Below are 144,179 nucleotides of genomic sequence, written 5' to 3' on the forward strand. Positions count from 1 at the left end.
ATATGCCGTGGTCACATTATACAATGATCCATCACATTATACAATGATCGTTTACATGGTTACGACCACCCTGCAATCCAGCAGCGGTGGCCGTGCTTGCACACTATAGGAAATATTGCAGGCCTATGCGCGCTCCCATGGTCTTGGCCATCAGAGAGGCCGGCGCTTTTTCCTATCGTATGTTAGCACGACCATCGCTGCTGGATTGCAGGGTGGTCGTAACCATGGAAACGAGCAGTTTATATTGTGATGGAAAAATGAATCAAACCAGCAAAGGAGACAATGTGGACAATACAAGGCATTATTGTCTTGTACTAACTTTCTCTACATGATAAATGCCACTTGCTGAAGTGACACAGCCCCTGTAAGTACCAAAAGAAATTTCAGATTTCACCCCTTTCATTCTTGCAGTCATAATTTTTTTAATTTTATGCAAAAATAGCTGCGTGAGGCCTTGTTTATTAAAAGAGTAAGGCGTCTTTAACACGAGCGATACGGATTGTGTCAGGATCAGTTCTGGAAAAAACTGATGGTCTTACACACAAGTTCAATCAATTTTTTTGTCCGATTGCGTTCAGTGTGTGAAAAATAACTGAAGAATCTACATCTCCTAGCAACCATCAGTATCACTATCCCTTCCGTTTTCACGCAAGCCCCATTCATTTATATGGAGCCAGAGCTGCGTGAAAAATGCTCAATATAGAACATGCTGCGATTTTTCCTAAACGCAGAGATGACACATGAAAAAAATTCAATCCGGATGCTTTCCGTTCACTACATGTATCACATTTGGACGGAAAACGCACACCTGTGAAAGAGGCCTTTGGCCTGACTCAGATGTCTTTTCCATCCATGTGCTATCCCGACTGCTCCCCTATAACGCTCTGACCTATCAATGTAAATGTTCAGTCCGTGCCATGTAAGGCCTCATGCGCACAACCGTTTTTTGTATCTGTGTCCGATCTGCATTTTTCATTGCTATGGGTCTGCCAAAGAAAAAAAAACAAATGGACCGCAAATGGATGTCATCTGTGGTCTGTTCTGCAAAATGATAGAACATGTCCTATTCTCGGCAACAAAATGCAGACCATGGACCCAATAAAGTCAAAGGGTACGCAAAAAAAGGGGATGCAACAAGGACGTTACAGGGGCATCATCCGTGTTTTGCAGACCGTAAAATAGTTATGGTCATGTGCGTGAGGCCTAACTCACAGGATGCGCCATTCTTGTCCGTTTTCAGTCCAAGACTCATTTCTTCAAATAATTGCTTGCACAAAAACACTACACAGAGATCAGAACAGCCGTCTGGATCCAGCCTTATAGGGGGTATTAATACTGTCTTAAATTTAGACAGACGTGCCGAATTTATCACAGTGGCTCACACTGTATAATAAATATGGCTCATCTTACTTTGTCTAAGGCTAGCTTCACACTAGCGTTAAATCTCCCCTGATAAGCTCCAGCATGCTGTTCCTCTGCCGGAAGATTTTATCAAAACTGGTGTAAAGAAAAACTGGCTTAGATGCCCATAGCAACCAATCAGATTCCACCTTTCCTTTTTCAGAGTCCCTTTGGAAAATGAAAGGTGAAATCTGATTTGTTGCTATGGGCAACTGAGCCAGTTTCCCCTTGCACCACTTTTGATAAATCTCCACCATTGTATCCTGCATAGATTATAATAGGACCCAGCTAAGGATGAGCGAACTTGTGTTTTCAAGTTCGGCGTACAAGGTTCGGGTTATCTAAGAATTCCGTTATGGATTCAGCTACCGCGGACCATAAGTTATGCTCCATGGTAGCGGAATCCATAACGGAATCTTGTACGCCGAACTTTAAAACACAAATTCGCTCATCCCTAGACCCAGCCTGTTTCTAGTATTAAAGGGGTTTTACCATTCACATACATTGGGGGCATATCGCTAGGATATGCCCCCATTGTCTGATAGGTGCGGGTCCTACCTCTGGGACCCGCACCTACGACGAGAACAGAGAGGGGAAATGAACGGAAGGCGCACTGTGCATGCGCAGCCTCCCTTCATTCATTTCTATGGGGCCACCAAAAATAGCCAAGAGCTAGCATGGATATTTCCGTCTGCCCCATAGAAATGAATGGGAGCAGGGGCCCCGGGGTCCTCCAGGCACAGCTCTCCCTGCTCCGTTCTTGTATGTGCGGGTCTCTGCTCTAGCTCGGCTATTTTCGTCTGCCCCATAGAAATGAATGGGAACAGGGGCAACGCGTGTGCTCCTATTCACTTCTATGGGAGCACCGCTTGGTGGTGGACGGACCCCGGGGTCCTCCAGCCACAGCTCTCCACGCTCCGTTCTCGTTGTTTTCACTTCTATGGGAGCAGCGCTTGGTGGTGGGCGGACCCTGGGGTCCTCCAGCCACAGCTCTCCCCGCTCCGTTCTTGTTGTATGTGTGGGTCTCTGCACTAGCTCGGCTATTTCAGTCTGCCCCATATAAATGAATGGGAGCAGGGGCCACACATGTGCTCCCATTCACTTCTATGGGAGCAGCGCTTGGTGGTGGACGGACCCCGGGGTCCTCCAGCCACAGCTCTCCCTGATCCGTTCTCGTTGTAGGTGCAGGTCTCTGGTACCCGCACCTGCAATGAGCAGGACACTGGGTCAGTGGGGATGCTATGCAGTGGGTCAATTTATATGTGTATAAGTTCGTGACGCCAGTTGCAGCTTGTGCAGGTACTGTAGCAGGGCCCTTTAAAGGGATTCTGTCACCAGGTTTCACCCCCTCCAGATAAAAATATGGTTATGTTCAGGGAGCTTTAACCATTCCTAATGTGGTCTTATAAATGTAATCTGTAGGCTCATTTTGCTAAAAATACGCTATTACTAACCTGTCATTCATAAAAATAAGGTGCCCAAGGGGATGTAAAAAGCTCCAAGCTGCCGCCCGCACCTGCTGCCGTTCGTGCCCAACGCCACCTCATAATCTTCTGTGACGCCTCCTGCTCTCCCCCCCCCCTCCTCCTGCTGTATGATTGCTGTGACGTCTCCTACTCTCCCTCCCTCCCCCCTCCTCCTGCTGCAACATCGCAATGTCACAGCAGGAGGAGGGGGAGGGAGAGAGAGCAGGAGACGTCACAGCAGGAGAAGGGGGGAGGGAGAGAGAGAAGGAGACGTCACAGCAATCTTACAGCAGGAGGAGGGGGGGAGGGAGAGCAGGAGGCTTCACAGAAGATTATGAGGCGGCGCTGGGCACGAACGGCAGCAGGTGCGGGCATTGCACTGGGACGCATCCGGACACGCTCGTCTGCAAGGGGCCTTAGTGTCTTACACTGTAAGACGCTAACAGTTGCCTAGGAGACCCAGCCTGGGGGCTGGGCCTCTTAGGCCTCCGTACATGCCAGGCCCCAAGCCTTCGAATGGCTTGGGGCTGCCATGGCAACCATCGAGTCCCCGCCACAGCAGCGCGGGGGGCCGATGGATCAGGTGAGGGAGCGCAAACCTCCCATATGCCGTGGTCAGCGCTGACCGCGGCATATGAGGGGTTAATCCACCAAAAGCTTGGAGCTTTTTACATCCCCTTGGGCACCTTATTTTTATGAATGACAGGTTAGTAGTAGCGTATTTTTAGCAAAATGAGCCTACAGATTACATTTATAAGACCACATTAGGAATGGTTAATGCTCCCTGAACATAACCATATTTTTATCTAGAGGGGGTGAAACCTGGTGACAGAATCCCTTTAAGATGTAATAAGCTCACGTACCAGGTGAGGAATGCCAGAGGGGGATATTGTCTCTGCATAGTAGGGTCCCAGCAGGTTTTGGCAATATGTGGCAGGAATTTATATGTATTCTGCATCTGATCATATGCCTAGAGAATCTGGCAGGTATCTGTCTTCTGCTCTGTCTTTAGTCTGCTTAGTTTGGGTCTGACTAGCTGGTGAGGTAATTATCTTCTCTTTGTCTTAGGATCTTTACTTACAGGACTGCTCGCAGGGTAGGATGGTTTCTTCCTGGAGATCTGATAGTTCTGTGAAAGGCTGCTTTCTTGGTCTACCAGCTGAGGTAAGGGACTCAGGCTGGGAAAGTTGATCTGGGGCCTCAGCCGAGGCTTGGATCCTTGGTTGGGGTCCCTGTTTCTGGGAGCTCCTACTAACACAGCCTACCCCAGCAGGGGGGTGGCTCACACACTGACTTACTTCCTTCTCCTCCTCATAAAGCATGGCATGGGACATCCTACTTCTGCTCATGTAGGGGAGACTAGACTGGAATGGACTGTTCCAGGCTAGATACTAACTATGACCTGCTGCATACTGCTGCTACCTGCTGGTGTACATTGGAAATTACAGCATATATATATATATATATATATATATATATATATATATATTAAATAGTCATAGAAATACATAGGTTGGAAATGCATAGTTATATTACACTAGCTGACAATACATTCACACTTAACATTATTGTAGCAGGGTGACAGAGTTTTAGTGACATACTCTGGGATGTTACATACCCCTTTACTTTAAATTAAGCCGTCCTCGGCGTATGATAGGCGGTGAGGAATAAGCTCTGGGTACCCAATATAATACAGAGTGCTGCGTGAATATACATAAAATGACATTACATAGACAAAACACTTAACGGTTTCCTCGAGGTTCCTGCCCGCTAGAGTAAGGTGTCCAACACACAGTTTCCTTCTCTTGGTATAACCAGTGAACCTATAACTGCACAAAGCAAACATTACTGACTGACTTCGTATATCATCCACCAATATCACAGAAAGCATGGGGGTGTCTTTACTCCGTAATCCCACCATTGTGTAATGCAAAGCCCGCAAATAGAAGGGTGGCTTTATCCTGTATTCCCTTCCCTGCATCATAGCCTGAAGAAATTTAGCTTATAGCACGATCACTATGATATCTATGAGGAAGCTAAATATATGGCTCTAAGGCTTGAGGCGCCTTACCTTAGGCAAACGCTCAGAAGGGGAGGTATGTATCGTCTCCGTATCTTCTGGCAATGTCACAGGAGGAGGGCAGTACGTTCCCATGGATCTCCTGGAAATGAGACACCTCCGGATGGGAACAATCCGGAACATAAAACAAGCAGGAAGGAGCAGCCTAGGGCTTCTAACTATTCCCGAAGCAGCAGGGGTACCTGTGAAGTTACTACTGGACCTGTCTGGACTTACCACTTGGTCCTACCCGGGTGTAGGCCATTGGTGTAAAACGTTCCTATGATGACAGTCCGTATAAAGGGGGAAGAGAACAAGAGCTGTGAAAAGGCACACTTTAAGTAAGTTGCTACATTTTGGTTAAGTGCAATCATTTGGAATAGTGCATAAATTCACATTGTGGCACCTGGAAAGATACTACACACAATGGGCTTGTTACTTAAACGTTACATAACAGTAAATTTGTTACTAGTGCAAAATTTATCACAGTATAAGATCACAAAGAGCTCAGGTATCACCTTTGAGTCTTTTCTTTGGGTGCAAGCTTTTATGTTGCAAACATTTGATATAAAATAGTGCAAATTTTATAAGTGCAAGGATAGGCTCAACAATAACTTGAGTCCTTATTCCTGGAAGTGCTTGAAGTTGCAGAATCCTCTTGAAACTGATAAAAGTTCTTTGCAATCCACATGGCAAAAGTTAATTGTAATCCAAAGGGTTAAAATGTCATATAATAATAGCAGCAACAGGCTATCAAGTAACCTGAGAAAGGGGATAAAACTTTCAACTTGGACGTAAGGGGTTAAGTGCTGATGGGGGAGTCCTAACTAGCATGACCATCTGGATGAGGACAAACACTGGCAACCTGTAACAAAACGTTTAAAACAGCACACAAAAATGCCAAACAGGTCCTCACCCGTCAGGTAGCAATCCACGGAGTGGCTCCCAAACAATGTCATTTGTTATATATATTTTTTTTTTATGATGGAACACCTTACAGGTAGGTGTCCAACTCTTCATCACTACTTGAGCTGCTGAAGTGCATTAGAGGTTGCTCTAGCCTCTGCTGGTAACTCAGGGTAGTGTTGGTAGTGGTGCGCCACTGCCCTCTACCGGTGGCTGCAGGGATTGGCTGTGCCGACAGCCTGGAGAACGCTGCAGTAGCTTGCTGCAACCCGGAATCCACAGCCGGTGCAGGAACTGGCAGAACTTCTGGCTGCATGGGTGCAGGGAGAGCTGGAGCAGCTTGTTGGGGCTGCTTCCAAGGCAGCATGTAGGGGGGCATGAAGCATGGCTGGACCTTGGGATTGATGGTCAGGACGCTGTTGTTGATCTGTCCCACTCAAGGTTGGTGGTGGCGACAGGTCTGGAATCAAAGGTGCCGTTGCAGGTTGTGATCTCTCTTTAAATTGTAGACTGCCATCCGGGGCCTCTTGTAGGTAACGGGTCCTGCCCGCAGAGCCTGGATCCTCCTGCCAAGTTTCTGGGGTAATGGCAGGGGAAAGTGGCTTCTGCAGTAAGGTGACTCCAGCGGCAAAGAGTCCCTGCATGGACCGCATGGGGGTGTATTCCACCTGGTCTCCTACATAAAGATTGTGCCTTTCCTGGGGCAGATAATGCAGTTTTACTGAGCGGCGACCCACAAATACTTCGGTGCCCGAATGATTGTCCTGTAGGAATCCTACACCCCGTTCCACAGAGAACCACAGTACAATTCCAGTACGCCGGGTCAGTTTGGGGTCTCCTGACTGGGGGCTATCGATGACCTGCTTGACCCATTCTTCAACCGCTGACTTATATTCCCAGGCGGTCTGGGCAAAGGCAGTGATCTCATGGGGTACTTCAGGGTTGAGGCTGCGGAGCTTCTCATAGCTGGGCGGCGGAGTGGAATCACCAGCCGCCTCCGCCGCACCAGTAGGTGGTAGTGGCGTGGTAGGCCTAAGGCTGGCCGGTGCTGGGGTTTCGGGACGTGGCGGATGGATGGACCGGGCCAGGGGGCCCTTAGGGAGCGCGGCAGCTCCTACCTGAAGTTGCGGCCGGTTCCGGTGCCTTCTGGATGCCATCATGGGACTCTGGCGCCATCTTCTTCTCAGCCAGCGACTTGTCAGTGGCGATGGGTGCTGCGTCAGCGGCGTCCTCCGCGGGAACAGGCTTGACGTCGACTTCCGCTGGGGCACTTGACGATGCGGAGGGATCCACGGCCTCCGGGAACTCAATCAGGTCTGAGCTCTTTGCAGCAGGAACCGGGACTTCAATAGCGGTCTCCTCCGGAATGCTGGGCGAGGTGAGTGGTGCTTCTGTCTTGGCCAGGGAGGAATCCACAGCCTCCAACATGGTAGCGAATACCGAGGGCCCACCTTTCTTTATTATCTGTGAGACATGGATCTCAGGTGGACGCTCTTCATACACCGCTTCTCCACCAATCGCCATCTGGTTCCACCGAGGCTGGGGAAACGCCATCTTGGCCTCTTCTTCCTTCTAACAAATAGCAGGTTCTGAGGGTGCAGCCCAGGGGGTGGAGGGTGCAGCCCAGGGGGTGGAGTCTTTATCACCTCGATCCACAATAGAAAGTTCATGGTGGGCAGTCTCTATTTTTCCCGCTCCTGAAGGGGCGTATTCGACATCTTCACGCCTTTCTTGAGGGGGTGTTGCTAGATTTTCCTGCTTCTGGGGGGCGTAGACAGCATTTTCGTGCTCCTGAGAGGGCGTTCCTTTGTCTCTGGGCATGAAGATGAGGCGCCATTTTAACGAATATGGCGAATTCCACAATGCCGAATTAACTCTGTGAATGCTGTAGCGCACGTTTAGCGCATTCTTGGCACAGCAATACAAGTAAGAAAGTCACTTTTTTACGATTTCTTCACAATTTTCAGCCCTTATTATTATACTGTGAAACATGCGGTTTTAAGTCCGTTTTTTGCGCACAATTGGATGCAGTTCTGTTAGGGACACACAGTTCAATCCGATCCTGTTCGTGACGCCACTTGATGCAATGAGCAGGACACTGGGTCAATGGGGATGCTATGCAGTGGGTCAATTTATATGTGTATAAGTTTGTGACGCCAGTTGCAGCTTGCGCAGGTACTGTAGCAGGGCCCTTTAAGATGTAATAAGCTCATTTACCAGGTGAGGAATGCCAGAGGGGGATATTGTCTCTGCATAGTAGGTATGGTAGTGTCAACTGTGTATCCTACCTGTGGTATGGCTGGACTCCTGTATCCCGGCTCACATGCAACAAAATGAGTGCTGTTAATAGGAGTAATTGAGGAATGATGGGATTCCACACAGATAATAGGGTCCAACTTGTCTTTACTTGGTGATATGATATGCAGCTTTGATCCATACAAGTTACAGCTTTAGTCTAGGGTCCCAGCAGGTTTTGGCAATATGTGGCAGGAATTTATATGTATTCTGCATCTGATCATATGCCTAGAGAATCTGGCAGGTATCTGTCTTCTGCTCTGTCTTTAGTCTGCTTAGTTTGGGTCTGACTAGCTGGTGAGGTAATTATCTTCTCTTTGTCTTAGGATCTTTACTTACAGGACTGCTCGCAGGGTATGATGGTTTCTTCCTGGAGATCTGATAGTTCTGTGAAAGGCTGCTTTCTTGGTCTACTAGCTGAGGTAAGGGACTCAGGCTGGGAAGGTTGATCTGGGGCATCAGCCGAGGCTTGGATCCTTGGTTGGGGTCCCTGTTTCTGGGAGCTCCTACTAACACAGCCTACCCCAGCAGGGGGGTGGCTCACACACTGACTAACTTCCTTCTCCTCCTCCTCATAAAGCATGGCATGGGACATCCCACTTCTGCTCATGTAGGGGAGACTAGACTGGAATGGACTGTTCCAGGCTAGATAGTAACTATGACCTGCTGCATACTGCAATATATATATATATATATATATATATATATATATATTAAATAGTCATAGAAATACATAGGTTGGAAATGCACAGTTATATTACACTAGCTGACAATACATTCACACTTAACATTATTGTAGCAGGGTGACAGAGTTTTAGTGACATACTCTGGGATGTTGCACACCTATTAGACAATGGCCCCATTGTGTGTGATGGGAATACCCCTTTAAGCGAAAAACAGTGCTTGCAGTCTTTTTTTTTTGTCCGGCCAAATCTCAGCACTAATGTCAGAACAGGCCAGATCCCATTATAGTCAATAGGCTCCGTCCGGGAAAGGCATATCCAGCTATGGCGGAGATGATGAACTCTAGCAGGCCGTTCTTCTGCCAGACCTTGTTAACACTAGTTTGACCACATAATAAGTCTGGTGTAAGGCATGTATGTGGGTGGTTTTGTTTTTTTGCAGCAAACGGAATTCTGGCGCATTTAGCTTAGTAAATCTCCATTTTCTTTTAGGAGCCATTTTGGTGCACACACACAGGCTTCTAACTTTTGTTGTACTTTACTTTAGTGGTTTTCTCTATAGAGCTATGGCCATTATAATGTAATACTAGGATTTGTGTTGTGTAGTACTCACAATACACAATGTAAATTTACACGTTTTTCCTATATTTTGTATAGCCTTCGTTCAGACTGAAGCGGAATCACCACAGCCTCCCTGACAGAAATGAGTAGAAGCCCCCGCGCCGCCCGCAGTGATGAAGCCCGGCCATGACGTCACTCTGAGCGCATTCTCCTGCATCCTCGGCTCAGGGCTGGGTGCTGAGGCCGCCTCACTGACTCACCATCTGTGCTTCCCAATCCTAAAAGAATGCAACTTTCCTCAGATAGTCTCAACACGCTGCAGGGCGCAACCAAACCACCCAAAGGGGGTGACCTCAGACCTTGCTTCTAGTTTTCTTTACTATAAACCACTAACACGCCAGACTTTTACAACACTGACACGACTGGTAGAGGTTAGAAGCTCGGCAGGAGCTGTTTTACCCCATGAAAGCAACTTGTATTAGAGAGAGGAAGTGAGCCCCTCCTCCCGCCGCACATGGTACAGTCCTACGTGAGAGGCTGCTCAGTGTCTGTTACAATAGCATTTCCATCAGCTGCTCCTCTAGACTTGGGCTCAGTGATTTTCTCTTCTCGAGTTTCTGTAGGATCCACCGGCGGCAGATTCCCGCAGAGACGGCTGGAGATCTCTCGTCAGGTCCCCGTTCACATCTCCACACAGCAGAGCCCGGCTGTGTCTGAGCAGGGAGGGGGCTGGACAGTATTCTTCTTTCCTCCCTGGTGATGAACGGCTTTCTGTCCCAACTGTTAAACGGATCCTGTTGCCCTAAGGAATGAGACTGCAGCAGAAAAGTAATCCTTGATATTTCACCTAAGAAGCCCTGACTGGCACAGCCATAGGAACAGCCGTTACTGGACCTGCTGACTGTCTCCACTGAGGACATGGACAAGAAAAGCGAGGGATGCACACAAGGTGGGTATGCTGCAGGCATGTACACGCTGCGTGGGGCATCACTTGGCATATGACACTGCAGATTCCAGGACTGGGCACCAGATCCCTGTCCTCTTCACAGCACAATGCTGCAGATAGTCATCATGGAGGAGCACAGCACAATAGACTGGAGGAGGGGGCCCAGGCCCTCAGCTGCCTGCTCTAGAAGTCCCAGGTTTCTATGTATATGGGCGTCTGCACTGTTCTCCAGAACTTCTGCAAGTGATTCATGGCCAAACGTCAGCTTTGGGCCTCATGCACACCACCGTTGTGTTGTGTGGTCCGCAAAACACGGATGGTGTCCTTGTTTGTTCCGCAATTTCCCGAACGGCACAGACCGCCATTGATATAACTGCCTATAGAATAAAACAGGTTATATATATATATTTTTTGGTGCGGACAGCCTCTTTTGCGGCCCCATTGAAGTGAATGGGTCCGCATCCAAGCCGCAAAAACTGCGGCTCGGATGCGGACAAAAACAGTGGTCACACACCTGTTGTTTTAGTCCGCATTTTTTTGCGGGTCAGACGCGGACCCATTCACTTCAGTGGGGCCGCAAAAGATGTGGACATCACACCGTGTGATGTCTGCATCCGTATGTCCGTTCCGTGGCATCCCCCCAAAAAATAGAAAATGTCCTATTCTTGTCCATATTACGGACAAGGATAGGACTGATCTATTATGGTCCGGACGTTTCGTTCTGCAAAATGCGGACCGCAAAAACGTCTACAGCCATGTGCATGAGCCCTTAGGCCTCATGCACACAAACGTATTTCCTTTCCGTGTCCATTCCGTTTTTCTTTTTTGTGGACTGTATACGGGACCATTCATTTCAATGGGTCCGCCAAAAAAACAGAAGTTACTCCGTGTGCATTCCGTTTCCGTATGTCCGAAATTTCTGTTCTGCAAAAAAATAGGACATGTCCTATTATTGTCCGCGTTACGGACAAGGATAGTACTGTTCTATTAGGGGCCAGCTGTTCCGTTCCGCAAAATACGAAATGCACATAGATATAATCCGTATTTTTTTGCGGACCGCAAAATACATACGGTCGTGTGCATGAGTCCTTATTCAAATAAAGACTTCCTGCGCCAATTCCTATTATATCTAATAGGAAGTATATATTTCTATACAGCTGATGGGGCAGGTCACGATCACCATCCGTGAAAGCCAATAGCCATGTACCAAAGGATGAAACGGCCATAAAAAAGTTGTCCCATCAGTCAGGGGAGTCACTGAGGACGGTGATAGAGTTGAATTCAGGAGGGGACCTGCATATACTGACCAGGTTCATAAGTATTGCTAGGAGTACCTTCCGTTTTTTTTTTTTTTGCGGACTCATTGAAATGAATGGTTCCGTATACAATCCGCTAAAAACGGAACGGACACGGAAAGAAAATCAGTTCGTGTGCATGAGCCCTAAAGCTGAGTTCACATCACCATTTATTGATGTGTCAGAAGAACAGAAAAATAAAGATAAAAACGGATCCTGAACATCTGTTATGCTCATTTGTCCTCCATTTTAGCCACGATCCGTTTTAGCCATTTCCATCTGAGATCCGTTATTCTAAACAGAAAAAAATGTCCTGGATGCAAGTGCTGGATCTGACAGGCGACGGCAGCAATAGCGCCTAGTGGACCCTTTGACTATAATGGGGTCCATGGTTTTTCTGGGCATAATAGTGCAGCACGTTTTTAGTGGAGACTGAGGCCGCTGATGTAGCCTGCAGCGCAGATGTGAGTACAGCAGCCGAGTATCAAATACGGATTGGCTTTCAGAGTACTGGCCACTACAGTCTGCAGTAGTTTGTCCATCTCATTGGTTTCCAGAACTATTTAAGGGTACGGCTACATGCCAATTTTAGGCACGACACGTGTCGTAGTGTAGCGGGCTGCTATAGGAATGAATGTTGTCGCAGCGTGAATTGCATGTTTGCCGCAACATGTGAATCTCCAAAAATCCAGCAGTGTTGCCCCTTTTTGCGACTTGCGTGTTGCCGTCACAACTAACATGCACGTCGCACTGCATGGCACTTCAGAACGCCGTACCCTTAACCAGCTGCTATGCTGTCATGTGTGGGCACGTTTTAAAGCAGATAAGAGAGGATTACACTGAACTGGTCTCGGATCTCGTCACTGGGGTCTGCATTTGTGTGGCAGATAGGCCTCCGCTGTCACCCTGTAAATGGTGAACAGAGAGCAACCATCGCACCAAAAAATACATTGAACAATTATTCGTTTGTGTAATTGTCGCTTACTGCTCATTAATGGAGACCTATCTGCCAGTCTAAATGGAGTCGACGATTCTGGGCTGTAGATTACATCATTGGCCCTAAATCAAGCTCTCCCTTGATGTCGTCATGGCTGGTGGATTGGCATGAATAGAAACGTAGCCTCTGGCTTCCTTGTGGTTTCTCTGCCCTTGTATGTCTTCCTGGAAACTTGTGTATGTCTGTTGCCCTTGGATACTATGTATGGCATGCAAAGGCACATAACGCTGAGAGAGCACTGCACATCTATGTCTTATCTACTACAGCTAGGAAATGCCACATCACTGTCTGTGACTAATAATATACAGTCAGGTCCATAAATATTGGGACATTGACACAATTCTAACATTTTTGGCTCTATACACCACCACAATGGATTTCAAATGAAACTAACTAGATGTGCTTTAACTGCAGACTGTCGGCTTTAATTTGAGGGTATTTACATCCAAATCAGGTGAACGGTGTAGGAATTACAACAGTTTGCATATGTGCCTCCCACTTGTTAAGGGACCAAAAGTAATGGGACAGAATAATAATCATAAATCAAACTTTCACTTTTTAATACTTGGTTGCAAATCCTTTGCAGTCAATTACAGCCTGAAGTCTGGAACGCATAGACATCACCAGACGCTGGGTTTCATCCCTGGTGATGACCTGCCAGGCCTCTACTGCAACTGTCTTCAGTTCCTGCTTGTTCTTGGGGCATTTTCCCTTCAGTTTTGTCTTCAGCAAGTGAAATTCATGCTCAATCGGATTCAGGTCAGGTGATTGACTTGGCCATTGCATAACATTCCACTTCTTTCCCTTTGGTTGCTTTTGCAGTATGCTTTGGGTCATTGTCCTTCTGCACTGTGAAGCGCCGTCCAATGAGTTCTGAAACATTTGGTTGAATATGAGCAGATAATATTGCCCGAAACACTTCAGAATTCATCCTGCTGCCTTTGTCAGCAGTCACATCATCAATAAATACAAGAGAACCAGTTCCATTGGCAGCCATACATGCCCATACCATGACACTACCACCACCATGCTTCACTGATGAGGTGGTATGCTTAGGATCATGAGCAGTTCCTTTCCTTCTCCATACTCTTCTCATCACTCTGGTACAAGTTGATCTTGGTCTCATCTGTCCATAGGATGTTGTTCCAGAACTGTGAAGGCTTTTTTAGATGTCGTTTGGCAAACTCTAATCTGGCCTTCCTGTTTTTGAGGCTCACCAATGGTTTACATCTTGTGGTAAACCCTCTGTATTCTTCTCAGGAATCGCGGTGGCCGCGCGGGCGCATACGACTTCTTATCTTCTCCCGGCCGGCCGCGCGCTGTACTGAACGCGCACGCCGAGACCGCGCATGCGCCCTGGGGACTTCTTCCTGGCAAGTATACTATACTGGCCAGGAAGAAATCACCATAGCGCGGTCTTGGCGTGCGCGTTCAGTACAGCGCGCGGCCGGCCGGGAGAAGATAAGAAGTCGTCTGCGCACGCGCGGCCACCGCGATTCCTGAGAAGAGCGGTGGCCGTAATCAGGGGAGACGGAAGACAACAGTCAGGTAAGTATAGGTTTATTTTCTTCGGGGTGGGAATTTGTTAATTAAATATATTTAGAAAAATGATAACTGTTAAATCATTAACAGATTTAACAGTGATCATTAAGATGATAATACCCCTTTAATAGTGATCATTATGATGGGATAACCCCTTTAAAATATCTTGGAAAACCCTTTAAGGAAGCAGGGGGGTCTGACACTGCTGGAGCGCCTTAACTGCGGACTATGAGAAGCAGACACTTTTATGCAGGATTCTTATACTAGAAAAGTACTGTACTTATAAATATAGTATATATTTGGATATAATCTAATAAATAATAGCATTTGAAGTCCTGTAACATCTGCCTGGATGATCACACTAAAAACTGGCTGTATAATTTTTCGGTTTCTTCCGGGTAATGGTTATGGAAGAAATATGCTTAGCAATGCACATAGACTGCTGGCACATTCACGTTGCATGGCACTGAGTAGTGGGAACTTTTCTTAGCATTACATAATCATTGAAATTCTGCCATATGCTTAAAATGGATGGTTTTCCGCTTGCTGCTAGTTGCTTTTAATGTAAAAAGTGCCATTTCTGCTGCCGTTTTAATAAGACGCGTTCAGGTGGCAAATTGGCAGACCTGGCACAAATGCATGGCAGGCTGTTTGTGCCTATTATAGCAACAATCAAGCATTGTGAAGCGGCAGGTTTAGTTTATATCACCATCGCGTTGGCAAGAAAGCTGAATAGCGCCTGTGACCTGCTAAGCAATGATGTCACACCCGATGATCTGCAGGATCGCAGGTCCATTAAGTAATGTAATAGGACTATGCTCTCTGAGCTTTTCTTTATTTTGCCAGATGTGACTGTACACTGGATAAGGGCCCATTCACATGACCGTATGAACGGATCCGCATCCGTTCCGCATTTTTGCGGATGGTATGCGGATCCATTCATTTCTATGGGCTCTGAAAAGATGCGGACAGCACACTGTGTGCTGTCCGCATCCGTAGTTCCGTTCCGCAAAAATAAACTCACATGTCCTATAGTTGTCCGCATTAAACGTTCCGTAGCCCCATTCAAGTCTATGGTTCCGCAAAAATGCGGATCATACGGAAGTGCTTCCGTATGTTATCCGCAAAAATACGGATGAATGTCAGCAATTTACATATCCCTGCCCCCAATAAAAATAGATACTTTTACGGATCCGCAAAAACAGAACACCATCCGTTCCGGTTTTTCACAGAAGAACAGATCCGCATATTTGCGGATCCGCAAAACACATACAGTCGTCTGAATAAGGCCTAACCCTGAGGAAAGTTAAGGCTACTTTCACACTCGCGTTTGGTGCGGATCCGTCTTGTATCTGCACAGACGGATCCGCACCGATAATGCAAACGCTTGTATCCGTTCAGAACGGATCCGTTTGCATTATTCATTCAAAAAAGTCTAAGTCAAAACGGTTCCGTCCCCCATTGAATTTCAATGTAAGTCAAGACGGATCCGTTTTCAATTGCACCATATTGTGTCAGTGAAAAACAGATCAGTCCCCATTGACTTACATTGTAATTCAGGACGGATCCGTTTGGCTCCGCATAGTCAGACGGTCACCAAAATGCTGCAAGCTGCGTTTTACTGACCGTCTAAAAAACGCAACAGAGACTAAACGCAGTCAAACTGATGCATTCTGAACGGATCCTTATCCATTCCAAATGCATTGGGGCTGAACTGATCTGTTTGGGCCGCTTGTGAGAGCCCTGAAACGGATCTCACAGGCGGACTCAGAAACCCCAGTGTGAAAGTAGCCTAATACAACCCTCTGCATCCGTTCAGAAGCAGCGTTTTGGTATCCTCCTCCAAAGCGGAATGGAGACAGATTGGAGGCAAACTGATGCATTCTGAGCGGATCCTTTTCCATTCAGAATGCATTAGGGCAAAACTGATCCGTTTTGGACCGCTTGTGAGAGCCCAGAACAGATCTCACAAACGGAAAGCCAAAACGCCAGTGTGAAAGTAGCCTAAACTGTAAGGCCTAATTCACACAGATGTACACATAGGCAGCGCATGTAAATTAAAAAATAAATGGCGTTATTCACACCTCTACGTGGATAAACTCATGGAACACTGACCTGGAGACCCTGGTCTTTAGCAGCTGCAGTCTATGCCCTATAGCAGTGATGGTGAACCTTTTACAGACCAAGTGGCCAAACTGTAACCGAAAACCCACTTATTTATTGCAAAGTGCCAACACGGCAAATTAACCTGAATACTACAGTCCAGTATAGTATATCCTCCATGTACTTTATCATTTAGGTATAATAGCCTGCCTGCATTCAGTGCGCTGCTTGTGCCATTCATAGCGCACCCTGCGCCTAAGGGTTCATAAGGCATGTTGGTACGCCTTAGACTTTTTTCAGGGCGCCTGAAGAGAGGGCTCTGAGTGCCGCCTCTGGCACCTGTGCCATAGGTTCGCCACCACTGCCCTATAGACATATGGACCTACTGCCATGTTAGAAATCATCTGTTTGTTGCAGATGCAACATGGACAATTTTTAATGTGGCCTAAAGGTGCTTTCACACACAGAATTTTTATCTTTTTTGATGTGTTTTTGTATATGTTTAGACAAAAAATGCTGTTACCAGAGGATTGAACTGGACTGGACTGAACATCGCCTCCGATCTGAACTCACAGCATTATAATGATTTGTGATGCAGTCAGTTCCTGTGTGAATGTGGCCACTGCAGCCAATGACTGCCTGGGAGGCATGTCACTGCTGTGGAAAGGTGACCCATGTTAACCTGGGTATTGATCTCATGGAGACCCAAGATCTGCAGCGGGCTACTAAAAGAGATGGAACCCAGCGGCTGGGATCAGGTTAGTATGATTCCCACCGAAGGTCTGGCCACGCTGGCGGTGGTCTCAGTGCTCCAGACAAAAAAAAATGACTAGGAGCCATTGGCTCCTAAACTAAAAAAATTTAGGAGCCAAATTACATTTTTTAGTCGCCAAATTTTAAAATGCATATAATTTTAAAAAAAAGGACTTTGAGAAGATGAGACGCAGGTGCACTACATATAGGAGAAAACAGCACCACATGCCTCTCACATCCAGGGACATTTTCTGGGGAACAAGGTGACTAAAAATGGCGAATTGCGTGGTTTAGAGTTTTTTTTTTTTCTGTTACGGCCTTCACCGAGCGGAAATATTTTTGAATATTTTAATAGCTCACACTTTTTGGGACGTGGCGATATGTAATGTTCTTTATTGTTTGTAAATTTTATATGTAAAACTGGGAAGGGGGCCATTTAAACTTTTAGTATTTTTTTTTTTTATTTTTTTATTTTTTAAACTTTTTATTTAACAACCATTTCTTCCCTTAGGGACTAGAACCTGGATCTTTTCATCCCTTGTGCTATTCACCCTGATAGAGCTCTATCAGGGTGAATAGGATCTCACATCTCCCTGCTGCCCTGGGCTCTGTGCACACAGCAGCAGGGAGCTGAACATGGCAGCCAGGGCTTCAGTAGCGTCCTGGCTGCCATGGTAACTATCTGAGCCCCAGCAGTGTAATCTGCGACTGCCACCAATGAAGGGGATGGGACCCTGTGGCCACCATATAACAATGGGGGGGGGGGGGGAGGACGACTTGTGGCCAGTGATAATGGGGGGGGGGGGGAAGAGGCTTTGGGAGAGCGCACTGCACCACCAATGAATGTTTAAAGAGGACCTTTCGTGGGTCCAAAGAATATGTACTTAGTAGCAGGCTGCATAGAGCGGCGCCCAGGGATCTAAGTGCACTTACTATTATTCCTGGGCGCCGCTCCGTTCGTCCGCTGTGGCCCCCGGTATTTTCAGCATTCAGAGGAAGGAGGAGGAGACGCCAGTGTCTCTCCGTCTCCATAACAGCAGCGCTGTCCAATCACAGCACAGAACTCTGAGCCTGGGAGAAAAAAAAACTCCCTGGCTCTGAGTTCTGTGCTGTGATTGGACAGCGCTGCTGTCAGGGAGACGGACAGACACTGGCGTCTCCTCCTCCTTCCTCTGAATGCTGAAAATACCGGGGGCCACAGCGGACGAACGGAGCGGCACCCAGGAATAATAGTAAGTGCACTTAGATCCCTGGGCGCCGCTCTATGCAGCCTGCTAAGTTCAGATTCTTTGGACCCATGAAAGGTCCTCTTTGACTCCTTCATACAAGTGTCTGCAGCGGTATCACAGACCCGGCAGCCGGCCTCAATAACAGGGCGTGCGATCTGGGGCACCTGAGGGGTTAATTGCCGCGGATCGCCTGCCCTGTTATTGAGGCCGGGTGCCGGGTCTGTGATACCGCTGCCTATACTTATGTTTTACATTCATGGTGGCGCAGTGGCGACAGCTCCTCCCCTCCTCCTCCCTGCTATCTCACCATTGGTGGTAGTGGCGGCCGCGTCACAGTGGAGAGGGAGGGACTCCTTCCTTCTCCACTGTGCGGTGTGCTAGTGAAGGGAACTTAGGCTGCGCAGGATCGCGGCGGTACAGTCGCAAATGGCGACAAGACTAAAAAGTCTTGTCGCCATCTGCAAATTTTAAGGCGCAAAACGGTCGCCATCTGGAGCCCTGGGTCTATTTGAAAAGCCCCTGGGAGTGAATGACCCCTTTTAATCTGTAATCTACCAGCGAAGAGCTTTGGAAGATAATTTTTACTTCCATCTTTCAGTTTCATGTAGATGAGTCTTGCCTTTAGCTCCCACACCACTATGTGCGGTATATGCTGTGTTTGCATAAAGGAAGTCGTGGGGCAGGGAGACTTAGGAAACCGTCCTGGAGAGAATGGAATGACCTGATCAGATTTTGTGCTGGAGCTAGCAAAGTTTCATGAAAAAAAAAATATATAATTAGTTGCAGACTGGCCTAGAGAAAAACATGTCATGCCGCTATTAAAATATTCTCTTGTGTATGAAGTTTAGTTTGAAGGAATCTCCATAAACATTGATTAGCAATTCTTCTTGGCAGGAAGTTTTCATACGTGGTGTTAAGTATTCATAACAAATATTTGAGTGAAGAAGATGAGCCCAATCAGATCAGGTAGTTGAAGGCTTTAGGAACTGCTTTGACACAAGTGTTTGAAGAGCATATTCTTGAAAAGGAATGGAATAGACGGCAGTATTATATGGGCAACCCCATGGATGCCTTAGGCTTTGCTTGGCATCAAGAATTTTGTTTATAACGGAAGCCATGACATTGGGCCAGATCTGTTGTACGACTAATTCAGACAGTGTGTGCTGGACCACAATGACTTGCAACAGCTGGACATCAAGATCTGTGTAGCAACCAGTGTCAGGCAGCTGCTGCCAAGGCAAATAAGATCATGGAGTGCATCAAAATGAGTGTAGATGCCTGTGATGGGAACATAGTCCTACCACTTTACAAATCACTAGTCAGGATTGGAGTACTATGTACAGTTCTGGGCTCCTGTGAACAAGGCAGACAGCAGAGCTGGAGACGGTCCAGAGGAGGGCAACTAAAGTAATAACTGGAATGGGTGGACTACAGTACCCTGAAAGATTATCAACATTTGGGTTATTCACTTTAGAAAAAAGACGACTGAGGGGAGATCTAATTACTATGTATAAATATATCAGGGGTCAGTACAAAGATTTCTGCAATGTTCTGTAAATATGGAGCATCATCTACGTTTAGAGGAAGGTTTGTACACAAACATAGAAAAGGATTCTTTACGGTAAGAGCAGTGAGACTATGGAACTCTCTGCCTGAGGAGGTGGTGATGGTGAGTACAATAAAGGAATTCAAGAGGGGCCTGGATGTATTTCTGGAGTGTTCCTAGATCTAGTTACTAGATTTCTGGAGAAGGGTTGTTGATTAAGGCCTCATGCACACGACCGTATGTATTTTGCGATCTGCAAAAAATACGGATTACATCCATGTGCGTTCCGTATTTTGCGGAACAGCTGGCCCTTCATAGAACAGTACTATCCTTGTCCGTAATGCGGACAATAATAGGACATGTTCTATTTTTTTTGCGGAACGGAAATAGACATACGGAAACGGAATGCACACAGAATAACTGCAGTTTTTTTTTTGCGGACCCATTGAAGTGAATGGTTCTGCATACGGTCCGCAAAAAAAACGGAACGGATACGGAAAGAAAATACAATTGTGTGCATGCCATGAGCCCTAAGGGAGCTATCCTGACTACCAGATTGGAGTCGGTAAGGAATTTTTTTGCCATTTGATGAAAAATGGTTTCTACCTCATGAGGCTTATTTGTGATCCCCTGGATAAACTTTGTAGGATAATAGGTTGAACTAGAGGGCTGTGTGTGTTTTTCCAGCCTTACATACTGTTACTATACAGTGTTACATGCTGCCCTATTGCTGTAATTAGCGATGGAACCCACAATTTTAGTTTATTTGTGAAGTAAGATAATTCTTTGTGTTATTTTCTTTTGCTATTGCTGTCTCAATGAATGTAGTATAATGTACTTAAATGGTAGTCGCCCAATTGCAGTGAGCTACAGGGGCGGTATGGAGGATGGGATTTGTAGTACTCAGTTTGGGCACTCCCTGGGCTGTGCAGTGATGGCGCACCTCTCTAGTTTTGGGTTTCTCCTGCCTGGTGTTGAGGGTTGCTGTGAGGTGCAAGCAGCTGAAGATGTCGGTTATGTTTAGTGGTGCAGGAAATAATGAGGCCAAGTTAACAGCAGAATGGTTCCTTGCTGAAAAATCAAGGTCAGGTGCATTTGTCACAGTTATTAGCTTGCACGGACTGTCAGTTTTTTTTATACAACTGCCATTTCCACCGATCTCACACGTTAAACGGCTGCAGTAACGGTTAAGGGTCTATTCACACGTCCGTTTTTTCTTTCCTGATTTGTTCCGTTTTTTGCTGAACAGATCTGGACCAGATCTGGACCCATTCATTTTCAATGGGTCCTGAAAAAAATCAGACATTGAGCTGTCCGTTTTTTTCCAGGACCCATTGAAAATGAATGGGTCCAGATCTGGTCCAGATCTGTTCAGCAAAAAACGGAACAGATCAGGAAAGAAAAAACGGACGTGTGAATAGACCCTTATGGGTCAAGATGTCTCTTTAAAGCAATTTTCCTCACACTGCACTTCTCCAGATGTCTTTCACATAAGCATCCAAAAATTGGGATGCAACACTTCTTTCACAGGGCAGTCCCCAATGTCAGACTTTACCTTTTTTTTTAACAGGTTGCCGTACTCACAGTTAAAGGGGTTATCCCATCATAATGATCACTGTTAAATCTGTTAATGATTTGACAGTGATCATTTTTGTAAATATACTTTATTAACAAATTCCCACCGATTAGGAGAAAATTCATCCCCACTTACCTTATTGTTGTGACTCGGTCTCCCCTGGTTACGACCACCGCTCTTCCGCAAGATCCCGATGGTCGCGCTTGCCCAGAAGACTTCTTCTTTTCTCCCGGCCGGGCCACTCGCTGTCCTGAACGCGCACGCTGCCGCGCATGCGCGACGGTGACTTCTTCCCGGCCAGAATAGTACAGAGCTGCGAACGCGCACGCCGGCTCTGTACTATACTGGCCAGAAATAAGTCACATTGCGCATGCGCGGCAGCGTGCGCGTTCAGTCCAGCGCGCGGCCCGGCCGGGAGAAGACTTCAATCAAGATGAAGCCTGCCCCCAGCCAGAATCCAGGAAGTGAACGCGCGGTGGCAGCAGGTAAGTATGAAACTGCTAAGTGGGATAACCCCTTTAATGCTACAACAGGTTTCCACTGCAGAATGTAGCATGGTGGGCTTATTAAATTTCTGCCTTTTTTTTTTAAGCCTTTCACTTTCTGGACGATGTCTGGTATGGAGTCTATAAGCTTCTGTTTAAAGCACTTTGGAGGAGATTTATCAGACTGGTGTAAAGTAGAACTGGCTTAGTTGCCCATAGCAACCAATCAGATTTCACCTTTCATTTTCCAGCTGTGAAAAAAGAAAAGTGGAATCTGGTTGGTTGCTATGGGCAACTAAACCAGTTCTACCTTATACCTGTTTAATAAATCTCCCCCTTTATCTCCACAGGGCTTCTACATGCACCTCCTCTCAACATTGTTTTCTTTCTCCACTTTGGCAGGTGTTAAGCTTTCTTCAGGGCTGTGTTCTGCAGCCTCAGTGCACTACATTGTATAGACGTACACTGTCTCTACACTGAATGCCTCTGATCTAACCAATCCCTTTGGGGAGGGTATAAACAGCCCTACTTTGCAACTGGCTGCTAAGGCCTATTGACTCTTAGAGCAAGTTACATCCATATGCAGTAAATGACATTTTTGACCTTTTAGCAGCGTAAATACAGGAAATGCATAGAACCCATTTGTAGTGACAGTGGGACGCTGCCCAGTCAGGAAGTCAAGTGGTTACATATAAGATCTGAAGACTGGACATGAGCATACATTTATCAGAAATGTATAATACTTTCTAATTTTGCTTTGACATCTCTCTCTGTGGAGAAGTGAAGACAGGCTGCCATAATAAGGCTTCTACCCTTTGTGTTACATTGACAGTCCAGCCGTATGATATTACAGTCTACAGTTCCTCATCTCTCTCCTCTCCAGAGCTGTCCTAAGGATGAATGCTCTGCTGCTCCCGTCTGCAGCTAGGCCCAGTGAGCCAGGACCGGCAATGTGCTGTAGACTGGATCTGCTTGAGGTAGATAACTTAGCAGCCTGCGCTGGGCATGGAGATCAGCCCTTGTAGGGAAAAACACAAGTTTATATCTGCTGGGCCCTTAGAAGTGTAGTAGTATTTCTTGTAACTGGTTTAAATTATTACATATTTTTCATGTGCTCAGTAATTGGAGATTTTCCGAAATACCCAACAAAAGCCACCAGTAAAAGGTTGGATTGGGCATTTTTTATTTGAACATGTTTCAGGATCGGCCGGTATGTTCCTCAGGTGAAACACAGCATAGGCCAGGTTCACATCATCGTTTCGTTTTCCGTTTTTCTGATCTGTCAGAAGAACAGAAAACAAGAAAAGGATCCTTTAGGGTACATTCACACGACCGCAAATGGTCCGCATCCGTTCCGCAATTTTGCAGAACGGGTGCGGACCCATTCATTTTCTGAGGGGATGGAATGGATGCGGACAGCACACAGTGTGCTGTCCGCATTTGCGGGGCGCGGCTCCGATCTTCAGGTCCGCAGCTCCGCAAAAGATAGAACATGTCCTATTCTTGTCCGCAGCTTGTGGACAAGAATAGGCATTTCTATAGGGGCGCCGGGCGGGTGTGTTGCGGATCCGCAATTTGCGGGTCTGCAACACACCACGGACGTGTGAATGGAGCCTTATTTTAAGCATTAGTTGTGGTCATTTTGCATCCATTTTAGTGCATTATTTTTGATGGGGTGGAAAAAATCCTTCCGTGGCCCCGCAAAAATAGAATATGTCCTACGCTTGTCTGTTTTGTAGACAAGAATAGACATTTGTAACATAGTGTAGGACCTGCGGAAGGGGAAAATGCAGGATACACTTGACCGGTATACATATTTTGCAGATCTGCAATTTGGGACCGCAAAAATGGATGCGGTCGTGTGCATGGGGCCTTGCTTTGCTGTTTGTGTTTGCCCCGGACACTGGATGTGTTTGTATCTTTCTAGATTACTTCTGTACTGTAACTTTTATTGGTGCTACACATTGTTCTTTCCTGTTGTGAAAAATATTTCCTGCTATTAAAGGGGTTGTCTAGGTTCAGAGGTGAACCCAGACATAACCCCTTCTTCACCCAGGCAGCCCCTCATGCTCCAATGCTGCAGGACAAGGGCTGTTTTGTTTATATTTTTACACTGCTAGGAAGAGGCTTCTGCCTAGCAGTGAGCCTGGTGACATCACCAGCCCTAATGGGCAGGCTTTAACACCACCCTAGCCGGTTTTACTATAGTGAGACCCGATACCGGATCTGCTGAAAAAGCCCTTGCCCTGCGGGATTCAACGCAGGGCAAGGGAGAACATTGCTCCGATGCTCAACTCAGAGGGGCTGAAGGAGTTCTAAACCTGGACAATCCATTTGATGGGAAGAGATGTATGAATATTACACAATATATTGGTGATCTGTAAATTATATAGAAATACACTCCCCAGCTTCCCCCTGACACCAGCCGGTGTAGGGCCATGTGGATCCGCTCTGACTCGGTAGCCTGACAGGCGTATTCCATATATATACATATATACAGTTGCAAGAAAAAGTATGTGAACCCTTTGGAATAATACGGATTTCTGCACAAATTGGTCATAAAAGTCACAACAATAGACAATCACAGTCTGCTTAAACTAATAACACACAAAGAATTAAATGTTACCATGTTTTTATTGAACACACCATGTAAACATTCACAGTGCAGGTGGAAAAAGTATGTGAACCCTTGGATTTAATAACTGGTTGAACCTCCTTTGGCAGCAATAACTTCAACCAAATGTTTCCTGTAGTTGCAGATCAGACGTGCACACTGCACAACAGTCAGGAGTAATTCTTGACCATTCCTCTTTACAGAATTGTTGTAGTTCAGCAATATTCTTGGGATGTCTGGTGTGAATCGCTTTCTTGAGGTCATGCCACAGCATCTCAATCGGGTTAAGGTCAGGACTCTGACTGGGCCACTCCAGAAGGCGTATCTTCTTCTGTTTAAGCCATTCTGTTGTTGATTTACTTCTCTGCTTTGGGTCGTTGTCCTGTTGCAACACCCATCTTCTGTTGAGCTTCAGCTGGTGGACATGTGGCCTTAAGTTCTCCTGCAAAATGTCTTGATAAACTTGGGAATTCATTTTTCCTTCGATGATAGCAATCCGTCCAGGCCCTGACGCAGCAAAGCAGCCCCAAACCATGATGCCCCCACCACCATACTTCACAGTTGGGACGAGGTTTTGATGTTGGTGTGCTGTTCCTCTATTTCTCCACACATAGTGTTGTGTGTTTCTTCCAAACAACTCAACTTTGGTTTTATGTGCCCACAGAATATTTTGCCAGTACTGCTGTGGAACATCCAGGTGCTCTTGTGCAAACTGTAAACGTGCAGCAATGTTTTTTTTTTTTGGACAGCAGTGGCTTTCTCTGTGGTATCCTCCCATGAAATCCATTAGTGTTTTACATATCGTAGATTCGCTAACAGGGATGTTAGCATATGCCAGAGACTTTTGTAAGTCTTTAGCTGAAGCTCTAGGATTCTTCTTCACCTCATTGAGCAGTCTGTGCTGTGCTCTTGCAGTCATCTTTACAGGACAGCCACTCCTAGGGAGAGTAGCAGCAGTGCTGAACTTTCTCCATTTATAGACCATTTGTATTACCGTGGACTGATGAACACCAAGGCTTTTGGAGATACTTTTATAACCCTTTCCAGCTTTATGCAAGTCAACAATTCTTAATCGTAGGTCTTCTGAGAGCTCTTTTGTGCGAGGCATCATTCACATCAGGCAATGCTTCTTGAGAAAAGCAAACCCAGAACTGGTGTGTGTTTTTTATAGGGCAGGGCAGCTGTAACCAACACCTCCAATCTCATCTCATTGATTGGACTCCAGTTGGCTGACACCTCACTCCAATTAGCTCTTGGAGAGGTCATTAGTCTAGGGGTTCACATACTTTTTCCACCTGCACTGTGAATGTTTACATGGTGTGTTCAATAAAAACATGGTAACATTTAATTCTTTGTGTGTTATTAGTTTAAGCAGACTGTGATTGTCTATTGTTGTGACTTAGATGAAGATCAGATTACATTTTATGACCAGTTTGTGCAGAAATCCATATCATTCCAAAGGGTTCACATACTTTTTCTTGCGCAAATATATATATATATATATATATATATATATATATATATATAAAAAAAATTACATACTGGTATATAGATGTGTGTGTATATATACACTCACCTAAAGAATTATTAGGAACACCATACTAATATGGTGTTGGACCCCCTTTTGCCTTCAGAACTGCCTTAATTCTAAGTGGCATTGATTCAACAAGGTGCTGATAGCATTCTTTAGAACTGTTGACCCACATTGATAGGATAGCATCTTGCAGTTGATGGAGATTTGAGGGATGCACATCCAGGGCACGAAGCTCCCGTTCCACCACATCCCAAAGATGCTTTATTGGGTTGAGATCTGGTGACTGTGGGGGCCATTTTAGTACAGTGAACTCATTGTCATGTTCAAGAAACCAATTTGAAATGATTCGAGCTTTGTGACATGGTGCATTATCCTGCTGGAAGTAGCCATCAGAGGATGGATACATGTTCTCATTCTGTTTACGCCAAATTCGCAGAAGAAAGGATATCTTGTGCTGTCCGCATCCGTACTTCTGTTCCGCTGCCCCGCAAATAAGATAGAACATATCCTATTCTTATCGGCAATTGTGGACAAGAATAGGCATTTCCATCATAGGGCTGACCGTTCCGCGAAATGCGGAATGCACACGGCCACTATCCATGTTTTGCGGATTCACAATTTGCGGACCGAAAAACGGATACGGTTATCTAAATGAGCCCTAAAGAGATGAGAATTGACCTAGTTCTAGTATAGCACTTAATAGCTTCTTGTGACTTCAATTTCAGGCTTCTTACTACATTATTGCCTCAAGAATATTATATATAAATACACTCACCTAAAGAATTATTAGGAACACCTGTTCTATTTCTCATTAATGCAATTATCTAGTCAACCAATCACATGGCAGTTGCTTCAATGCATTTAGGGGGGTGCTCCTGGTCAAGACAATCTCCTGAACTCCAAACTGAATGTCAGAATGGGAAAGAAAGGTGATTTAAGCAATTTTGCGCGTGGCATGGTTGTTGGTGCTAGACGGGCCGGTCTGAGTATTTCACAATCTGCTCAGTTACTGGGATTTTCACGCACAACCATTTCTAGGGTTTACAAAGAATGGTGTGAAAAGGGAAAAACATCCAGTATGCGGCAGTCATGTGGGCAAAAATGCCTTGTGGATGCTAGAGGTCAGAGGAGAATGGGCCGACTGATTCAAGCTGATAGAAGAGCAACGTTGACTGAAATAACCACTCGTTACAACCGAGGTATGCAGCAAAGCATTTGTGAAGCCACTACACGCACAACCTTGAGGCGGATGGGCTACAACAGCAGAAGACCCCACCGGGTACCACTCATCTCCACTACAAATAGGAAAAAGAGGCTACAATTTGCACGAGCTCACCAAAATTGGACTGTTGAAGACTGGAAAAATGTTGCCTGATCTGATGAGTCTCGATTTCTGTTGAGACATTCAAATGGTAGAGTCCGACTTTGGCGTAAACAGAATGAGAACATGTATCCATCATGCCTTGTTACCACTGTGCAGGCTGGTGGTGGTGGTGTAATGGTGTGGAGGATGTTTTCTGGGCACACTTTAGGCCCCTTAGTGCCAATTGGGCATTGTTTAAATGCCACGGGCTACCTGAGCATGGTTTCTGACCATACCTTCATGACCACCATGTACCCATCCTCTGATGGCTACTTCCAGCAGGATAATGCACCATGTCACAAAGCTCGAATCATTTCAAATTGGTTTCTTGAACATGACAATGAGTTCACTGTACTAAAATGGCCCCCACAGTCACCAGATCTCAACCCAATAGAGCATCTTTGGGATGTGGTGGAACGGGAGCTTCGTGCCCTGGATGTGCATCCCTCAAATCTCCATCAACTGCAAGATGCTATCCTATCAATATGGGCCAACATTTCTAAAGAATGCTATCAGCACCTTGTTGAATCAATGCCACGTAGAATTAAGGCAGTTCTGAAGGCAAAAGGGGTCCAACACCGTATTAGTATGGTGTTCCTAATAATTCTTTAGGTGAGTGTATACCTTCCAGTTCTGAGTGAGCTGCTGCCAGAACAAAGGATAGGGCATGGTGAACTCCAATATGCCTGATCCTTCTTTCCCTTGGCATTTCTTTGTTTAGGGTCGGCACACCTCCATGCACATTAGATCACATTAGAGAAGCTGTTATCACTGAATGGAGTGCAATCTGCAGATGGCATGTTGTTATGGAGCAGAGGGAGCTGAGCAGACTGATACAGTCATGTGAAAAAATTAGGACACCCTTTGAAAGCATGTGGTTTTTTGTAACATTTTTAATAAATGGTTATTTCATCTCCGTTTCAACAATACAGAGAGATTAAAGTAATCCGACTAAACAAAGAAAACTAAAGAAAAGTCTTTTCAAGATCTTCTGTAAATGTCATTCTACAAAAATGCCTATTCTAACTGAGGAAAAAGATAGGACACCCTTGCCCCTAATAGCGAGTGTTACCTCCTTTGGCTGAAATAACTGCAGTGAGACGGTTCTTGTAGCCATCTACCAGTCTTCGACATCGGTCTGAGGAAATTTTACCCCACTCCTCAATGCAGAACTTTTTCAGCTGTGAGATGTTTGAGGGGTTTCTTGCACGTACAGCCCTTTTCAAGTCACCCCACAGCATCTCAATGGGATTCAAATCTGGACTTTGACTTGGCCATTCCAGGACTCTCCATTTCTTCTTTTTCAGCCAATCTTTGGTTGATTTACTAGTATGTTTTGGGTCATTGTCATGTTGCATGGTCCAGTTCCGCTTCAGCTTTAATTTTCTAACTGATGGTCTCACATGTTCTTCAAGCACCTTCTGATACACAGTATAATTCATCGTGGATTCTATGATGGTGAGCTGACCAGGTCCTGCTGCAGCAAAGCAGCCCCAAACCATGACACTTCCACCTCCATGCTTCACAGTTGGTATGAGGTTCTTTTCTTGGAATGCTGTGTTTGGTTTACGCCAAACATGTCCTCTGCTGTTGTGTCCAAATAATTCAATTTTGGACTCATCTGTCCAAAGAACATTATTCCAGAAGTCCTGGTCTTTGTCAACTTTATCGCTGGCAAATGTCAGTCTGGCCTCGATGTTTCTCTTGGAAAGCAAAGGTTTCCTCCTTGCACACCTCCCATGCAAGTTAAACTTGTACAGTCTCTTTCTGATTGTAGAGGCATGTACTTCTACATCAACAGTAGCCAGAGCCTGCTGTAGTTCTCGAGATGACACTTTAGGGTTTTTGGATACCTCTTTTAGCATCTTGCGGTCTGCTCTTGGGGTGAACTTGCTGGGGCGACCAGTCCTGGGCATGTTGGCAGTTGTTTTGAACGCCCTCCACTTGTAGACTATCTTCCGGACAGTGGAATGGCTGATTTCAAAATCTTTTGAGATCTTTTTAAATCCCTTCCCAGACTCATAGGCTGCTACAATCTTTTTTCTGAAGTCCTCTGACAGCTCTTTTGCTCTCACCATGGTGCTCACTCTCACTTCAACAGTCAGGAGCACACCAAACTAAATGTCTGAGGTTTAAATAGGGCAAGCCTCATTCAACATGCAGAGTAACGATCTACTAATTATGTGCACCTGGTGTGATATACCTGTGTGAGATCTGAGCCAATTTAAGAGGGAATACATGTGAGGGTGTCCTATCTTTTTCCTCAGTTAGAATAGGCATTTTTGTAGAATGACATTTACAGAAGATCTTGAAAAGACTTTTCTTCAGTTTTCTTTGTTTAGTTGGATTACTTTAATCTCTCTGTATTGTTGAAACGGAGATGAAATAACCATTTATTAAAAATGTTACAAAAAACCACATGCTTTCAAAGGGTGTCCTAATTTTTTCACATGACTGTATATGGTTTTGGCAGAAAAGATTCATTAAAGCTTAAATTACACTGTTAAAGGGAATTTGTCACCAGCCACCTCCCTATAGACACATAGCTGTGGTTCACCTGATTAAAACACAGTTTTTTTTGTTTGTTTTTTTTGTTGATCATAGGCTCCATTCCCAAGTTATACTTTTTTCTTAAAGGGAACCTGTCATCACCTTTATACTGTCCATACTAACGGCAGCATAAAGTAGAGACAGGTGAGTTAATTTCAGCGGTCTGTCATTTAAAAGTTAAAAGTGGTTGCCGAGAACCAACCTCACAATCATTGCAGATTGGGCCTAGAAAAGAGTCGCGGCCACCTGAGAAGAGTCCTGGTTATTCATGAAATCCTGCCCACCTGCTGATGACTGACAGTCTTCTACCTAGTTTTCTCCCTTTCTCTCTAGGAGAGACCTGCCAATCATCAGCAGGTGGGTGAGAGAGCAGGAGATTATAATAACCAGGACTCTTCTCGGGTAGATTTGACCCTTTTCCAGGCCTGGACTGCAATGATTATGATGCTGGTTCTCATCAACCACTTACTTTTAGCTCATGAGTGACACACCGCTGACATCAGCATTTCTGTCACTATTTTATGCTGCCCTCAGTGAGATCAGCATAAAGTTGATGACAGGTTCCCTTTTTAATATGCAAATTTGGCTTTGGGTGCAAGGAGGGTGCTACCGTTGCTCTTGTTGCATCCAAGCTGTACTCATTTTCATAGCCAGCTGATCACAAAAAAGAGAGGAGCTTGGGTGCAACAAGAGCAATGATGACACCTTTATTGCACCAAAGGCCTAATTTGCATGTTAAGAAAAAGTATCATAACTCGGGTACTTGGATCAACAAAATAAAACCAGTTTTTTAATCAGGTGAAGCACAGCTATGTGCCTATAAGGAGGTCGCTGGTGACAGGTTCCCTTTAATTCCCTGCTTTTTCTGACTCCCGTTGTACATGTGGGAGGTGTTATCAGTGATTCATAGAATTCTCTGTATAAGGCCTCATGCACACTACCGTGTGGCGGCATTGCCTGTGATGCGACCGTGTGCCCGCCGTCTGCGTACGTGGACCCAATGGGGTCTGTGATCCTCACCCGATGGTCCGCACCGCAAAATAGTAATTCATGCACTACTTTTTTGCGGTGCAGAGGCACAGACCGAAAACCCATGGAAGCACTCCGTGGGTTTCCGATCCGTGCCTCTGTTCCGCACCGTATCTCCCGGATTGTGGACCCATTCAAGTGAATGGGTCCGTTTCCATGATACGGTGCGCACACGGCCGGTATATTGCTGACCTGCTGTTTGCGGACCACAATATGGGCATGAAGCCTTAGTGTGTGTATATAGAAATAGCTGTCAGTCACTGAGGACACCTCCTTCAGATATGTGATGGATCTTCAGAACGTTTCTACACTTTTTTTTAACTGCATTGATTAAGAATGTAAAAAAAATGACATTACTTTTCAACATAGTGACTTTTTAATGCCATCAGCAGAAAATGTTTTTGGTTGAGGGCATAGCCACTGATGCATCACTGCTTTCACATCTTCATCACGTGAAAATCTTCTTCCCCTTTTAAAGCTTCTTTGATCGGTCCAAAAAGTTTGAAATCAGATGGTGCTAAATCCAGACTGTGGGGGGCCCTTTGACAGATTTCCTCTGCATGATAGAGCGTTGTTCCTCTTTGGTGCCATTTATACATTTCGCAGTCATCTTCACCACACTGTGACCGCCCCTATACTAAACTGCAAGGTCAGCCTGCTTTCTAGGCAGACTAGTCACATGACACTCAGACACAGCCAATGAAAACATAAAAATGTGGAAACTTTGTGAAGACCACACTTACATGTAGAAATGACGGTAAGTTTTGCTGAATCTTTTCCCCCACAACTAGATATCAATCTGCTCAGCTCCTTCATGCTGCCTTTCATGGTGACAGGTTCTGGCAAGGGTAGAGGATCTGATCATTACTCCATCCATATGTGCAGTTTGGTAGCAGAACAAAAACCGCCTGTATGTCCCATAGGCTTTCAGCTAACATCTGGAGCTGCCGTTTTTCCTGCAAAAAAGGCACCAAAAACTGCAAAAACCTATGTGTGGGACCTTCCATGTACAGCTCTGTGGGTTCCTGCACACAAAACCGCAGCATAATACAGTGTGATATTAGACAAATCTCATGTAGACTTTGATTTTCTTCGTAGGTGCAGAAATTTACCTGCTGTTGTGTATTTTTTTTGGGCTGTGGATTTCACTTTTTTCAATGGAAGGATGAGATCTGCGGCAAAACTGCATCAAATCCGCACAAAAAAAAAGTATAAAAATGCACCAAAACTGCAATAAATAGTGCAGATTAATGTGCCTTTTTGTGCAGTTTTCTTGTGGATTTTCTGCACCTCTGCATCTGTACGTTTAGAATTAAATAAGTTTAAAAAGTGGGAAGTTGAATGATTCTGACGTACACACAATTCTTCTACCATCCTCCATTTATATATTTGTAAAGATTTGGAGAACAAGAAAAGACGTGGCTGTTCTCCGTGTGCTGTTTTTAGCAGGATGCCGGAAGAACGTTCCCATCGCCCTGCTCAGGAATCTGACAATGTAGCATATACATAAAACTGTGTAATTAGCTCCCTAGATCAATGTAATCATGTTAACGGCAAAGAAATGACTTGGGATTCTGATGCAAATTGCGTTTCTTAGGGGCCTGTGACTGATGGAGCTTTTGTCCTTACCACAGAAGCAATAACTGAGAGGTAGGGATAGGAGGAAAATGAGACTTTGGCTCCGAGGACTATCCCTGAATACACAGTGACATCAGATAGCCGCAAACAGGAACCCAGCCCCCTCCCAAATCTTAGCTCATTGTATTTACAATGTAACAACTATGGATTCTAAGGTAGGAGCCCTGAAAGGAAGAAATGCCTGGAAGGGGGTGGCAAAACCAATAATGAGCCGTGAGAGCTATCATCTCTAAGTGGAGAAGACTTGGACAATGCTCAGTCTTCCCAGTTGCTAAAATTACTGCAAAGCTACAGCATCCAAGTAGTCCTGAAGAACATCTAAAGAACTTTAGACGTATGTAACATCAGCTAAGGTCAAGACACTGCAGAAACTAGATTTATGGGGCAGTAGTATGGCAGAGATGGCTGCAGTGCAAGAGCGACATAGTCATTTGGGAAATGTTGTGTGGAGAGACGAATAAAAGGAGGAACACAATGGACTGGGCAAAGCATACCTGGAATATGACGGCCGCTGTATTCAATTTCCTCCTCACTACCGTCATCTGGTGTAGAAATGGGGGGCTTGGGATGCCCTGTCTAATGTTTGTGGTGGTCCCAACAGTCCGATGACCATCAACTCATGACAGCATTACTTGGTTCTTTTGTTAAAGGGGTTTTCCAGGTTTTAAAAGCAACATGGATGATTGGTTGTGACTGGTTCTGCAGCTGCATTGAAGTGAACAAGGATGAGGTGCAGTACTGCACATAACCAGTGGACAAGTGGAAGTTATATCCTTGTTTTTCTAATCCTATACACACTGCCAACTACTGTGATTGAAGTATTTCCTATGGTGACTAAGAAGCTCTTGACTGTGCTGCCGATCTGCCATGTGTCATGATCAGGAACCGTTCAATGTGATGATAGAAGAAGTGTTGGACTGAAGTAGTTTGGTCCACTAACACTCTGGTCTACTGGTGGGCCAATCTGTTCCAGGATAGGGACATCGAAGTGGGCAAGCACTTCACCTAGTGCTAAAATTGGGTCCCCAAGAGCTGCTGCGAATGGGGATTTATTGTTGATTGACTCCTCTGCAGTCGCGGTCCCAGCGAGAATATTAGCAAGGCCTCATGCACACGAATGTATTTTCTTTCTGTGTCCGTTCCGTTTTTTTTTGCGGACCATATATGTACCCATTAATTTCAATGGGTCAGCAAAAAAAAAAACGAAGTTACTCTGTGTGCATTCCATTTATTGGCTGCATTACGGACAAGGATAGGACTGTTCTATTAGGGGCAAGCTGTTCCGCTCCGCAAAATATGGAATGCACACGGATGTCATCCGTATTTTTTACAGATCTGTTTTTTGCGGACTGCAAAATACATACGGTCGTGTGCATGAGGCCTAAATGTGAGGGCCATGCCTGCTTAGTTATTTCAGTATTTAGCATATTTACTTAGGTCATGTTTAGTATATGTGTTATAATACAGAGAGCAATGCATGATTCACTGGTTTTAATTGAAGGAACTTAATTTAAATCTCAGTCTTGGGGCTCATGCACACGAACGTATTTTCTTTCCGCTTCCGTTCTGAATTTTTTTGCGATCTGTATGCAGAACCATTCACTTCAAAGGGGCTGTAGAAAATACAGAAGTTACTCTGTGTGCATTCTGTTTCCGTTTGTCCACATGGCCGTTCCGCAAAAAAGTAGTGCATGTCCTATTATTGTCCGCAAATCACGGTCCGAGGCCCCATTCAAGTCAATGGGTCTGCAAAAAATGCGGACCGCACACAAAACACATCCATATGTCATCCGTATTTTGCGGATCCATACTGTAGAAATGCTATGCCCAGCCCATATCGCTTATGTGTTTGTGATGGTTAATGTTACTGTTTCTGTATACGATCCGCAAAAAAAACGGATCAAATATGGAAACCATACGTATGTGTTTTGTGCAATAACGGAACAGAAGAGGACTTAAATCGGAGAGAAAAAAAAACCCAGATACGGAACAACGTATCTGTGAAAAACTGACCGCAAAATAACAATGGTCGTGTGCATGAGCCCTTAACATCAACTAATTGAAGGGGTACTTTTCGGCTTTCGTGACTTTTTAGCTTTCAGTAGGAGCCTGTTGTACCTGTTGAAAAAAAAAATTATACTCCCTGCTGGTCTGTTCTGGCTCCCTTTTAGCTGTCCCCGTCCTGTAAGCTCCCAGACGGTTGGGGTCATGTGCACTTTCTGCAGCCAATGACTGGACTTAGTGGTTGAAGTGTCCCAAGTGGCACATCACTGCTGGGTGGCATGCCGCTTGGGGACACATTACCTCTGAGGGTAGTCTTTGGCTGCATCAGCACCTTCGACCCCATCTGTCCAGCTTACAGGATAGGGATTGCAAAATTGCTGAAAGAGGCATGGAGCCTGTACGTAGTATTGAGGAGCAGGTCAGTATGATTTTTGGTTTTCTTCAACAGGCTCAGGTTCGGGTTATCTAAGAATTCTGTTATGGATTCAGCTACCACGGACCATAAGTTATGCCGGACTTGAAAACAGAAGTTCGCTCATCCCTACTGACAACCCCTTTAACTTTGGCCCATGATCAGGTGAATGAATGATTGTTAGACTATTGGTTCCTGATCATTGCTGCTGTCAACACTTGTCATTAATTGCACCTCGCATGTGGACATTAAAGGGATAATACATAAAAGGGGTGATCCAAGATCTATAATGCCCCCCATATGCCCGTGCCCCTTACAGAAGTTGTACTTGCCTCGCTCCCCAGCACATCCGGCATCGGGGGGTGGGGTGGGTCAGCCAATAGCAGGCCGCAACGGGAACGAGCCTCCCTTGTGACGCCCCCGGCATCAGAAGCGACCCAGGCATGTGGGGGGATTATAGATTTTGGATAACCCCTTTTAAAATCGTTGTCGACAGCACATTTCCTACTGTAAATGGGATTTGTTTTCAATAATATGCAACCTATATGGGGATGAATGATCCTTCATTCCCATACAGTATAATGATCAGCTTTCTATATTGCCTGTCTACACTTGTTTAGGGGCAGATTTTCTATTGTGTATATGAACTCGTACTTAGAAGAAAGCATCCCCTTATTCAGACTAGATTTCCTGTGGCAGATTTTCATTTCCACTATATATAGTCCACACTGGCCATCTTCTTTAAGAAGTCTAAGGCTACTTTCACACTTGCGGCAGGACGGATCCGACATGCTGTTCACCATGTCGGATCCGTCCTGCGGCTATTTCGCCGGACCGCCGCTCCGTCCCCATTGACTATAATGGGGACGGGGGCGGAGCTCCGGCACAGCACGGCGAAAGCCGCCGGACTAAAAAGCCTGACATGCAGTAATTTTAGTCTGGCGGCCTTTCGCCGTGCTGCGCCGTAGCTCCGCCCCCGTCCCCATTATAGTCAATGGGGACGGAGCGGCGGTCCGGCGGCACGGCGAAATAGCTGCAGGACGGATCCGACATGGTGAACAGCATGTCGGATCCGTCCTGCCGCAAGTGTGAAAGTACCCTAACCTCCTTGAGGACCACTTTTTCATGCAATTTTGGGTGGCCCTCTTTTTGTAAATTACTAGTGACCAGCAGATTTTTTAAATGACAACCACTATGACATACCAGTTGCTGAATCTTCTGCTTGATTGTCAAATATTTCTGAACTAAGGAAGAAACCTAACCAGACTGAAATTTGATCATATGAGTGCGGGACAATAGCCCCGCGGGCGGCCCGACGTCCACAGCATCAGTGTAATCTATGATGCTGTGTGCTCCCGTTCGCACGATCAATGCTGCTCTGGGACATATGGCCCGCTCATGGACTGTATATCTCTGAGGTCATACGGTCGTGTGCAAGGGCCCTTAGGGCTCATTCAGACGGCCTTATGTTTTGTTCCGCACCCGTTCCACTTTTTGCGGAACGGGTGCGGACCTATTCATTTCAATGGGACCCCGTGCTGTTCGCATCCATTGTTCCGTTCCGCAAAAAATATAGAGCATGTCCTATTCTAGAGGCATTTTCTATGAGAGTGAGGGCCGTGTGCGGTCTACAAATTGCGCAACGCACACGGACCAGTATCTGTGTTTTGCGGATCCGCAATTTGCGGGCCGCAAAACACATATGGCCGTCTGAATGAGCCCTTATAATTGCATGACCTGGATTAGGAGCTCTCTGTCACGCTTAATAGCATATAAAGCAAAGGTTATCTTATTCCAGTTAAAGGGGTTTTCCAACTGTTTTATACTGATGACCTATCCTCTGGATAGGTCATCAGTATTTGATCGGTGGGGGTCCGACACCTGTTTAATGAGGCCACCTCACAGCTCACCAAGCACAGTGCTGGACTTTGTATAGCAGCTGTTCTTGGTGTCACAGCTTAGCCCCATTCACTTGAATGTGACATCACTGGCCTAGGATAAGCTGCGATAAGGCCGTGGCGCTCCTCAAACAGCTGGTCTGCAGGCTCCTGGGTGTCAGACCCCCACCGATCAGATACTGATGACCTGTCCTGAGGATAGATCATCAGTACAAAACAATCGGAAAACTTGTTAAAATTGTGCATATGTATGTATGTCTGTCTGTGTGTGTACAGTGGATATAAAAAGTCTACACACCACTGTTAAAATGTCAGGTTTCTGTGATGTAAAAAAAAAATAAGACAAAGATAAATCATTTCAGAACTTTTTCCACCTTTAATGTGACCTATAAACTCTACCACTCAGTTGAAAAACAAACTGAAATCTTTTAGGTAGAGTGAATAAAAAATAAAATAATATGGTTGCATAAGTGTGCACACCCTTAAACTAATACTTTGTTGAAGCACCTTTTGATTTTATTACAGCACTCAGTCTTTTTGGGTATGAGTCTATCAGCATGGCACATTTTGACTTGGCAAGATTTGCCCACTCTTCTTTGCAAAAACACTCCAAATCTGTCAGACTGCGAGGGCATCTCCTGTGCACAGCCCTCTTCAGAACACCCCACAGATTTTCAATCGGATTAAGGTCTGGGCTCTGGCTGGGACATTCCAAAACTTTCATCTTCTTCTAGTGAAGCCATTCCTTTGTGATTTGGATGTATGCTTTGGGTCGTTGTCATGCTGAAAGATGAAGTTCCTCTTCATGTTCATCTTTCTCGCAGAAGCCTGAAGGTTTTGTACCAATATTGACTGGTATTTGGAACTTTTAATAATTCCCTCTAGCTTAACTAAGGCCCCAGTTCCAGCTGAAGAAAAACAGCCCCAAACCACATTATTTTAGTTTTTTTTTTTTTTTTTCTTCCCCCACCTAAAAGATTTCAGTTTGTTTTTCAATTGAGTTGTACAGTTTATAGGTCACATTAAAGGTCTAATTTTTTTTACATCACAAAAACCTGACATTTTAACAGGGGTGTGTAGACTTTTTATATCCACTGTATGTTTGTGTGTGTGTGTGTGTGTGTATGTATGTGTGTATATATATATATATATATATATATATATATATTTATTAGTCTCTTATCCTTCTGCGGTGCGTGCCGGTCCCTCTGCCCAGTGAAGACTCGTGGAGATGTGAGTGGATATTTTGGGAAAGCTGTGATCAGCTCCTGTTTTGCTCTTTCCGGAAACCCTTCTTTGTCCTGTAAGGTCCCAGCCTTCGTTCAGTTTACTCTGTTGCCTGGTTCATTTCCCACAATGTATCACTTTTCCGCCTCAGTGCCTGGGATCCTGCCTCTCCTGTAATCCCCCTGACACTGGCGCTGGTACAGACAATGATGTTGTTGTTGGAAGGTCAATAAGCAATTTTCAGACACTATTAAATGATTTTGATTGCCAGGAGCATCTACACAACTTTGTTAAAAATTGCAGCTCGACGGTTTTGATGGCGGGGTGGTTCTGTGACGTCCAGCCCATCATATATTCACTTGATGGGATGTGCTCGTTAGCGAATACACCATGAAGTCTTGATGTAATGCTGGGAGATAGTCCAATCATTGTGCCTATCGATTCTCGTTGTCCTGGTTAAATTATCTAGCTCTAAAATGACCTGTATGGACGTGTGTGCCCAAAGATCTATGAGATGTCCCCTGAAAGGAGGCTATGCCAATTGTTTTTAAAGGGGGTTTCTGCTGCTTTTCTAGAGTTACCAGAGTTACCGCAGAACAGCTGATTGGTGGGGTGTGAGGATCAAATCTTGATAAAGCCCTAGACCAGGCATCCCCAAGTTGCTGCCCTCTAGCTGTTGCAAAACTACAACTCCCAGCATGCCAGAACAGCCTACAGGTATCGGCCTACAGCAGGGCATTGTGGGAGTTGTAGTTTTACAACAGCTGGAGGGCCGCAGTTTGAGGATGCCTGCCCTAGACTCTTCTAGCCTAAGTTGGCCATACATTTTACACTAAGGTCTGCTGAACCCACAGATCTCTGCGAGACCAGCTCATCGCCTAAGGCTATTTTCACACTTGCGGCAGTGTGATCCGGCAAGCAGTTCCGTCGTCGGAACTGCCCGCCGGATCCGCCGATCTGCATGTGACTGAAAGCATTTGATAGACGGATACGGATCCGTCTCACAAATGCATTGCAAGAACGGATCCGTCTCTCCGCTTGTCATGCGGACAGACGGATCCGTCTTGTATCTTTTTTCACATTTTTACCGGTCTGCGCATGCGCAGACCAGAAGGACGGTTCCGCCACTAATACATTCCTCTGGGGAAAAATGCCGGATCTGGTGTTCAGGCAAGTCTTTAGTTTTTTTCGCCGGAGATAAAACCGTAGCATGCTACGGTTTTATCTTTTGCCTGATCAGTCAAAAAGACTGAACTGAAGACATCCTGATGCATCCTGAACGGATTACTCTCCATTCAGAATGCATGGGGATATACCTGATCAGTTCTTTTCCGGTATAGAGCCCCTGTGATGGAACTCTATGCCGGAAATGAAAATTGCTAGTGTGAAAGTACCGTAATGTGTTTAAGCTTTTTGGCGGATATTGGTAAAGAATCATTGGGAATGTTGAAGTGTTCTCTATGGAGATACTCTTCCAACAGATGTCTGGCAGAGGCTTATTCCCTTCTCCCAAATGAGGACATAGACACACTTGGAGGAACTGAGAGTACATGTCTATGTCTAGCTGTCAGATGAAGCAGCTTGGAGCCACCAGCTGTGTTTAAGGCCTCATGCACACGACCGTTGTTCTGTTCCGTTCCGTAAAATAGGGTTACGTTGTTCCAGGATCCGTTTCCGTTTTTGTTTCCGTGTGTCTTCTTTATTTTTGTAGGATCACTAGACATGAAGGAAAAAAAAAAAAAAATCTGACAGGTTTGCAATGCAAATGATAGGAAAAAAACAGACGCGGATGACAATCTTGTGTGCCTCCGTGTTTTTTTGCAGTCCCATTGACTTGAATGGGTTCGCAAACCGTTTTCCGCGAAAAAAATAGGACAAGTTATATTTTTTTGACGGACTGGAACCACGGATCACGGACGCGGATGACAAACGGTGCATTAGCCGAGTTTTCAACGGACACATTGAAAGTCAATGGGTTCGCAGAAAATCACGACAAACGGAACAACGGACACTGAATAAAACAACGGTTGTGTGCATGAGGCCTTAGGTGTATATGGCCACCTTTAGGGCTCATGCACACGATCCTTGGATGTTTTGCGGTTTGCAAGTTTCAGATCCGCAGAACACGGATACTGGCCATGTGCATTCCGCATTTTGCGTAACGGAATAGCCGGCCCCTAATTGAACAGTCATATCCTTGTCCGTAATGCAGAAAGGAATAGGGCATGTTCTATTTTCTTCTGAAACTGACATACGGACACTGAGTCATTTCCGTTTTTTAGCTGCCCCATTGAAGTGAAGGGCACCATGGGCTCTGTATCACGGATGCCGACCCATTCACTTGAATGGGTCCGCAAGATGCGTTGCGGAGCAGAGGTATGGAGCACTTCCGTGGGATTTCAATTCGTGCCTCCGCACCACAAAAGAAAATAGAAAATGTTCTGACGGAATCTTGCAGATTGTGAACCCATTTAAATTGGTCTGCAGAAGGTGGCCGCATGGCTGGTGCCCGTGCATTGCGCACTGCTGTTTGTGGTCCGCAGCATGAGGCACGCGTTCGTGTCCGTGTGTCCTTAGTATTAGGATCCCTTGTAAAGTGGAATATAAGATGATATAGGTAAGTTCTCTCAAGTGTATGCTAGTTCTTCCTTTTACTTTTATTTCATCAGTGACTGGTGATCAGGAGAACCTCTGAAACCCTTCTTCATCCACCAAACACGCACATTGGAATATTCATTAGAAAATTGGATTGTAGTTATGCATTTCATAAATGCTTATCTTACACCATGGTTTTGAGGCTTCACTGTGCAGATTAAGGTGCATTCACATGATCATAAGTGTTTTGCGGTCCGCGAATTGCGGATCCGCAAAACACGGATACTGGCTGTGTGCGTTCCGCAATTTGCAGACGGCACATGGCCAGCGCTATATAGAGAATGCCTAAGCTTGTCTGTGGACAAGAATAGGACAAGCTCTATCTTTTTTGCGGGGCCACGGGATGGAACAACAACGGAGTCTGCATCTTTTGCGGCCCCATTGAAATTAATGGGTCTGCACCCGTTCTGCAAATTTGCGGATGCAGATCCATTTATACGGTTGTGTGAATGCACCCTTAGGATACACTTGTGATGAACTTTTCCGGTATTGAGATCTGGCAGAGGATCTCAATACCCGAATAAAACGTTTCTATTTTGGGGAAAAACTGAACTGAACAGAACGGAATGCTCCTAAATGCATTCAGTTCCGTTTGGTTGTGTTCCCAGACTGGAGAGAAAACCGCAACATGCTGCGGTTTTCTTTCCGTCCTGGGATGCGGAGTAAGTCAATGGGGATGGATCTGTTTTCTCGGAAACAATAGAAAACACCATTGACGTTCAATGGAGTTTGTGACGGATCCGTCTTGGCTATGTTAACGTTAATAACGGATGCAGACAGCTGTATTATCTAGACAGAAGTGTTTTTGCTGAACCCTGCCGGATCAGGCAAAACGCAAGCGTGAAAGAAGCCTTAGTTGTGAGTGCTATGGTAATATGCTGGATATAATATGTTTCTATCATGAAGGCGTTCATAAATAAGGTGTTGGATTTTGACGTTTCTCTTGGGTGGCACAAATAACAGAAAAAGAACAATATTGGAACGAAGGGTTGCTTCTGGAGATTTTTTGTGTGTTTCCGTGGAAAACCTGACAGCTTAGCATTGATATGCAGAACATGTTTCACTTAACCTCTTCCTAAACCCTGAGAACATCTACACATTAGTATTACTGCTGGAGTAGAAGAGTATAGAAAGAGCTGTGGGAATAATGGGTTCTTTAAACTGGTTGTCATGACACGAGGAAAAGACAGGGTATGATCTCAGCCATGAGAAATTCTGAGTTGGAGGAGACTGTCTGTTGGTGGGGAAGGCTGTGTTTTTCATGTAAACCCTTTCTAAAATGGTACAATTAATAAAATGTTTCACCTGCAGGACTGGGTCTGCACCCCTCTGTTCACGATGCTTCATAGCAGGGTTTAATAATCAGCCTTGGGTGCCTGGGTTACAGAACCAGAGCTCTGTTTGCAGATCCGGCAGGCTGTTTCGGCGTTGCTGGATCCCCATTGACTGCGATGAGGTCCAGCGGTGATCTGGCCGATTTCCGGCATAAATGCTGGGTTTCAGCCGGACAGAAAACTTTGCATGCAATGTTTTTTTTTTTTTGTCCAGCGACAGCTGGCATTTACGCTGGATCTCTGAAACGGAGGTGTGAACGCAACCTATCTCGGCAGGCTAATTTTTCCACAAGCATGTTCAGTCTGCAAAATCTACTGTTTGATGGCTATATTTCCCTGAAGACCGCTTCTCTGACCTGAACTCTGAACACGATAATGACTGATGCTATGACTGCAGGTCTAGTGTACTGTACTCGCTGAATTATAGGAGTACAGTGCAGGAACTCACAGCGTCATAATCATTATCATGCAGCCATCATATCACGAGCTCAGCCCAGTAAACCCGCTTCATATTAGCCTAATGTGGCACTGTATTGTATGGCAGTTTTTATTTGTTGTGGGCACTATTTGACATCATTATTTAGGCATTATATAGTTCTGTTATTTAGGTTTTGGGTGGCTTTATTTGGGCACTCTATGGCAAGATTAATTACTGGACACTGCACAGTGCTGTTGTTTGTGTTTGGAATTATTAAAATATTATTGTGATTTTGCCACTTTTTGTATTCACTTATTTTTTGTTTCCTATGGAGCCTGTGTAGGCTTCCCTTTTCTTTGTTCCAAAATTCAGAAGTGGCCACCACACAATATTTTGCTCCTGCCCAGGGTTCGTTATAGATTATATTCTATCCCTAGCAACCTGCCCCACACAGTATATGTATTTGATAGGGATACAGATGTCTGGGAGAGGGAGAATAGACTCATACGGTATGCGTTTAGTGGCGTTCAGATAAGAATACTTCTTGTTCTACTGTTTGTAATACATAAATAATAAATGTGCAGACTTGTTTCATGCAGCAGTCTGCACAATCGTTTCGTATGGAGCTGTACGCAGTCTGCGGGCCTCTCGTATGGCTCCTTACTAGCTTCCAAATCCTGACACCAGGACAGTCTGTGATCCTTTGGGTCCTGTCCGTGTGCCATCAGTAATTCACTGATGTTGCTCAGCTGAAAATTAATTTGCAAAGAATCTCCTATTAGTCTTCACTGAAAAACAGACGCAACACAGATGCGTGTCAGTGATTTTCACAAACCCATAGACTTCAATGGGCCTGCTTGGTCCGCATCACGGATCAAAGTAGTGCATGTTTCCATGATTTTTTTTTTTACTGACCCATAGTCAGTAAAAAATACTGAAATGTGAACAGACACATTTAAGGCTACTTTCACACTAGCGTTCGGGTGTCCGCTCGTGCGCTCCGTTTGAAGGGGCTCACGAGCGGCCCCGAACGCATCCGTCTGGCCCCAATGCATTCTCAGTGGAGGCGGATCCACTGAGAATGCATCCGCCTGCCAGCGTTCAGCCTCCGCTCCGCTCAGTGAGCGGACACCTGAACGATGCTTGCAGCGTTCGGGTGTCCGCCTGGCCGTGCGGAGGCGAGCGGATCCGTCCAGACTTACAATGTAAGTCAATGGGGACGGATCCGCTTGAAGATGACACCATATGGCTCAATCTTCAAGCGGATCCGTTCCCCATTGAGTTACAATGTAAAGTCTGAACGGATCCGCTCAGGCTACTTTCATAATTTTCTAAGTTTTAATGCAGACGGATCCGTTCTGAACGGATGCGAACGTCCTCATTATCGGAGCGGATCCGTCTGATGAAACATCAGACGGATCCGCTCCGAACGCTAGTGTGAAAGTAGCCTAAATTGGGTATTTAAAATGGGTATGTTGCAGACAGCGCGCGTCGGTAAAAAATGGAAATGTGAACGAGGCCTTATGACGTCTGCATGCCCCAATAGCTCATGTGTAGGCACTTCCCTACCAGACCATATGTGTCATCTCCATCCCAGGCTAGTCACAGATAGAGGAGTGTGTTGTGTTTCATTCATGTAATTGCTGTTTCCTCCACATTACTGAACAATCTGTGCATTCCTCTGGAATTTTGGGGAGGGGCAGGAAATGACTGATTACTCTTTGAGTCATGCTCAGGTAAGGAAGAGGGGGTGTACAAGATAAACTACAATCGCCCTAAAGGCAGTGTGTCACTTCCAGTTCATTAAAGCTTTCAAAATGAAATGCTACATGGAAGGTCAGCCGCTACGGATATTCGGAAGGCATAAGAGGGCTTGGGGCAATACATTTTATGAAATTTCAGTTAGTATATATTGCAGTGAGGCCGAAAATGCTGCTTGGCATGGGTTGCAAATAGGTTTTTAATTGATGTGCAGTTTCGTAAAATTACCCTTTACCTGCAAAATTGTGCAGCCATTAAGGCCTCCTGCACACAACCTTATCCGTTTTGCAAACCGCAAATTATGGATCTACAAAATATGGATGCAGTCCGTGTGCACCCCATAGACCCCTTCCACACGGGAGAGTTTTCCGCGTGTGTGGTGAACGCATTGCACCCGCACTGAATCCATTCATTTCTAAGGGGCTGTGCACATGAGCAGTGATTTTCATGCAACACAGGCCCCATAGAAGTTAATGGGGCTGCGTGAAAATCGCAAGCAAGTGCAGATGCGGTGCGATTTTCACGCATCGTTGCTAGGAGACTATCGGTATGGGGACCCGATATTTATTATTTTCCCTTATAGCATGGTTATAAGGGGAAATAATAGCATTCTTAATACAGAATGCTAAGTAAATTAAAGATGGAGGGGTTAAAAAAATAAAAATTTAACTCTCCTCATCCACTTGTTCGCGCTGCCTGGCTCACTGCCTTTCTTCTTCTTTGATGACCTGGGAGGAAAAGGACCTTTGGTGACATCACTGCGCTCATCACATGGTTGATCACCATGTGATGAGCTCAGTGATGTCACCAAAGGTCCTTTTCCTCCCAGGTCATCAAAGAAGAAGAAAGAAGACAAGCCGGGCTGCGTGAAAAAGTGGATGAGGTGAGTTAAATATATATTTTTTAACCCCTCCATCCCTATTTTACTTAGCATTCTGTATTAAGAATGCTATTTTCCCTTATAACCATGTTATAAGGGAAAATAATAAAGATCGTCTCCTAGCAACCATGCGTGAACCAAGGGAAAATAGGCATTTTTGCAACAGGAACCACAAACAGTATGGCCTCTATCACACGGGCGTCGCGTGTGAGGGCCAGATAGGATGCGGGTGTGTCGCAGGAAAAAGCAAGATTTTTCCGCGTGAGTGCAAAGAAGTTTTAGTGCTTGGTTAATGAAAAACTGATATTAGGGGTACAGCGACACTGATCACGGGCAAGATCGCAGGAGTGTCACAGTGTAGCAGTGATTCCATAGAAATGAGTGGGGTCGCAGCATGAGTCGCCTGTGTTATGCGACCCCTGAATTGCAGTAATTTCTATGGGATCACCACTATACTACGATCCTGATCATGATTGATGTGCAACCAGTGTCGCAGCATGACTGTACCCTAAAGCGTGGGGTATACTTGAGGGTTACCTTTAAATGGGGTGCTCGTTTTCAGGCTGGATTGACGTTTTCATTCACTTATTACATTTCCTCTGTCACTTTGCTGCATTTTGTGACATAGTGGTACTGTTCTGTCACCCATGTGTGAACCATGACCTTTACCTGAACTAGCTCCCTGAATAGCTGCAGCTGGAGCCCAGATGAATGGCCGCTCATATGATGTTTTACTTTCTCTATGCCATCGGGTGAGCCTTTAAGACGGGTTCTGTTACGCTGAATTTCAGCATAATGGGGCAGATTTACTCATGTGACTGCACTTAGACCTTGTCGTAAAATGTGACGCCTTTTTGGCGCATAATGACATAAAGTTTTTGATCTGCTAATGAAGCCAATGCACATATAAGAGTAACCCACAGCTAAGCACAGTCTTGCAGCTTGGCATAGCTTTGTGAAAATGGCATGCAACTTATGTTGCGACAGCATGTACAGTGCCTTGCAAAAGTATTCACCCCCCTTGACTTTTTTTGTATTTCGGTGCCTCACAACCTGGAATTAACATGGATTGTTTAAGGATTTGCATCATTTAAGGCCTCATGCACACGACAGTTGTTTGGGTCCGCATCCGATGGGGCCGCAAAAGATGCGGACAGCACTCCGTGTGCTGTCTGCATTCGTGGCTCCGTTTCGCGGCCCTGCTAAAAAAATATAACATGTCCTATTCTTGTCCGCGCTTTGCGTGTGCATGAGGCCTAATTTACAGAACATGCCCACAACTTTGAAGATGATTTTTATTTATTTATTTATTTTATTGTGAAGCAAACAACAAATAGGACAAAATAACAGAAAAGTCAATGTGCATAACTATTCACCCCCTAAAGTCAATACTTTGTAAATCCACCTTTTGCGGAAATCACAGCTCCAAGACGCTATGGATAAGGCCTCATGCTCACACGGGAAGCTGCCCGTGTGCCTTCTGCAATTTGCGGAACGGGCGCCCGTCAATATAATTGCCTATTCTTGTCTGAAAAGCGCAAACAAGAATAGGACATGTTATATTTTTTTTAGCGGGGCCGCGGAACAGAGCAACGGATGCGGACAGCACACTGAGTGCTGTCCGCATCTTTTGCAGCCCAATTGAAGTGAATGGGTCCGCATCTGAGCCGCCAAAACGGCGGCTCGGATGCGGACCCAAACAACGGTTGTGTGCATGAGGCCTAAGTCTCTATGAGCTTGCCACATCTTACCACTGGGATTTTTGCCCATTCCTCCTTGCAAAACTGCTCCAGTTCCTTCAAGTTGGATGGTTTGCGCTTGTGAACAGCAATCTTTACGTCTGACCACAGATTTTTTTTTATTGGATTGAGATCTGGGCTTTGAAGGCCATTCCAACACATTTACATGTTTCCCCTTAAACCACTTAAGTGTTGCTTTAGCAGTGTGTTTGGGGTCATTGTCCTGCTGGAAGGTGAACTTCCGTCCTAGCCTCAAATCACACACAGAGTGGTACAGGTTTTGCTCAAGAATATCCCTGTATTTAGCACCATCCATCTCTCCCTGAACTCTGACCAGTTTTTCTGTCCCTGCTGCCACCGCCATGTTTCACTGTGGGGATGGTGTTCTTTGGGTGATGTGATGTGTTCGGTTTGCGCCAGACATAGCGTTTTCTTTGATGGCCGAAAAGTTCAATTTTAGTCTCATCAGACCAGAGCACCTTCCTCCATACATTTTGGGAGTCTCCCACATGCCTTTTCACAAACTCACAACGTGCCTTTTTGTTTTTAGCTGAAAGTAATGGCTTTCTTCTGGCCACTGCCATAAAGCCCAACTCTATGGAGCGTACGGTTTATTGTCGTCCTTTGTACAGATACTCCAGTCTCTGCTGTGGAACTCTGCAGCTCCTCCAGGGTTACCTTAGGTCTCTGTGCTGCCTCTCGGATTAATGCCCTCCTTGCCCTGTCCGTGAGTTTTGGTGGGCGGCCGTCTCTTGGCAGGTTTGCAGTTGTGCCATGTTCTTTCCATTTGGTTATGATAGATTTGATGATGCTCCTGGGAATCATCAACGATTTGGATATTTTTTTATAACCTAACCCTAACTTGTACTTCTCAACAACATTGTCCCTTACTTGTATGGAGAGTTCCTTGGTCTTCATGGCAGTGTCAGGTTAGTGATGCCTTTTGCTTAGGTGTTGCAGCCTCCGGGGCCTTTCAAAAAAGGTGTGTATATGTAATGACAGATCATGTGACACTTAGATTGCACACAGTTGACATCATTTCACTAATTATGTGACTTCTGAAGGTAATTGGTTGCACCAGAGCTTTTTATGGGCTTCCTAACAAAGGGGGTGAATTCATAAGCACATGCCAATTTTCTGTTTTCTATTTCTAAACAATAGTTTTATTTAGATATTTTTCTCATTTCACTTCACCAACTTAGACTGTTGTGTTCTGATCAATCACATAAAATTCAGATTAACAAAACATTGAACTTAAGACTGTAATGTAACAAAATACGAAAAAAGTCACTGTATGAGGATTTTGGCACAGAGTAAGGCTGGTTTCACACGGGCGTTGCGGAAAAATGTGCGGGTGCGTTGCGGGAACACCCGCGATTTTTCCGCACGAGTGCAAAATATTGTAATGCGTTTTGCACTCGCGTGAGAAAAATCGTGCGTGTTTGGTACCCAAACCCGAACTTCTTCACAGAAGTTCGGGCTTGGGATCGGTGTTCTGTGGATTGCATTATTTTCCCTTATAACATGGTTATAAGGGAAAATAATAGCATTCTGAATAAAGAATGCAAAGTAAAATAGCACTGGAGGGGTTAAAAAAAAATAAAAAATCATTTAACTCACCTTAATCCACTTGCTCGCGTAGCCCGGCATCTCCTTGTGTCTCCTTTGATGAAGGACCTGTGATGACGTCACTCCGGTCATCACAAGGTACGTCACATGATCTTTTACCATGGTGAATCACCATGGTAAAAGATCATGTGACGTACCATGTGATGACCGGAGTGACGTCATCACAGGTCCTTCATCAAAGGAGACACAAGGAGATGCCGGGCTACGCGAGCAAGTGGATTAAGGTGAGTTAAATGATTTTTTATTTTTTTTTAACCCCTCCAGTGCTATTTTACTTTGCATTCTGTATTCAGAATGCTATTATTTTCCCTTATAACCATGTTATAAGGGAAAATAATAATGATCGGGTCTCCATCCCGATCGTCTCCTAGCAACCGTGCGTGAAAATCGCACCGCATCCGCACTTGCTTGCGGATGCTTGCGACTTTCACGCAACCCTATTCACTTATATGGGGCCTGCGTTGCGTGAAAAACGCAGAATATAGAACATGCTGCGATTTTCACGCAACGCATAAGTGATGCGTGAAAATCACCGCTCATCTGAACAGCCCCATAGAAATGAATGGGTCCGGATTCAGTGCGGGTGCAATGCGTTCACCTCCCGCATTGCACCCGCGCGGAAAACTCGCCCGTGTGAAAGGGGCCTTAGACAACCAAGAATTAGTGTAAAGTTTGACGACTGTGTCTAGCCAGGCATCAGATTTATCATAGCAGGTGATGGTCATAAAACGTTCCTTCCCGACCATCTGCTGCTTGCTGGTGGAGGAGAAGACCGGTACATTTAGGCTACGTCTACACGACGACATTTGTCGCGCGACAGATAGGGCACAACTACACTGCAACATTTGTAGTGCAACATTTTGTTGCACTAATGTCGCGCGACAATTTTTATAATGACAGTCTATGGTGTCGCACTGCAACGTACTGCGATGCAACAGTTGCAGAAAAATCCATCTTGAATGGATTTTCTGCGACTGTTGCGTTGCAGTCGCAGCATATTGCAGTGTGACACCATGGACTGCCATTCTAAAAATTGTCGCACGACATTAGTGCAACAAAATGTTGCGCGACAAATGTCGTCAAGTAGACGTAGCCTTACATGCAGCGATCTCCTCCTCAGTATTGGGGAGGAGTGATCGCTAATGCCATCGCTCGTCTCAATACAGACTCGTTGTTTTCCGGCAGCAGATGGTGATTACACAGCATGATATGCTGCCAGTAAACATTTTTTTGGGGGTCCGCACAAACTATCACATTACCTGATGAACGAGCGTTTCGCTCATTCATCACATAATCGGCGGTACATTTACACCGCCATATAATCGCTAACGAGCGTTCCTATGAAAGTTCATTAGCCCTTTAGATATGTTTAATATAGTCTGTGTAAATGGGTGAAGTATTCTGCAGAGCAGTGGATCATAATGTACAGAAAAGATCATTGTATTATTAATGAATAGCGCTGCCACAAGGCACTGAGTGAATGAATTGACGCTATAGACATTTTCTTTATTTTTTAACCCTTTTTATGAGCTGACTGATTTACTAAATGCATGTAAATGAAACCCCTATTGATAGTGGGCGACAGAATATAGGGCACACTGCTTTATTTGCAGGTGTATTCTTTGCTTCAGACTTGTTCTAATGATTTCAGAAACTCAAATCTGCCTTATTTTCTGGTGTTTACTCAGGGTCTAAATGGTATCTTGTCCAAGTGCTTTCCTGAAGGAGTGATTTGTGACTGCATTCTTACAGCATTAGCTAAGGTCCATATATAAAGCTGCAAGCGTGGGCACAGATGTGACATGGCTGTGCTCATGGTGGTCACATCATGGACCTTGTGTGAATGAGCATCCCAAGTGTGTTAATCTTCCTGCAGCTCTTCATCATTCCCCTAGCTCTGCTTCTGTCCATGTACGAAGGGCAGACTTCCCAAGTGTCCCTCTTTTTTTTTTTACCCAGGGCCCTCTGTCCCTCTTTGCTCCTTAAATGTCCCTCTGTTTGATCTGAGGTATAGATTTGCATTATTACCTTCACAATATTGACCCAGAGAGTGTTTGTCTGGTTCCTCTCTGTATATTTGAGCCCATCTTGTATATTATTTCATTATTTGATGCAGTTGGGATTTTAGAAATTTCTAAATTCAGATTTATTTTTGCTCTGTTTAGTAAGAGAAAACTATGGGAGTGTATAGATATGCAGGAAAATCTTGATCATTCGCTCAATGAACCAAAAGTGTCCCTCTTTGACTTCTGAAAAGTTGGGAGGTATGACAAGGGGGATAGGCTTTTAGGTCTGGATAGGTCATCAGTATATGATTGGTGATGGGGCTGACACCTGGGACCCCCGACGATCAACTGTCTGAAAAATCGGCAGTTCTCGCAGTAGTGCCGCAGCCTTCTCTCTGCTTATCCTAGGCCAGTAACGTCACTCACGTTCATCGGTCTCATGGCCTAGGAGCAGCTCAGACCTATAGACGTGAATGGGGCTGAGCTGCAATACCAAACACAGCCGCAATATAATGCACTGCGCTGTGCTTGATGAGCAGGGAGAGGCCGTGGCGCTACTGCGAGTGCCGGTGCCTTCTCAAACAGCTGAATGATGGGGTCCCGATCAGATACTGATGACCTATCCAGGGAAACCCATCCTCACACTTGAATTTGGCCCTGGCATCTTTTTACCAATAAATACCAATAAAAAAAAAAAGTGAATAACTTCAGGCATTTTTATTTTTTTTGGCCACCTGAATTTTTTGTGACTTTTCCAGTGATTTATTTATTTTTATTATTTTTGCGCACAGTGTATTTCACTACTGTTTCATGGCATTTTTTGCCCTATAGAGAAGGTGTTGGCAAAACACCTGAAACAACGACAAAAAAAACACCACTTAAAGGGGTATTCCGGTAGGTACCAGTAATCCCCTATCCTGTGGGGAATTATCACTTCGGTTGGGGTCCTACCCCTGGGACCCCCACCAATCATGAGAACAGGGGGTCTCGTACCCCCTGCAGGCCCCTTGCTGCTCCCCTGAAATGACCGGAGCAGCCAGTCACTCATGTGCATGGCCGCTCCATTCACTTCTATGTGAGTTCCGGAGATAGCCTAGTACAGCACCCGCATGTGCGACTGGCTGCTACGGTCATTTCAGGGGAGCAGCAAGGGACCTGCAGAGGATACGGGGCCTGGTTCTTGTGGGTCAGGTTCCCAGTGGTAGGACTCCCACTGATCTGATAGTTATTCCCTATCCTGTTGATAGAGGATAACTTGTACCTACCAGGATACCCCTTTAATAACGCTAAAGGCCAGCAGCAAAAAAAAAAAAAACTTCTGTGCCCTGTGTTTCATATTTTTCATAGACCTTCAGATAACATCTGGAGCTGGTGTTTTTACAGAAAAAAAAAATCTACAAAAAGCACCCCAGAAAACGCAAAGATGTAGAAAAATGCCAGTAAACACCTACATGTGAACCTACCCTAAAAGGGTTGTCCAGGATTAGAGAAACATGGCTGCTTTCTAAAAAAAAAAAAAAATATTCCATTCACTGACGAGGAGCAGAGCTGCCATAGAGAGCCAGAAATGTCTCATTCCCATCCCATTTATGTAACCTAAAAATCCCTGATCCCTTCCGTCTATCACTGCTCCACACGTTCCTATGACAGTACAGTGAAGTGCTCCGAACACTAGGACTGAAGAGCTAATATTTACTGCACTCCCATAGATGTTAGTTTATAGGGGTGTTCCAAGTAAAATAGTTGGCAGCGGGGCGTGAAAAGATTAAACAAGCCATACCTCTGCTGCCTGGGTCTCTTTTGCCTCCCATCTTGACACGCAGGGAATGCCTCGAAATGCCCACTTAGTCACCATAGGAACCCACCTCTGCCAGTGATTGAGTGCATTTTGAGGAATTTTCTGCGCGTTGAGACAAGAGCCGGAAGCAATGCAGCAGATCCAAGCAGAAAATATATCTGTGTCGTATGTATTATGACACACTGCCAACTATTCTTGTATAGCTGGAACACCCCTTTAACATGTGTGTACATTATTGCCCATTACCTCCCATAGCCAGGCTGTCGATAACAGGAAATGGCACAACACTCGAGAGAGCATCTGGGACCCTTCATTCTAATCCGGCTATGTAGCCTAGAACCCCTATGCTATCAACCTGTGCCCCTGAAAATAAAAAAGAAGACTCGTCTGTCAGTAGTCGGACTGCTGCTCCCGGTCCTCGTGGGACAAAAGGGGGCTGGGCCCCTTGACCACTACAGCCAATCACAGGCCTCAGCAGTGATATGTATTGCTTATCAGATCGGCAGGGATCCGACACCCCTCCTCAGTCAGCTGTATGATGAGATGGTGCGTGCAGTGGGCATGTGCCGTCTCCCTTCTTTTAGCTTCGAACATGTCTCCTGGGGCATAACTAGTATTCAAAGGGCCCCAAAGCACAGTTGTCATGGGGCCCCTTGGGGTGATCTAGAGCACCATAAATCTTCTACACAATGTTGATCCCTGGTAAAAGTACTACATAGCAGAAAGCCACCACCTTGTTACCCACGAAAAGGATGACATTTGCTCACCTCAGTGGCCCTCACACCAGTTACCATGGCTGAGGCACTCCTGTAAGTCTCTGACATGTCTGACGCTTTCTAAAAGGAGATGTTCACTTGTGTAACCCAAAATGCCACCAGCCAACCCTTATAAAATATGGCCCATGCTAGGAAATTGTCTTGTATGTGAAGTCTTCGTGTGTGCCCTTCTTGGCGTAACACAGGACATTACATGCAGCTGTCCCACCACACCCTTTATAACTAGATGGCACATAACTTCATTTCATGTGGTGCCAAACGTTAGAAGCTGTGCGTCATTGTGTCTACACTGGTGTACTCTGGTCATGAGGATCAGGGCACTGTGATCCAGTAGATCTTGATGGACGTCCACTTCTGAACCTGTTCCAGCTTTTCATTTCTGAAAACCTTTACGTGACACTGGCATGAGATCTTTCCTATCTTCCAGCTTCTGATGATTCTGTCTGTGGAGGATTTTCATACTGATCATTTGTGCAGCAACTGTCAGCCTTCCTGGGGTTGGTGATCATAGCTATGTGGTAAATGGAAAGGGCTCGCTCTGTGGAGCCTTCCCGGTCTTGATGGCTTCTAGCAGCTGGAAGCTTTGCAAGGTCAGACTGCCTGGGTTCTTATGTCATCTGACTCCAAGTACCATGGGGGCACGGAGTGTGAGATACCGAAGTATATGCCCCCTGTATAAAACCAGTAGTGAAGGCTGAATCATGCTTGCAGTATGTGCCATACCCTGTAGTGTATTTTCACGACTGCTAATGACCTGTACATTTGCACTGACAAAAGAGATAAAAAAAAATCACAGTTTGAAATTGCTGAAACCTTGCAAACCACATAAGGGGTCATTATGCACATATTTGCCGGGTTGTGGCCAGATCTAAGGGGGCAGACATGTATCAGGTAGGTTCTGGCAATGCCGGAGATGTCTAGCGCTAGTGTGAAACCAGCCTCTCAGTATATCAGTCTGTGTCTGCAGATTGCCTTCTTCACAACGCTGCTATTTATTTCTATTGTTCTGCTCCATTAGAGCTGAAGTGCCGGATCGGGCACATCCAGTAACTGACCCAAACGATGCGGAACAGACTCCATTGACTATAATGGAGTCTATTCAGTTTTCATTCAGGATCCTGTCTTTTTACCAGACAAAAAAGTCCATTATGTAGGCCTACTGTACGTATTATGTATTTGAATTACTGCTCTCTTCAAACAGCTGATCGTCGGGGCGCCAGGAGTCTGAGCCCTGCCGAACTGATATTGGCGACCTATCCTGAGGATATGTCATTAATATAAAAAATGCGGAACAACCCCTTTAAGGGTCCATTCACACGTCCGTGTGTGTTTTGCGGATCCACGTATCCGTGGATCCGCAAAACACGGACAATGGAGATGTGCGTTCCGTATTTTGTTCAAAACTTCGGAATAATATTGTACAGAGATCTGTCTCTGTACAGTATTAGAATGTATGGGCTCCGATGAGCCGAAAGTTTAGTTGTTCCCGAAGTCAAGCGTGACTTTGTGAATAACTTACTTCGGCTCATCAGAGCCCATACATTCTAATACTGTACAGAGACAGATCTCCATACAGTATTATTCCGAAGTTTTCAACGCAGCATCCGAAGCTCCCTTCGCTCAACACTATTACGTATATAAAATAAATGTATAGATGTAGGGGAGAGTCCCTGTAGGTTGGCAGCTGGCACCATGGCCAGGGCTGAGCCCCAGACAGTCCTTCAGCTAACAGGTGCGGCATTACTGGCAGTCCTGGAGGGAGCAGCTGTAGAGGAGAATGCAAAGAGGGCAGCTGGGTGATCAGGGGTACTTCCCATAGCTATGGGGGAGGGGCAGGATACATGACTGCTTGAATAAAAGCAGAGGTAGGCACATCACCTTTACACTCACTCAAATAGTACATTAATCAGTTAACAGCTCTCCTGTCCTGAATATTAAACACTAGGAAAATTGATCTGTACCTTACCAGATCTCGGTTTACTATTTTATCTAGTACACATTATTGAGGCTAACTTTTTTTTATGTACAGTATCTCACAAAACTGAGTACACCTCACATTTTTGTCAATATGTTATCATATCCTTTCATTGGACAACACTGAAGATATGACACTTTGATACAATGTAAAGTATTCAGTGTACATCCACATGCATAGAAAAGAAGCTCCAGCACCAGGCGTAGACGTTTCAACAATCCCGATCTTTATTCACCAACATATTCCAAAATAGGTACAACAGACAGTGGCACTGGTACCCACTTACTCCCAGTTGATCTACGCGTTTCGAACAGTGGTGTTTTTAGTCATGATCCTGACTAAGAACACCACTGTTCGAAACGCGTAGATCTACTGGGAGTAAGTGGGTACCAGTGCCACTGTCTGTTGTACCTATTTTGGAATATGTTGGTGAATAAAGTTCGGGATTGTTGAAACATCTACGCCTGGTGCTGGAGCTTCTTTTCTATGCATGTGGATCTACATTTGGACTGGCTTATGTCCGCCCCGTGCACCGCAATATAGGACATTGGAGGTGACCTCGCTAAAACTTTTTTTTTTTTTTTATTCAGTGTACAGCTTGTATAACTATAAATTTGGTTTGCCCTCAAAATAAGTCAACACACAGCCATTCATGTCTAAACCGCTGGCAACAAAAGTGAGTACACCCCTAAGTAATCATGGGCAAATTGTAGCCAATTAGCCATTTTCAATCCCCAGTGTCATGTGACTCGTTAGTGTTAGAAGGTCTCAGGTGGGAATGGGGAGCAGGTCTGTTACATTCGGTGTTATCTCTCTCCCACTCTCTCATACTGGTCACTGGAAGTTCAACATGGCATCTCATGGCAAAGAACTCTCTGAGGATCTCAAAAAAGAGTTGTTGCTCTACATAAAGGTGGCCTAGACTATAAGAAGATTGCCAACACCCTGAAACTGAGCTGCAGCACGGTGGCCAAGACCATACAGTGGTTTAACAAGACAGGTTCTACTCAGAACAGGCCTCGCCATGGTCAACTGAAGAAGTAGAGTGCACGTGCTCAGCGTCATATCCAGAGGTTGACTTTTCAAAATAGACATATGAGTGCTGCCAGCATTGCTGCAGAGGTTAAAGGGGTGGGGGGTCAGCCTGTCAGTGCTCGGAACATACGCCGCACACTGCATCAAATTGGTCTGCATGGCTGTCGTCCCAGAAGGAAGCCTCTTCTAAAGATGATACACAAGAAACTCTGCAAACAGTTTGCTGAAGACAAGCAGACTAAGGACATGGATTACTGGAACCATGTCCTGTGGTCTGATGAGACCAAGATAAACTTTTTTTGTTCAGATGGTGTCAAGTGTGTGGCAGCAACCAGGTGAGGAGTACAAAGACAAGTGTGTCTTGCCTACAGTCAAGCATGATGGTGGGAGTGTCATGGTTTGGGGCTGCATGAGTGCTGCCGGCTGTGAGGAGCTACAGTTCATTGAGGGAACCATGAATGCCAACCTCTTCTGTGACATACCGAAGCAGAGCACGATCCCCTCCCTTCGGAAACTGGGCCACAGGGCAGTATTCCAACAGAATGACCCCAAGCACATTTCTAAGACGACCACTGCCTTTTCTAAAGAAACTGAGGGTAAAGGTGCTGGACTGCCAAACATGTCCCCAGACCTAAACTCTATTGGGCAATCCTCAAACGGAAGATGGAGGAGCACAAGGCCTGTAAGGTCCACCAGCTCTGTGATGTCGTCATGGGGGAGTGGAAGAGGATTCCAGTGGCAACCTGTAAAGCTGTAGTGAACTCTATGCCCAAGAGTATTAAGTCAGTGCTGGAAAATAATGGTGGCCACACAAAATATTGGCACTTTAGGCACAATTTGGCCGTTTTCACTTAGGGGTGTACTCACTTTTGTTGCCAGCGGTTTAGACACTAAAGTCTGTGTGTTGAGTTATTTTGAGGGAACACCACATTTACACTGTTATACAAGCTGTACACTGACTACTTTACATCGTATCAAAGTGTCATATCTTCAGTGTTGTCCCATGAAAAGATCTAATAAAATATTTACAAAAATGTGAGGGGTGTACTCACTTTTGTGAGATACTGTATATGCATCCCATGCATGCTATAGTTGTAGGGACGTTATGCTGGGCAACATAACATTAAAATAAAGACAAGGAACACATGGGACGTTTCGGGTTTTGTTTTCATGGTGTTATCTTCATTCTCCGAGTATTTTTGTTTTAATACTGAATTTTTTTTGAAACTTTAGAAAAAATTTATGTTCTGACCCCTATGTCTACGGAGCTGTGTGAGGGCTTATTTTTTTGTGGGCCGATCTATAGTTTTTATTGATAACATTTTGGGGTGTGTATGACTTTTTGATCACTTTTTATGTTTAAAAACTTTTTTATTTTTTTAGGCCCCAAGGGAACCTTGACATGCACTCATTAGATTGCCATTTCTATTTGGTTATGGAATTTATTTTATTACTGAATAGAAAAATTCACTATATTCCTGTGCAATGCTACCACCTGTAGGCCTGCATTGTAATATACCACATATAGGCCTGGTTCAGGCCTATTACTACTAAGGAACGCCTTCTCTGATCTCGGCGATGGGATGACATTCCAACCCAGAAAGTGCACACTCCTGGATTTTAGGAGTGGAGTGGTTAAATGTCTGCGATCACCGTCCCCCTATGAAGTCAGAAAGAGAAGAGCCTTAAATGTATAAATTTCACATTTTGCTGAATCATAAATTAGTTAGATCCTCTGTTAGTCCGTGCGTCTGGACTGAAATCTGTGACCGCTCTGTGCTGCCGTAGATTTTAGTTGTCTTTTATACCAGGAAAGTGGCAAGGGCGGCATATATGCCACTTGCACCTTTAGGTGCAATGGTGTTTAAAAAGTCGCAAATACAGGGTTTATGACTTTTTTTTAAGGCAGAAAACTGCTGTGGGCGGAATAATAAATTCCCCTGTATATAATAACAGTCAGCCACAGTTCTCTCTCCAACTCACTTCTTTTTATCTCATTCCGACTCCTTCATAAACGGCCAATAATTTAATAACAGATTTATTGTAGTAAAATGGTAACGTCTGCTTTTTTCTCACTACCATGCAGCCAGATGGATCATAGGAAACAATAAACAGGAGAGATTCATTCACTTCTATGGGAGTTTTCTAAGCAGGCTTTGGTGCCTGTGAAGAGGTCACTGCATAGTAGAGAGAATAGATGAGCCGTGGCATTGCGTACTGTGCATCTTGTGTTACCTATTTATAGGTATTACCTGTCATTGTAATCCTGCCAGTGATGATAATGAGATGACTGCTGAAGAGTCATCTCTACAGAATAGAATCACTTATATAATGTATCACATATATTTTTATATAAATTAAAACCAGATAGTAACACCTTCTTTTTATCTGATTGTACATTGTATTCTAATTGCTGTTAACTGCAGTTCAGGCGGTAAGGTTGCCCTCATAATCATGTACAGAAAATAGAAAAAAAAAGTACAATCAAAAAAATATGAATGTATTACCATCTGGTTTTAATTGATAAAAAATATATATGTGATACATTAGCTTTGACCTGCTACTTCTATAATGTCTCTGGGTAATGTAATTTGAATGGTGGAATCTTGTTTCACGTATTCATTTGGCAGCTTGTCTGATGAAGGGGCCTCCATGCTTTAAAACTGGCAAATTAACATTTCTGGTTAGTCAGTCAGGTTATCACTCTAAGGGTATTTCCACACTAGCGTTATTCTTTTCCGGTATTGAGTTCCGTCCTAGGGGCTCAATACCGAAAAAGAACAATACCGGATCCAGCATTATTTTCCATTGAAATGCATTAATGCCGGCACCAAGTGTTCCGGCAAAACGGATGCACAGGCCTTTAAAAATGCCAAAAAATAAATACTGGATCAGTTTTTCCGGATGACACTGGAGAGATGGATCCGGTGTTTCAATGCATTTGTTAGATGGATCCGTCTACAAATGCTATCCGTTTGCACACTGATTTCTGGATCTGGCAGGCAGTTCCGGCGACGGAACTGCCTGCCAGATCTTAACAACGCAAGTGTGAAAGTACCCTTAGGGTCCATTCAGAAGTCCACAAGAGTTTTGCGGTCCACAAATTGCGGATCCGCAAAACATGGATACCAGCCGTGTGCATTCCAAGGCTACAATATATGCTACTAAATGTATAGCACGCAGCTGTATGGAGCAATGTAAGCGAAGAAGAGGCCGCATTGCACACATGAGCGCTGTGGCCCCTTTATATGATGACTGGCACGGGTTCTGAGATTTGGACCTGCGCTGATCTGGTATTGATGGCTTATAGTAAGGATAGGCCATCAATATTGTGTAGTCTTCTGTGTACTGGGCTGCTGCTGTCACATAGCTGAGTGGCAGTAAGGATAGGCCGTCAATATTGTGTAGTCTCCTGTGTACTGGGCTGCTGCTGTCACACAGCTGAGTGGCAGTAAGGATAGGCCATCAATATTGTGTAGTCTCCTGTGTACTGGGCTGCTGCTGTCACACAGCTGAGTGGTGGTAAGGATAGGGCATCAGTATTGTGTAGTCTCCTGTGTACTGGGCTGCTGCTGTCACAGCTGAGTGGCGGTAAGGATAGGCCATCAATATTGTGTAGTCTTCTGTGTACTGGGTTGCTGCTGTCACACAGCTGAGTGGTGGTAAGGATAGGGCATCAGTATTGTGTAGTCTCCTGTGTACTGGGCTGCTGCTGTCACAGCTGAGTGGCGGTAAGGATAGGCCATCAATATTGTGTAGTCTTCTGTGTACTGGGCTGCTGCTGTCACATAGCTGAGTGGCGGTAAGGATAGGCCATCAATATTGTGTAGTCTCCTGTGTACTGGGCTGCTGCTGTCACAGCTGAGTGGCGGTAAGGATAGGCCATCAATATTGTGTAGTCTCCTGTGTACTCGGCTGCTGCTGTCACACAGCTGAGTGGCGGTAAGGATAGGCCATCAATATTGTGTAGTCTTCTGTGTACTGGGCTGCTGCTGTCACACAGCTGAGTGGTGGTAAGGATAGGGCATCAGTATTGTGTAGTCTCCTGTGTACTGGGCTGCTGCTGTCACAGCTGAGTGGCGGTAAGGATAGGCCATCAATATTGTGTAGTCTTCTGTGTACTGGGCTGCTGTTGTCACATAGCTGAGTGGCGGTAAGGATAGGCCATCAATATTGTGTAGTCTCCTGTGTACTGGGCTGCTGCTGTCACAGCTGAGTGGCGGTAAGGATAGGCCATCAATATTGTGTAGTCTCCTGTGTACAGGGCTGCTGCTGTCACACAGCTGAGTGGCGGTAAGGATAGGCCATCAATATTGTGTAGTCTTCTGTGTACTGGGCTGCTGCTGTCACACAGCTGAGTGGTGGTAAGGATAGGCCATCAATATTGTGTAGTCTTCTGTGTACTGGGCTGCTGCTGTCACAGCTGAGTGGCGGTAAGGATAGGCCATCAATATTGTGTAGTCTTCTGTGTACTGGGCTGCTGCTGTCACAGCTGAGTGGCAGTAAGGATAGGCCATCAATATTGTGTAGTCTTCTGTGTACTGGGCTGCTGCTGTCACATAGCTGAGTGGCGGTAAGGATAGGCCATCAATATTGTGTAGTCTCCTGTGTACTGGGCTGCTGCTGTCACAGCTGAGTGGCGGTAAGGATAGGCCATCAATATTGTGTAGTCTCCTGTGTACTGGGCTGCTGCTGTCACAGCTGAGTGGCGGTAAGGATAGGCCATCAATATTGTGTAGTCTCCTGTGTACTGGGCTGCTGCTGTCACAGCTGAGTGGCGGTAAGGATAGGCCATCAATATTGTGTAGTCTCCTGTGTACTGGGCTGCTGCTGTCACACAGCTGAGTGGCGGTAAGGATAGGCCATCAATATTGTGTAGTCTCCTGTGTACTGGGCTGCTGCTGTCACACAGCTGAGTGGTGGTAAGGATAGGGCATCAGTATTGTGTAGTCTCCTGTGTACTGGGCTGCTGCTGTCACACAGCTGAGTGGTGGTAAGGATAGGGCATCAGTATTGTGTAGTCTCCTGTGTACTGGGCTGCTGCTGTCACACAGCTGAGTGGTGGTAAGGATAGGCCATCAATATTGTGTAGTCTCCTGTGTACTGGGCTGCTGCCGTCACACAGCTGAGTGGTGGTAAGGATAGGGCATCAGTATTGTGTAGTCTCCTGTGTACTGGGCTGCTGCTGTCACACAGCTGAGTGGTGGTAAGGATAGGGCATCAGTATTGTGTAGTCTCCTGTGTACTGGGCTGCTGCTGTCACACAGCTGAGTGGTGGTAAGGATAGGGCATCAGTATTGTGTAGTCTCCTGTGTACTGGGCTGCTGCTGTCACACAGCTGAGTGGTGGTAAGGATAGGGCATCAGTATTGTGTAGTCTCCTGTGTACTGGGCTGCTGCTGTCACACAGCTGAGTGGTGGTAAGGATAGGGCATCAGTATTGTGTAGTCTCCTGTGTACTGGGCTGCTGCTGTCACACAGCTGAGTGGTGGTAAGGATAGGCCATCAATATTGTGTAGTCTTCTGTGTACTGGGCTGCTGCTGTCACACAGCTGAGTGGTGGTAAGGATAGGGCATCAGTATTGTGTAGTCTCCTGTGTACTGGGCTGCTGCTGTCACACAGCTGAGTGGTGGTAAGGATAGGGCATCAGTATTGTGTAGTCTCCTGTGTACTGGGCTGCTGCCGTCACGCAGCTGAGGGGCGGCTGTACAAAGCCAGGAACTTTGTGCACAGTGCTGTATACCGCATATGCCTTGTGTAGTGAGGATGGCCCTGATAGAAATAGTGGTGGTATAGAGACCTAGCGGAGCATGGCTAACAGAGTACCACTGGAAGACCTCTCCTATAGAATCCAAGGGAGAAACACAAGGTTAGCATGAAAGATTTCGGGAGGTCATTGTAGGCAAATGGTTTATTTCTGAAAAATAAATAAATTTGACGACCTTGTTTAATTTGTAAATGGTATAGAATGAGCCACATTGATGACACTAATGGGGAAGTCAATTCTCTGCTCCAGATATACATTAAATATGGAAGTACAGTATATGGAATGATGGAATATGGAAACCTTTGAATCACTCCTGCCATCTTCCAGTATGACTCATGGGATTTCTTGCGCTGAGGTTAGGACTCTGGTTATAACACATTTGTTCTCTTCCTGCTCCAGAAGAACTAAAAATATTCTGCAGCTTGATCATTCCTGATGGGATGGGTCGCATGGATAGCTCGCTAATGAAAAGGACAGAAGAACGTGAAGGACTGCTATCTACTCATTACTACTGATATATTTCTATGTTTTAAGGGATTGGGACATGCTAGAGACAATAACTTGTATTCTTCATGATATGTGTAGTAAAAGTGCCTGCCATAGATTGGTGACACAGATGGAACTGTGCCACCAGATATGCGAGCATTTCACAGCACCAATGACAAACATTATCAAACGCAACTGAATCGGAGTCAATCAGTTTTCACCCTGTAGCCATGCTCTTGGCAGTTCGCTAGTTGGGAGACTCTGTGCCAGGGAGATATCCCCTGTGAATGATGGTAAATGACTTTGTCCACACCAAAAAGTGACTCAAAGTTTCTGATGGTTCCAGTTATTTGTTGGTCTAGAAACCTAGTGTAAAATTTCACAGAAGTATGAGAGTTTTGGAGTAGTTCCCCCACATGCCAGGCTCAAGCATGCATCAGTACATATTGAAATAACAGGCTCCATTGGCATACTGTAGAGACTATTGAGATGGCCATACTGTACATCCAAATCTTTTCATAGACTGCCCCACTTACAGCTCCTTCCAGATTAAAAACTAGAGACTAATGAATGAGGTCTTATTTTGACATGCATGTCTTCCTCCAAAGAACACGTATAAATAGTGGTCGGTGGTACCTCTAGACAGCACCTTCTTCTAAATGTATTCTACTGTCAAATGAAGCTGATATGAAATAGTCTATACAGTCGAAAAATAATCCAGAATGGCTGCCTGCTGGTAAATGTTAACTCGTGTAGCCGCTGCTTGTTACTTTTTCTATGTTTCGGTTCCATCTGTTTTTGGAGCCAGTCATTATCAGTATTGCAGATAGCTTGTAACATCCATCAGTGCATTGATTCTTTGTGTTCAGTGTATGTATTTTTTTTAATTACTATTGAGTTTTTTTCATACATTGTACTTCTTCCTCTTCTGCTGCAACTGAAACGAAACATAGCTATTTTTGTGGTTGGGGCTTATTAGCTGAATGCTGATGGGCTCTGCTTGCCACCCCTCTCCGGCACAGCTTGTTAACATGGGCTAGCCATTGCCGCCATGTAACCACGACCACCATCGTAGCCAGTAAGTGGGGCAATGAGGGACCTGGAGACTCTTCCATCTAGGTCAGGGGGGATATAGAGGACTGTGCAGCTGTACAGTTAGTTTTCTGTATGATCAGGCAGAGTGTTTTAGGAGAGCTCTGCCCGATCAGCATTTGAGTGGTGAGAAGGGCCTGGTTGCAGCTGTTATGACCCTTATAACTACATCACAGTTTTTTATTTTTTAAACCCTTTATATTACAGGCCTTTTGTAGATATGGACAGAAAAACACATACAGTGTATCCACAAGCTTTAAAGGGTTTGAACCTGGACATACACAGAATTTCACCCAGGCAGCCCCCCTGATGTTAGCATCGGAGCATCTTATGATTTTTATTTACAATAACAACACTGCCGGGCAGAGGCTTCCGCCCAGCAGTGTGTTCGGGGACGTCACCGGCTCTGATGGGCCATTTTACAGGCTAGGGCACTGCCCCTGATGAAGCATTAGGCGAAACGCGCATCGAGAGGAGGGAGATCCAGACGTTGGTTACAGGTATACTGATGGTTATGTAGAGATTTGGTGGTTTGGTACTGTTTACCCGCAGTCTGGCATTTTGCACTTTATACAATGCATTTATGATATGTAGTACGGTGACCCCTTTTTTCTATTTATGTCTATTGCACATTTATGTCTATTTGACAAAGGCTCACAGTAGCCGAAACGCACGCGTCACTTATCATTTGTATGTGACCATTAAATCTATTTGAAATTATTACTGAAGCGAGTGCTGGTCCTTACTATACCATTGCACATTTATTGTCATTTCTGGTTATCTCCTGTGCGGCAATTTTCTTGTCCTATGTGTAGTCGTACCACCAACAGATTTTTACTGTGTTTTATGTATATATATGAATAAAGGTATTTATTATCCGGACTGGCTGTTTTTGGTGTTCACTTTTTATTATGTAGACAAAGTTACATAGGCCAGCGCTTTTCCAGTGTCCAAGCACAGCCACCACTGCTGGATTTGTGGTTAGGCTGGTCCTAACCCCTGTAAACAAGTAGTGTATAATCAGGGGTCAAGTCCTGGGAAAAAAAGTGTGGGAACTCACCCAAATGCCTCCGCGTGACGTCATGGCACGCGGCGTACACAAAGGGCAGGGGAGGTTGGGAGGAGGAGCAAGCAAGTACCGTATTTTTCGCCCTATAAGATGCACCGGCCCATAAGACGCACCTAGGTTTTAGAGGAGGATAATAGGAAACAATATTTTTCATTCCACCTCAGGTCAGACCCGCAATGTTAATTAGACCTCAGCTCTCAGGCACAGCCCCAATGCCTCAGATCAGACCCCCATGTCAGCCATCAGCCCTCCATGTCATATTTCTCCCCGTCCATGGCACAGACAGACTACAGACATTGTCTCCGGCCCATCATGTAATCCCATCCTCACCCATGTCACATTTCTCCCCCTCCTTTTGGTTGCTCTAACACCTAAAGAAAAAATAATAATTAAAAAAACCTGATGTTTCTCCAGATGATCTTATGCTAAAAGTAGTGGTAATAGAGTCTCAAAGGTCTATAGAAGCAGGTACACTATTTTTACAAACCTTTGAGACTCTATTAACACTACTGTCAACATCAGGTCATTTAGAGAAACAGCATCTTTTTTTAATTATGTTTTTCCTTTAGGGGTTATAACTTAACTTTCATTTGATTGCTGTAACACCTAAAGGAGAAATCATTTTAAAAACCTGCTGTGTCTCTAGATGACCTTATGTTGACAGTAGTGTTAATAGAGCCTCAAAGGTCTGTAAAAATAGGGTAACTGCTTCTATAGACCTTTCAGACTCTATTACCACTGCTATCAACATAAGGTCATCTTGAGAAACAGCAGGTTTTTAATTTGTTTTCCTTTAGGTGTTCAAGCAATCAAATAAGTTATGTTTTAACACCTAAAGGGTTTTTTTTTTTTTAAACTTGCTCTTTCTCTATTAACACTACTATCAGCATAAGGTCATCTAGAGAAAGAGCAGGCTTTAAAAAATCCCTTTAGGTGTTAGAGTAAATTGCAATCAAATGAACGTTATGTGTTAAGATTAGGGTCAGAAGCAGACAAGCAGGGTTTTGTTTAGCCTCTTGGCTATTAATTTTTACATTCATAAAGCTCCACATTGAGCTTCCAGCAGCAGACAGATGCCAGGGCAATTCTGTGGTCACCTCACCTGGGCACATGGTCTTTGCTCAGCAGAGTCCTGCCATACATGCTGGGTAGATGCTAGAATGGATTTGTTAGAAGGAGGTCTGTGACGTCACTGGTCACATGCTCCTTCATGGTCACATGATCCACTGTGAGAACGCCTGCCTCCTGCTGTGTTCAGCTCCAGGGAGAAGGGGGTGTGAAAGGATGGACCAATGGCAGGGCAGCTAGCTGATACTGGCCAATCAGCAGCCTCCTGCTCCTATCTGCGGCTTAGACAAGAGTGAACACTGGCTGGGGAGGGGAGGGCGCCCGGCAGCGCTGCTGGCAAGTAAGTATACTCTACCGAGATGTTCCTGTTCCTCAGTCAGTGCTTGAGGACACTGGGATCTGGGCAGGTTGGTCGTATATTGATTTGGGCCTATCCCTGGATTTGCCCTATACTGCATGTGCCCTGCCTAAAAAACTGAATAGCCGCCCGATAGGAGCGATCCTGTGTTCAGGAACCTCCTGGACTGCCCTAGACTGACCCTCTTGTGGGATTGTGGGCAGAGCCTTATCGCCTTGATGTGTTAAAGAAAAAAAATGGATTAAAATGGAAAATCTGCCAAAAAAGTGAAATTTTGAAATTTCATCTCCATTTTCCTTCAATTCTTGTGGAACACCTAAAGTGTTAACAAAGTTTGTAAAATCAGTTTTGAGTAGCTTGAGGGGTATAGTTTCTACAATGTGGTAATTTATGGGGGTTTCCACTATGTAAGCCCCACAAAGTGACTTCAGACCTGAACTGGTCCTTAAAAAGTGGGTTTTGGAAATTTTCTTAAAAACTTTAAGAATTGCTTCTAAGATTCTAAGCCTTCTAACGTCCTAAAAATAAAATGACATTTACAAAATGATGCCAACATAAAGTAGACATATGGGGAATGTTAAGTAATAAATATTTTATGAGGTATCACGTTCAGAGAAATTAAAATTTAGAAAATTGCTAATTATTTAAAATTTTTGGTAACTTTGGGATTTTTTCATAAATAAAGATGAAATATATCGACTCAAATTTATGACTATCCTAAAGTACAATGTGTCACGAGAAAACAGTCTCAGAATGGCTTGGATAAGTAAAAGTGTTCCAAAGTTATTACCACATAAAGTGACACATGTCGGATTTGCAAAAAATGACCTGGGCAGGAAGGTAAAAACTGGCCTGGGGTAGAAAGGGTTAAAGGTTTGAGCAGAGAAATAATAATGGCTCTTGGATTTCTTGCAGTCATACGATGGGAGTAAGTACCATTTACTGTGGGATGCCATAATAAACGCCATTTTCAAACTACCCAGCTCAGAAATGGCAAATGGAATATTAATCCCTATGCATGTGTTTCTAATTTTAATAAACTATTAATTGCATGGCTACAGTCTTGGAAAACAGAGAAAAGCGAATCTGTGAAATTTGCCAATACAGTTTGATGAAAATGGTTCAGGCTAGGAGAATTCATTCTGTTAGTTAGACCATTGAATACAATCCTACGTCCATATATAGGTTCAGAGAAAGACATGGATAATACAAATAAACATGCATTTCCTATATGTTACACCAAGTGAATGGAAGTAGTATCCAGCTCCATCCACAACACAGTGGACAGAGCTGTGGGTATCCAGCACCTGTTTTCGATGCCAGCGGTACCAGGAGTAGGACCTATCCTGAGGATAGACTATCAATAGAGAAATCCTGGAGCAACCCTTTAAGTACTCAAATATAAATTGAATAAATTAATAATGCAAGAACAGGATAAACAAATGCGCCTTGGTCTCTATTCTTTTCTTGCATATTGATTTTTTGGAATAATAAGGCATAGTTAAGTCTGCTGTACAGTTCTCCTGGTTTAGCACAGTGTACGTGGAGCAATATCTTGTATCAATATAAATAAATGTCATCTATATAATGAAAGTTTTCCAATATTTCTGAATCAATTTCTTAAGCTTTTCAAGGTTATTTTTTTTAAACAATTTTGGACCAAAATAAGCCAGTAGGGATGAGCTGAATTGCGTTATGGATTCCGTTACCACGGACCATAACGCAATTCCATGACGGAATGCCTTTAGAGGCATTCCGTCATAATAGAAGTCTATGGCCAGCATAACAAATCCATCCGGTTTCCGTTATGCGGGAGTCCTCTAAAGGCATTCCATTAGGCATTCCGTCCTTGAATCGCGTTATGGTCCGTGGTAATGAAATCCATAACGCCATTCACCATATACCCAAAACCGAAGTTCGCTCATCACTATAAGCCAGCTGATGTAAAGTTAGCTGAAGATGCACCAAATTTAACATCTAACATGAGTCACTATGATAAATTTGGCGCCTGTTTAGACTGTCGGGTCTAAGTTTACACTGTCTAAATATTAAACAGGATTAGTAAATCTGTCCCTCGCCATGCACTTGTAACATCAGTATAGACTGCATAGTGCCTAATAAAGGGAGTTTTCGCAGGTTATTTCTTTTGGGATGGATGTTGGTTTTCATTGAAAATGTGACGTTTCTTGACCCAACTGACTATCAGCACTTTGCCAATCAGTTTATTGTATTATTGTTTGATCTTTGCGGCCTCATAATTTTTTACATTGGTCCATCTATCGGTATTTAGTCAACTTGGTATTGTGTGGTATTGCTGCTTCCATGGATGACACTATCCTGCAGCGCCGCTACTAAGTAGACGGATAAATCTATAAAGTGAAGGAGCCTCAGCACTGCACGAGCAGCACAGTCCTACTGTGTTGTGATACTGATGACCTGTCCTTCTAGATAGCTCATCAATAATTTGCACCTGTGAAAACCCCATTAATGGATGTTCAAATATTATATACCGTAGTACTCATATCTGTATATTTTATAGGTGTTGAATCAACAACAGAAGAAAATGTACAACCACCAGCAGAAACGACACACAGTTCCAATTCTCGATTACCAAGTGGACAGCCAAACACAAAGACAGAAGAAGAAACTGCCAGCTTTTCATCTTTGACTAAGAGCCACCTCTCACAACAGACTTGTGGACTTCATACAGAACAGTCGGCTGAAGGGCCCACTACCTCTTCACAAACAGAAAGTTCTTGTGTTTCTGCTGAGGAGGGACCAAGATTACCCATTGCCGATCACAGTTCTTTACTACAGACTGAAAGACCAAGCACATCACAAGCAGCTGGGAGTTCAAGTTCTCCAAAGGAGCAGCAAATAGTAAAATGTGATGGGACTTCTCCCTCTGCTGCCCAGTCTCCTACTCAAGCCATTACTCCCAAACAGAAACTAGGTGCGCCTCGTATACCTTCTTTATTGTCCACTGACACATGAGTGGTTGTCCGCTATTAACATGTGTCTACTGAACCACTTAGAAATTGCAGTTTTGTGTTTATAATGCATATTTGTGTTACTGTTTTTAGTTGCCCATCTTCTTCTGATCTAGGACCAAGTATGGGTGATACAGTGGCATCATCTGAGCATGTCTCCTTGTGGCTGCCCCGTACAGTATAATGTCTCCTTGTGGCTGCCCCGTACAGTATAATGTCTCCCTGTGGCGGCCCCGTGCAGTATGTCTCCCTGTGGTGGCCCCCCGTACAGTGTGTCTCCCTGTGGTGGCCCCCCGTACAGTGTGTCTCCCTGTGGCGGCCCCCCGTACAGTGTGTCTCCCTGTGGCGGCCCCCCGTACAGTGTGTCTCCCTGTGGCGGCCCCCCGTACAGTGTGTCTCCCTGTGGCGGCCCCCCGTACAGTGTGTCTCCCTGTGGCGGCCCCCCGTACAGTGTGTCTCCCTGTGGCGGCCCCCCGTACAGTGTGTCTCCCTGTGGTGGCCCCCCGTACAGTGTGTCTCCCTGTGGCGGCCCCCCGTACAGTATAATGTCTCCCTGTGGTGGCCCCCCGTACAGTATGTCTCCCTGTGGCGGCCCCCCGTACAGTATGACTTCTCCTTGTGGCCGGCCCCCGTACAGTATGACGTCTCCTTGTGGCCGGCCCCCGTACAGTATGACGTCTCCTTGTGGCCGGCCCCCGTACAGTATGACGTCTCCTTGTGGCCGGCCCCCGTACAGTATGACGTCTCCTTGTGGCCGGCCCCCGTACAGTATGACGTCTCCTTGTTGGATGGGTATTTATTGCGATATATCATTATAGTGGGAATATTTTTGATATCGCCCAACCCTATACTAATATCTACGCCAGTCCATGACTAGCATAGATTTCAGTGTTCTTTTACAACAGAAAACTGGTGTAAAAGATGATAAATGTGGCTGCTGGCCCTGCCTCCTTACTGCCCTCTCCACCCTCCTTTTCAGGAAAGTGGCAATGTTGGTGGAAAAACACCACTTGCACAAAAAAATTGCTGCGCAACCCCTTTAAATATGATATAAAATATTTTTTCACCTTTTAAGCACACTTTTACACGTCTGTATTATAGAACTGCATTCACAGTTGTACAGGCTATAGAACCACATTTATTTTTGCAAGCTCAGTGTCTGAGATTTTGCTCTTGTGATTTGCATTCTGAGAAGCCTTTAAGGCTGCCTTACAGGGGTTCGGCTGACAGTTTAATGTGTGTGGGGAGCTCCTGACTCTCCCCGGACAGATGATGTGAAGTGAATATTTTCGCTGGATCCTTTTGCTCCTGGGAGATAGGCCCCCGCTAGAATTGTCTGATGCAGTTTTCTCCATTCTCCTCATAGAATACACATACACATTCAGGCTTTGTTTGCTTGAATGCAGTGGCGGCATGCCTATATACTGCACATGATTACTGCAAACAATCATTGGCCTCAGAAGTCTTGTACCATATACCACTGAGGCCAGTGATTGGCAGCAGCCAAGAATATGATGTCATGGCTGCAGTGTTTGGAGTGTTTGGAAGGCTTGGAGCCTTGGCACTGGAGCAGAAGACTGACCTGGTGAGCATCACTTCTTTTGTCATTTTAAGACCTTCCCTAAATTTGTCTTTTTTTTTTTTTTTTTTTTTGTTTTGTTTGTTTTTTTTTGTTAAATGGGCCAACCCCTTAAAAGTGTAAAATGGTTTTCAAAGATGATAAAAAAATTTTTTTTTACCAGCAAATAGCAGTTAACATGTAGACGACAAAGATACTACAAGGCACTTACTAATGTGCTTGCACACTATAGAAAAATGCACCAGCCTATGAGCACTCCCACAGTCCAGGCCGGCACCTTTACCTGTAGTGTGCAAGCACGGCCACTGCTGGATTACAGGGTGGTCATAACCCCTGGATACGAGCAGTATATAACGTGATGGAAAAGTTAATCCAGCCAAGAAAGGAAGCAATATGGACAATCACAATACATTAGTAAGTGCCTTGTATTAACTTCTTCTACATGATAAATGCCACGTGCTGAGGAGAGACAATCCCTTTAACTGATGTACTTACTATGTTTCAAATTAAAAAAAATTCCATCCCCACCTGCTGCTTCAGAATAAAGGCTTCCACAAATTACAACCTGGATTTGATAGACTAGACTGACTAGAGATGGATTTGCATGTTTAACGGCATATACACTACGATATTTGGCTTTCAGGTGAAATTTATTAAAAATGTAAAAAGTTCACGCTACAGTGATTTTATATCCTGAAAGTATGGCATTGAAGTATAAGCATGCAATGGTGATTTCCTCATCTCAAGCAACTTATTGAAACAAAAGCCAACACCAGTGGTGGGTATACCCCCACAAAAATGTCAATGTCTCAATAACTTGTCATGTGGCCGTGAGCATCAATTACAGCTTGACGACGTCTCATACTGTTCATAAGTCCACTTGTCTGCTGATGCATGGCATCCCACTCTTCTTGAAGTGTGGCCCTCAGGTCATTGAGGTTCTGGGTAAAGAGTTACCAGCCTCTACATGATGACTTGGCTAATCTCATAGGGTTTCAATGAGATTCAGGTCTGGAGAAAGTGCAGGCCACTCCATTTCAGGTCCCCATGTCCAGCAGCCATTCCCTAATGATGCAACCTTGATAAGCTGGCGCATTGTTGTCCATGAAGATGAAATTAAGCCTGTGTTGTTCATGCAGAGGCACAATGACTGGATTAATTATGTTATTCAAGTATGGGCTTGTCACTGTACCATTCACAAAGTGTAGGGCAGTTCTGTATTGACTAGACACACCTGCCCACGCTCTCTTTGACGTCTACAACATTGTTGGCTGCCATTATTTCTGCTCAGCGTGATGCGACTTTCTTCAGTGAACAGCATTGAGGCCCACTGATCCCTCATCCAGCGTAGATGCTCCCTGGCCCATGCAAGATGACTCCTGTGGTCAGGTACCCTTGCAGGTTGTCTGGCAAGCAGATAACGCTTATGTAAACAGTTTGAATGGTCTAACATGACATTTGGATGCCTCTCATCTCCCTTAAATGTTCCTGGAGTTGTGTAGCATTCATCATCTGGTTCCGTATTCTTCACAATGAAGCGGTCCTCAGTGTGGGATGTGGCCAAAGGACGTCCACTTCTATGCCTTTCTGTTACTCATCCAGTCTCTCTATCTCTGGTGCAACCTGCTGATGACCCTTTGTGACACTATAAGCTCAGTGGCCACTTCTGTCTGAGAACATCCTGCTTGAAGCCTCGCGATGGCGAGATACTGTTGATCAATTGTTAGGTGTCGTCTTAGTCCCAGGATGTAAAAATGTGAACAGCATGATGAGGAGGACTGTTTAAATACCAATTGTAATTGAACCAGGAAATTTATTGGGCAATTCATGGATCAAACACCTGTAGGGAATTTTGCCGTTAATCTCCTTGTTAGAGAACAGCAGGTTGTGCAAAAAACGTTGAATAGTTGGAGATGTGCGTTCAAAAGCTTAGCGAAGGTCACATTTAGCTCACCTGTAAAGGTTAGAGTGCATTTTAGGTTTATCCTAAAATGTCACCCACAAGCCAAATATCCCTAACTTTTTGTGAGTAGTATAATTTATATTGTCTGCAGTTCAGCATGCTTAGTGACAGAACTGGTAATGAAGGTATTTCTCATATATTTCAGGTATACATTAGGGAGTCACTATTTATGCATTTCATTAATATATTCATGTAGACTCATAGAGTCTGAACTTGCGCTTTTAAACAATGCTTGAGATGAAGAAAGCAGGATTTCCACTTTGGTTGTTGACCTCCTTTATTTTTGCACATAAACTTGCAGTAATGTTTTAGCGTTGTATCCATTACCAATAGTTATGGGCTATTCACACCATGATTGTAAATTGGAGGTATATGCTGAGAGGATTAGGTTAGTTTTGCTGCACTTGTACAGCTGAGACTCGGCATACTTGGCGGGTAGCGGCCAAATCTCAGCTGGACCCCATTATAGTTAATGGGGCTGTGGGCATTCCAGTACTGTCCGGCAATGCCGGATCCAGAGAGCTCCGGCAGACAGTTTGTGAAACTAGCCTTACCTGGTTGTATGCGGCTTTACTGCAGTGCAGTGGCATATGTCAACCTTAGCCCAACATGTTTTTTGCAGGATGCCTCTGTATAGAATAACGCAGCATCCTGTCCTATTCCATACAGTTTAGGAATGTATACCAGCCTCTCCCAACACAAAAGGACACTCTTTTGGGCTTTTTTCAGTATATGTGAGCCTATGGGTTCGATTGACGTGTGCACTGTGAGCTTTTACCTGTGCATTCAGTGTGAATTCAGCTTTAAAGAATGCATTTATGGTTGGAAAAAAACAACTTTGCTCTATGTTTCACTTATTGTATGATTTTAATGTCCTAATGATTAGATATTTTTCCTTAGTGTGTATTTTGATGAGTTGCCCTTCCTTGACCATGGAATGCCAAGATATAATAGTCTTTTTACACAGACCGACAATCTGGCCAATGTTCATTCATTGGGCGATTGTGTCTTTCAGTTGGCATCTAAAATCACTGTTTCTGGGCAGCAGATGGGCCTCTATGATCAGTGATCTGCTGCCCAGAAACAGTGAAACTGTATGGAGACAGGTGATCTCTGCAGTGGTTGCTCGTCCCTGTGTAAATGCAGCTCTCATCTTCCTCATGATCAGGCAATTATTGGGAACATTTTGTTCCTCCCTGATAATTGCCTGCTAAATAGGTCCATGTAAAAGTACCTTTGGTATATAGAGATAATCTAAATGTACTTAGAATCTGTATTTAAATTCCCTGACAGACACACAGAAAGCAGAGCAACGGCAGAAGCAAGCAAAAGAAAGGAGGGAAGAAAGAGCCAAGTATCTAGGTAAGTTTTTTTTGGTTGCATGTTGTAGATCTTTTAGTTGTTCAAGTATCTAACAACAACTATCTTCTTATAAACCCAGTGTCAAGGCTTTGTCTCACCCACCAGAACTCTTAAAATGTGCCCTTGCCAGGAAATCTCACAAGTCAGACTCATGAATATTTAATTTGCAGTGGAGGCTAAGCAGCATAAATATTTCACTTCTTCCAGACACATCAGGAAGCCGAGAACTTGTGTCTTCACCGTAGAGTCATCTTTGATGTTCTACTATTCTTTATATACAAAATAAATGCAAGTTGGCTCATCTTAACAAACCCGCAGAGTTATATTTAGGATGTATGGTGAGACTCTAAGTGGAGTACAATTACTTGATCAGACCAGCAAGAAGAGAGGCATAACTGGCCTAGTGAACTTCTGTCGTAGCTAGCCATTAAAGACGCGAACAATAACGGTGTCTAATTTATATTTTATCCAAAAATCACTTGTAGGAGGTGGGGCTTAAAGGAAATATGTCACTTGTAGTTTTTCTGACCAGATAGTGACACATATCCCTTTTTCTAATCTGTTTTTATTTTCTGATTGTAGATTTTAAAAATTTGTTATTGAATTATTATTTTCTGAGCAGGATTATGGGGGCAGCCATCTTGTGTGAGCTGTTAGCAGTATTTAGACATATGCTCTACTGCAGACGCCATGGTCCACAGACACAATAGACTGGAGGGGGCTATGGAAGAGCTTTGTAGGCATGCTCTGTGACCTGTGTAGAGGTCATTGTACAGGGAAGCAGTAGATAAGCAAATCGCTTCCGTTCTAATAATACAACCGGCTGCATCCATTCAGAATGGATCCGGTTGTATTATAGCGAAAATGAAGAAACTGCCACTAAAACCATTGTGAGTCAATGGACGCCAGATCAGCTTTTTTTCCGGACACTGTACCATATTCTGTCACCGTTGACTTGCATGGTTTTTGGTACCGCATCCGGCATGTTCAGTTTCCCATGCTGTACATAAAAACGCTGCTTGCAGTGTTTTTGTGTCCGGCATGGGAACGCAACCAACCGGAACGGAATGCATTCTGGTGAACTCCATTCTGGTTTGTTCCGTTTTGTCCCTATTGACAATAAATGGAGACAAAACTGAAATGTTGTGCTGTGGTTTTGAGACCTTGTGCTGGATCTCAAAACCTGACAGCACAACTCAAGTGTGAAAGTAGCCTTACATAGGTGATTTTCTGCGGACACATTCCCTTTAAGAAACGGAGACTAACAATGATAATGGGTGAACAAAAATAGAAAGTACAACATAAAAAGTAACAAATGGAAAATAATATTCTAGGACCTATTGAAATAAACTCCATCTTTGTGAACTAATCGAGTTTTATATAAGAATTCTGTTAAAGATTTACTGTTTATTCTTTATTTTCTGTACTTTATACCTCCCCATTAGTTGTACCTCAGGTACACGTAGCCCTAAAAGCCCACCCACTGTTTCTCCTACATGTGGTCTGTATGTTGTCTGCTATCACTGCGGGTCTGCCTTGATTATTCTATGTAACTAGTCATAACTAGTAACTCATGTTGGAAATATTAAGGCATTGAGCTGGTACAGTATGAAGTAGCAACTTGTCCTTTCTGCCAGCTCAATGAGCTGTAATCTTTTGCTGCTGTGAGGAAGATGGTAATCTGTGATTCACAAGTTGATTTTATTCAGAAGTTCACAGTTTTATTAAAATCTCTATTTTTTTTTTGTGTGTGCTGCAATCCTAGCACCTTTCATTTTATATTATTAAAGGGCATCTGTCAGCAGATTTGTACCTAGGAAACTGTCTGACCTGTTGCATGATGTAACTAACTCCCAGACGCTTTGTCTGTTCAATTCATATAATTATTTTATTATCATGGTTATACAACCATAAAAGGTGCTGTGCTGGTGGGTAGGTGGGGCCCAGTCGCTGTGCCAAGTTTAGAGTAGGTCCCACTCAAAGAAGCGACCTTGATGCGGTAAGTGGGCTTATGCCTTTTGATCAAAATGTACACTAATGCCTCTTGCATAAGCATGCAGTATAGGGGGGAGTACACTGAATATTGCGCTGAGAAGCTAGGTTAATTTGATCAAAGCATAGCTTGTGGATGTACAATCCAGTTCTGTTTTTCTTCATTTGACATACATCCATAAAAGGACGCGTTTCGGCACGTCCATCAGCTGATGAAGGCTGGACGGGCCGAATCGCGTTTTTTTTATGGATGTATACCCATGATAATTTAATGATTATATGAATTGAACAGACAAAGCGTCCGCTGGGAATTCGTTGCATTGTGTTTGCTGGAGTTTCTCCTTCCCAGGCCGACGCAGAGTGAATTGAGTGCTGATCATCTTTCTATATATTTCTGACCTGTTGCATGTGCGCTTGGCAGCTGAAGGCATCTGTGTTCGCCCCATGTTCATATGTGTCTGCATTGCTGAGAAAATTATGTTTTAATATATGCAAATGAGCCTCTAGGAGCAACGGGCACGTTGTCATTTCTCCTAGAAGCTCTGCTCTCTCTGCAACTGCTGCACCCTCTCTGCAACTGCTGCACCCTCTCTACTTTGATTGACAGGGCCAGGTAGGGAAAACATCATCATACCTGACTCTGTCAAAGTGCAGAAGACGCAGCAGTTGCAGAGAGAGCAGAGCCTCTAGTAGTAACTCCTAGAGGCTGATTTGCATATTTTAAAATTCATCATTCATCATTTTTCTCAGCAATGCTGGTACATATGAACATGGGACCAACACAGATGTCTTCAGCTGCCAACATGTAACAGGTCAGCCAGGTACAAATCTGCTGACAGATTCCATTTAAATCCGTTTTCCCTCCGCTGTGCTAACATGCCACCTTATTCATGGCACAGTTTAGGTTTCTTAAAAGCAGCGTCAGACACACTGCTTTGCAATAGGCAAGCCAGTGTTTAGGTGAAGGATGGACAGGCCAGCTCTTTGGCATCCCTCCACAGTCTATGAGCTTGCCGGATTAGATATATTGATCAGATTCTTTATAATGTTTTTATGTCAGCCCATAAGAATTGATCTAAACCAGCTGCAGAACTTTAAGGCGGTGCCCCCTGCATCTCTGCAGTCCCCAATGTCACCCTGCAGATGCCAAAGGATGAAGGTATAGAAGAGGCTCTTTGTAGAGACATCTCTGTACTATGCAGTGCAGACTGAATTATTACGCTTTTTGCTTGATGCACGCCTTTGTTACCCATCAGTGTGAATGACCTGTTCTTGCGACCAATTTTAGGTACACGTAAAAGAAAAATACTCGTGAAAACTGATGACCACTAATAGCACATCCTTCCACCATTAAAGTGACAAACCTACAAATCTATACTAGGAATTGCATTAACAGTAGGATATCTAATAGTGTATGTAACATAGTAATGTGTATCATATAAAAGTGTATAGAACAAATCACAGGAATTCCTTTTTCCAGTAGCTTCTCAAGCAAACTTATCAGAAATTATGCTGCTGTATATAGCAGACTGCATTCTGCTGATGGATTTGGATTAAAACAGATAATTTGAACTCCTTTCCGTCCTGCCATGGCAGGAGCCAGGTTATAATATTTTGCCTTTGGCTAGCTATAGTACTGATTTTCCTCGTCATTCACCCCCGACAAGATCTCTAACCCAACTTTATAATAACCTCCAGCTGCCAAGAAGAATGTGTGGCTTGAGAAAGAGGAAAAGGCGAAACAACTGAGAGAGAAACAAATACAAGACAGGAGAAAGAGGCTGGAAGAGCAGAGGCTCAAGGCTGAGAGGAAGAGGGTCATACTGGAGGAACGACAAAGGTTAAAGCATGAGAAAAATAAGGTACAAAGATGTGTGCATTCAGGTGGCTGCTCCTCAATGAAAGGCAATTCTTTCCCTAGCCTAAAGTGGTTGTGCAGCCTGTTTATATTGATGACTAGGGATGAGCGAATCGACTTCGGATGGTACATCTGAAGTCGATTCGCTAAAAACTTAGTTGTAATACTGTACGGAGTTCCCGCTCCATACAGTATTAGAATGTATTGGCTCTGATGAGCTGAAGTTATCACTTTGCGCGAGACTTTATGTAATAACTTTGAGAATTAATTATTACTGTAAAAAACCTTGGTACCAAACTCGGTACAGTATTACAACAAACATTTTAGTGAATTGACTTTGGATGTACCATCCGAAGTCCATTCGCTCATCCCTATTGATGACCTATCCTCAGGGTAGGTCAGTAAGCCATCAATACCTCATCTGCGGGGGTCCTACACCTGGCACCCATGAACTCGCCTATATTAATGCTCACTAATATATTTATTTGGAATATGATTGTCATTTCTATTAGAACACCTAAATTACTATTACTACTGAAAGCTATCGGTTCTAGTGTTATCACTAGGGACCCTCTCTAGTGATCAAAGAGATGCACTTTTAATAATTACTGCTACAGAAATTTCAATTCTACAGTGTTCTAGAAAATGCATCAGTTTACTACAAACTGCAGTTAATGACAGTGTGTAGCCTGCGAATGAGATCTAGACTACAGACTGCCTGTTTATATATTCGCATATATGTATCATTTTAGATGAGTCCTTTTGTCTTGCATAACCCTTCCTACTTATTTAGCGCATGTCTGCCATAAATGACTGTTAAAGTTAGGACTATAGGAAGGAGCAACGTTGCCCTTATTGCCATTTGTCTTCATACACCCAACATGTAGCTAGACTGTCATAAACCTGAAATTACAGATAACAATGTGATTGCTTTGGAGAATCAGTAACCATTCAGCATTGACATTACTTGTAGGGAAGACGTCCGTGCAGTCTAGCATGTGCTAAGGACTTGCCGTGGATTTCCTTATAATAAATGGGTGAGAGTTTACAGTACTTTGGAGGAAGTTTCTGACCTGTTTTGACAATTTTACAGCCAAAAGAAATGTATAAATGCTTATAAAATCAGACCTAACGATGGCAAAAGGGAAGTTGCATAAAATAGTTGAATATGTAATGAGACAGTCATTACATATCAAGGGGTTGTAATTCTGACTGTGGTGATAAGGATCATGGCTACCGAAAAGTTCCCTGTACAGATCAGCTGCTTTAGGAAGCCGCCACACTCGCCCGGTGCTGTGATGAGCGCTGAGGACCCCAGCAGCTTTCCAAGGACAGCGCCGTACATTGTATAGAGGCTGTGATTGGTATTGCAGCTCAGCCCCATTTTACTTCTAGGGGGCTGAGCTGCGCCTAGGCCATGTACCTATCCCGATAATAGGTCATCAATACTTTTTACTGGATAACCCCTTTTTTTTTTTACTTTGTCAAGTAACAACAAACAAATCATGTACACAGTGTCCTCATATCATTGAACTCTCTTGGACAGAGTCTTGACATGACAATAACTTCTTGCTCATAATTTTGATCTATAAAAGTTCTACAAGGCTCATTTAACAACACACTCCATTAGACAGCTGTCAGTGGCTACAATACTGCGGTGGTCTGATTACATTCCATCTATCAATGTATAAGCCCCATAGTAAGCGCTAGCCATGGGTTGCAGACTCCAGAATGATCAATCCAGGGGCCCCATATAGCCTCAAATTTAGATAGACAGTTTTGCTTTAGATACATCACCCTTTCTAATCTAATAATAATATTCAAATGCGCTATGTATTCTGTAATAACAGGAGGCAATGGTTGTATCCTTTTGGCCGCTAATGTCTTTCGTGCCTGGTATCGCATCCTGTTGATTCCCACAACTATAGGTGTCTGTAATTGATCAGAATCAAAGATACCCAGTAAGCACATTTTTGGATTAAGGGAAAAATGTGCACTATACACTTTGTTGACCAACTTAATCACATTGGCCCAATATTTCCCGTATTGCGCAGAATTCCCACATCATATATATCAGGTCTGCCAGTTGCTCTTCACATTTTGGGCAACATGAGTCTCCCCTATACCCAATCTTATACAGTAACACTCGGGTTTTATACACCCTATGGATAAGAAACAACTGGGACAATCTAGCAGCTTTACTCAAGGACAGGCTTGGGGTCCTCCCACTGAGCATCAGTAATAGTCCCAACATCTTTTTCCCATTGTGCCGTCACCCTGAGAGGAAAGGCCTTCAACAATTCACCATGCACAGCCTGGTAAGTTCTCGAAATGGCCCCCCTTGCAGTTCCAGCTGCCGCCACCAAATTCAGTGTCTGGTGAGATGTATACTTTAACGACAGTACCTTGGATTGAGCGTCTATTGCATGTCTTAACTGCAAATACTTATAAAAATGATTGGAAGGCAAATCAAACTCAGTGCGCAGTTGCTGAAACTGTTTCAGAAGGCCCTGAAAAAAATAACTGTTCAATATTCCAAAGCCCTGTATAAAAAGTTTGCTTTTCTTCCACATGTTCCAGAAGTCTTCATTGGAACGGGTAACCCAAGTATTTATCAAATTTACATGAAATCAACTCCATCTTTTGTGTGTGTTTGTGACTATATTATATTTTCAATTCTTAGGAGAAATATGAGGCAGCAGTCAACCGTGCTACAAAGAAGACCTGGGCAGAGATCCGTCAGCAACGATGGTCTTGGGCTGGTGCTTTGAATCAGAACTCTCCAGGACAAAAAGGAGGTAAATGATAGCACTCATGCATTGTCTATAACTCATACTTTGAATATATTGCTGGCATGCACATTGGATTTCTGTTGGCAGATCCCATCAATTTAACAAGGTCCAGCATCAATATAATGTCTCTGTGGACTGTCAGACATTCTCCCAAGTCTGATGTCCAGGAAAGTAAAAGAAAAAAAAGTTGGACAGGTTGGATTTTATAGTTTCTCCTGGAGATAAGCAGAGCCAGAGCTCTCTGGAAGCTGCTTATCCTCTATTTTAATAAAAAAAATTATATATATCACTTTGAGTTGAGCCTTAGATGCATGTTAATAAGGGAGGCTGAATTCAGAGCTTTGGCAGACAGCTATGTAATATCTAGGGGCCAGCACACCTCTGGTGTGATATGTTTCACTCCTGGGGCTAAATTGCTATACATTTATATAATAATCAGATACTTATTGTACTGTGCTGTGCTTTTCTTGTTTCTCTTAAATTTTAGCTGTAAATAGATGCTCAGTGTCTGCAGTAAATCTTCCCAGGCATGTAGACTCAATAATCAACAAGCGATTATCTAAGTCCTCTGCTACCTTGTGGAACTCGCCAAACAGAAGTAAGTGTTGTGGACGTTTTCTAATTATATCCAGTGTCGGCTCACCCTCGTCTGTGTAGCGGAAAAGCAGAGCTTGCATAACTCTGACATCTTATACATCAGCATGCCTTGGGATTTACAGTGCGGTATAAATTAGAGGTTTCTTCCTGGAAGATCACAAAGAAGTTGCAGGACAACATCTGCTTTAGGCTGGGCAGACATTTGAGGGAGAGGTCTCTGAATGGTCGGTCCGTGTACACAAAATGAAAAAGACAGTATATAAACTGCTGCTCAAAGACTCTTGAAGCTCAGAATTACTTTCTGTTTCTCTGGAATGTAGCTAGTCGCCAGATTTGGCCTCTCAGATATTTCCAGGGCGGATCGCAGAGGAGGAAATTGTGGAACAGTGAAGTTGCTGGCCTGTCCTTTCCTTTGTAAACCTACAAGTATATGCACTACTGATCTGAAGATGTTGTTTGTAATGGCTCATGCACACGAACGTGGGTATTTTGTGGTCCGAAAAAAAAACTCTGAAATGCAAAAAATACAGGTGAGGTTTGTGTTGCATTCGCCTTTTTTTTGCGGATCCATTGTAACAATCCTTGTCCGTAAAACGGACAAGAATAGGACATGCTTACATACCGAAACTGAAGTGAATGGTTCCGCATACAAGCTGCAAAAAATAAGTAATGGACACGGAAAAAAAAATATGTTCGTGTGCGTGAGCCCTAACGCTGAGATAAAATGACTGAAGCTGATACACTGATAATACATAGATTCTTTAGAGTGTTGTGCCATAAGAGAAGGGTGGGCAAGTTTCAAGAAATTGGTAGATTTGCATTCAGTGTTTTTGTAGCAAGTTTTGCCATTTGCACAAAAAAGTGTTGTATTTACATTTGTTAATATCCACTCAATATATATTCTTTAAATATTTAAATTTTCTGCAGCTCACCTGGGTAAAACATAAAAAAAAGGATAATAATCCATATTTTTAATAAGACTTTTACAATGGATGTATTTTTATACAGATGATATTGAAAATACAGCATTTTTTTTCTTTTCATCAGTACCTGTCACGATTGCTTTTACCATGTATTCTCTGCTGCCGTTTCCATTTATGTGCAGCGTTGACCTGCTTATCTCTTGGCAGACAGGAGCTTGCAGCTGAGCCCATGGGAGAGCAGTATTGTCGACCGACTGATGACACCCACCTTGTCCTTCCTGGCACGGAGCCGCAGTGCAGCAACACTCCCTGGTAACAGCAGAGATTTGAGTAAGAGTTTGAGTGGTGTGTTTCTGGAGCCATACAGCGTTCCATCATCTTTCTTTGTCTTCTTACTTGCATACTTTTATATCGTTACCAGGTTCCCTTGTATGTCCCCGTTCTGCCTCTGCAAGTCCTCTCACATCATGTAGTAGTCAAAAGCATCGCTGCTCTGAGCGTCGTAGGACCACAGCCGGCAGCCCTGACGTAACACCCAGAAAGAGGATTGATTCGTCCCCAGTGAGTAGCATCTTCTTTCAAGTTAAAAATACCAAGACAGTCATATATTAAATATTTTATCAGCCCTTATGCCGATTAAGACGCTATAAAATCATTTGCCCTTAATTTGTTAAAAGCTCAAGAACTGCGGAATATTTATGTAGTCTCTTCTAATATTGAAAACCCTTGTAATCCTTAGAAAAAGAAAGAAAAGAAGGAGAAAGATAGAGAAAATGAGCGTGAAAGAAGTGCACTAAGTAGGGAGCGTATAATGAAGAAACGCCAGTCACTTCCAGCCACCACAAGCCGTGCATCTCCCACACCAGACAGAAGGTGAGTTTAAAGTTGAAGAAGAATGAACACTCCTATCTACTTGGCCTGTGTGTAATGGCTTGTCCTTCTTAGCAGCTTGAAGTTTAAAAATCGCCCGTCCTCGCCATCTACACCTATCAGGCGTCCAGTTTCACCCTTTCCTAGCCCATCAGTACCACTAACTCCAAAACAGCCTTCTCCAAAGGGTGCTCTGTTGACACCCAAGTCAAAAGCCAAGGTAGAGAAAGAGAAGGAAGAAAAGACCCCCGGCAAGGTCAGAGAGAAGAAAGCAGAACATAAGATTGACAAAGAGAGACAACCATCCCCTGTGCCTCAACTAGAGGAAACAGCAAAGGCACAGGGTGCACCAGAAAGTGCCTCTTCTAGCACAGCACCAAATATAGGTTTGTATGCTGCAACTACAACACTACATGAATTTTAGATGTGTTTTCATGTAAATGTTTTATTGGAACTGTCCTTTTGTTTTCTAGACTCTACTGCTACAGTTTCAAATGTCACTGCTCCTGCACAAGCCCCCATGCCTATTTCTGCTGCAGTGAATGCTCCTTCCCCTGCCCCCTCTCCAAGCAAGCCAATGGCTGGCACAACTGATAAAGAGGAAGCTGCCCGACTACTGGCCGAGAAGAGGCGACAGGCCAGAGAGCAAAGAGAGCGAGAGGAACAGGAGAGGAGAGAGAGAGAAGAACAACAAAGGTGGACATAATTAGCTTTTCTGGGGTGGGGGGGCAGCTACTGATTATATTGTCACATACTAGTACTTGTGGTTGTGCTGTGGTTTGCGACATGCAGCGAAACAATTCTTGTGTTAGTAAAGCCTAAAATGGAGGTATTGTAAGAGATGTTTATATCCATACTTGGATACGGTGGATCTGTCTCCTCCACGGCAAGTGAGAACATGAAATTACATTACTACATATAGATATAGGCTTTTCCTTTATTTTTCAGTAAATAGCAATTTACTATATTACAAGAAGCTCCCCTTTAAGGCTGGAAAAAAATATGCTAGTGCTGCATATGCAAACTCACTGTATGAGAGGGTGTGATAAGAACCTGCAGAATGCAGACTCGTGCATCCTTGAATCTATTCATTTCATTTGCTAAAGTTTTAAATGTTGCTGGTCTTTTTGTCACTACCATTGAGCATATATATAACTGCTTATATGGCGCTGTTGGCCTCCTATTGGGCTTTCTAACCATGCGCAGTTCAGTTATTGAGGCTAATGCCAGCACAGGAATTCAGATCGCATGGGCGCGCACATTAGATGATGTTACTGCTGCGGCAGGGTGACGTCAGCACGTCAAGAAGAGTACAAGGTGAGTGGAGCTGCGGGGCTCACAAAAGAATGGGCGCCGCTGGGCTCTACAAATGATGAGTACCGCCCCTTGGGCTCTTTTTGTTAAAGGGCTTGTGTCACTTCAGTGAGTGGCATTTATTATGTAGACAAAGTTACTTACTAATGTATTGTGATTGTGAATATTGCCTCCTTTGCTGGCTGGATTCATTTTTCCATCACATTATACACTGCTCGTTTCCATGGTTACCACCACCCTGTAATCCAGCAGTGGTGCTTGTGCTTGCACACTATAGGAAAAAATGTCTGCTTCTCTGGTGACCGGGACCAGGGGAGCTCACACAGGCTGGTGTTTTTAAAAAAAATAAAAAATGTATTATAGTATGCATGGCCACGCTGATAGATTGCAGGGTGGTCGTAACCATGGAAACTTCCTCTACAATATAAATGCTATTTGCTGAAGGGTCAAAACCCCTTTAAGTGCGTATTTGCATTTGGAAAGTGTACTTTAGGTAATTTCGGTTCTGTAATTTCCTGGTACTTCATGGTCTTCCAGTACCCACACAAGTTAAAATCTAGAGCTGAGTGCCCAGTAGACTACGCTACTAAACTACAGTGACCCATCCATTAACCTGAAATCTAAACCCCATAAGTATGGAAGTTCTAAAATTACCGCATATTTATTTGGCTCGTATAATTTTACTCTTACTGTAGCAGCATGGATGTCCATTAACTGCAAAATTCTGTCAACTGTAGACAAGAAAGAGAAGAGCGAGCGCTTCGAGAGGCTGAGGAAAGACTACAGAGAGAGGCAGAAGCCCGGCAACTGGAGGAGCAGAGAAGGCTAGCAGAGGAAGAGAGGCGTCAACAGGAAGAGGAAGAACAGAGGAAGGCTGCTGAAGAAAAGGCCAGGGCTGAGCGAGAGGAGCTGGAGAGACTGCAGAAACAAGTAAGATAACAGTAGAATCTACAAGATTGGATAAATCCAGGTTGTCAGGAAGAATATTCTTATGCCAAATAGTTAAATGTAGATAAGTCCTGCAGAGGAGTTGTAGACCCGGATGTCCTGTTCCCTGGTCATATGACAGATCCATAGCAGATCACACAGTGCAGATGAGGTACTAGTCCTTGCAAATATATTTACTGCTCATGTAGAATTGCAACAAGCATTGGCCTATGCTGCCCTCTAGTGTTTCCAGTGTGTGCAACCGTATTCTGTTTGTCATGGCATTATTTATCATCCACCGAGACAACTTGGTTGAAAAATAAAATGGGTGTCTGTTAATAAAGAGAAAATATTATCTGGAGATACTTAATCAGAATGATTGTATCTGTATATTATTGTACAGGACACATTATGATCAATGAATATGCGGAGGTTTATCGGTTTCATTTCAGTCTATTGTAATGAATATGTACAGCAAGTTTAGACTGAAGCCAGTTTGGTTTGTGTTTAAATGCTATATTGAGCTTTTGAATACATCAAGGTTTATTATATGATGTAAGGCTTCAGGCACACTCCAGTATTTTTCTTATATGTGCTAGCTGTATTCATCCCATTAATTTCTATTGGGTCATGCACTTCATCAGTGTTTTTTGCAGATCCATTTTTCTGTCCTACATATTATAGAACAGGTCCTATTCTTGTCCACATTGCAAATGTGAATAGCCTGTTCTATTGATGGGAGGAAGAAGAATACAGAATGCACACAGACGGTGTCCGTATTTTGTGGGTTTGTTTTATTCAGGGGTGAACTAAATACGGATATGGCCGTGTGCATGAGGCCTTAGGTTTATATGCATACAGGTCAGAATGGAGCAGCAGAAAGCTGCACCATTTCTATATCATGGCATATAAATCCATGCAGTTTCTGATAGGGTTTGGTGTAGGGATTGTATGGCTGCTGCTGTACTACTGTGGCCCATGGGAATATATCCCTGTGTTCAGTTGTATCCGTACTTTTTTGTGATTTTTCTACAGAGAATCAGTCAGTTGGATTATGAATGATTATTTCAATTTGTAGTCTGAACATGCCCTTAAATGTGTAGTGCCAGAAAGGTTCATTTAATTTCTTATCCATGTAACAAAATGGAGCCCTAGTTTAAGAGCTCATGCAGACAACCGTATTTTGTATCCATGTCCAAAATATATTTCTTGTGTATTGCACATGGACCCATTCATTCATTCAAGGGCCGCAAGAAACGGATAGCACACGGGTGTCACCTGTGTGCTGTCCTCATCTGTGTGTCTGTTCCGCCAATTATAGAACATGTCCTATTCTTGTCCGTAGACCAGAATATGCATTTCTACAGATGGTAGTGAGAAAAATGGAAATGGAAAATATGGAAAGTGTCCTTATTTTGCGGATCTGTGGTTTGCGGACTTCAGTATGGACACGGTCATCTGCATGAGCCATAACATTATGTTTTACAATCTGGCTGATTTAACCATATTAATTTTACCATGTACTGCATCCAAAAAGCCAACATGTGGTTTTGTGGCAAAATGCATCATATATAAGCATCCAGACTTGTGCACATGATTTATCATGCTAACCAATGAAATCCTTGTCCTGAGTTCACAATCCTATGGAAACAATTGAGAAGCTTCGCCATGCTGGGAACGCTGTGTCGTACAGTCTTAGGGATGTTTTTGGTGTGCATTTACCTTTTGAAACATTTACACTTGCAGAAAGAAGAAGCGGAAGCCAAAGCTCGTGAAGAAGCAGAGAAGCAGAGACTGGAGAGAGAACAGCACTTCCAGAAAGAAGAGCGGGAGCGTCTGGAGCGGAAGAAGGTACTGACCTATGCCGTTGGCTTTCTCAATTTTTTCTATTTTAGATTTTTTGGTTTTGTTGGCAAGTTTGACAGTTTACAGCTCATCTTCAGAGAATGGATTTCTGTGTTTTCTCACTTCTGTGCTGTGACCAAACTACCATATAAGAAAAAAATATTAATGTTTAGAAGATTCTTTAATGTAGGGGGCTTCCTTCATTTTTATGATAGCTGACCCCTGTTAAGACATTAAAGGGGTTTTCCAACTTTTCCTATAGTGATGATCTACCCTCTGTGACTACCGATCAACTGTTTGAGAAGGCTGAGGCTCTCCTGTGAAAACTGCGGCTTGTTTATCGGTCACATGACCTAGGTGCAGCTCAGTCCCATTCAAGTTAATGAGCTGCGAAACCAAGCATAGCCGCCATGCAGTGTACGGTACTATGCTTAGTAAGCTGTGGAGAGGCGATTTCCCCAAACAGCTGATCGAACCCAGATGTTGAACCCATGCTGATCAGGTACTGATGACCTATCCTAAGGATAGGTCATCAGTAGTGTTAAGCGAACTTGTGGCTTCAAGTTCGCCGTACAAGGTTCGGGTTATGTAAGAAGTCTGTTATGGATTCAGCTACTACGGACGTTATTGTGGAATCCATAACGGAATTCTTAGATAACTCGAACCTTGTAGATTGAACTTAAAAACACAAGTTCGCTCATCCCTTGTCATCAGTATTGAACGGTCAGAAAACACCTTTTAATGTAGGCTGAAATAATAAGCGAAATTTACTAATCAAAATGGGACAAAATTCTGGTGTGTACACAACTTGCACCACATTTTGTACTTATTTTAGAGACCTTTAGCAACTCGGATGACACGGGGATCTGGCTTAAGATGTGACAATGTGTGCCAAAAAACGCACCAAAATTTGGGTGCATAGTTTCCCAGGGAGCTTTGCACTTTGGATTGCTGTGTCGAGACTCTTAAAGGAGGCTCCACAGTGTTTTCTGTAGCTGGTCTCCCTAAGATCAGCCATTGTTTTGTTTAAGTAGTCTCCAAGGCATTGCTCCCGGTTAGCCAGAATCCTACTCCACACTGATGAGGGGCAACACCCCAAAACAGCTGTCTGTGGATGGATAACTGGCTTAGGTCTTCCCCGTCATCCTTAAAGCTTGTAAAAGAGCAGGATCTTGACATAGGGGCCACTTAATATGGTGGATCTGGTGATCTCTAATGGGGACACCCCTTTGCTCGGTTTTCCTTCCTTTGAGGGATTTCTGTCTTTCACTGTGTTGAAGACCCATAACTGGGGCTCCACGGTTATTTTGCATATAACAGGTGGTATTAACTTAGACTAGACAGTCTTAAGACTAGTTACAGATGAACGAGTTCAATCCAAGAAACACGCTTCATGTGGCAGGGTGATTTTCCAGTCTGAGCTCTGACAGGATTGCAAGGCATTATAATGATTTATGATGCTGTGTGTCCCTGCCAGACCTTAAATTGCTGAATTGTGCTGGCATAATGCCATGCGATCATGTCACAGTAGCAGAGGTCAGAACGAAAAATCACTTGTCTGTAACTAGTCTAAGTTTGTCAGATGTATCATCCAGCGTCAGCCACTGTGATAAATCTCGCACATTTTCAGAATGTCTGGTCTAAGCTTACACTGCCTAAGGCTTCTTTCATACTAGCGTTAGGCTTGTCTGGCAGGCTGTTTCCGGCAGGGGAACAGCAGCACATTGCAGTTTTTGTCTGGCTGCCTCTTGGCATGTTTGCCATGCTGCGGCCGCATCTCCCGCCCATCCCCATTATAGTGAATGGGGCCAGGCCGGATTTCCGGCGGCACACATGTGCTAGCGTTAGTACGGATCCGGCAGGCTGTTCCACTGCCGGAACAGTCGAACGCTAGTGTGAAAGAAGTCTAAATTGTAGACAATATTAGTAAATCCGCCCCAAGATGTAATATTGTGTTTTATTATTTAGAATAGATTTTCTATCTGCAGAAAATATTCTGTTGACTTGCAGGAGCATACACAGATATCATCTGAACCCATACCAAAAGTTTTTAAGGGTCACCCAGTGAGGTTTCGAATGTACAATTTTTTTTTAATTTGTGGCGGAATCTTTAAATAAGTCACACTTTCACCTGACTTTTATATCTGAAAACATGTTGATTTATAAATATGGCACAACGTCTGAACCCAATATTTCTTAATGTATTTACAATAGACAGCTGGCATAAATACATAGATAACTCTCACCATGCAGCTCTAAATCTGCTTTCTCCTCTCAAACAGTATATTATTAAACACAGGAATTTGTACACTTACCATTGAACGCAGTGTAAACTCTGTATGCACTGTGCTCCCCCTAGTGGTGGATGCAGGAAAATGCTTTTTTTAGGTCAGGAAGCAGAAGTAGTAGTTCAGCACTACCCCACCCTCCCCACAGGCTCCATTGTAGTTGCGTTGTCTACCCCCAGGGTGTTCAGGTTGTAATGTTGATTTACTTAGCTCTAGTTGATTAGAATTGGAAACTATGTCAAAGTTACTGTAAAATGTTACTGTAAATGATCCCATAGAATAAATCCTGTCTACATTCAGCACAAACCTTTTTCTTTTAAAGTTAAAATGGGGAGGGGGGATGTATTTAATGTAGGTGACAAATAATCCGGATTAAATGCGACTTATTATTGAATCGGGAATTTGAAAACCTCCCAAAACAAAGTGGATTATTTATTATTGCTGTAAATGCCTTTGATTAATGTATTTTATTATGCTGTCTGTTTTGCTAGATTATATATTAAGGAATCTGGATTTTTGCATTGTTAAATTGTTATATAAAATGAAACAAAAATAAACTTAAAAAAAAAAGTTAAAATGTTTTTAAATGACATGTTTGATGTTCTGTGAATCCAAAGTATCACTTACACATAATTTCTAATATTGGGCTTCGTGTATGATGTTAAAACAGCTGTATTCTCTTTCTAACTGTTCTCTTTCCGTCTTTGCTTATTTTAGCGTCTTGAAGAGATAATGAAAAGGACACGGAAATCCGATGCTCAAGTAAGCACATCACCGGTCTGGTAACTAACAGGCCAATATATAAAAGATATACTGTATTGTTAGAGAAAGTAATAGTTCCATAAAACACAACTGGACTAGATGTAAAGGTTTCTAATGTGAACTTTTGGCTTCTTACAGAAAAAAGAAGATAAACAAGTAGTGAATGGAAAGGAGACCAAACAAGAATCTGCTCCCTGCAAAGGTAGGAAAGGAGGCTGAACAAGAATCTGCTCCCAGTAAGGAATCTTTCCCATAAAGAGCCTGTTAAAACAAACGTTTTCTTCTACTTTAACTAAAATTTCCTATGGCGTTTGCAGATGAAGCAGAATCATCAGAAGGAGTAATGAAGATTGAGCTTCCAGAAAAGAAAGTGGTTAGAATACAGGACAAAATGGCAGCACCTGACTTACCTCAGGGGTAAGTGCGAATACAGTTGTCCACTTGCTCCTGGCCAGTGTTACCATGGAGGTTCACTTGTTGCCATTGTTCTGTGCGCACAGGCACCAGCTTTTTCTGGGTTTTGAATTTTGGCCCATTGTGTTCAATGGTGACGCATGTTGCGACTGTTTCGTGCATCCTGGTGTTGGCTTCTTGTGGGTGTGAATTTGGGTCATTGTGCTTTGTATCTCACCTTATTTCTATACTGCTTGTGTTAGCCTTCCCTGGCTCTGTATGTGTGCACCTGTTTGTCTGAGTTCATTTTTTTTACTATTTATTTTCTGACTTGAGTGTCCTGCCCCTGGCTTTGCAACAAGTTCTATTTGCATCTGTTTAGATTATGTCTGCTGATTCTGTGTCTGAATTTGGACCTAAGCGTCTGTTCCGTGGATTTGTATGTATTCTCTGTGCCTGATCTTGTCTTGTTCAGTACTTGTTCTCTGTCTGAATTCTGACCTTTTGCCATCTCCCAGTGTCTGTTCCATGGATTTGTCTGTATTCTAATGCTCTGGCTGTGTCTTTTTTTAGTACTTGTTTTGTGTCTGGATTCTAACCTAAGTTCCTTTTGCAATTCCCTATTGTCTGTTTCATGGATTTGTATGTATTCCGTTTGCTTGACCTTATCTTATCCAGTCTGTTTGCCTTGGTGTCACATGTACCCTATTCCCCATTAGTTCTGTCTGTATGCTTTGCCTCCGGTGTGTCAGCTTCCAACTACACCAGGACTATTCCAAGAGATAGTGGCCTGGTGACTTACCTGCAGCGAAGACCAGATCCCTGAATAGCAGTTAAAGGGTGAAAACCAGGGGGCCACAAGGATAATTCCCTCAGGACTAGCCCAATATCAAACAGCCAGTAGCTAAACCCTAATCATGTAACCTTTTAGTTGGATTTACACGGGCCGACTGAGCGGCCGATTGTCGGGAAGGAAGCGTTACTCGTTCAGTGAAGGAGCCCGCGCACTTACATGCATCTCTTTGACTGTATGAGGATGGGGGATCACTATAGCGAACCCATGTTCTGTGGTGCACGGGGGATCACTATAGCGAACCCATGTTCTGTGGTGCCTGCACAAGCTACAGGATCACCCGGTGAATAAGCATTCAGACGGTCAGATAATCGGGAACAAGCGTTCGCAGGAATGGTCGTTACTCATAATCTGGCCGATTATTGGTGTGTCTGCACCTTTAGGCTATAAGACTAAACTCTAAGGCCTCTTTCACACGGGCGTTGAGGGAAAATGTGCATCTGCGTTGCGGGAACACCCGCGATTTTTCCGCGCAAGTGCAAAACATTGTAATGCGTGAGAAAAATCGTGCATGTTTGGTACCCGAACTTCTTCACAGAAGTTCGGGCTTGGGATCGGTGTTCTGTAGATTGTATTATTTCCCCTTATAACATGGTTATAAGGGAAAATAATTGCATTCTGAATACAGAATGCATAGTAAAACAGCGCTGGAGGGGTTAAAAAAAATAATTTAACTCACCTTAGTCCACTTGACCGCGGCCCGGCATCTCCTTCTGTCTCCTTTGTTGAATAGGACCTGTGGTGAGCATTAATTACAGGAACAGGACCTTTGATGACTTCACTCCGGTCATCACATGGTACGTCACATGATCTTTTACCATGGTGATTCACCATGGTAAAAGATCATGTGATGACCGGAGTGATGTCACCACAGGTCCTTTACCCAGGTCCTGAAGAAAGGAGACAGAAGGAGATGCCGGCAGCGCGAACAAGTGGACTAAGGTGAGTTAAATTATTATTATTATTATTTTAACCCCTCCAGCGCTATTTTACTATGCATTCTGTATTCAGAATGCTATTATTTTCCCTTATAACCATGTTATAAGGGGAAATAATAATGATCGGGTCTCCATCCCAATCGTCTCCTAGCAACCATGCGTGAAAATCGCACCGCATCCGCACTTGCTTGCGGATGCTTGCGATTTTCACACAACCCCATTCACTTCTATGGGGCCTGCGTTGCGTGAAAAACGCAGAATATAGAGCGTGCTGCGATTTTCACGCAACGCACAAGTGATGCGTGAAAATCACCGCTCGTGTGCACAGCCCCATAGAAATGAATGGGTTGGTATTCAGTGCGGGTGCAATGCGTTCACCTCACGCATCGCATCCGCGCGGAATACTCGCCCGTGTGAAAGGGGCCTAAGTCCAGACATGGCAGAGATTTTTTTTTCAGCTGTGGCAGATCCATAGCAAAAACCAATTGTGTTTAATGCAGGTTTTGCTGTGGATTTCACCCTGATGCATTACAAGAATGCTCTGAATTCACCACAAATCTGTGTCGTTTTTGTAATGTCTGAGCATGACCCTTGTTTCAGATTATTCTTATTTCTTGAGGTAGGTGTACACAGGGCACTTGGTTCCCACATCCAATCAGGATGAGTAATTGGGCTATACTGTAAGTAAAATTACAGTGGTGGTGGAACAATGGCACGTACATTCCCACTTTTCCTTCCTCCCAGTCACTTCTGAGATGTTCTGTTTTTTTCAGGGCTTAAGGTTCACATTTTGCTTTGCAGTTCAAAACAAGAAAAAACTGAGAAAAAAATACATAGGTATATGCAGTTGCAATTTTAAAGTGGTTGTCTGAGATTTTGATATAGATGGCCTATCTTTGGTGTAGGCTATTAACAACTGATTGATGGGGGTCCAACTTCCTGCACCCCCCTCGACTGGCTGTTTGAACAGGCATTGCGGTCTCTTCCTAGGTCAGTGATGTCATATTTATTGGTCGCATGGCTTAGGCCCAGCTCAGTCCTTTTCAAGTGAATGGACCTGGGCTGAAATACTAAGCACAGCTGCTATACAATGTACGGCACTGTGCTCATCAACATCAAAATCTTTAGTGGGGGATGGGATTCTACTTGAGTTTCGCCTTTTTGTTGTTAGTGGAAAAGATCTTAATTTAAAAATAAAGTTTGTCTATTGTGCGCCCAACAAATATATAACGTAACGTATACACCCCAGTGTACGGTATTGCGTGAAGTCTTCTCTTAACATATGCTTATATAGTTTTAGCTGTTTTTGTATATTACAGCCATACCATGCAAACTAATATATTCATTATTTGATTTTCTTTAGGGTACCTGGACACATAGTGAATGGGGTGCCACCCTCCAAGCATGAAAATGGTTTCTCCTCTAAAGAATCGTCCCCTGCCTTTGAGGAGGTGATAACACTCTCTGAAATTAGCAGTTCTAATGGAGATAAAGTTAGTCCTCCAGCAGAGCCCATTATTGCTTTTGCAGACAAAGATGGTTTTATAAAGAAGTCAACTGTCCAGCCCTCTCAAATAACAGGTAAGGGTATAGCCATCACTGTTTTATGTACAGCATAGCCCAGGCAGTGTAACACATAGCAGTCACTCCTTACAGCTAAAGGTGGATGGCGCTCTTTAACAAGTTAAGGACCCAGGACGAGAATGCTCGTCCTAAAAGGCCGGTACTAAGTGCCCCAGGATTCCTGCTGCATCAACCAGCATCGGTGATAACGCCGATGCCGGTTTATTAACCCCTCATATGCCGCGGTCAGCGCTGACAGCGGCATATGGGAGGTTTGCGCTACATCATCCATCGGGTCCCCGTGCTGCTGTGGCGGGGACTCGATGGTTGCCGTGGCAGTCCCAAGGCTTGGGGACCCAGCATGTACGGAGGCCCAGACCCCAGGCTGGGTCTCCTGGGCAACTGTTAGCGTCTTACAGTGTAAGACACTATCAGTTCAATACAGCACAATGCAGATGTGTTGTGCTGCATTGAAACAGGGATCAGACCCTATAATGTTGAAGTTCCAGAGTGGGACAAATAATAAAGTGAAAAAAAAAGTTTGCCACCAAAAAATTATAAGTTTCAAGTCTAAAAAACAACAACTTCCTTTTCCCAAAATAAAGTAAAAACAATTTGTGAAAAAAATGAAAAGTAGACATATTTGGTATCGCCGGCTCCGTATCGACCAGCTCTATAAAAATATCACATGACCTAACCCCTCAACTGAACACCGTCAGAAAAATAAAATAAAACTGTGCTAAAAAAGCCTTTTTTTGTGTCACCTTACATCACTAAAAGTGCATCACCAAGCGATCAAAAAGGCGTATGCCCCCAAAATAGTAACAATCTAACAGTCACTTCATCCTGCAAAAATTGAGCCCCTACCTAAGACAATCGCCTCAGACTATGGAGACACTAAAACATGATTTTATTTATTTTGTTTCAAAAATGCTTTTATTGTGTTAAATGTAAAAAGAAAAGGTATAGCCACAACCGTAACAACCTGCTCTATAAAAATACCACATGACCTAACCCCTCAGGTGAACAGTGTAAAAAAAAAAAAGTGTCAAGCCATTTTTTGTCACCTTACATCACAAAAAGTGTAATAGCAAGCGATCAAAAAGTCATATGCACCCCAATCAAACCGTCATCTCATCCCGCAAAAAATGATACCCTACCTAAGACAATCGCCCAAAAAAAACACTATGGCTCTCAGATTATGGAGACACTTTTTTGTTTGTTTCAAAAATATTATTGTGTAAAACTTAAATAATTAAAAAAGTATACATATTAGGTATTGCCATGTCCATAAGAACCTGCTGCTTAAAAATATCACATGACCTAACCCCTCATATGGACACTGTAAAAAAAATAAAAAAAAGTGTGTCAAAAAAGCCATCTTTTGTCACCTTACATCACAAAAAGTGTAATACCAAGCAATCAAAAAGTCATATGCACTCTAAAATAGTACCAATCAAACATCTCATACTGAAAAAATTGAGCCCCTACATAAGACAGTCGCCCAAAATTTATAAAAACTATGGCTTTTAGAATATGGAGACACTAAAAAAAAATATTTGGTATTGTCGCGTCCGTAACAACCTGCTCTATAAAAATACCACGTGATCTAACCTGTCAGATGAATGTTGTAAATAACAAAAAAAAACTGTGCCAAAACAGTTATTTTTTGTTACCTTGCCTCACAAAAAGTGTAATATAGTGCAACCAAAAATCATATGTACCCTAAAATAGTACCAACAAAACTGCCACATTATCCCGTAGTTTCCAAAATGGGGTCATTTTTAGGGAGTTTCTACTGTATGGGTGCATCAGGGGGTCTTCAAATGTGACATGGCAGCTTAAAATTATTTCAGTGAAATCTGCCTTCCAAAAACCATATGGCGTTCCTTTCCTTCTGCGCCTTGCTGTGTGGCCGTACAGTAGTTTACTACAGAATCAGGGTAATAAATATTGAGTTGTGTTTGGCTGTTAACCCTTGCTTTGTTACTGGAAAAATTTATTAAAATTGAAAATCTGCCAAAAAAGTGAAATTTTTAAATTTCATCTCCATTTTCCAATAATTCTTGTGGATCACCTAAAGGGTTAACAAAGTTTGTAAAATCAGTTTTGAATACCTTGATGTTTAGTTTCTAAAATTGGGTAACCTTTTTGGAGATTCTACTGTAGGGATGCATCAGGGGGTCTTCAAATGTGACATGGCAGCTTAAAATTATTCCAGTGAAATCTGCCTTCCAAAAACCATATGGCGTTCCTTTCCTTCTGCGCAATGCTGTGTGCCCGTACAGCAGTTTACAACCACATATGGGGTGTTTCTATAGACTACAGAATCGGGGTAATAAATATTGAGTTTTGTTTGGCTGTTAACCCTTGCTTTGTTTGCAAAAAGAATTTGATTAAAATGGAAAATCTGCCAAAAAAGTGAAATTCTGAAATTTCATCTCCATTAATTCTTGTGGAACACCTCAAGGGTTAACAAAGTTTTTAAAATCAGTTTTGAATACCTTGAGGGGTGTAGTTTCTAAAATGGGGTCATTTCACAAACTGACTTCAGACCTGAACTGGTCCTTAAAAAGTGGGTTTTGGAAATTTTCTGAAAAATTTCAAGATTTTCTTCTAAGCCTTCTAACGTCCCCAAAAATAAAATTGGCATTCACAAAATGATCCAAACATGAAGTAGACATATGGGGAATGTAAAGTAATAACTATTTTTGGAGTTATTACTATTATAAAAGTAGAGAAATAGAAATTTGCTACTTTTTCCAGATTTTTGGTAAATTTGGTATTTTATTTTATAAATAAAAATGACATTTTTTGACTCAATTTTACCACTATCATGAAGCACAATATGTGACGAGAAAACTGTCTCAGAATGGCCTGGATAAGTAAAAGCGTTTTAAAGTTATTACCACATAAAATGACACGTCAGATTTGCAAAAAATGGCCTGGTCCTTAAGGTGAAAAATGGGAAGCTCCTTAAGGTGTTAAAGGGAATCTGTCAGCAACAAAACATTCCCCAAACGACAGTAAGCCGTGTGAGTAAGTGATGCCATGCAGCGTCCGATTTATGTAATTTTTATTTTCATATTCGCTTGCATCCTCTCCATTATGTGCATGAGCACGGGAGTCGGCTTAGTGCATTTTACTGCTGGTTTGTGGCAGCACAACGTCGGAATGTAAGTAATTATACGAAGATAAAAATTATATACCGGACTCTGTGTCACTTACAATATACAGTGCTCCAGATGGCGACCAAAATGGTCGCAAATGCGACATAGAATTGCTAAATGGCGACAAGACTTTGTAGTCTTGTCGCCATTGGCGCCTAGACCCGCCACTGCTCTGCCGTTTTCACAAACTGACATGGCATGCGCTGCTCTCAGAGCATGCCATGTTCTCAACAACACAGGGGAGAAGGGTGCGGTCCCTCCCCCCTGTACTGCTGCTGCCACAATGGGCTGATAGCAGGGAGGAGGAGGGGAGGGGCTATGGCCACTGCGCCACCAATGAATATAGTTTATGCTTAATACAAACGCAGGCTGCGATGCGGGTGCCGGACATATCCCATACCCAGCACCCAGCCTCTAAAACTGCGCGCTGCGATCCGCCGCTATTAACCCCTCAGGTGCGGCACCTAGGGGGTTAATAGCGGCGGATCGCAGCGCGCAGTCATAGAGGCTGGGTGCCGGGTATGGGATATGTCCGGCACCCGCATCGCAGACTGCGTTTGTATTAAGCATAAACTATATTCATTGGTGGCGCAGTGGCCATAGTCCCTCCCCTCCTCCTCCCTGCTATCAGCCCATTGTGGCAGCAGCAGTACAGGGGGGAGGGATCGCCTCCTTCTCCAACTGCGGGGACGCTTACGGTATATTTCCCTATCGCCAATGTTGCATGCACCGACAATGAAGAGGATGACCGTCGGCGCCGACGATACGAGGTGGATGTGTCACATTTGGCATACGTACGCCATTACGGGGTATGCAGTTATGTCTACTGTACACAGTACGTGTGTGGCCTTATGAAAAATACATTAACCACGCGTGTGCTGGCAAAGGAGAGCGAGGGTGGCTCCTCCACAATTCATCCCAGCTGCCAAACTGTTTGGGTTCTGGGATTTACTGGGATTTCATTCAGCCACAGTAATAAGTGGCAGCTATCCCGGGGGTCGCAGTGTACAGCAGGATGCTGCATGCGTGTGCCCTGTCTGTGTGCAGGCGTCTTTGTACGTCAATGTTTATATGCGGTTCTCCGCCATGCACTGTCCATTGGTACTATACTGTCTCTACTCATGACCCAGAACACATAGGGTTAATCTATACCGCCATCTGCTTCTGTGCCAGTGTGGAAAAGTACATGGGCTGTCACCCATGTGATGCCCAAGCTCGGTCCTCGCCCCGTAGGTGTCCTGTCTGTGTACACCAAGACCCGTGTTGGTCAGCGCCGGTGGCAACTTCTGATTTTGATGCACACATATACCCAGAGCTCAGGCGCATCCCATGTGCTGCCTATAATATGTCCCTTGTAGTGTACCCATCCACAGTAATATAAATTAGAATCATTGGTGGCACAAACCCCCCCCCCCCCCCCCCAAAGTATTATAATCATTGGTGGCGCAAAACCCCCCCCCCCCAAAGTATTATAATCATTGGTGGTGCAATGCCCCCCCCCCCCAAGTATTATCATTGGTGGCAGTGGCAGTTCCGATCGGGGCCCCAGCAGTGTAAGCCTGGGGCTCCGATCGCTTACCATGGCAGCCAGGATGCTATTGAAGCCCTGGCTGACATAGTTGGCTCCCTGCTGCTGTGTGCACAGGGCACAGAGCAGCAGGGACAGTGTGAGGTCCTATTCACTATTCACCCTAATAGAGCTCAATCAGGGTGAATAGGACAAGGGATGAAAGATCCCAGGTTCTACCCCTAAGGGTGGAAATAGTTATTAAATAAAAAGTTTTTAAAAAAAACAAACGCCAAAATATTACGTTTAAATCACTGCCTTTACATATAAAATATATAAATAATAAAAAAAAATTACATATCACCACGCCCGAAAAAGTGTGAACTATTTAAAAATATCTCCTATGCGGTGAATGCCATAACAGGAAAAAGTGCAATTTGCAGTTTTTTTTGTCACCTTGTCCCAACAAAAATTAGGATCGGACTGTTCTATTATGGTCCAGACGTTCCATAAAATGTGGAATGCACGCAGCTTTTTTGGTGTTTAATTTTTTTCACGTGGTATTGAATATCGCAATACTTTTTTATGGTATCGAAATCAAGTCAAAATTTGGGTATCGTGACAACCCTAGGTAAGACATGTGTGTTTTTTTTTTTTTTATTATACCGTAATTATATGTATTTTAAATTTGGCAACTAAAAATTTAAATTTGGCTCCTAAATTTTTCAGGTTAGGAGCCAATGGCTCCTTGATATTTTTTTTTAGTCTGGAGCCCTGATATACACTGCTTACTCTAGTTTAGGGTGTGTTACGGAGCTGACAGATTCCCTATAATAACAGACAAAGCAAGCCCATTTATGAATCTTAATATAATGCATGTTCTATCCACTAGAAAATTCCTTTTGTTCTGTGTAATGTGCTCTGGTTTTACCACCTTAGGTGCCCTCACACCATGTTTGACTTTAGAGTTGAGGCATACATTTTCTTTCTTCTTTTTCTGAAAGTGCATGCCTAACTTGTATTCAGCTGCAGGGTGTGAAATTTCATTATTACATTTGGATGGATCCATTCATGCATACTGTAGCGCTTTTTTTTTTTTTTTTTTTTTTTTTTTTGTCGAATAGTATTATAGCAGTATATCTGTACATTTGGCCCATCTAGAGACCTTCTTGATGGGAGCTAATTGGATTTGCAGTTGTGTCCTATAGAAACCGTGGTACTTTCTTTATTGCCATATAAACATATCCTTTGACTTGCTGTCTTTCTTTGTAGGACTACTACTTTTGTGTGCCATGTGGTGGTTTAAATCATATTAATTCTCTCCGTGTGCTCTCTCTTTCCATTGCAGAAGTCCTGTAATATTCTACAGCGTCATGTCTGGGTTTCTGGAAATTGGGAAACTAGCAGAAACTTTGGGACGGATGTTATTATGTTTTAATCTTTCTGCCGTTTGCTTGAAAGCAAAATGGTTTCCACAGTTGATGGCTCTGTGAATCCAACGAGCTGAAAGGAAAATGTTAACCACATTAATGGCGGTTACAACTAGGAGAGATTACCAGTGCCACAATCTATCTACCATTGACAAATACTGGACACGTCTTAGTGGTATTATAATTTTTCTTTTTTTTTCTTTTTTCTTTTTAACATGCACCTTATATTAAAACAACACTGACAAGGTTTGGCTCACAATACAATACAAGAAGAAGAAACGGGGGAAAAAAAAAAGCATTACAGTGGAATATCCCAGCCATGGTTGGAAATGCGTGGATGAGCTTGCTGGTGTTCCTAATTATGTAGCTATTTAATAAGAGACTGCTGGGTACAATGATGTATGTGAATTCTGTAAATAAAACCTCACAGTATTACATCCACAGTTGTGAATTATTACTTATAGCTGATCTCCAGTAAAGAGGTACATTGAGGTATTTACATTGCTTATTACATGCCTAATATGTGACGGTTTGATTATGCCTTTACCTCTGGGACCCCTATATTTGTGGGTAGAAATTGGCAAGTGAAACTTCTAGAAAGAGACTAAAGGATTATTATATAAGAATATGTTTTTTGTACATCCGATCCTTTGTGTGATTGTTTGTTCCTCCATTAAAGTGTAACTGCCATTTTACAGGGCTGTATTAGGGAGACGGGTTGTGGTGGGAGCTGGCGGGCATCTGCCCGCACTGCTCCCTTGTATAGTAGTGGGGCAATACAATTATTATAGATTAACTATGTATTAATATATGAGAAAAAATCTTTACATTCTTCCTGCTCACTGACCAGCGTGGCCACACTGGTATTAATATATAAGAAAAAATCTTTACATTCTTCCTGCTCACTGACCAGCGTGGCCACACTGGTCAGTGAGCTCTCCCCAGTACGCTGTGTCATTAACCCGCTGCTGGGAGTGATGCCTGTGTGAGCGGTAAGCGTTCAGTAATGACAATGCAGGGAGGCAGGAGGAAGCTTCCTCTACTGTATATAGGGAAGGTAATATTCCTCTACTTTATATACAGTAGAGGAAGCTTCCTCCTGCCTCCCTGCATTGCCATTACTGAACGCTTACCGCTCACACAGGCATCACTCCCAGCAGCGGGTTAATGACACAGCGTACTGGGGAGAGCTCACTGACCAGTGTGGCCACGCTGGTCAGTGAGCAGGAAGAATGTAAAGATATTTATATATTAATACATAGTTAATCTATAATAACTGTATTACCCCACTACTATACGAGGGAGCAGTGCGGGCAGATGCCTGCCAGCTCCCACCACAGCCCGTCTCCCTAATACAGCCCTGTGCTCTTAGGAAGACAAATGTCCCTTACCAATGGCTCGGAAAAAGATCGCTGCTAAGGGACATTTCAGTCCTAGTTTTTTTCCTATAAATAAAGGTTAAAAAGAGAAAAATTAGAAAAAAAATTCTAAATGTTCTTTATCACTGTCCCCATTAGCAAAAAATAAATAAAAATGGTGGCAGTCACAGTTTAAGATGTATTTACACCCACCCAGGAGCAGCAGATTGTCAGAAGGGAAGCTGCTCGTTAAGTGAAGGTGAAACGCCGCATTTACATGCAGAGATCACCTCCACAGTATGAGGAATACGAGTGTTCGTTATTGCGATCGCTTGTCCCCATACAGCTGCATTGTTTCTGGGCAGCAGATCGCTGTTTATACTGCACAATCTGTTGCCCAGGAACGATAATGTTAGGTGCCTGCACGAACAACAGTTTCACCCAATGAACAAGCGTTTTGCTGGTTCACCGGGTAATCATCTGCATTCTTATACGTATAGATTGTCTTGAACTAGCGTTTGCAGGAACGGTCATTCCCGATAATCTGCCCAATTATTGCACCATGTAAATCCACTGTTACAGTTTATATTATAAGCAGAGATGAGCGAATCGACTTAGGATGAAGTCGATTTGCATAGAACTTTGTTCCAATACTGTGCGAAGCAGGAGGTACCACTTGGAACCAAACCCGAGTTCGGGAAATGTTTTTTTTACAGTACAAATTTATTTATGAAGTTATTACCCGAAGTCTCGCGAGACTTCGCAAAGCAATAACTTCGGCTCATCGCAGCCAATACATTCTAAGGGCTTTTTCACACGAACATATTTTGGGTTCCGTATACGGGCCGTTTTTTTGCATTACGCATACGGTACCATTCATTTCAATGGGTCCGCAAAAGATGCGGACAGAACTCTGTGTGCTGTCTGCATCCGTTGCTCCATGTGTGGCCCCGCAAAAATTATGAGTTCTGTCCTATTCTTGTCCATTTTGCAGACAAGAATAGGCATTTCCATAATAGGCCTCCTGTTCCGTTCCGAAAATTAGGGAAGGGACACGAGCACCATCCGTGTTTTGTGGATCCGCAATTTGCGGACCGCAAAAAAACGGCACGGTTGTGTGAACGAGTACTAATACTGTACGGCGCTCCTGCTCCCTACAGTATTGGAACGAAGTTTTATGCGAATCTACTTCGGATGTTTCATCTGAAGTCGATTCGCTCATCCGCAATTATAAGCAACTGTTAGATACCTGTTAACATGAAGAATGTGCTGACAACTAACTGGGATTATTATGTCGGCATAAAGCATGTGATCATCGTTTGTATGCTGGAAAGTGATCTTCAACAATCATTTGTATGAACCTCACCGTGCATTAATGACTCTTAAGGTCAATAGTGCAACGCATGGACAATCTTTATTTCTCTGAAGTCTTTAGTCTGAAACCCCCCAACTAAAGTGTAACTGATAAAAATCCTGCAATGTTGTACAGCATTCCCAAGCGTTGTTAGTTTCTTATATTTAGAGATGGCTAATGTGTTAGAAAACAAAAGGATCCTTCCGTTATGAACTAAGCCTCTGACTTTTAGGCCTCTTTCACGCGGGCGTGTGCACCCCGTTGCCGTATTGCGGAACACATTTGCGGATCCGCAATACACTGGTGCCGTTCCGTGGGCATGCCGCATCATGGATGCGGACCCATTCACTTCAATGGGTCCACAAATCCGGAGATGTGGAACAGAACCCTACGGAAGCACTACTGAGTGCTTCCGTGGGGTTTTGTCCCGTACTTCCGTTCCGCAAAAAGATAGAACATGTCCTATCTTTTTGCGGAACGGCCGGATCGCAGACCCATTCAAGTGAATGGGTCCGCGATCCGCTGCGGCTGCCCCACGGACTGTGCTCGTGCATTGCGGGCCGCAGCATGACCACGGGGCACACGCGCCCATGTGAAAGAGGCCTTATGGAGAGTTTTCTAGGCATGCTCTGTGACCTGTACAAGGAGGGAGTAGATGAGTTGTGACAATCACCTCTTGTGAATGATGGCTCCAGCAGATGTTTGACGAGGATTTTCTACATAACTTCAGGTCTATAGAGAGCGTTGTAGGTGAAAATTGTTTGCGTTATCATTTGTACGTTCTCCTTCAATGCATTCAACTTCTCTACTCTGCGATTTTTTTCATATTACTGTGAGTTACCTGCAAAGCAGAGTTGTAATACAAAGTGTATTTGTTTACGCAGACCATTTTAGTAGCATGGATCACATATACTGAAATTCCCTAGTGACTTAGATCATGATTAGGGATGAGCGAATCGACTTCAGCTGCTTCATCTAAAGTCGATTTGCATAAAACGTTGTTGTAATTATGTAGGTACCACTTGGAACCGAATCAGAGTTCGGTATCCAGGTTTTTTACAGTAATAATTAATTTACAAAGTTATTACACAGTCTCATGAGCAGGGGTGCACCTAGCCTTTCTCAAAACCCAAACTAGGAGACCGTGCTGCTCTGAATTCCAGAGACAATCAAAGTTACAGTTGAGTCAATTGCAAAAGTCTAGACGGGTTACCCTCTCCTTCCAATTTTAACCTACTGTTTGTGGCCAAGAGAGGAAGCACCAATAGTGAAACACCGCTAATAAAGTGACAAGTGATAGTATTTATTATACTCCCAAAAGTAAAAAAAATCAACAGCACATCAAAGTATCATCGCTTCTTCAGGGGCTTCTATCTAGCATTTCTGCTGCCTGAGGCGAAAATTGAAAAAGCTAATACAGCACCACATACCACGTAACTTCTTTTTTTGCAATTGAAATGAATTGTTCCGCATACAGTCCGAAAAAAAAAAAGAAGCAGAACAGGAGATTTCTTCCTTCCTCATCTCCTTTCAGACCAGACCACCATTTTCAGCCATTTCTCGTCTCTGCAATTTGACAAAAAAAATAGTTTACCACTTTTCCATCATCCTCCCATATCCCAAATAATCCTACCACCCCCAATACTGTGCTGCTGTGCTCCCCAATATTATACTGCAGAGACAGATAAACGCCATGATCATACTAGTACCATGCAGATAGTGCCCTTTAATAATTATTGGCACGCAGTGTCCTAAAATAACTGCGCCCAGCAAATAGTGTCCCAGACACTAATAATGTAAACATTATGTACCCCAAAAATAACTGTGATTGATAAGCTGACACTGTGCCAAGGTGCACCCACAGTAATAGTGCTCCCAAAAGTCCCACCTATAGTAATAATTCTCTGCTAGAGCACACATGGTAGTAATAGTGCTCCTACAGTGCCCCAAAAGTAATAATGCTCCCATAGTGCCCATACTAGTAATAATGTTCCCCCAGTAGTAATAAAGCCCACCATAATGCCCCCCAGTAGTAGTAATTCTCCTTATAATATGACAGTACAAAAAATGCCCTCTTATAATGTGTGCCGGTGCAGAAAATACTCCCTTTTAATGCCCCCAGTTGAGCTAATGCCCCATAGTGCCCCCTTAATGTGCCAGTATTAAATACCCCTATATAGTGCCCCCTGTAGATGACCCCTTAGTACTCCTCTCCCCCTTCCCCATAGTACCCACCATAATGTGTCCCAGTATAAAATTCCCCTATATAGACCCCCCCTTATATAAAATACCCTTGCTTTGTGGCCTCAGTAGATGCCCCCATAGTGTTACTCTCCCCCCTTCCCCCATAGTGCTCCCAATATAAAATACCCCTTCGTTGTGGCCTCAGTAAATTTCCCCATAGTGGCCCCCAATAATGTGCCAGTAAGAAATGCCCCCCAATCATGTGCCAGTAAGAAGTGCCCCCACAGCCCTCCTCTCCTGTATTGTACCATATAAACAAAATAAACACATACTTGCCTCCATCAGGCTGTCAGCGATGCGATGCAGGCCTCTTCTGGCCTGTGTCCTGCGCTGTGCGGCGCAATGACGTCATCGCGCCGCCTGCACTGGCCTCTGATAGACTGCAGGCTTAGTGCCTGCAGCCTATCAGAGGATGGGAGATGCCTCTCCCCTGCCCCGCAGCATCCATCTGTATTGCTGTCCTGAGGACGGCGAAACAGATGACTATGGAGATTAGCGCTTTCACAATGGAAGCGCTCATCTCCCTGTGCCCTGCTGCCACCCCCCACTTGTAACCAGGGCCGCCCCGCCCTTCTCGTGAGACTTTGCAAAGTAATATTTTCAGCTCACGGAGCCAATATATTCTTCAGATGAAGCGCCCAAAGTCGATTCGCTCATCACTAATCATGATTTAGATGAAAGGATGGAGGTAACTTTATAATTAAAGTTTTGTTTTTAACAAAAAATGCTTTAAAATTTTTGGTGTATTTAGGTAGTATAGACAGTTGCCATAGATGTACATTATTTTTTACTGTGAAACCTCTCTAGAAGAGTACCTATATGAGAGAGCTACCCCCACATAAGAATCAGATTTTTATGTGATTGATTTTAGGATTCTCTAAACAAAATGCATCACTGAAAATATTCTCTGAAAGTTAAAACCAGGTGATACATTCTTTTTTCTAATCTGTTTTTATTTTCTGATTGCAGATTTTTTTTATTCTATTTCCTGAAGATGATTATGGGGGCAGCAATCTTGCCAGATCTGTTGTTAACAGCATTTAGAGAGATGCTTTACAGCAGTCACTGTGGCCCATAGACACAGTGGTCATGGGCCTCGTTGACTTATATGGGAGAATTTTCTAGGCATGCTCTGTGACCTGTGCAGAGGTCACGAAAGAGTTGATAAATCACCTATTGTGAAAGTGACGTCATCGCGCATGCTACACTGAGCCCAAGAACGCACAGGCCAGGGGATGATCATCGTTGCCCAGCCTGTATGCTCTGTTTCAAAATCTTTTGAGATCTTTTTAAATCCCTTCCCAGACTCATAGGCTGCTACAATCTTTTTTCTGAAGTCCTCTGACAGCTCTTTTGCTCTCACCATGGTGCTCACTCTCACTTCAACAGTCAGGAGCACACCAAACTAAATGTCTGAGGTTTAAATAGGGCAAGCCTCATTCAACATGCAGAGTAACGATCTACTAATTATGTGCACCTGGTGTGATATACCTGTGTGAGATCTGAGCCAATTTAAGAGGGAATACATGTGAGGGTGTCCTATCTTTTTCCTCAGTTAGAATAGGCATTTTTGTAGAATGACATTTACAGAAGATCTTGAAAAGACTTTTCTTCAGTTTTCTTTGTTTAGTTGGATTACTTTAATCTCTCTGTATTGTTGAAACGGAGATGAAATAACCATTTATTAAAAATGTTACAAAAAACCACATGCTTTCAAAGGGTGTCCTAATTTTTTCACATGACTGTACCTCAGTTGTCACCAGACCATGGGACAGCTACCAAAATCCAGGACTGTTCTGCTGGATCTGGGACAGTTTGGCGGTATTACTTCAGTACTTTTACTTTTATTGTCATTTCTAGTCGCCAGAAAAAGAACTTTGATGGATATGCAAATGAGGGAACAAGTGCCCAGCTGGTCATTTTCAATCTTTCAAAGAACCGAAGCCCACCATTTCCCTGTTCCAGTTCCTCCTTGTGTTCCCAAGTCTGTCCTCTTGCAATCTACCTGTGCACTACAATACATAATGTGGGCTTTAGCCTCACAGTATGTACTGCACATGGGCCACACTACGGACGTAATTGGTGCACCAGATTTGGATGCTGCGGCTTGGTGATGTCACAGGAATTGGCGAAGGGGATCAGTACCATCACAGGCAGAAGGGACAGACAGCGGAGTGCAAGGGGGAGAAACTGGGACCAAGAGAAGGGTTCCCGACAGATCCGGTACCGCCACCGTAGTTCTCCCAACCAGGCTGCATTTACCAAGCTGCAGCCAATCACTGGCCTCAACCATGCAACTGAGGCTGCAAAGGTCATGTATTGTGTGGGATCTGTCAGGTAAGTACTTAACATTTGTTTATTGTAGGCGGAACCCAAGGTTGCTTCCCATTAAAGGCTTGAATACTTAAAAGGTCAAGCATAATAGAGGAATCATGAAATTTATCACTGTCTACAATTGTGTAGTCAACCTTAGTGGAGGTGAACCAGAATAAGCAGCAGACACTGCACAGTTCAGAATTTGTGATTTCACAAACATGGAGAATGATTGACTTAAATCTCACATACAGTGGTGTACTCGCCAAGGAGTCAAACCACGAGACTGGTAAGAGGCCCGTGGAGAGAGGATCCGACAGTGAACTCCTTCACCTTCTTCCTGACTGGTATCCATGGCAATTTCCTGCAGGGACAGTTGGGAGCTCAGTGCAAATAGATGTTTGCAGCTGCCAATTGAGTGCAATGGTAACTGTATAACTTTATATGCACTGGGAGTTTCCCCTAGTGCAGTGGTAGGCAACCTCTGGCACGCCAGCTGTTGTGAAACTACAACTCCCAGCATGCTTCATTCATTTTTATGGAGTTCTGAGAACAGTCAAGCTAGCGTACATCTTGGGAGCCATAGTTTTAACACAGCTGGAGGTTAGCCCGTTACTGTGTGAAGAGAAGCAGGAGATTAAGAGCTGTATGAAAGACATTTATCTTTGACAAAAAAAAAGTAAAAAATCGGAAATGGAATCAAATAAAACTTTGTATGTAATGATGATATGTGATAAAATTAGAGCGAAAACAAGTTTATTGGGAAAACTGTATAATTGAAAGGAAGCTGTACTACCCTGTTGGCCCACATCTAGCCTGGATATAAGATGAGATATGGTTGGGCATAGAGGCATACAGATTTCGTATGGTATCCTGCTACATATTTGCCCACAGATGTTGCAGCTGGGCCTGTAGATCCTGCACACTCGTAGTTTGCTGAAATTGATGTCTCAGCTGATCCCATAAATGCTTAATTGGTAATAAATCTGGCAAACAAGCAGGCCAAGGAAGTGTTGCAATCTGACGGAGATGTTCCCGGGAGTGTGTGTGTGTGTGTGCGGGTGAGCATTATCCTGCTCAAAAATATCATGTGCCGTGAGAGGCGACACATGTCTCTGAGCTGGTAGTGTCCCTCATATCACTGCTAGGGGTGACTACTGTCATATGCGATGGCTCCCTAGATCATCACACCAGCAGTTGTGGCAGTGTGTAGCTCCACAGCAAAGGCAGGATTGAAGCACTCACCACCAGGCCTCCATACTTGAATAGTGATCAGATCCCAAAGAGAACCTAGGTTTGTTGCTAAAGACGATAGGGTTCCAGCCCAGTCTAGGTTTCTAGTTCACGACACCACTGCAAATGAAGACGACAGTGGCTGGGTGTCAATGGCAGGACACTTAAAGGGGTATTCCAGTTATATTAAGTTATCCCCTATCCACAGGATAAGGGATAACTCCAGAATTCCCTAGTAACAGAGCATGCCAGAACTAGCTAAAATCCTGAGCTTCATAGAAGAACTGTTTCTACATTCCTGTTGAAGATTGTAGAAGCCTTCTGTGTGTCTGTTAGGTGTGATTTCTCCCACCTTATCTGTTCTCTGAGCTGAAAAGAAGCATAGTGGGAAGTAGGCAAAGGATGTCACACCAGTACAATGCTGGTAGATTTCACAGAAAGGAGATACCCCTGATTTTGAGTGAAATGCATCTAGCTGTGCAGCTGAAACGGAATAATGTGGCTGAAAGAGACTTTTGGAAAGCCTAAACAACAACTGTTCCTTCACAGTTATAATTTAAAAAGCACAGCCATTATGCAGGTATGCGTTAAGCATTTGCTAATAATTTTCAAAAGGTGTCTGCATGCCTAGGTGACTTACCAGATTGTAAAGTTGAGATAAACAAGGTTCAGCAGTTGGAAGGACTTCCAACCACCTATTAACAATGTCACAGGTAACCACCCTTAAAACTTAACTTTTAATATCTATCTAAAATAGCTACAAACCCTCCAACACAAACCACATAACAGTAAAATAAGAAAACAAGATGGAAGATATAATTAGGTTGATACTTAGCTTTGGGGCTAGGAATGGCAGAGATTGGGCCTAATATATAGCTATGGGCTCTCTCCCTATAGCTGACCCTCTCGCTATTTGTGCCCTGCCTACAAACGGAATGGCCGCCCCGATAGGGGCGATCATGTATCAGGAACCTCCGTAATGCCCTTGGATGGCTCTGAGTCGGGATGTCCCTGGTAGCTATTGTATGCTAACCTATTAGTTAATCGTTATTGTAATAGCTAACGACTAAAGGTACAAAAAAACAAATATACCATAAAAAGTAATGAAAGTTTAGAGACAGATCATGAAATGATTAGTCTATCTCCTGCTTATACTTATAGATACATACTATTAGTTGTCAGATAGCACATAATCCCATATTCTAGTTGAACAGAATGTTTGACATCACTATCCCTTTATTTCATAGATATTATGATGCCATCTAAGTTGATGACACCATTTCTCGCTCATATCATTGGGGGGACACAGGACCGTGGGTATAGCTTGCTGCTGCCACTAGGAGGCAACACTAGGCTGAAAACTGTTAGCTCCTCCCCTGCAGGCTATACCTCCTCCAGCCTGGAGGGAGCATTTCAGTTTTTAGCTTAGTGTCGTAGGAGGCAGACCTCCCTGCTTAGCAGGGTGGCTCTTTTGGAAATTTTATTATTTATTTTATTAGGTTCATGGGGCACAGATTCGCATGGCGTCTGTCTCCCTGGGAGGCTAGCCGGTGTCGGTTGTCCCACCGCCTTGCCCCCCCCCCAAGAAGACAAGTGGACCAGGGATCAGATGGTGAGATTGCGGATTCAGATATGGAGATGGACCTGGAGCAGTCTTCCCAGATTGCCTCTATGGTAGATGGTCTGATTTCAGCTATCCGGGACACTTTCCAAGTTCAGGAGGAACTCCCCTCCACCAGGGAGTGTCGTTTTTGCATACAAAGCAGACCCCTAAGTCCTTCCCTGTACACAACGGGCCAGATTTATCATTCCTCTGACAGCTCACTCCACTTTAACATATGGCTAAAGTCAGTTTTAGCCAAGTCAGATTTATGATCGGCCCTTTAAGACTGTAATAAATGTGGTTTGACGGTAGCAGTTTATCCGTCAGTAAGCAGCTTTACAAAAGTCGCACATCTTTACGAAAAAGTCGCACATTTTTATGAAAAAGTCGCATGTTCTATTAAAAAGTCTCATAAGATAAGCATGGTCCTCACTGGAGTGAAATTGGGACTTTTTTGCGACTTTTTTAAATAGTCCCAATAGTAAATCTGTCTAGAGATTAATTTACATAAGAAAACACGCCCACTTTCAGAAAACTGGCGAGCATAGTGCAGAGCAGAAAAAAGTCGCAAATTTGTGCGCAGTTTTAGCGTTTGGGACTTTTTTGGGACTTTTTCACTCCATTATTCTGACTTGAGCTAATGATAAATCTGGCCCAACGACTTTTCCATTGTTGTCGCAAAGGCTTGGGACCAGCCAGGTTTGCACTTCATTGTCCCAAAGCGGTTAGACTTGCTCTACCCTTTCCCAACTGATTGTGTGGAAAAATGGGCCTCACCTCCGAAAGCAGACCCACCGGTCGCTCGCCTCGCAAAGAACACGACTATTCCGGTGGCGGATGGCTCCTCTCTCCAGGACCCAGTAGATCGGCGCATTGACTCGCTATCGAAGTCGGTCTTTGCAGCCAGTCGTTCAGCCTTACACCCGATCTTCGCATCGGCATGGGTAGCCAAGGCGGTTTCGGAGTGGGCCCTCCGTTTGAACCAAGACCTTGCGACCAATCTTCCTCCGGCGGAACTCCAGTCCTTGGCGGTACAAATTTCGCAGACAGGAAAGTACCTCTGCGAAGCGGCTCTGGATGCGGGGACGATGGTCGTCCGTTCCTCGGCTCTAGCGGTATCTGTCCGCCAAGAACTGTGGCTTAAAGTTTGGTCGGCAGATTCATCCTCCAAACGTTCTTTTTCAAGACTTCCCTTTGCCGGGTCTCGACTCTTTGGTACCCGGCTAGATGATATTATTTCGGAAGCAACAGGGGGAAAAAGCACCCATTTACCGCAACCTAAGGCGAAACGTTCCTTTCGTCCTAGGGTCACATCTTCCCGTTGTCAGTCCTTTCGTAGGTTTGCGGGCACTCATCCGGTGGCCCCACCTGCATCTAGGCCACCCAATCAGGCGAAAAGGCCCATTCTTCAAACCCCAGCCAGGAAATGTAGCGAACTCCTATATCGGACGCTTGGGCACGAGAGGTAGTGACATCAGGATACAAGATAGAATTCAAATCTATCCCACCCAACCGTTTTTTCCTCTCCCAGCCGCCCAAGGATCCAGGTCGGGCGGCTGCTTTCTTCCAAGCAGTCCAGTCCCTTCTCATACGGGATAATTCCGGTCCCCTTACACAAAAGATTTACAGGTTTCTATTCAAACCTTTTCGTAGTACCCAAAAAGGAAGGCGATGTTCGCCCAGTGCTGGACCTCAAGATAGTGAATCGCTTCCTACGCATTCAACGGTTCAAGATGGAGTCACTCCACTCCGTGATTGCCTCTTTGGTACAGGGAGAACTCATGGCATCGATAGACATCCAAGACGTCTACTTACACGTTCCCATCGCACCCGCTCATCAACGTTTTCTTCGTTTTGCCATTCATTTATGTCACTACCAGTTCGTCGCCCTGCCATTCCGCCTAGAGACAGCTCCAAGAGTGTTCACAAAGGTGCTTGCCCCCCTCCTGGGTCTCCTGCGCTCCAGAGGCATCACTCTCCTGTATCTAGACGATATCTTGATCAAAGGATCTACGGTCTCCCAATGCGAGGAGAGTCTTCAGATCACTTTGAGCACCCTGTCCCGCTTTGGGTGGATAGTCAATCGGTGGAAATCCTGCTCATCTCCCACCACACAAATCAGGTTTCTGGGCATGATACTAGACTTGCACGCCTGCCATTGGACAAGAGCGTGGACATTCAGAGATCTATACGCATATTACTCCAACGCCGCAATACGTCTATCCGCAATTGCATGCGGGTGCTGGGCATGATGGTGGTCTCCTTCGAGGCCATTCCCTTCGCTCAATTTCACACAAGGTGTTTTCAACGAGCCATTTTGTCATCTTGGGACAAATCCACGGATTCTCTGGATCGCCGGATCCGGCTGTCCCTCCAAACGCGTACAGCCCTCGGTTGGTGGAGAGTCTGCGCATCTGTTGGCGGGGAAATCCTTCCTTCCAGTGATATGAACGATCATTACAACAGACGCCAGCCTTCGCGGTTGGGGCAGAGTTCTCGCCACACGGACGGTCCAGGGTGTTTGGTCTCCATCGGAGTCCAAACTTCCCATCAACATACTGGAACTCCGGGCCATTTATCTCTCCCTTGTCCATTGGACTCCACTTCTGCAGGGTCGTCTGATCAGGGTGCAGTCGGACAATGCCACAGCTGTGGCCTACATCAACCACCAAGGAGGGACTCGCAGCCTTCCGGTGATGCAGGAGTCTGCGAAGATTTTGCAGTGGGCGGAGTCCCATGTTCCGATGATTTCAGCAGTCTTCATCCCAGGAGTGGACAACTGGACGGCAGACTTTCTCAGCCGGACAACAGTGGACCCGGGGGAGTGATCCCTCCATCCAGAGGTGTTCGAGGCCATCTATCTCAGGTGGGGACGTCCTGAAGTGGACTTAATGGCGTCCAGGTTCAATCACAAGCTCCCGTGCTTCCTCTCTCGCGCAAGGGATCCAGCAGCACACGGCGTGGACGCTCTCGTAGCGCCGTTACCACTTCTACCTCGGATCCTACGCAGAATCAGGAAGGAAGGCATCAAGACGATCCCGATCGCCCCAGACTAGCCTCGACGAGCTTGGTACTCAGAACTCATTCTTCTGCTAGGATATGCTCCGTGGCCTCTGCCAATCAGAACCGATCTACTCTCCCAGGGCCCAGTCTTCCATCAGAGTTTAGATACGCTACGTTTAACGGCGTGGCTGTTGAAACCTTTCTGTGGAAATACAGAGGTTTTTCTAATGCGGTCATTCGAACCATGATTAGGGCCAGGAAACCTTCCTCTTCTAGGATTTACTACCGGACCTGAAAATACTTCTTGCGTTTCTGCGAGGAACGAGCTCTTCCTCCCAGGCGTTTTTCCCTTCCGACGGTTCTAGCGTTCCTTCAGTCGGGATTGGACCTGGGCATGGCTCTCAGTTCCCTCAAAGGGCAGGTCTCGGCCCTGTCCATTTTTTTCCAACGTACTCTAGACGTCCTAGGTCCGGTCAAGACTTTCTTGCAAGGAGTAGCTCATACCGTTCCCCAATATTACATAGTAACATAGTACATAAGGCCGAAAAAAGACATTTGTCCATCCAGTTCGGCCTGTTATCCTGCAAGTTGATCCAGAGGAAGGCAAAAAACCCTGTGAGGTAGAAGCCAATTTTCTCCACTTTAGGGGGGAAAAAAATTCCTTCCCGACAATCATGCAATCAGAATAACTCCCTGGATCAATATTGGCCCCCATTACATTCTTGGGACCTGAACCTGGTTCTCTGTGCACTCCAGACATCGCCGTTCGAACCTCTGAGTGAAGTTTCCGTCCGTCTACTTTCCTGGAAAGTGGCCTTTTTAGTGGCCATTACCTCTATTCGACGGGTTTCGGAACTGGCAGCTCTCTCCAACAAAGAACCCTTTTTGGTGTTTCACCAAGATAAGGTGGTTCTTCGTCCAGTGCCATCTTTTTTACCAAAGGTTGTTTCTGCCTTTCACGTGAATGAGGACATTGTTTTGCCCTCAGCCTTCTCATTCGCGGGAGGTCTCCCTCCATCGTCTGGATGTAGTACGGGCCTTGAAGATCTATCTGTCGGTGGTGGCCCCCTTTAGACGCACTGACGCTCTGTTCGTTATCTCGGAAGGCCCTCGTAAAGGTTTGAAGGCTTCAAAGGTGACTATTGCTCGGTGGATTCACTCGGCCATTGCCGAGGCCTATCGTTCCAGGGACAAGGTTCCTCCACCCGGGATCACGGCTCACTCTACCAGAGCGGTCGGGGCTTCTTGGGCACACCTCCACCACGCTTCTGCGTCTCAGTTGTGTAAAGCAGCGACTTGGTCCTCTCTACACACCTTTACTAAATTTTACCAGGTGCATTCATTGGCCTCGGCGGATGCTTCTCTCGGCCGCAGGGTTCTGCAGGCCGCAGTTCAGTGACTTCCATAGAGAGTTGGTTTGGGAGAATTTTGTTTCCCTCCCCGGGGACTGCTTTAGGACGTCCCACGGTCCTGTGTCCCCCAATGATATGAGCGAGAAAATGAGATTTTTGTGAACTCACCTGTAAAATCTCGTTCTCGCTTGATTCATTGGGGGACACAGCACCCACCCACATATTGTTGTGAGGCAAGTGGGGTTCCTGTTTTGTCTGTTGGGACCTTGTGTTTGGTTCGGTCTCATGACAGTGTACAGTTTTCCGTTGATTTTTACTTTAATTTGGTCTCTCCTACTGCTGGAGCACAAACTGAAATGCTCTCTCCAGGCTGGAGGGGGTATAGCCTGCAGGGGAGGAGCTAACAGTTTTCAGCCTAGTGTCGCCTCCTAGTGGCAGCAGCAAGCTATACCCACGGTCCTGTGTCCCCCAATGAATCAAGCAAAAAAGAGATTTTACAGGCGAGTTCACAAAAATCAAATTTTTCCCGACGTGTTTCACCCTTACTGTACTCGAGTTCATCAGGGAACCAAATTGTATTCAGAAACAGGGGTATAAATAGTGCCTTAGTATCTAAATAATATTTAAATTGGTAGTTATGACATTGATAAATATTTGTCTACTTGCGTATCATGGATGAAGACGTTATACCCGATATCTCCATGTAGTAGCAGCCACCTGTAATATGATGTAATATAAATAAAACACTATTTTGCTTTTAGGTGCCATGAATTAGCATACAACAGTTTTTTTTTTAAATTGTATACCTGGTTATGGTTGGCTTTATGAGTTGTAACATGCAGAAAGATGTGTCTGTATTGCCGTGTGTAGTACTGACTATTCTAATTGCCGGGGTCCAGTAATCAGAACGACATAATAGTACTTCAGCGGTATCTCCGCCAACCTTTTAGATGGTAAATCTGCGGGCCCAGTCCATGTATGATAACTCTGAACCAGTGACACTGCTGTCTATATCAGAATCGGATCAATAGGTTAAGATGTATTGTCTCTTATTTACCAAAGAGTCATCCTAGCTCAGTAAAATCACTAATGCAGGGGCAGAGGCTTTGGTCCATAATACAGGGTGGGCCATTTATATAGATACACCTTAATAAAATGGGAATGGTTGGTGATATTAACTTCCTGTTTGTGGCACATTAGTATATGTGAGGGGGGAAACTTTTCAAGATGGGTGGTGACCATGGCGGCCATTTTGAAGTCGGCCATTTTGAATCCAACTTTAGTTTTTTCAATAGGAAGAGGGTCATGTGACACATCAAACTTATTGGGAATTTCACAAGAAAAACAATGGTGCTTGGTTTTAACGTAACTTTATTCTTTCATGAGTTATTTAAGTTTCTGTCCACTTATAAAATGTGTTCAATGTGCTGCCCATTGTGTTGGATTGTCAATGCAACCCTCTTCTCCCACTCTTCACACACTGATAGCAACACTGCAGGAGAAATGCTAGCACAGGCTTCCAGTATCCATAGTTTCAGGTGCTGCACATCTCGTATCTTCACAGCATAGACAATTGCCTTCAGATGACCCCAAAGATAAAAGTCTAAGGGGGTCAGATTGGGAGACCTTGGGGGCCATTCAACTGGCCCACGACGACCAATCCACTTTCCAGGAAACTGTTCATCTAGGAATGCTCGGACCTGACACCCATAATGTGGTTGTGCACCATCTTGCTGGAAAAACTCAGGGAACGTGCCAGCTTCAGTGCATAAAGAGGGAAACACATCATCATGTAGAAATTTCGCATATCCAGTGGCCTTGAGGTTTCCATTGATGAAGAATGGCCCCACTATCTTTGTACCCCATATACCACACCATACCATCAATTTTTTTGTTCCAACAGTCTAGGAGGGATCTATCCAATGTGGGTTAGTGTCAGACTAATAGCGGTGGTTTTGTTTGTTAACTTCACCATTCACATAAAAGTTTGCCTCATCACTGAACAAAGTCTTCTGCGTAAACTGAGGGTCCTGTTCGAATTTTTGTTTTGCCCATTCTGAAAATTCAGTGCGCCGATCTGGGTCATCCTCGTTGAGATGCTGCAGTAGCTGGAGTTTGTAAGGGTGCCATTTGTGAGTAGCTAATATCCGCCGAAGGGATGTTCGACTAATGCCACTCTCCAGTGACATGCGGCGAGTGCTACGCTGTGGGCTCTTGCTAAATGAAGCTAGGACAGCCACTGATGTTTCTTCATTAGAGACAGATTTCATGCGTCCACATTTTGGCAAATCAAACACTGAACCAGTTTCACGAAACTTAGCAAGCAGTTTGCTAACTGTAGCATTGGAGATGGGTGGTCTCGTAGGGTGTCTTACATTGAAATCTGCTGCAATGACCCGGTTACTGCGTTCACCAGACATCAACACAATTTCTATCCGCTCCTCACGTGTTAACCTCGGCGACATGTCAAAGGCTGTAAACAAAGAGAAACTTGTAAATAACTCATGAAAGAATAAAGTTACGTTAAAACCAAGCACAACATTGTTTTTCGTGTGAAATTCCCAATAAGTTTGATGTGTCACATGACCCTCTTCCTATTGAAAAAACAAAAGTTGGATTCAAAATGGCCGACATGGTCACCACCCATCTTGAAAAGTTTCCCCCCTCACATATACTAATGTGCCACAAACAGGAAGTTAATATCACCAACCATTCCCATTTTATTAAGGTGTATCTATATAAATGGCCCACCCTGTACATTAGCAATGATATTATTTCTGGGCCAGTTTACCTTTAAAGCGGTGTTTTCTGTCAGTGTCCAATGGCCTCCTGTCGTCTGCAACATTACAGAGTGTCTGTCAGTCATGTCAAGCGCTTTTAAATAGCCACCGGCTGATGACGTCACAGGGTCACATGATCAGATCTTGTTCATGTGATGTGCCACATGCTGATGATGTCACATGATCAGAACTTGGTCATGTGATGTATCACATGACTGCAGTGTTTCAAAGGTCCTTAATCCCTGCACTGAGCTACAGCATTATATTTCTCGCATTAGAAAAAAAGATGTATCACATGCTGATAACGTCACAGGTCACATGATCAGAACTTGGTCATGTGATGTATCACATGACCGCAGTGTTTCAAAGGTCCTTGATCCCTGCACAGCATTATATTTCTAGCATTTGAAAAAAGACCAGCTTAACCATAATTCGGTAAAAACCATCTCATTGGAATAAAGATGGATGTGTTTATCCTATGGGTGGGATCATTTTATTTTAATATTTAATTATATCAGTCATATCTACCAAAATATTATAGTAGTATATAGTGTGTAATACAGAAACTTATCGTTATAACATCTACTGTGAGAGGATCAAAAACAGGGTTTTCCAATACACTATGGAGAGCCATTGGGGTCACCATAGACCCCCTATGTTATTTGGCTATTCCATAATTATATCAAGGGATGTAGGACCCCTGCATATGATAATGGATCTGGACTATAGAAAGCACACAAAATCGATTCCATCATTAATACCTTGTGGAACCGTAGTTTTGAGGGTAAAGATCCACCTGGACTCTTTTTGTCTCAGGCTATTGTCTAGATCCCCCCTCCTCGTATTGATAGTTTGATGGTTTCGATCATAGAGAAATGTATCGATTTGACATTTCCGTCATGGCACAGTAAAACATGTCTGGCTAGGGGTTTATCTCGTTTATTTCGTATATCCTTTATATGTTAACAGTTTTTTTTAATGGCCTGCAAGTTTTTCCTACATATTTTGAATCACAGTCACATTGTGCCAAATAGACTAATTCCACCTTGTTACAATTAGCAAAGCTCAGTGCTGAATACATTTTATTTCCTGAGCTGTCCGTGAATGTGCTACCTATGTTGATAAAAGGAAACGCCTTACACTTCCCACATCTGAATGTACCCAAGCTCCTGTTCTGGAGCCATGTATTTATATGTTGAGACTCAAGATGACTGTGGACCAGTGTGTCCCCAATACTTCATTCTCACCTGTACGTAATCGCTGGACTATCAGATAGACATTTATCTAGATCTGGATCTGTTTTTAGTAATGACCAATATCGGTTCATAACATCTCGTACTTGTTTGGCCTCAGTATTGTATGTCCCAATCACTCTAATTAGTTCTTGTGATGTATCTATTCTTTTTGATTGGAACAGTGACGACCGATCCACTGATTGTGCATGGGCCTAAGCATTATAGAGGCAAGAGTAGGGGTATCCTCTGTTTTTAAACTGATTGAACAGTTTCTGCTCCTCCGCAGCAAAATCCTCTTGTTCAGAGCAATTCCTGCGAATTCTCAGGAACTGTCCCTTCGGTATACCTCTTTTTAGTGGGACCGGATGGAAACAGTCCCACCTCAAAAGACTGTTTGTAGACATCTTTTTCCTAAACAGGGTGGTTTTGATGGAATCATTGTGCCCACGTTCAATTTGAATATCTAAAAAAGTGATCTGATCGTGTTGGAGCTCAGACGTGAAGTAAAGGCCTATATGGTTACAGTTGAGATCACTCAAGAATAGATTGAACTCTGCCTCCATGCCTGCCCATAGTAACAGAATGTCCATCAATAAACCTGGACCAAAGCACAATGTGCTTCGTCCAGTGATAAACTGACTCTGAGAAAATCGCAATGTCCTCCCACCAGCCCAGGAGCAAATTTGCATATGTCGGCGCACAGGGGCTACCCATCGCGGTGCCCCTGAGCTGGTGTTAAAAGTGGTCCTCAAACACAAAATAGTTATGTGTTAATACAAAGTTCAATAGTTGAATGACAAAATGGTTGTGCTCAGACAACTCTTTGGACCTTGTATCTAAGGCTACTTTCACACTAGCGTTCAGAACGGACCGTCTGATGTCTGCTCAGACGGATCCGCTCCTATAATGCAGACGTTTGTATCCGTTCAGAACGGATCCGTCTGCATTATAGTTTGAAAAAAATTCTAAGTGTGAAAGTAGCCTGAACGGATCCGTCCAGACTTTACATTGAAAGTCAATGGGGGAACGGATCCGTTTGAAGATTGAGCCATATGGTGTCATCTTCAAACGGATCCGCCCCCATTGACTTACATTGTAAGTCTGGACGGATCCGCTTGCCTCCGCACGGCCAGGTGGACACCCGAACGCTGCACTCAGCGGATCCGCGTCCACTGAGAATGCATTAGGGCTGGACGGATGCGTTCAGGGCCGCTTGTGAGCCCCTTCAAACGGAGCTCACGAGCGGACACCCAAACGCAGGTGTGAAAGTAGCCTAAGAAGTATTTAACAGCTGCCAGACCTTTGTTATGAGGTATTGATGTGTATAATGCCTCTACGTCAATGGATGCTAGCCACGTGTTTGATTCTATGGTAATGCCATCTAGGCGTTGAAGAAGGTCAATCGTATCCCTCAGATATGACGGTAAGGCTGTAACAAAGGAGCGAAGGATCTGATCAATAAAAGTCCCTGTGTTCTGTGTGAGGGAATCAATCCCAGACACTATCGGGCGCCCTTTGAGGGGACATAGACCATTGTGTATTTTTGGGAGCGCATAAAAGGTAGCTACCTTTGGGGCTCCAGGTCTAAGATATTCGAACTCCTTCCTATCAATAAGTTTTTGTTCAAGGGCCGCTTGGAGGATTAAAATGAGTTCAGCTGAGTACATATCTGTAGGGTCCATTCTGAGACACTCATAATTTCATTCCTCTTGTAACAGGGAGAGACACATTTCTCTATATTGATGGCGTGTGGACTTCCAACCGCCTATTGGGTAGACAACTTACATGACCCAGACTTCTAGATCAGAGCACTTTATTGATAAAATGCCCCATAACAATGTGTTTCAGAGTCAGCGTACTCTTTATTCAAGTCTAAACAGCGTTATGATCATAATAATGAGAAGGAAGACAAAAGAAAAAAACGATAAAGAAAAAAAGCTTATTTGCTTAACCACCTCCGGACCGCTGTACGCACAGACGCGTCCTGGAGGTGGTTGTTTCATTCCACCTGGACGCGCCGGCGCGTCCTTTCGCGAGACGCGAGATTTCCTGTGAACGCGCGCACACAGGCGCGTGCGTTCACAGGATCGGAAGGTAAGCGAGTGGATCTCCAGCCTGCCAGCGGCGATCGTTCGCTGGCAGGCTGGAGATGTGATTTTTTTAACCCCTAACAGGTATATTAGACACTGTTTTGATAACAGTGTCTAATATACCTGGTCCTCTGGTGGTCCCCTTTGTTTGGATCGACCACCAGAGGACACAGATAGCTCAGCAATATGTAGCACCACACTACACTACACACCCCCCCCCTGTCACTTATTAACCCCTTATTCGCCCCTGATCACCCAATATAGACTCCCTGATTACCCCCCTGTCATTGATTACCCCCCTGTCATTGATTACCCCCCTGTCATTGATTACCCCCCTGTCATTGATCACCCCCCTGTAAATCTCCATTCAGATGTCCGCATGATTTTTACGGATCCACTGATAGATGAATCGGATCCGCAAAACGCATACGGACGTCTGAATGGAGCCTTACAGTGGCGTGATCAATGACTGTGGAGATTACCCCATATAGACTCCCTGATCACCCCCCTGTCATTGATTACCCCCCTGTAAAGCTCCATTCAGATGTCCGCATGATTTTTACGGATCCACTGATAGATGGATCGGATCCGCAAAACGCATACGGACGTCTGAATGGAGCCTTACAGGGGCGTGATCAATGACTGTGGTGATCACCCCATATAGACTCCCTGATCACCCCCCTGTCATTGATTACCCCCCTGTAAAGCTCCATTCAGATGTCCGCATGATTTTTACGGATCTACTGATAGATGGATCGGATCCGCAAAACGCATACGGACGTCTGAATGGAGCCTTACAGGGGCGTGATCAATGACTGTGGTGATCACCCCATATAGACTCCCTGATCACCCCCCTGTCATTGATTACCCCCCTGTCATTGATCACCCCCCTGTAAAGCTCCATTCAGATGTCCGCATGATTTTTACGGATCCACTGATAGACTGATCGGATCCGCAAAACGCATACGGACGTCTGAATGGAGCCTTACAGGGGCGTGATCAATGACTGTGGTGATCACCCCATATAGACTCCCTGATCACCCCCCTGTCATTGATTACCCCCCTGTCATTGATCACCCCCCTGTAAAGCTCCATTCAGATGTCCGCATGATTTTTACGGATCCACTGATAGACTGATCGGATCCGCAAAACGCATACGGACGTCTGAATGGAGCCTTACAGGGGCGTGATCAATGACTGTGGTGATCACCCCATATAGACTCCCTGATTACCCCCCTGTCATTGATCACCCCCCTGTAAAGCTCCATTCAGATGTCCGCATGATTTTTACGGATCCATGGATACATGGATCGGATCCGCAAAACACATACGGACGTCTGAATGGAGCCTTACAGGGGCGTGATCAATGACTGTGGTGATCACCCCATATAGACTCCCTGATTACCCCCCTGTCATTGATCACCCCCCTGTAAGGCTGCAGTCAGACATTTTTTTGGCCCAAGTTAGCGGAAATTTTTTTTTTTTTCTTACAAAGTCTCATATTCCACTAACTTGTGTCAAAAAATAAAATCTCACATGAACTCACGGAATCCAAATGCGTAAAAATTTTTAGACATTTATATTCCAGACTTCTTCTCACGCTTTAGGGCCCCTAGAATGCCAGGGCAGTATAAATACCCCACATGTGACCCCATTTTGGAAAGAAGACACTCCAAGGTATTCCGTGAGGGGCATATTGAGTCCATGAAAGATTGAAATTTTTGTCCCAAGTTAGCGGAAAGGGAGACTTTGTAAGAAAAAAATAAATAAAATCAATTTCCGCTAACTTGTGCCAAAAAAATAAAATTTCTATGAACTCGCCATGCCCCTCATTGAATACCTTGGGGTGTCTTCTTTCCAAAATGGGGTCACATGTGGGGTATTTATACTGCCCTGGCATTTTAGGGGCCCTAAAGCGTGAGAAGAAGTCTGGGATCCAAATGTCTAAAAATGCCCTCATAAAAGGAATGTGGGCCCCTTTGCGCATCTAGGCTGCAAAAAAGTGTCACACATCTGGTATCGCCGTATTCAGGAGAAGTTGGGCAATGTGTTTTGGGGTGTCATTTTACATATACCCATGCTGGGTGAGAGAAATATATTGGCAAAAGACAACTTTTCCCATTTTTTTATACAAAGTTTGCATTTGACCAAGATATTTATCTCACCCAGCATTGGTATATGTAAAAAGACACCCCAAAACACATTGCCCAACTTCTCCTGAGTACGGCGATACCACATGTGTGGCACTTTTTTACAGCCTAGGTGGGCAAAGGGGCCCACATTCCAAAGAGCACCTTTCGGATTTCACAGGTCATTTACCTACTTACCACACATTAGGGACCCTGGAAAATGCCAGGGCAGTATAACTACCCCACAAGTGACCCCATTTTGGAAAGAAGACACCCCAAGGTATTCCGTGAGGGGTATGGCGAGTTCCTAGAATTTTTAATTTTTTTGTCACAAGTTAGCGGAAAATGATGATTTTTTTTTTGATTTTTTTTTCCTTACAAAGTCTCATATTCCACTAACTTGTGACAAAAAATAAAAACTTCCATGAACTCACTATGCCCATCAGCGAATACCTTGGGGTGTCTTCTTTCCAAAATGGGGTCACTTGTGGGGTAGTTATACTGCCCTGGCATTCTAGGGGCCCAAATGTGTGGTAAGGAGTTTGAAATCAAATTCTGTAAAAAATGACCGGTGAAATCCGAAAGGTGCTCTTTGGAATGTGGGCCCCTTTGCCCACCTAGGCTGCAAAAAAGTGTCACACATGTGGTATCTCCGTATTCAGGAGAAGTTGGGGAATGTGTTTTGAGGTGTCTTTTTACATATACTCATGCTGGGTGAGAGAAATATCTTGGCAAAAGACAACTTTTCCCATTTTTTTATACAAAGTTTGCATTTGACCAAGATATTTCTCTCACCCAGCATGAGTATATGTAAAAAGACACCCCAAAACACATTCCCCAACTTCTACTGAATACGGAGATACCACATGTGTGACACTTTTTTGCAGCCTAGGTGGGCAAAGGGGCCCACATTCCAAAGAGCACCTTTCGGATTTCACTGGCCATTTTTTACAGTATTTGATTTCAAACTCCTTACCACACATTTGGGCCCCTAGAATGCCAGGGCAGTATAACTACCCCACAAGTGACCCCATTTTGGAAAGAAGACACCCCAAGGTATTCACTGATGGGCATAGTGAGTTCATAGAACTTTTTATTTTTTGTCACAAGTTAGTGGAATATGAGACTTTGTAAGAAAAAAAAAAAAAAAAATCATTTTCCGCTAACTTGTGACAAAAAATAAAAAGTTCTATGAACTCACTATGCCCATCAGCGAATACCTTAGGGTGTCTACTTTCCGAAATGGGGTCATTTGTGGGGTGTTTGTACTGTCTGGGCATTGTAGAACCTCAGGAAACATGACAGGTGCTCAGAACGTCAGAGCTGCTTCAAAAAGCGGAAATTCACATTTTTGTACCATAGTTTGTACACGCTATAACTTTTACCCAAACCATTTTTTTTTTTTACCCAAACATTTTTTTTTAACAAAGACATGTATAACAATAAATTTAGAGCAAAATTTATATATGGATGTGGTTTTTTTTGCAAAATTTTACAACTGAAAGTGAAAAATGTCATTTTTTTGCAAAAAAATCGTTAAATTTCGATTAATAACAAAAAAAGTAAAAATGTCAGCAGCAATGAAATACCACCAAATGAAAGCTCTATTAGTGAGAAGAAAAGGAGGTAAAATTCATTTGGGTGGTAAGTTGCATGACCGAGCAATAAACGGTGAAAGTAGTATAGGTCAGAAGTGTAAAAAGTGGCCTGGTCTTTCAGGGTGTTTAAGCACTGGGGGCTGAGGTGGTTAAATACGTACTAATACAAATGTAAAGACCATCCAATCATAGGTGTAGTGATAAAATGATAAAGGCTAATATACCTGTATACATAAAAATATAGAATAATAAATGTTTTCATACAGGTCCTTCTCAAAAAATTAGCATATTGTGATAAAGTTGATTACTTTCTGTAATGTACTGATAAACATTAGACTTTCATATATTTTAGATTCATTACACACAACTGAAGTAGTTCAAGCCTTTTCTTGTTTTAATATTGATGATTTTGGCATACAGCTCATGAAAACCCAAAATTCCTATCTCAAAAAATTAGCATATCATGAAAAGGTTCTCTAAACGAGCTATTAACCTAATCATCTGAATCAACTAATTAACTCTAAACACCTGCAAAAGATTCCTGAGGCTTTTAAAAACTCCCAGCCTGGTTCATTACTCAAAACCGCAATCATGGGTAAGACTGCCGACCTGACTGCTGTCCAGAAGGCCATCATTGACACCCTCAAGCAAGAGGGTAAGACACAGAAAGAAATTTCTGAACGAATAGGCTGTTCCCAGAGTGCTGTATCAAGGCACTTCAGTGGGATGTCTGTGGGAAGGAAAAAGTGTGGCAGAAAATGCTGCACAACGAGAAGAGGTGACCGGACCCTGAGGAAGAGTGTGGAGAAGGACCGATTCCAGACCTTGGGGGACCTGCGGAAGCAGTGGACTGAGTCTGGAGTAGGAACATCCAGAGCCACCATGTACAGGCGTGTGCAGGAAATGGGCTACAGGTGCCGCATTCCCCAGGTCAAGCCACTTTTGAACCAGAAACAGCGGCAGAAGCGCCTGACCTGGGCTACAGAGAAGCAGCACTGGACTGTTGCTCAGTGGTCCAAAGTACTTTTTTCAGATGAAAGCTAATTTTGCATGTCATTCGGAAATCAAGGTGCCAGAGTCTGGAGGAAGACTGGGGAGAGGGAAATGCCAAAATGCCTGAAGTCCAGTGTCAAGTACCCACAGTCAGTGATGGTCTGGGGTGCCATGTCAGCTGCTGGTGTTGGTCCACTGTGTTTTATCAAGGGCAGGGTCAATGCAGCTAGCTATCAGGAGATTTTGGAGCACTTCATGCTTCCATCTGCTGAAAAGCTTTATGGAGATGAAGATTTCATTTTTCAGCACGACCTGGCACCTGCTCACAGTGCCAAAACCACTGGTAAATGGTTTACTGACCATGGTATTACTGTGCTCAATTGGCCTGCCAACTCTCCTGACCTGAACCCCATAGAGAATCTGTGGGATATTGGGAAGAGAAAGTTGAGAGACGCAAGACCCAACACTCTGGATGAGCTTAAGGCCGCTATCGAAGCATCCTGGGCCTCCATAACACCTCAGCAGTGCCACAGGCTGATTGCCTCCATGCCACGCCGCATTGAAGCAGTCATTTCTGCAAAAGGATTCCCGACCAAGTATTGAGTGCATAACTGAACTTAATTATTTGAAGGTTGACTTTTTTTGTATTAAAAACACTTTTCCTTTATTGGTCGGATGAAATATGCTAATTTTTTGAGATAGGAATTTTGGGTTTTCATGAGCTGTATGCCAAAATCATCAATATTAAAACAAGAAAAGGCTTGAACTACTTCAGTTGTGTGTAATGAATCTAAAATATATGAAAGTCTAATGTTTATCAGTACATTACAGAAAATAATGAACTTTATCACAATATGCTAATTTTTTGAGAAGGACCTGTATGTATATGAACGTATTCCTCAGTATTATCCTTGTTTGTAGGGCCACTTGTTAGTGTATGCATACACATTCTTGTACGTATGTATGTGTATATGTGTGTGCCAGTTGTACATCAGAGTTTTTTTTGTTTTTTTTTTGCATATATTCTAGCCACAACACTGTTCCATTCCATGCAATAACTATTAAATCATACACATATCTTCCTTTTATCCATCACATCATCCCATTATCTCTCTGCTCCACACTTTCCCCTTCAGAGCTCATCTCCAACATTGCTTCTCCCACTAGTGCTCCATTCCCAGCTCTCGCTCCCTCTGCTACACATTGCTGAACCAGCCAGTATATTCTACGCTTGCACACTGCCTGTGTTTCCTCTCTCATACAAGGTACCCGCATAATAAATCTCTAAAAGAAAGCCTAACACAAGGCCAGCAAACTGGTGGCCAGCAGGGCTGAGTCCGGCCACCACCAAGCCATCCTATTGGCCTGTCGAAAATAGCCGAGCGTCGTGCTTGGCTATTTTCGTAATCCTCAAAGAAATGAATGGTAGCGCGTTACGCTTGCGCAGCTACCGCTCCTATTAATTTCTATGGGGCCGACAGAAATAGCAGAGCCAGCACTTGGCTATTTTCGACAGCCCCATATAAATTAATGGAGGGAAGCCACGGCATAGACATATTTATCCCCCCCCCCCCTTTTTATTTTTTCTTTCCTCTTCCACTACCCTATTAACCCTTTTGCTACCAGCGCCGTACATGTACCTTTCCCCACATGCAATGGGTGTCATGGGCGGCAGGTCTCTGCTGTTTCAAACAGCAGAGACCTGCGGCTAATTACATTGACCGGCAATAATGAAGATTGCGGTAATTAAAGCCTTTAGATGCCGTGATCAATTGAGATCACGGCATCTAAATGGTCAAGAACTCGGGAGCTCGCGCTTCCGTGCTTGTTACCAGCATCCTCTGTGGCCAGTGAGGATGCTGTAATTGATTTGAATGCGCTCAGCCTCACAGAAGAGGCTAAGGGCATTCATGCTGCAATTCTTATTTTGGCCACCAGGTGGCAGGCCAACATAAGAAATGAGCAATAGTCAGTAATAAATGCATTTTAAAAATCCGATTGTTCAAAATTAAGAATTAAAAAATGAATTTTATATGCTCAAATACGAGCTTCAAAATAATTACAAAAAAGTAAAAAAAAAACTATATAAAAAATTTAAAAATATTAGTTTAAATCAACCTCCATATAATAAAAAAAAATACCTAAATAACTAAAAATATAAACATCATGGGTATCACCGTGACCGAAAACACCATACTATTAAATAAAATAAAAAATATAAATGTTTTTCCAATACAGTCAATGCGGTAACAGGAAAAAAATGGGTCAAAATGGCCAATCTGCCATCTTTTTCATTGCTTCTCTTACCCAAAAAAATTTAATAAAATGTGATCAAAAAGTTACACACACTCCAAAAAATTGTATCAGTAAATATCACAGATTGTCCCGCAAAAAATGAGCCCCCACACAGCTCAGTAGATTTTTTTTTTCAAAGTTTGAATTTATTTTTACACTATTTTTGACATAAAGAACCTATACATATAGGTATAGGAATGCCATGGGAACAAAACCCGTAAAACGGTGGAGGTATTGCATTTTTTCCCCCAAGTGGATCAAGGAAGATAGGGAAGAAAAATGAAAACGCAAAAACCTCAGGTATCCTTAGGGCGTTAATCAAGACACCATTACATTATGAGTAATACCATTGATACCTTATCTAATTCAGTTAATGATCTAATACTCATTTTTATCTACTATGTACTCTCAGCATGAGATTGCACCACTACACATCTCCTTTTACCTGCGACTGTGAACTATCATCCACACATTGTTGGTCATCTTGATAATCATCCACCTATCCATTTATTTATTGTTTATTATTGTTTTGTCACTGACAAGGCCAAAGAGAGGTTGAGTAGCATTCTCTCACCCCAAGACCATTTGCTGAGACTAATTTACCCTATGAGTGCTTGCCTTTGTGTTTTCTCATTTGCCACTGCAAGAGATTTTGATGTGGAATGAGCCATCACTGTGAATGTAAGGCTTTTGAAAAGGTACAACCAGTTTTTCACTAGTCATGACTTCTTGATGTCTACATCCAATCCAATGCCAGAGCTTTTTCTATAGTATTTTATTTGCACTGTTGTCATTTGTTCACACTATTCTTTTCTTTATGTTCTCTTATATCCAGCTAGCCTGCTGTCTCTCCCTCTTCTTCAACATGTCTTCAATTTTGTATTAACATGTCCTATGTGGCTTGAAGACCAGAGATGACTAAAATATAGAAAACGGCTCTCTCTAGTGGCTGCTTGGCCATCCTGCTGCCAAACCTACAGTAGCTGTACATAATTCATTACTTGAAGATAAATTAACAGGGTTGTTTGTCCAAGATAATTTGAAATGCCACATGACTGCTGTAAAAATTACATATATTTCTCTAGCGCTGTTCTGTGCAGTCTGGTACTTCTCTCAATGTCATACTGCATTGATGACATGTAGGAATGCGAAAGGAGAGTTTTGTTTGTTTTTTTCTCCAGGGGCATTAGGACAATTTCAAATCATCTTGCACAACCCATAAAATTTTCAGATAAAGTACAATACACTTTTCTGACAGGTGTGGCTGTAAATTCTTGTATTTTTACACTAATTAAAGCAAGGTTTCCCAAATTAAATAGATAGCTATACACATATATTTTCTAAAAACAAGATCCTGTGTGCACATGGGAGAAACCTTCATCTATACGATGTACATACTCTGTATAGAATAATTCATACAGTGCACATTAAGCACCGACACAATATAAAACGTATTAAACCCATACAATCTAAACAGTACATATACAGCACAAAAACAACATCCATACAGTATGTGTATGTGTGTGTATATATATATATATATATCTATATACTCACCTAAAGATTTATTAGGAACACCTGTTCTATTTCTCATTAATGCAATTATCTAATCAGCCAATCACATGGCAGTTGCTTCAATGCATTTAGGGGGGTGCTCCTGGTCAAGACAATCTCCTGAACTCCAAACTGAATGTCAGAATGGGAAAGAAAGGTGATTTAAGCAATTTTGAGCATGGCATGGTTGTTGGTGCCAGACGGGCCGCTCTGAGTATTTCACAATCTGCTCAGTTACTGGGATTTTCATGCACAACCATTTCTAGGGTTTACAAAGAATGGTGTGAAAAGGGAAAAACAGCCAGTATGCGGCAGTCCTGTGGGCAAAAATGCCTTGTGGATGCTAGAGGTCAGAGGAGAATGGGCCGACTGATTCAGGCTGATAGAAGAGCAACGTTGACTCAAATAACCACTCGTTACAACCGAGGTATGCAGCAAAGCATTTGTGAAGCCACAACACGCACAACCTTGAGGCGGATGGGCTACAACAGCAGAAGACCCCACCGGGTACCACTCATCTCCACTACAAATAGGAAAAAGAGCTCACCAAAATTGGACTGTTGAAGACTGGAAAAATGTTGCCTGGTCTGATGAGTCTCGATTTCTGTTGAGACATTCAAATGGTAGAGTCCGAATTTGGCGTAAACAGAATGAGAACATGTATCCATCCTCTGATGGCTACTTTCAGCAGGATAATGCACCATGTCACAAAGCTCGAATCATTTCAAATTGGTTTCTTGAACATGACAATGAGTTCACTGTACTAAAATGGCCCCCACAGTCACCAGATCTCAACCCAATAGAGCATCTTTGGGATGTGATGGAACGGGAGCTTCGTGCCCTGGATGTGCATCCCTCAAATCTCCATCAACTGCAAGATGCTATCCAATCAATATGGGCCAACATTTCTAAAGAATGCTATCAGCACCTTGTTGAATCAATGCCACGTAGAATTAAGGCAGTTCTGAAGGAAAAAGGGGGTCCAACACCGTATTAGTATGGTGTTCCTAATAATTCTTTAGGTGAGTGTATATTTATATATATATATATATATATATATATATATATATATATATATACAAGCGAGAGGCTCGGACTGGCCCACAGGGGTACAGGTGAATCCCTGGTGGTCCCCTAGTCTCCCACCCCTGCACAAGTGGCACATAACACAATAGACTTACTGCACTACACACATATATATTCGATGTATAGCACCTCAACCAGCCCATGTTCATATAAAAAAAATTGATCGATTATTAAAGAAAAAATCTCCCCAGTTTATTATAGACACGATCAGAGCTGAGATGTCTTCTAGATATAGGGGAAAGCTAACCAGTGTCTTCTTTTCCCCAGGACCTACCTTCTCAAAGTTGCTGCAGGGAACCCCATATTCAATCATCTGGTAGCATCTTCCCGCTGTGTGAGCAGGTAATATTTGAATGTATCCGTACAGTGGGCCCCCAAAATAAATTTGACTGTTGGGCCCTAGGCACCCTAGTCCAACACTGTGTGTACAGATATATATATTAGTGACAACTCGGGTCACTTAGCTCTCCAGGATCACAGTCTTCTCCGATTAGATGGTTGGCACACCTCAAGAAACTACTTTAATACTGCAGATTTGGCTGCAAACTGGCCACAATCATCTTTATTGTCACTTTTACAGCAGACAAAAACATAAATCCTCGGCCATCTGGCCACTAACTACACAGTATTTCCCCCTCTCTGTCGGGATCTGGATCTACCACCCAGCTCCCCAAAACACAACTCAGTGCATACCCCACACAGGTAGAGGGTCATGGCTCCCACAGGCCTCGGCACAGCCTGCTCCTTCCCCAGATAGGTAGCCCTGATTGAGGAGCTCAGCCCACATTTACCTGAGCTCCTCAGCTGGCTGCTAATTACCTTCATTACCAGCCTGTCTGCTGCAGACAGAGAGAAAACCCTATTTTCCCAACCTTTCTTCTTCTCACCCAGCTTCCTCTGGGTAAGATACACCATGTAAATGGCACTCTGGCAGCTCCACTGCCACAATCTAATATATAAAGCTGAGTATATGTATGTATGTCCGCTAAAGGAATCCGCACCGTCGCATTTACAATCGCGAAATTTTGCACAGCCGTCTCCTGTGACTCGGAAAACGTCATAGACTACGTTTTGAGTGTAAATTTTCACCCTGTGCTTTCCAATTATTTGCCCAAAAATACGCTTAGTAACCTAACCGCCAAACTACAGGAGCCGTTGGCTGTTGTGGCAGTTAGCATGGATATTCATCAGGTTGCATATAGCAACCAATCACAGCTCAGATTGGTTGCTATAGGCAACAAAGGACATTCTTAGTATAAAACAGCTTATGTGTGAGTTAATGATTTCGATTGCGGCGCTTAGCCAATGTGGTTGTACAGGCTGATGTAACTCACATGACCTTAAGTGTACTAATTCTGTGGGGTTTCATATACTGTCAATTAAAGACAATAATGCCCCATAAGAAAAGGAATTCGATCTTATATAGTTACTGACTACTGCCTTAGCAGCCCTCGTATGTCCTCTATTGTTAGGAAGCACTGGCCGATTTTAGCCAGTGGTTTTGATAACAGAGGAATTCAAAGTTCCCCCTTTGTGCTCTTTCCGTAGGAGTCGCAATCTAGGTGACAAATTGGTTAGGTCAGATGTTGGGTCGGCGAGGATCGACTGCAGCACGTATTTCGGCTCCACACGTAGGGGCTGCTATCCGTGCTGCAATTGTGTTAACTGCCCCTACATGATTAGGGGTGACTCCTTTGTAAATCCAGCCTCTGGTAAGACAGTCCGAATTAAGCAATATCTCACATGCGATTCAACTTATGCAATCTATTTGTTATCATGTCCGTGTGGATTATGGTATGTTGGGGAAACAACCTGGGATGTCAAAACAAGGTTAAACCAGCACAGATATGCCATAAGGAAAAAGAGGCTGGATTTACCTGTGCCCAAGCACTTTACAGAAGCAGGTCACCAGGAACGGGATTTAAAATTTTGGATACTTGAACAAGTGCCCTTACCCAGAAGGGGTGGGGACAGGACGATACGTCTCAAAAGAAGGGAGCTCTACTGGATTTTCGAATTAAAAACTCTTAAACCAGTAGGGCTTAATGTTGACTTTAGGGTTGTTTGACGTCTCTGTTTTGTTTTGTCTTTGTTTTGCTTTTGTTTATCCTTCCCCCATATCCTTGTCTATTTGTGTTGGTTGTCTCAGTCTCGTGATGTTACCCGTTTATTGTGTTGTCCCTGGGGGTTCTGGTGAATTCTACTTGTCTTCCTTGTAGGGTTTTATACAAGTACAATTTTTGTATTAAAAACCAACAATTAATATTTTGTATTTCTATAAATATTTTTTCTATAGATGAACATAAAAATATATCTTACAATGGATTGTCTCCTTGGAAACTGGAAGACAGCAGGACCTGATTGGCAACTAATGATTATTGAGAGTAGTATTACTGTTTTGAATTAATTATCTTTTATAATATATGTTTGCTGCCCGGCGATATGGGCGGGGTGGGACATGGCATCACACGCGCTCTGCGACTGTGAGGTTCCCTGACAGAACATGGATGGACGGTGACTGCAGGCATGGCACATGTGTGTATGATGACTATCTAACACTGACAGTGTTCATGTATGTCTGTCTGTTCCTCCCGATGTGGGGACTGTGACACAGAGTCACTTCACGGTGACGTCTGTGTTCACTGGACCCACTACGGTGTGCTGCCTCTGATCTGGTTCTCCCGTCGGAGGCTTCACATATATGGAGAACAGGTGTGCAAGTTCATATTGTGCGGACCTGTAAATTGACCATTTCAAGGATATAATTATGGGGATGAGGTGGCAGTGGCGTTTTGCCACTAGCCTGTTTTATACCGCTGGACCCCCTTTGTTATGGATGAGTAACTAGGAAATCAATAGTATAACAGGTCCGTTGCTATGCATGATTTTCAGGTGACTGGTCTCATGATCGCCGTGCCTGTTTGACTATGCCCGCCTAGCTTTGGGAGTAAACATGCTCGGTCCGCGTGTGATGCCTAGCCGCCATCTTGACTGTGGGCCGTTGGTTGCTGTATGCCATAGACAGTCTCGCGGGATGTAACATTCCCCGCGCCTGCGCAGTGTCAAGTTCCGGACGCCGAGTGAGTCCTGCGGTCTCCAGAGACATGTGAGATATCCAGAAGTAAATGAATTTTTAATTAACACAATCATGTACACTTGCAAGAGATTATCAATTGACGATTTGTACGCACTATAACTATGTATCGATGATCAATATTTGTGACACTTGGCACTTTTTTGATATCTTGTGGTGTGTGGCTATACTTCTCATAATATAATCATGTACAGTTGAGATTCACGGATTTTATTAATGTTTATGTATTAATTGGAATATAATCATGTAATCACGCTTTAATTGTGTATGCTTTATAAGCACCTGAGTTTGCACTGAGTATTATGGCTTGACAAAGGCTCCATAGAGAGAGCTGGAACCTTGCTGTCTGCACATGGGTGAATAAAATACCCTTTGTTTTTCACGGATATTTGTGTGCTGCCTTGGATTCTTCTTTACCTATATATACAGTACAGACCAAAAGTTTGGACACACCTTCTCATTCAAAGAGTTTTCTTTATTTTCATGACTATGAAAATTGTAGATTCACACTGAAGGTATCAAAACTATGAATTAACACGTGGAATTATATACATAACAAACAAGTGTGAAACAACTGAAAATATGTCATATTCTAGGTTCTTCAAAGTAGCCACCTTTTTGCTTTGATTACTGCTTTGCACACTCTTGGCATTCTCTTGATGAGCTTCAAGAGTTAGTCCAACGTAGGGTAATGGCAGTACCCAATAATATAAAGACGAAAAAGTAGGACTGCTCTCCGGAGTAGTAGTGAAGTGAAGGTTTTTATTCACCCAGGCTTGAGGAAGGCTCTTGTGAGCTGAAACGTCGCACGTTTGCCATACTATGGGTGAATAAAAACCTTCACTTCACTACTACTCCGGAGTGCAGTCCTACTTTTTCGTCTTTATATATATATATATATATATATATATATATATATATATATATATATATATGAATTTCTGTCTGTCTGTTCTTTATTCATGGCCAAACGACTGGACCGAGCTGCACCAAATTGGCATATAGGTACATCGGGTATACGGGAAGGTTTTGGACCGGGCTCTCTAGGGCGTACCATTCCTGAGATATTCCCAAGAATTGCAAATATGGCACCATCACATGACCTGCATTAGCCAATAGAAGCCCACAGGTCATTCACTCATACACCAACTGCCACACACACACGGTCACATGACCCTTAACAGCCAATAAAAGATTAGAGGTCCTTCAGTCTCTACATACACACAGTTTTACACCAGGTTTCCATAACAACCCAGCCATTTTTCTTCACTGCTGTAGGTCACCTTTGAAGGGGCAGGGCGCTGTGGATGACACTGTTAAGGGAGTGGAGTGCTGTGGAGGTCACAGTTAAGGGAGGAGGCTGCTGTGAAGGTCACAGTTAAGGGGACAGTGTTAAAGTGGGAGGGGTGCTGTAGAGGTCACTGTTAAGGGGGCGGGTGTTGTGGCGGTTACATTTTAAAGGAACGGAGCACTGTGGAGGTCACTGTTAAGGGGCGGGTTATTATATAAATCACTTAACGAGACGGGGTACTGTGGAGGTCACTAATAGGGATGAGTGAATCGACTTCGGATGAAGCATCCAAAGTCGATTCGCATTAAAACTTTGTTTGGATACTGTATGGAGCAACCACTCCGTACAGTATTAGAATATATTGGCTCCGATAAGCCGAAGTTATTACTTTGCGAAGTTTCGCGAGACTTTGCGTAATAACTTCATAAATTGATTTCTACTGTAAAAAAACATTTCCCGAACTCGGGTTCGGTTCCAAATGGTCGCAAGACTTCACAAAGTAATAACTTTGGCTAATTGGCGCCAATACATTAGTATTGAAACCAAATTTTATGCGAATGGACTTCAGATGATTCCTCCGAAGTCTATTTGTCATCCCTAGTCACTAATAAAGGGGCAGCTGCTGTGGAGGTCACTGTTAAGGCAGCGGGGTACTGTGAAGGTCACTGTTAAGGGAGCAGGGTACTGTGGAAGTCACTGTTAAAGGGACGGGTGCTGTAGAAGTCTGTTGAGGGGGAATTTGGAGGTCACTGTTAAGGGACCGGGGTGCTATGGAGGTCACTGTTAAGGGGGTGGGGTACTGTGAAGGTCACTGTTAAAAGGGCAGTGCTGTGGAGGTCACTGTTAAGGGGGTGGAGTGCTGTGGAGGTCACCATTAAAGGAGCGGGGTGGTGTGAGGGGGGGTCACAGTTAAGGGGGCGGGGTGCTGTGGAGGTCAATGTTAAGGGGGCAGGGCCCTGTAGAGGTCACTGTTAAGGGGTATATCACTGTGGAGGGTCACTGTTAAGGAGGCGGTCCACAGTGGAGGTCTTTGTTAGGGGGGGGACACACACAAACATTGTGACACAGTGAGAAGTTTGGTCTGGGTAAACAGGTATTTTCCTCCCAGCATGTGCTGCTGGGCTGATTTACAGCCAGGTGAGGTCAAATACCGGAGCAGATTTTAAGTGCCTATCCGGGTTTTGGCAGCACATGGCTGTCCTTAAATAGGCAGCTGGGCTCAGAAGCCAGGTCTCTGTGTTGGGATCTGGGAGCCTTGTGTCTGGATGAAGGCTTGCTGCCTGTTTGGCGTGAAAACAGGTTGGTGCTGATATGGTCAAGGACTCTTTGAGGCAGAATTGCCGCATGGTGTGAATTACCACCAACACCACCACAAGGTGACTTTTTGCTTGATTATGACTGCTTGTTTTGTCACTTGCCTAAAGTGTGAATAAATCACTGAACTGTTTGATCCAATGAACTTGTTGTTGCCTCTATACTGCGTCCGCTAATCCTGTCTACCAGAGTGAAACCCCACAATTAGGTGGAGGATGCGGGCGAGAGCAGTGAGGCTGGCATGAACGCCGATATTTTTGGTTTCTGCATTTTTCAGGCATGGTTGTATGTCGTACCAAATGGATGCTGTTGTGAAGGCCCTCATGGAGGCTAATCTGCAGCAGCGAGAGACAAACCTGCAGCAACGCGAGGCTAATAAGCAGCAGCAGGAGACTAACCAGTTGCTGCTACAACACGTGATGGCTTTGCAGACAGCAGGAGCAACCCCGTGCGTCCACGATGCCCGGAAAGCAGTCCATGCCGCGATTCCTGAGATGACCCACGCAGACGACATCGAAACCTACCTGGCAATGTACGAGAAAGTGGCCATCAGGGAAAAGCTACCCTGTGACCAGTGGGCTGAGGTCGTTGCTCCATTCCTGGCATCCGATTTCCAGCGGGTGTATTTCGACTTGCCGGACGATCAAGCGGCCGACTACCAGAAAGTCAAGGGTGAGATTCTGGGGGTGAATGAGTTGGTCCGGGTCCAGCGGGTGCATCAGTGGGGGTTCAACCCGGCTGAGCCTGCAAGACCCTAGTATTATAACTTACTTCACCTCTTGCAAAAATGGCTACAGCCTGACGTGCTGAGTCCCACTGTTATGCTGGAACGTCTGTTAGCCAATATGTTCTGGAGGGCTTTGCCATACCCTCTCCAGTACTGGATCGGTCAGGTGTCTCCTGGCAATGCCCTTGAGATGGTGAAACGCTATGAAGCTACCAGGAATCTAAAGAAGGGTTCTGTCGGGAGGGGGGTCGGCAAATCCCGGAAATCTCCACCCCAGGCCCGGAGATTTGAGCCAATAAAACCCGCCTGGGTTGTACCCTCGGAAGACCTGGCTCCGACAGTCTGCTGGCGGTGTCAGGAGCCTGGCCATGCAAGGGCTGACTGTCCCCATTGGGTTGAGCCCATGGACACCGACTATACCGTCAGTCGCTATATGCCAGGAGGCTGTGTGCAACAGGTACCCCAGAGTTTCTAGATCACTTGTGCTAGGTGGAAGTGGGAGACACTCCGGCGGAGGCTCTGCAAGACTCAAGGAGTCTGGTGACCCTAGTAAGGGCTACCCTGGTGCGGTCCACTGAGTATACTGGCCGGAAAGTCAGGGTGATGAGCATCCACGGAGACTTAAAAGACTACCCCACCGCGCTGGTGTCTCTAACTACGGTGTGCGGTAGATGGACCCACGAGGTGGCAGTCGCCACAAATCTACATTATGAACTCATAATAGGGAGAGACTTCCCAGCACTGTGGCCTGCTATGAGAGTGACTGATACCCATGAGACAGGGGTAACCCTAGCAGAGTGGCCCGGCTCAGGGGGGAGACCAGAACCCTCGGAACCTGAGACTGGAGGGCCAGCAGTAGGGGTGACCGCCACTTCGGTGGAAGAGGGGGGGACAACCCCGATAAGTGTGATGGTGGGAGACGTGGAGGACTTGCCACCGGATCCTGAATTGACAGACCTCAATGTCTCCGGGGATAATTTTGGTACCGCTCAATGTCTGGACACAACCCTATCCCGCCCCTGGGAAAATGTGTTAATAGTAGATGGTGAACCACAACAACCTGGTGCAGAGTCAATGTTTCCCTGTTTTGTGGTTCATCAGGATATGTTGTATCTGGTAAACCGACTACGGGGTGAGCCTATAGAACAGTTGGTGGTCCCCAAGGCTTATCGCAAGCTTGTGTTAGATCTAGCCCACCAACACATTCTCGGGGGTCAACTGGGGCTGCAGAAAACTCAGGATCGTATTCTACAGCAGTTTTACTGGCCCAGCATATTCATAGAAGTGGAAGAGTTTTGTAAGTCTTGGCCGACCTGCCAGATAACTAGCCCCAGCCACATTTCCGTAGTCCCCTAATACCTCTCCCGATTATCGAAGTACCGTTTCACCGAATAGTTATGGACCTCATAGGCCCAGTACCGAAGTCTGCCAGAGGACATCAACGCATCTTAGTCATTCTAGACTACGCCACTCGGTACCCAGAGGGGGTGCCACTGCGACATACCTCGGCCAAACTCATAGCTACGGAGTTGATGGAGATCTTTTCCCAAGTAGGACTACCTAAAGAGGTTCTGACCGACCAAGGGACCCCTTTTATGTCCAAGGTGATGAGGGAACTCTGTAAGTTGCTGCACATAAAACAGCTACGGACGTCCGTTTACCATCTGCAAACGGATGGTCTGGTAGAAAGGTTTAACCAAACATTTTAAAAAAATTTTTAAAAGGGTGGTGGCTAAAAATAGGAAGGACTGGGACCTCCTTTTGCCCTATCTCATGTTCGCAGTGCGAGAGGTACCCCAGGTCTCTGCTGGGTTCTCGCCCCTCGAACTGCTATGTGGCAGACACCCTCGCGGTCTCTTGGAGGTGGGCAAAGAGGCGTGGGAACAACAACCTACTCCACTTAAAAGTGTCATTGAATATGTTACCCAAATGCAAGATCGGATAGAGACAGTGTTGCCTCTTGTTAGGGAGCATATGGAGGCAGCTCAGCGAGCCCAGAGTCGGGTCTATAATCAGCAGGCTCGGTTTTGGATCTTTAACCCGGGTGATCGGGTTTTGGTTCTGGTGCTGACCGTGGACAGTAAGTTCCTGGCTAGGTGGCAGGAAATTGGAGATGTAAACTACAAGGTACACCAGCCAGGGCGGCATAAGCTGGAGCAAGTTTACCATGTGAACTTACTCAAACCGTGGAAAGATAGGGAAACGTGTACAGAAGACAGCCCGCGGCTGGGTTTTCTAGGAGAAGTAGTACCGGCCCGTCTGCTTGATGCAAGAGAGGCGGCTGCCACAGTAGAAATTGCTAACAGCCTCTCCTCTAAACAGACTCAGGAGGCCAAGGAGTTCGTTAGTCGGTACACGGATGTGTTCTCGGACCTCCCTGGATGGACGCACTTCCGTAATCCAGCATGACATTGTCAGTGAGCTTCAGTGGGCCAGTCCTATAGCATTGATACCCAAGTAGGACGGGACGTTGCGGTTTTGTAACGACTTTCGAAAACTTAGCAAGGTTTCCAAATTCGATGCGTATCCCATGCCCCGGGTGGATGAGCTCATCGAGAGGTTAGGACAAGCCCGGTATTTTTCTGTTTTGGACCTTTACGAAAGGGTACTGGCAGGTGCCCTTAACGGAGGCTGCCAAAGAGAAAACTGCCTTCATCACGCCTGAGGGGCTGTATCAATATAAGGTCTTACCCTTTGGTCTGCATGGCGCCCCCGCCACTTTTCAGTGACTAATGGACATCGTGCTTCGTCCACATCGTCCGTACGCTTAGGCTTACCTGGACGATATTGTCATCCACAGTACCGATGTCATGCCCTGCTCTGACTATGTGCGGAGGTCGGCCAGAATAGCAGCACGGGTTTAGTTTTTTGTTTTGTTTTGGAGTCGTGCTAGATCCGCCTCCCTTCAGGTGCACTGGGTGGGGTCATTGGTTTAAATCTCACTCATTCCCAGCGTTCTGTGCGGGTTATAGAAATCAGTCTGGCCTTGGAAGCAAAGAAGGAAGGATTAGGCTCAGATAAGATAAGTTTGGTTTCTGTTTTTGTTGTTTGCTGTCTAGGCTGTTTGTGTGTCGTCTGTCCCCTCCAGGTTCTGAGGGAGCAGGCTGCCCCTATTCCCCTTTCACCATCTCAGGGATTCTAGGGTATTTTCAGGCACGAGGACACATTACTTCTACCTTCAAGGTCTGAATGTGGGCTTAGCAGTGTAGGGAGAGAAGTCAGGGATTTGCTAGGAGGTGCCCTTTCCCCAGCTTCTCGCCTAGAAACTTGTTGGTTCATCTGTGTATCTGAGATCCCGTCCGCCGTGACAACCGACTGGGAAAGTCACCTACCCAAAGTGCAGGCTGTAGTGGACTCCCTTCGGAAAGCTGGCCTAACCGCTAACCCAAAAAAATGTGCGATAGAGTTAGAAGAGACTAAATACCTGGGGTATGTCATTGGGCGCAGAGTCATTAAACCCCAAGTGAACAAAATAGAGGCGATACGGAATTAGCCCCAACCTGTCACCAGTAGGCAAATAAAGTAATTCCTGGGAATGATGGGCTATTACATGAGGTTTGTTCCCCACTTTGCTACTCTAGCCGCGCCCTTGACAGGACTCTTGAAGGGACGCAAGTCAATAATGGTTCGCTGGGATGATCGGGCGGAAGAGGCTTTTCTGCTTTGAAGTCGGCCCTGTGCGGGTCCCCGGTTTTGGTGACGCCCGACTTCAAAAGGGAGTTTATAGTACAGACCGATGCCTCCGAAGTAGTGAGTATATAGCTTGGCCTGCTCCGCCATTTGGCACCAGGAGAGATATAGTTGTGGACTCTCATTGCATTCTTTGGTGGCCATTTGGCACGAGGAGTGGTGTGGACTGGGCCCGGCATGCATGTTGGTACCTGCATTCCTTGGATGTAATGGAGGCCATTTTGGCACCAAAAATGACAGAAATTAAAGCAGGCCCAGCATGCATGTGGAACCTACACTCCCTGAATTGTATGGTAGCCGTCATGGCACATAACAGGTAGAATTTAGTGTTAGGAACCCGTCTTACAGAGATCGCCTTGACGTGCGGCAGACAGGCTCAAATAATTTTGTACAAAATGATTTGCCAAGCATCTCTAATTTATAAATATAGCACTAGCAATTATTATGCATTTTTTTACTTTATTTGGTTTGCAGAGAGCTATTGCATGTTTTGTTTTACAGTGTTGTTCTCAGCCATAGCAACATGCCCCTGCGCATTTGGATGTGCTGACTGACCCTCTTTTTCTTTGCAGTAGGCCTCGGTGCTGTACTGTCTCAGGAAGTCAACGGGGAGTAGCATCCCGTTGTCTTCCTCAGCCGTAAGCTCACCCCAGCCGAGACCCGGTATAGTATAGTGGAGAGAGAGTGCCTGGCTATCAAGTGGGCACTCTATTCTCTCCGCTATCATTTTTTTGGGAGAAAATTTCGCCTGGTGACTGACCACTCCCCTCTCAAGTGGATGAGCCAGGCCAAGGACAGAAATGCCCGGGTCACCCGATGGTTTCTCTCTCTACAAAACTTAAAGTTTTCGGTGGAACACAGGGCAGGCCAGTTACAGGGAAACCCGGATGCCCTGTTCTGGGGACACTGTCTGGCGTGTGTTCACCCCCTCAGGGTTGAACAAAGGGGGGGGGGGATGTGACACAGTGACAGGTTTTGTCTGGGAAAGTAAGTATTTCCCTCCAAGCATGTGCTGCTGGGCTGATTTACAGCCAGGTGAGGTCAAATACCGGTCCGGTATTTGAAGTGCCGATCCGGGTTTTGGCAGCACCTGACTGTCTTTAACCCCTTAAGGACACATGACGTACCGGTACGGCATGTTTCCCGAGTCCTTAAGGACACATGACGTACCGGTACATCATGTGTTGTTCCGATCACCGCCGCCCGGCGGGCGGTGATCGGAACAAGGTGCCTGCTCATATCATTGGGCAGGCACCTCGGCTAAATGCGCGGGGGGGTCCCGTGACCTCCCCCCCGTGTCGGCCATCGCAGCAAACCACAGGTCAATTCAGACCTGCGGTTTGCAGCGCTTTCTGCAGTTTCTGATCCCCGCGGGGATCAGAAACTTTAAAATGCCCAAAATTAAGATTTTTAACACCCCCCCCCTGCACCCCTGCACATTGCTGACACTCTGGTATAAATGGCTGACATCTGTGCTGTGATGTCAGCCGTTTAGCCCTTTCCATACCGCGGTCCGTACGGACCGCTGTATGGAAAAGGTTAACAGTCAGGGAGCTCCCTCCCTCTCCCATCGGGGGGCTTCTGTGCCTTTGCAGCCCCCAGACAGAATGGTGTCACAGAGGGAGGGAGCCCCCCTCCTTCCCCTTCCCCGTCTGCTCAGTTGTGGCACACGGGGAAGGTTCCCATGGCAACAGGACGCCTTCTCAGGCATCCTGCTGTCTATGGTGCTGAACAGATCTGTGCTAAAGGCATAGATCTGTTCAGACAAAGTGTAAGTAAAATACAGTACAATACACTATAAAGTGTACTGTACTGTATTATACAGACATCAGACCCACTGGATCTTCAAGAACCAAGTGGGTCTGGGTCAAAAAAGTTAAAATAAAATATAAAGTGAAAAAAGTAAAGATAACAAAAAACACATTTATCACTGAATAAAAATTTAAAAATAAAATACACTACACATATTAGGTATCGCCGCGTCCGTAACGACCTGATCTATAAAACGGTCATGTTACTTTCCCCGCACGGTGAACGCCATAAAAATAAAAAAATAAAAACTATTAGGAAATTGAAATTTTGCCCACCTTACTTCCCAAAAAAGGTAATAAAAGTGATCAAAAAAGTCGCATGTACGCCAAAATAGTACCAATCAAACCGTCATCTCATCCCACAAAAATCATACCCTACCCAAGATAATCGCCCAAAAACTATGGCTCTTAGACTATGGAAACACTAAAACATGATTTTTTTTGTTTCAAAAATGAAATCATTGTGTAAAACTTACATAAATAAATAAAAAGTATACATATTAGGTATCGCCCCATCCGTATCGACTGGCTCTATAAAAATATCACATGACCTAACCCCTCAGGTGACCACCGTAAAAAAATAAAAATAAAAACGGTGTAAAGAAAAACAATTTTTTGTCATCTCACGTCACAAAAAGTGTAATAGTAAGCGATCAAAAAGTGATATGCACCCCAAAATAGTGGCAATCAAATCGTCATCTCATCCCACAAAAAATGAGACCCTACCTAAGATAATCGCCCAAAAACTGAAAAAAACTATGGCTCTCAGACTATGGAGACACTAAAACATGAAATCATTGTGTAAAACTTACATAAATAAAAAAATTGTATATATATTGGGTATCGCCGCGTCTGTGACAACCTGCTCTATAAAAATACCACATGATCTAACCTGTCAGATGAATGTTGTAAATAACAACAAAAAAAACGGTGCCAAAAAAGCAATTTCTTGTTACCTTGCCTCACAAAAAGTGTAATATAGAGCAACCAAAAATCATATGTACCCTAAACTAGTACCAACAAAACTGCAACCCTATCCCGTAGTTTCTAAAATGGGGTCACTTTTTTGGAGTTTCTACTCTAGGGGTGCATCAGGGGGGCTTCAAATGGGACATGGTGTAAAAAAAAAACAGTCCAGCAAAATCTGCCTTCCAAAAACCATACGGCGCACCTTTCCCTCTACACCCTACTGTGTGCCCGTACAGTAGTTTACGGCCACATATGGGGTGTTTCTGCAAACTACAGAATCGGGGCAATAAATATAGCATTTTGTTTGGCTGTTTACCCTTGCTTTGTTACTGGAAAAAATAGATTAAAATGGAAAATTTGCCCAAAAATTTAAATTCTGACATTTTATCACCATTTGCCATTAACTCTTGTGGAACACCTAAAGCGTTAACGACGTTTGTAAAATCAGTTTTGAATACCTTGAGGGGTGTAGTTTCTAGAATGGGGTCATTTTTGGGTGGTTTCTATTATGTAAGCCTCACAAAGTGACTTCAGACCTGAACTGGTCCCTAAAAAGTGTGTTTTTGAAAATTTTAGAAAAATTTCAAGATTTGCTTCTAAACTTCTAAGCCTTGTAACATCCCCCAAAAATAAAATATCATTCCCAAATTGATCCAAACATGAAGTAGACATATGGGGAATGAATGTAAAGTAATAACTATTTTTGTAGGTATTACTATGTATTATAGAAGTAGAGAAATTGAAACTTGGAAATTTGCAATATGTGACGAAAAAACAATCTCAGAATGGCCTGGATAAGTCAAAGCGTTTTAAAGTTATCACCACATAAAGTGACACTGGTCAGATTTGCAAAAAATGGCCTGGTCCTTAAGGTGAAATAAGGCTGTGTCCTTAAGGGGTTAAATAGGCAGCTGGGCTCAGAAGCCAGGTCTCTGTGTTGGGATCTGTGAGCCTTGTGTCTGGATGAAGGCTTGCTACCTGTTTGGCGTGAAAACAGGTTGGTGCTACTATGGTCAAGGACTCTTTGAGGCAGAATTGCTGCATGGTGTGAATTACCACCAACACCACAAGGTGACTTTTTGCTTCATTATGACTGCTTGTTTTGTCACTTGCCTAAAGTGTGAATAAAACACTGAACTGTTTGATCCAAAGAACTTGTTGTTGCCTCTATACTGCGTCCGCTAATCCT

General features: G+C 44.2%; 1 protein-coding gene across 6 annotated transcripts; it reads left to right on the top strand.

Moving 5' to 3' along the window:
- The first annotated feature begins 9,812 nt into the window (after positions 1-9,812).
- On the top strand, positions 9,813-100,313 carry MAP7D1 (MAP7 domain containing 1). Of its 6 annotated transcripts, none has more exons than XM_040424403.1 (18): positions 9,818-10,320; positions 68,498-68,911; positions 73,784-73,852; positions 77,543-77,706; positions 80,386-80,500; positions 80,982-81,092; positions 82,222-82,326; positions 82,436-82,575; positions 82,754-82,887; positions 82,960-83,270; positions 83,358-83,580; positions 84,936-85,128; positions 86,872-86,976; positions 89,976-90,020; positions 90,159-90,222; positions 90,338-90,437; positions 93,568-93,785; positions 99,793-100,313. In XM_040424403.1, the coding sequence occupies exons 1-18, from the start codon at positions 10,290-10,292 to the stop codon at positions 99,801-99,803; spliced, it is 2,553 nt and encodes an 850-aa protein (XP_040280337.1). In that variant the 5' UTR covers positions 9,818-10,289; the 3' UTR covers positions 99,804-100,313. The 6 variants fall into 6 exon arrangements, with proteins under 6 accessions (XP_040280343.1, XP_040280337.1, XP_040280338.1 ...); XM_040424401.1 differs by having other exon boundaries at positions 9,822-10,320; positions 82,222-82,344; XM_040424402.1 differs by having other exon boundaries at positions 9,824-10,320; positions 82,222-82,344; positions 82,963-83,270.
- Positions 100,314-144,179: the final 43,866 nt, after the last annotated feature.

This window comes from Bufo bufo, chromosome 3 (genome assembly GCF_905171765.1).
Source record: "Bufo bufo chromosome 3, aBufBuf1.1, whole genome shotgun sequence".
In the NCBI taxonomy this organism is placed as follows: Eukaryota; Metazoa; Chordata; class Amphibia; order Anura; family Bufonidae; genus Bufo; species Bufo bufo.

Excerpts from the sequence above, each read along its gene's own strand:
- MAP7D1 (XM_040424401.1), top strand. The coding sequence starts at position 10,290 with ATGGACAAGAAAAGCGAGGGATGCACACAAG. Across the intron at positions 77,707-80,385 it reads TAAAGCATGAGAAAAATAAG|GAGAAATATGAGGCAGCAGT; the intron begins GTACAAAGATGT and ends TTCAATTCTTAG. Across the intron at positions 82,888-82,959 it reads TCTCCCACACCAGACAGAAG|CAGCTTGAAGTTTAAAAATC; the intron begins GTGAGTTTAAAG and ends TGTCCTTCTTAG.